General features: G+C 52.4%; 11 protein-coding genes, 1 long non-coding RNA gene, 3 other non-coding genes and 1 pseudogene across 18 annotated transcripts; 9 read left to right on the top strand and 7 right to left on the bottom strand.

Annotated features, from left to right (window-relative positions):
• Positions 1-57,621: 57,621 nt before the first annotated feature.
• Positions 57,622-64,355, bottom strand: HS3ST6 (heparan sulfate-glucosamine 3-sulfotransferase 6). Its single transcript, XM_019713185.3, has 2 exons — positions 63,709-64,355; positions 57,622-58,382 (listed from the first exon to the last, which is right to left on the bottom strand). The coding sequence occupies exons 1-2, from the start codon at positions 64,119-64,121 to the stop codon at positions 57,767-57,769; spliced, it is 1,029 nt and encodes a 342-aa protein (XP_019568744.3). The 5' UTR covers positions 64,122-64,355; the 3' UTR covers positions 57,622-57,766.
• A 4,201-nt stretch (positions 64,356-68,556) lies between these two features.
• Positions 68,557-68,668, top strand: LOC148756856 (U2 spliceosomal RNA; annotated as a pseudogene).
• A 6,282-nt stretch (positions 68,669-74,950) lies between these two features.
• Positions 74,951-79,563, bottom strand: MSRB1 (methionine sulfoxide reductase B1). The gene is made up of 4 exons (XM_019713186.3): positions 79,406-79,563; positions 77,658-77,806; positions 77,221-77,335; positions 74,951-75,852 (listed from the first exon to the last, which is right to left on the bottom strand). The coding sequence occupies exons 1-4, from the start codon at positions 79,458-79,460 to the stop codon at positions 75,821-75,823; spliced, it is 351 nt and encodes a 116-aa protein (XP_019568745.2). The 5' UTR covers positions 79,461-79,563; the 3' UTR covers positions 74,951-75,820.
• Positions 76,170-76,276, top strand: LOC141569523 (U6 spliceosomal RNA). Its single transcript, XR_012493248.2, has one exon. It is a non-coding gene; the product is annotated as a U6 spliceosomal RNA (small nuclear RNA).
• A 335-nt stretch (positions 79,564-79,898) lies between the features above and the next one.
• RPL3L (ribosomal protein L3 like) lies at positions 79,899-89,074 on the bottom strand. The gene is made up of 11 exons (XM_019713114.3): positions 88,828-89,074; positions 86,929-87,128; positions 86,250-86,442; positions 84,916-85,084; positions 83,529-83,664; positions 82,044-82,230; positions 81,560-81,720; positions 81,257-81,358; positions 80,588-80,683; positions 80,332-80,451; positions 79,899-80,040 (listed from the first exon to the last, which is right to left on the bottom strand). The coding sequence occupies exons 1-11, from the start codon at positions 89,072-89,074 to the stop codon at positions 79,984-79,986; spliced, it is 1,668 nt and encodes a 555-aa protein (XP_019568673.2). The 3' UTR covers positions 79,899-79,983.
• Positions 88,958-91,579, top strand: NDUFB10 (NADH:ubiquinone oxidoreductase subunit B10). The gene is made up of 4 exons (XM_019713119.3): positions 88,958-89,220; positions 90,560-90,698; positions 90,930-91,069; positions 91,413-91,579. The coding sequence occupies exons 1-4, from the start codon at positions 89,073-89,075 to the stop codon at positions 91,514-91,516; spliced, it is 531 nt and encodes a 176-aa protein (XP_019568678.3). The 5' UTR covers positions 88,958-89,072; the 3' UTR covers positions 91,517-91,579.
• Positions 91,580-91,675: 96 nt separating this feature from the next.
• Positions 91,676-93,729, bottom strand: RPS2 (ribosomal protein S2). Its single transcript, XM_088801350.1, has 8 exons — positions 93,709-93,729; positions 93,367-93,546; positions 93,191-93,280; positions 92,830-92,937; positions 92,424-92,597; positions 92,173-92,332; positions 91,889-91,980; positions 91,676-91,798 (listed from the first exon to the last, which is right to left on the bottom strand). The coding sequence occupies exons 2-8, from the start codon at positions 93,541-93,543 to the stop codon at positions 91,718-91,720; spliced, it is 882 nt and encodes a 293-aa protein (XP_088657476.1). The 5' UTR covers positions 93,544-93,546; positions 93,709-93,729; the 3' UTR covers positions 91,676-91,717.
• LOC141569528 (small nucleolar RNA SNORA64/SNORA10 family) lies at positions 92,662-92,795 on the bottom strand. Its single transcript, XR_012493253.2, has one exon. It is a non-coding gene; the product is annotated as a small nucleolar RNA SNORA64/SNORA10 family (small nucleolar RNA).
• A 124-nt stretch (positions 93,730-93,853) lies between the features above and the next one.
• On the top strand, positions 93,854-94,335 carry LOC141569505 (uncharacterized). The gene is made up of 2 exons (XR_012493220.2): positions 93,854-93,969; positions 94,235-94,335. It is a non-coding gene; the product is annotated as an uncharacterized LOC141569505 (long non-coding RNA).
• Positions 94,033-94,159, top strand: LOC141569535 (small nucleolar RNA ACA64). The gene has a single exon (XR_012493259.1). It is a non-coding gene; the product is annotated as a small nucleolar RNA ACA64 (small nucleolar RNA).
• Positions 94,336-95,376: 1,041 nt separating the features above from the next.
• Positions 95,377-97,559, top strand: RNF151 (ring finger protein 151). The gene is made up of 3 exons (XM_019713120.3): positions 95,377-95,768; positions 96,236-96,332; positions 96,968-97,559. The coding sequence occupies exons 1-3, from the start codon at positions 95,479-95,481 to the stop codon at positions 97,448-97,450; spliced, it is 870 nt and encodes a 289-aa protein (XP_019568679.3). The 5' UTR covers positions 95,377-95,478; the 3' UTR covers positions 97,451-97,559.
• A 1,051-nt stretch (positions 97,560-98,610) lies between these two features.
• TBL3 (transducin beta like 3) lies at positions 98,611-104,992 on the top strand. The gene is made up of 22 exons (XM_019713111.3): positions 98,611-98,758; positions 100,236-100,287; positions 100,370-100,465; positions 100,553-100,600; positions 100,714-100,855; positions 100,951-101,035; positions 101,127-101,297; positions 101,381-101,456; positions 101,538-101,631; positions 101,718-101,899; positions 101,987-102,128; positions 102,231-102,289; positions 102,375-102,478; positions 103,013-103,160; positions 103,252-103,482; positions 103,556-103,626; positions 103,708-103,864; positions 103,944-104,002; positions 104,244-104,347; positions 104,447-104,518; positions 104,610-104,768; positions 104,853-104,992. The coding sequence occupies exons 1-22, from the start codon at positions 98,718-98,720 to the stop codon at positions 104,960-104,962; spliced, it is 2,403 nt and encodes an 800-aa protein (XP_019568670.3). The 5' UTR covers positions 98,611-98,717; the 3' UTR covers positions 104,963-104,992.
• Positions 104,993-105,307: 315 nt separating this feature from the next.
• NOXO1 (NADPH oxidase organizer 1) lies at positions 105,308-109,896 on the bottom strand. Its single transcript, XM_019713116.3, has 10 exons — positions 109,760-109,896; positions 108,804-108,880; positions 107,359-107,654; positions 107,177-107,257; positions 106,914-106,989; positions 106,639-106,813; positions 106,290-106,471; positions 106,082-106,195; positions 105,666-105,783; positions 105,308-105,575 (listed from the first exon to the last, which is right to left on the bottom strand). Exons 2-10 carry the CDS (start codon positions 108,856-108,858, stop codon positions 105,308-105,310), a joined length of 1,365 nt encoding a protein of 454 aa, XP_019568675.3. The 5' UTR covers positions 108,859-108,880; positions 109,760-109,896.
• Positions 108,145-112,711, top strand: GFER (growth factor, augmenter of liver regeneration). Its single transcript, XM_019713115.3, has 3 exons — positions 108,145-110,477; positions 110,800-110,996; positions 111,881-112,711. The coding sequence occupies exons 1-3, from the start codon at positions 109,686-109,688 to the stop codon at positions 112,041-112,043; spliced, it is 1,152 nt and encodes a 383-aa protein (XP_019568674.1). The 5' UTR covers positions 108,145-109,685; the 3' UTR covers positions 112,044-112,711.
• Positions 112,712-115,747: 3,036 nt separating this feature from the next.
• On the top strand, positions 115,748-120,076 carry SYNGR3 (synaptogyrin 3). The gene is made up of 4 exons (XM_074323172.2): positions 115,748-115,988; positions 117,867-118,104; positions 118,370-118,512; positions 118,594-120,076. Exons 1-4 carry the CDS (start codon positions 115,890-115,892, stop codon positions 118,801-118,803), a joined length of 690 nt encoding a protein of 229 aa, XP_074179273.1. The 5' UTR covers positions 115,748-115,889; the 3' UTR covers positions 118,804-120,076.
• A 1,978-nt stretch (positions 120,077-122,054) lies between these two features.
• Positions 122,055-133,881, bottom strand: ZNF598 (zinc finger protein 598, E3 ubiquitin ligase). 4 transcript variants are annotated; one of them, XM_019713109.3, is made up of 12 exons: positions 133,582-133,881; positions 128,186-128,298; positions 127,390-127,519; positions 126,744-126,955; positions 126,422-126,639; positions 125,788-125,905; positions 125,040-125,230; positions 124,835-124,919; positions 123,953-124,725; positions 123,344-123,494; positions 123,094-123,244; positions 122,055-123,003 (listed from the first exon to the last, which is right to left on the bottom strand). In XM_019713109.3, the coding sequence occupies exons 1-12, from the start codon at positions 133,816-133,818 to the stop codon at positions 122,650-122,652; spliced, it is 2,733 nt and encodes a 910-aa protein (XP_019568668.3). In that variant the 5' UTR covers positions 133,819-133,881; the 3' UTR covers positions 122,055-122,649. The 4 variants fall into 4 exon arrangements, with proteins under 4 accessions (XP_019568668.3, XP_019568669.3, XP_074179271.2 ...); XM_019713110.3 differs by having other exon boundaries at positions 123,953-124,590; XM_074323170.2 differs by having other exon boundaries at positions 125,797-125,905.
• Between the last annotated feature and the right edge of the window lie 1,693 nt (positions 133,882-135,574).

Below are 135,574 nucleotides of genomic sequence, written 5' to 3'. Positions count from 1 at the left end.
CCAGAAATACTGATAGATCAATTAATTACTAGTCTCACTCCCCACTCTGTCTGTTGAAGGACCAGCCAACATTTAAATAGATTGTAGGTATGCTAACATTTACAGATATTTGTGTGAGTTTTGCAAAAGTTTGGAGGAGTAAGGTAACCTGTGAGTGGGGTTGGAAGTACTACCATGTTTCCCTGAAAATAAGACCTAACCGGAAAATAAGCCCTAGTGTGATTTTTCAGGATGACATCCTCTGAATATAGCCCCTAATGCATCTTTTGCAGCAAAAATTAATATAAGACCCAGTCTTATTTTCGGGGAAACATGGTAGATGTGGAGATCAGGTTTAGGGGGTAACCGAAGCAACTTAAGAGCTATTGGAGCAAATGAGACGAAACAGAAGAGACAAAGAGTAAAAAGAACATATGGGCAGAGCTGGATTCAGGAAAGTTGGAAGAAGCATTAGAAAGGAGAGACGTCATGAAAAACAACGCAGTAATAACTCTGGGGTAGCCTGAGGATTGATAGTTCAGGAATGTTCTGGAAAATTCTGGGGGAGAATCCATGCAAACTGCTGAGTCAAGATTCAGAGAGTTGTGGGGAGAACAGATCCCTTCTCAAGTCTGGGTGACCCAAGCAAAAAAGACTTGATTTGTTCCATAAGCAAAGAAACATAAAGGGTGGCATTTGACAGGAAGTAGTAAGAATCAAGGTTGAACTACGATGTGAAACTGATGTACAAGCTGATGGATGATAATAATTTCACATCTGTAGTCAGTGCACGGGAACTGCTGTGTATGGCTGTGTGTCCTTTTTAAGCTCTGCATGCCTGGTGTACACTCGATTGAAGAAAACGTGTTAAAGAAAGGAGAAAGGAGGAGGAGGAGAAGGTCGTGAGTACACAAAGCACAGGCTTTGGTCTTTGGAAGAGAATCTGGCTGCCCCCCAGCCAGCCCCACCAGAAAGGTACTCATGTGACAACATTAGGAAGGGCCCATCTCTTTGGAGGCCCTCCTGGACCAGGTTTAATCACAGTTAACATTAGACATACATAATTTTTTAAACCTTCCTAAATTATTACAACACACATTTTCTAACTGCATTGCAATTTACCATATCACTGACTTCTCAAGTTCCAGCTCCACATTGCCAACCATCTGTGGGCATTTCTACTCACTTGGGGGACCAAGTATATCTAAAACTAAACTCAGGAGCTCAGACCAGGTCAGTTCTCTTCTTTCAGTTCTGACAGAAACATGTACCTGGTAACCCACGCTCAGAGCCCCAAAGGTGGCCTTCAATCCTCTCTTCTGCTCCATTCTTATCTAATCAGGGGTCAGGTTCTATTTTTCTTTGGAATAGCTCTCACACCTGCCTTCGTCTCCCCATTTCTGTTGCTACCACCTTCATTTAGACCCTGGTGGCTGTAGGAGCATGCTGTGGGGACCCTTACCCATCTCTGCTTCAGCCCGTCCTACACCCTCCTGCCGCATTAAGCTTCTCATAGTTTCCATCACAATATTCCCCTGGTCGGGAACCTTCAATACTTTTTCTCATAGGGGCCCAATTGTTTTATGTAAGGGGTCATATATAAAGCGCTTTGTGGGCCATATGGTGTCTGCTGAAATGACTCAAAAACCTTACAGGGCAGAAACTACCCACAGACAATACCTGAACCAATGAGCATCACTGTGTCTCAATAAAACTTTATTTACAAAACAGTCAGTGGGCCAGACTTGGCCTGTGAGCCATAGTTTGTAGACCTCTGGATTAAAGTAACAATTTTTTTTCATTTGGCATTCATCACTTTCTTTGTACTCATTTTAAAACTCCCACCATTTCTCTAAAATATGCCCATTTCCCCAAGACTTTTTTATAGGTAACAAATTTGTGTTTAGAAATTAATTTCCTGCACAAATATATGCATATTTTTAAAGATATGTAACAATGACTGATCCTATGGTAACAATATCTTTATTTCCACTTCCTTCTCCACCTCATTGCTCATCACTTCATTATTACTCCTAGAAAATATTTTTGAGAGCTGCCTTGAAACCTGAAGCCACTGTACCATTTTGAATGATGAATACTACTCAATTTGGTTATCTTAAAAGTCCAAAATCACTCCACGATAAAAACATGGGTGCTTGGGAAAAGCAGAGACTTCCAAGAACAACGTATGTTTTCCCTCCTTCTGGGTCCAAATCCCAGGCTTTGTTCTTTATTAGGTTTATTTACATGTTTAGGAATTAACCCAGTGCACGATAGCTTATCTATATTATTGTCTACATATTTGGGAAATGCTAAAGGAAGCAGGAAACCTCAATTACAAAAGACGTTTTCATTTTTAAAATTATCACTCTGAGAACAGGGCAATACGAGATATGTCTCAATGTGCTTAATATCAGTACACATTAAGCAGAGTTCTCTAATCTTAGCAGTTTTATCGCACAGTTGTCTCAAAAGAGAAAATAAATGGAGTTTAGGAGGAGCTAGCAGGAATCATAGAAACTAAAAGTCAGGCTGTCTGCTCAGCATCTCAGCTTTGCCACTAATTAGCTTTGTCCGTCAAACAAAGCTCTCTGAGCATCATTTTCTATATCTGTCAAATAAAAGGTTTGGACAGATCCAGTGGGACAAAAATGAATACAGAGGTACAAACCCTGTGGGAAAATGCAGTAGATGTATGTGTGTATATGTCGGTCTCTTCTAGACTGAAGCTTTTTGAAAGCTTGTTCATTCACCTCAGAATCCTTCCATTGCTAATATAGTACCTTGCACGTAGGCTGGTGTTTGCTGAGTGAATCACCCAATAATCATGAATATCCACCTCTAATATGTGGCAAAGTTGCAAAAAAGGGGAGAGGGTATTCTATTCACTTAGGGTGCAGAGAGGTTGCTGCGCTCCATGCTGGGGAGGTTAGTAGACTTGTAGTGTAGGATTTCTTTCTGGTTTTAGCCCTTAACTTAATTTGCTAGATGATCTTAGAAGAGTTACTCAACTCCTCTAGATCTTAAAATGACATGTAAAGTGTAAATAAACATGAATGCCCCCTCTTTTTTTTTTTTTTTTTTTTTTTAACTCATAAGGGTCATAGTACAGCCATCCCTAGGAAATAATGGTTGGAAAAATACAGAAGGCCATGTCTCATTGGTAACCATGACTAAAATGAGTTGTATAATGCTGTGACTGTATTCCTGCCTCATGGTGTCTTTGGCTAGGCAGACGATAAAAACAGGTTGAAATGGCTTTACCATTCTTCTTTTTTCAACTCAATTTTCCCTAAGTTAACCAGAGATTCTGTTCCACAAAAGAAGCAGACCATTGTCACAAGTTTTCTGGGAGTGTCCATTTATCCTTCCTCTTTCCTTCTTAGAGCTCAGATGGAAACAGCCACGCAGGGCCCTGCAGTCTCAGTAGTGCTCAATGAGTGTCACCAAGTTCCACACAGAAGACATCCACAGGTCGCTAAAGGGGGAATTCTTTCCCTCATATTGGTTTTCTAACACTTTTCATATCACTTTATTTTTTTTATCTCAATTGATGGTTAAAAGCCAGAGTCCACTGGAAAGTTTTATGTGGCAGTTTGTTTTTCTTCTAAGACTATCGACACGTTGATGAAGAACCTGATGACCCTGATGAGTCAATAGATTAGTAAGGGGTGACAAAGATCCTTTTCATTTATACTCACCCATGTCCAAACTGATGTGAGGTACTACACTGGGTTAAATAGTGCCCCCCCCCAAGTTCATGTCCACCTGGAACCTCAGAATGTGATCTTTTTTGGAAATAGTGTCTTTGCAGATGTAACTAGTTAAGAGGAGGTCACACTGGATTAGGGTGGACCCTAAATCTAATGACTGGTGTCCTTACAAGAAGAGGAGAGGACACACAGAGTCACATAGGGAGGATGCCATGTGACCATGGAACAGAGATTGAAGTGATGCGTTTACAAGCCAAAGAACACCAAGGATTACTGGTAGCCACCAGACGCTAGGAGAGAGGCATGGAAGATTCTCCCTCAGTGCTTCCGGAAGGAACCAATCCTGCCAACACCTGGATTTCAGACTTCTAGCCTCTAAAACTGTTAGAGAATATTTTTCTGTTGTTTGAAGCCACCCACTTTATGGTAATTTGTTATGGCAGCCCTAAGAAATGAATACAGGTGCTTCACAAGTTAATCATAATACACAATAGAATGATTGGGAAAGCAACAAAGGAGCCACCATATACAAACAGCAAAGGGGATCAATGTGTGCAGGCATCCCAGATGAGAAGATCGGGGTCAGGGTGTTTTTTTTGGCAGCTGAATCACAAAGGAAAACACATTGGATTATATAGTTTTGATTCTCCAACAAAGAGAATATACAAATTGATTTAAAGAGACAGACCTATTTATTTTTCCATGGGATAAAAAAGGGAATTTATCACATAATTCCTTGTACAGAGCCATTAAAGAACATGGTAACATCTTCAAGAAAGTTTTACCAAATACTGTTAGACCTCCCCAAAACCTATAGCACATCTAGTCATGAGAAAATCGGAGACAAATCCCAATCGTGGGGCGTTCTACAAGATGCCTAAATAGTCCTCCTCAAAACTGTCAAGATCATCAAAAACAGTCTGAGAGATAGTTACAAGAGAAGCCAAAGGAGATGGACAACTAAATGCAATGGCAGGTCCTGGATGGGATCCTGGGACAGAAAAAGGACATTAAAGGAAAAGTAAGACAATCCGAATAAACTATGCACTTCAGTTAATAATGATTCAATATAGGTTTATTCATTGTAACAAATGTACCATCTAACGTAAGCTAAAAATATTAATAATGGGGGACTGGGTAAGGAGTATAAGGAACTCTCTGAACAACCTTCTCGATTTTTCTGTAAACCTAAATCTATCTACAAAATGAAATCTATTTCTAAAATTCTGTTAAATGTACAATTCTCACATGACCTTTCTGTAAAAGACTGGCAAAGATTCTTATATCCAATGTTTTCACATTTAAAAACCCATCAAAGGAAACATACATCAATAAAAGTGCATAGATTACAAGTGTACAACTCAATACATTTTCACAAAGGGGACGATTCACCACCCAAGAAACAGAAGGTAGTAAGCAGCACCCCAGAACCCCCCTCATATCTCTTCCTCTCCCAATACCCTCCCCACCAGGGCACCACCATCCTGATTTCTAAAGCCATGAATTAGTTGTGCTTAGTTTTGAAATTCATGGAAATGAATCATAGACGATCTCACACTGTATTTTCATAGACACCACTGTTCTCATCTCTACGGCTTTTTATAATTTCTCAAATCTTATAAATTGTGAGAAAATGTATCATTTTTTTACGCTCTACCATGTCAGACATCCTAAGTCAAGTTTCCGAATCCAGTAAAGGCATGAATTGACTGCAGTGTGTTGTAACTAAGCCGACCTCCATCAAGGTTGCCATGTCAATCTCTTCACACTCAGAACTAGTCACTTTAAAAAGGTGGAAGACCAATCATGGAGATCGCCTTGTGTTTGCAAATAATTTTTTCTTACTTTGAGTAGGCTATTAAAATATGAGAGTGTAGAACGTAGTCATTTTTATTACAAATAAAAAATTTACTATAAAGCTACATCCATATGCTAAGTGTTGTAAATACTTTATAGGAATATGCTCCTTAGTAAATGCTTAAAATTCAAGATTGAATGGCTTAAATGAGGTGGGAGGCATAGAAATGCAACTAAGTAGTGAAAGTTCCAACTTGGTACCACAATCAGAGTGAAAACCCTGAACGACTTGAGATTGCCTTTGGAGGGGTTTAAGCTATAGGGCTTGATGGGGGGAAATTGGGCTTTACGAGGTGTTAAAATAAGCATAACCCTAAAATTAGCAATGGGAGTTATGGGAAGGGGTAGGAAGTAAGGTAGGGAATGGAGAAGAAACATTTAGTCAAAAGACAATGGAATAATTCATATTGAAAAGAGAGTTTCAACAGTGAGATGCCACTTCACCCCCACAGGACGGCTATAATTAAAAACAGACAATAATAAGTGTTGGTGGGGATTCAGGGAAATCAGAACCCTCACACACTGCTGGTAGGGATGTAACATGGTGCAGCCGCTGTGAACAGAGTCTGGCTGTTCCTCAAACAGTTAAATATAGTTACTGTATGACCCAGCAACCGCACTCCTAGGTATTTCTCCAAGGGAATTGAAAACATATGTCCACGCAAAAAGTTGTACAGGAATGCTCATAATTCATAATAACCAAAAAGTAGAAGCTACCCAAATGTCCCTAACCTAATGGATGGATATACTTAGAAATAATTAAAGTGGTCTACCCACATAATGGAATATTATTTGGCCATAAAAAAGCTAAATAAAGTACTGAGACATGTTACAGCATGGAGAAACCTTGTGAACATTATGCTAAGTAAAAGGAGCCAGTCACAAAAGGCCACATATTATATGATTGCATTAATATGAAATGACCAGAATAGGCAAATCCCTGGAGACAGAAAGTAGATGAATAGTTGTCTAGACAGAAAGTAGATGAATAGTTGAGGAGTGACTGCTTTATGGGTATGGGGTTTTTTGGGGAGATGATGGTTGCACAATTCTGTGAATATACCAAAAACCATTCAATTGTATACTTTAAGAATTATATCTCATAAAGCTATTATATATTTTTAAATGAGCCTCAACTTTCTTCATCATTCCTGTTGAAACACAGAACTGTGCAACTGTGAACTTCTTGGCACTGAAAAACCTAACACTTCAAGTCTGCAGAGGACTTCCAGAAATTTCTATACCGTCCTAAACGTTCTGGTTTACGGAGGAGGAGGAGAAAAAAGGTGCCCATATATAACACATTTGTAATACGTTTCAATTCAAGTTTTCCCAGCATGAATTCCCTTTGAAAACACACAGCAACCAAAGGCTTCTTTGCCACGTATCACTTAATTCCTACGTAGCTATAATAGGGAGGCAATGAATGACAGATTGCATAAATGGCACAGTTATGTTCCAGCTGGCTGATCTAAAGCAGTCAGCTTATATTTTTTTTAAAGATCCTTGGAATTTACACAACTTTTTATGTTTTGCCCCTATGTTAAATGTTATTTTGATATTTACTTCTTGAGAAGAAATCATCTGTAACATGGCCTCAGTTACTGTTTGGAAGAAAATCTCTAATGTTTTTTCTTCATGTTTTAGTGTTTACATATGCTGACAAAGGCTTCAAAAGGCTAGGTGGTAGAATTCCAGGACCCTTCACTTTTTTTTTCAGTATTCCTACAAATAAAAGTTGGCCATATTTTATTATTTAATGATAGCGTATGATTTTAAACAGTATTTGTATACATTTTTTCCACTCAGCTTTAGACTAGATGGTGGTGGGAAGCCATTCATTCTCACCTTTGGCATTACTGCTAAGAATAAAATAAGTCAATATAGTCACTCTATATCATAAAAATTTTTTCCTCTTGATCAGTCATTTTATGACCCCAAGGTCACAGCTATTGCAAAATTTTATTGTGGCTTGACAAATTCTCCGTGTCAACTCCATATTACAAGATCTTTCATTTCTTCAATTAAACAACTGGAAATGGATACCACCTGTGCTCTCATATTTATTATGTCAATAAAGTCCATTATAATTACGGCATGCTGATGAAAAATGGCATGCCAGGGAACTGACAGACTGTTTTAGGGTCACCATTTCACACAATACCAACTACTGATCAAGTTAGTTCAAAGGCTTTAAGCCAAGGATTAATAGAAAAACAGACTTTGCATGTCATATCTTTCCATTTATATTTTGCCAGCCTCTCAAATAAGCAAGATATATTTATTATATCAGTCTGTTTATATCTGTAAGTGGGAAAACTTGAAGAAAACATTTTGAAAAAATAATGTTCTTTGAACTATAACTAGAGCAAAGATATTACAGTTTACAATTGTGATTCCACAGAGATTCACTTTTAAATAATCATTTTATGATAGGCAATATCGATACAGGGTACATCTTGTATTTCTAAGCTTTAATACAATTTTCATTAACCCATTGGGCAAGACAGTAGTAATATATTATAAGGAGTAAAAACTTAGGAACAAGATAAATTCACATTCTAGCTGTAGGACTCATCTTAGGTCATTAACATCTGAAAATCCTTTGCCTACTTATGTGAATGCTTCCAGGATACTGGTATGAATATATGTTCACCATTGTAGCATTTAAGAAGGAGTTAGCCTATTAAGGTAGAAAAGTTTCCCAACGGGGTCAAGCTCATCTTTGTATCAGTGTTCTTTGTTGTAATTTAAAAATATTAGAGTACAAAACATTGAATTCTATTTAGGATGCTGAAAAAGTTCTGGAAATAAATAATGGTGATGTTTATAAACATTGTGAATGTATTTAATGTCTTTGAAATGTACACTGAAAAATTGTTCAAATGGTAAATTTTATGCTATGTGTATATTCTTTATGTTAGGTATATTTTACCACACACACACAAAAGAGATTGAATCATACCAGACTTATGAATTATACCGACTTGAGATTAAACATTTTAGAGAAGTCAAAATTGTAGTATTTTTTACTTTCCTATTCTCTCAATGATGACAAAATAGTTGTTTAATAAAATTGAGAGAGAATTTTTACGCTTGTTCATTGCATTTATCTTTTATCCAGTGGACCTCTGAGTATAATTCTTAAAGACCTAAAAGTGTACTATTGCTAAACAGATTCTTTGTGACACTGTGACATGGAGGCATGAAGAGGAATTTAGTTAGACTCTTAGCCCAGGCCCTAGGAGAGGGAAAATGAACATGATCATTTCCCCAAATATGATTTGCCGTGTTAAAGCAGCAAAACAAAACATCAACATCCAGAAAACAAAACAAAACACCAAAATCCTGCAAAGATAATAGTCCTGGTAATATTTTCATTATGATACTATTGTGAGGGTTTCCCTGTGTTTGTGAAAATGTTATGAATCAACTAGGGCTTTTGCCATTGCAAGAAAATACAGTTCAACTGGCTTTTAAGAAAAAGATGGTGGTGCTGATGGTGGATTTTACTAACTCCAGTAACTGGAAAGTCTGGGGGTGGCTGAGGCAAAACTCAATCCAGGGGCTCAAGAGGTGTCCTTAAGTCTTAGCTTCTCTGCATCCTATGGAAGCTCTTTTTCCCTGCAGATGAAACAAAAATTCTGGATCTGATTGTCATCAGCTGGAAGGGGGTCACTGCCACCATCCTGAATCAATGCTTATGACCAGGGGATAGAAAGCACTGATTTTCTTGGGCCTATTTCAAATGTCTAACCCTGGAGCTGGGGTGGGGTCATCCCTTCCAAATCCATGAATTCAAAGGCAATTTGGGGGCCTTCTAACAGAAACACCAATAGACACTAAGCGGTCGAAACAACATATGTCCCCTACACTTCACACACAACAGGTTGATCTTAGAAATGGATAAATAGGAGAATGGCTGACCAGGAAGTGGAAAGAACGTGAGCTTCGAAGTCGCCTGTATCGTTTCGGATTAGGTTCAGCTGCAGACAGAACTGGCTACATAATTGTCAGGGCCCAGTTCAAACTGAAAACACAGAGTCCCTTGTTCAAATATTATGAAGAATTTCAAGCTGGTGACAACAGCGAAGTAAAGCAAATGCTGGGTCCTTCTAAGCGGGGAAAGCTGGGCTACCAGTTCACACGCATGAAGTTGATCCTTACTGCAAATAATAGTAAAAAATAATGATAATAATAATAACAATAACAGAGGCTTAAAAAAGATAGAAGTTTGTTTCTTTGTCACATAGAAGTCCAAAGGCAGGCACGCTAGGGCAACTTGGCAAAGCTATTGGGGACCCAGGCTTTTCCCAGCTCATTGCTCTGCCACCCCTTGAATGTGGCCCCATCCTCGTGGGCCTAGCTGTCCTGTGTGTGTTCCAAGTAGCAGGATGGTGGAAGGGAGGAAAGAAGCGTGTACCTCTGTCCTTTGCAGGAGACTCCCTGGAGAACCATCCAATGCTTTGATTTATGTCTCATTACCCAGAGAAGCAGGTGGCAGAGTAACTCGCTAAAACTCAAGCTTCTGTTATCCAAGAAGGAGAGAATGAGATGGACGGGGAAGGATGGTAATCAACCATTTCTGCCGTGCAGATGGCCTGAGTTTCAATCCTTCTTTAATATCACCCAAGTGAGTGATTGGAGGGGCATTATCTAACCTCTCTGAGCTTCAGCTAATCTCTAAAATTAAAATAATATTTTCTCTTACCTCCATCACTCAGCATATGTCCAAGGAACTGGGGAAAGGCCAGGGGGCTAGCGGGCAGGGGGCGAGGGGTTGGGCATGGCATGCTGTTTGGCAGGAAGGCAGGAGCAGCGAAGGGATTTCATCCAAAGAGCTTGAAGTGAGGAGTGACTGATCCACTTTCTATCCTTGATCTGTGATCCCGGCTCCCTACCAGGCTGTGGGCATCCTAAGAACAGGATGGTGTCTTCCACATTTTTATCTTGGTTACATCCAGTGCCTGGCCCAGGACCTGGTACAGAGGCAGTGCCCAGTAAATGTTCTTTTAATATATAAGTAGGTGGATGGGGTTGTTCTGACCAAGATAAAGGGTTAGCACAACAGCGGCTCCCTCAACCCTGGAGGAGCTGGGGAGGCAAAAGGGACAAACTGTGAGCAGCCCTCGGTGGCAGGTGACAAGAGCAGCTCAGTGTGGCTGGGGCGGGGGGGCGGTAAGAACAGTGGACGCTGTGAGTTCTCCTTTGGCGTCTCCCCACTATTGCCTTTGGACAAACTTTGCCTGCCTATTCCCTGCACTTGAGCGGCCCAGACGTCCGGTCCAAGAGGCCTCAGGTAAAATTGGGAGGCACAAAATCCCTGCACTTTTGAGATGCGATGGAGCGGGTGAGCCCAAGTGTCCTGGACAGTGGCTTCCCTGCCCCTCTTCTCAGGCCCCCAGCTGGAGAGGGACAATCTGAGAAGCAGCCCCCTCCTAAGGCTCTTTCTCCCTGGGGGAGTACATGTATGTCCTGTGGTTGCCATAACAAAGCGTCACAAACTGAGTGACTTAACCAACAAAGCTGCATTATCCTGTGATTCTGGAAGCCAGAAATCAAGATCAAGTTGTCAGCAAGGCCATGTTCCCTCTGAGGGCTTCAGGGGAGAGTCCTTGCGCGTCCCGTCCAACTTCTTGTGTTTGCTGGCAATCTTTGGTGTTTTGGGCTTGTCACATGGCCATCTCCTTCCTGTGTCTTCTTTCCCTCTGTGCTGTCTAATTGTGCCCAAAGTTACCTTTATTTTAAGAACACCTGTCATATTGGATTAGGGTCCACCCGAATGACCTCATCCGATATGGGTTAAATCTGCAAAGATCCTATTTCCAAATAAGGCCACATTCTGAGGTGCTGGGGTTGAGAAGGAAGACAGAGCTTTTAGAGACGCAGTTCAACTCATAAGAGAAAGAGATAGTAAAGACCTGACCTGGGGGGTGGTTTAATAGGGTGAAGACTAAGCGTGGTCTTCTCTAGTGACAGGAAATGGCCAGCATAGGCAAATCCGGAGACAGAAATTGGATCAGCGGTTGCCAGAGGCTGGAGGAAACAGGGAGTGGCTGTTAATAAGTACAGGCTTTCTTTTTTACATAATAAAAATGTTCTGGAATTAGATAGTGGTGATGGTTTCACAATTTTGTGAATCTGCTAGGAAGCACTGAGTTGTACATTTTAAAAGGGTGAATTTTATAGTATATGAATTGTATCTCAATAGTAATAATAATTTTTAAAAGATCAAAATCAGGGCCTTTTAACAAATGTTTCAACAGTGAAACTGCAAGCTAAAAACACGGAAAGAAGGGCCGGCCCAGTGGCTCAGGCAGTTAGAGCTCCATGCTCCTAACTCCGAAGGCTGCTGGTTCGATTCCTACATGGGCCGGTGGGCTCTCAACCACAAGGTTGCCAGTTCAATTCGAGTCCCACAAGGGATGGTGGGCTCTGCCCCCTGCAACTAAGATTGAACACGGCACCTTGAGTTGAGCTGCCGCTGAGCTCCCGGATGGCTCAGTTGGTTGGAGCGTGTCCTCTCAACCACAAGGTTGCCAGCTTGACTCCCGACTCCCGCAAGGGATGGTGGGCAGCGCCCCCTGCAACTAGCAATGGCAACTGGACCTGGAGCTGAGCTGTGCCCTCCACAACTAAGACTGAAAGGACAACAACTTGAAGCTGAACGGCACCTTCCACAACTAAAATTGAAAGGACATCAACTTGACTTGGAAAAAAGTCCTGGAAGTACACACTGTTTCCCAATAAAGTCCTGTTCCCCTCCCCCCCCCCAAAAAAAACACGGAAAGGATAATGGAATAGTATTTTCAAATTATTTTAAAAAATAACTTAAAACTTAGAATCTTAGGTCCAGTCAAACTGCTTTCAAATATGAGGGCATGATAAAAATATTCTTTACTTATTTTTATTAAGTTTATTGGGGTGACATTGGTCCATAAAATTACATAGGTTTCAAGTGTACAATTCTATAATATATCATCTATATATTGCACTGTGTGTTCACCACTCAGAGTAAGTTCTCCTTCCATCACCATATATTTGATCCCCTTTACCCTCTTCTACCATGTCCCTCCACACTCTGGTAACCACTAAACTGTTGTCTGTGTCTATGAGTTTTTGTTTGTTTGTCTTGTTTGTTGCTTTCAGTTTTACATGCCACATATGAGTGAAGTCATATGGTTCTTGACTTTTCCTGTCTGACTTGTTTTGTTTAGCATGATAATCTCAAGATCCATCCCAAAGAAACCTGAAAACATTTATCCGTAAATGTATATATACCCCTAAGTTCAGCATTATTTATGATGGCCAAGACATGGCAACATCCAAATTGTCCTTCGATAGATGATTGGGTAAAGAAGATGTGATATATATACACAATGGAATATTACTTGGCCATTAAAAACAAAATTCTTAAGACATACAAGGCCTCAGAAGCTTTGAGACACAAGACTCATGGAAACTTGTGTGGGATGAAGTATTTAAAAAAGAGGGGGCGGAAATAACAGGAGAAGCTGCAAGAGATATATGAGGTAAAGTGCTAAAATTCCTTGAAAAATATTATTGTTGTCTTTAAGAAATCTATTCAGTGAGACAAGATTAAAAGTTACCACCATAATGGGGGGTGGGAGAAGGCCAAGGGATGAGAGCATGCTAAATTCTTATACAATCATGGGGAAAATACAGACATCAATTTTTTAATTAAGAAGGGTTTAAAAGGAAACAGAAAAAGTGGAATAAAATGATAGTAGGAACAGGTCCAAGCATGTCAATAATGATAATTATTGTAAATAGACTAAATTTACCAGTAAAAAAAAAAACAACAAAAAAAAAACACAAAGATTGCCAGATGAAATCTTTTTAAAGTCTGTATAAATGAATGGATAAATATGATCTTTTAGATATTTGCACCTTCTGAAAATATACAATTGTGCAATCCAATTCTCATAGCTCGATTTATTGCGACATAACCCCATCTTAAGTCTAGGAGCATCTGTAGTTTCAACAGAGACCTTATGGCCCACTAAGCCTGAAATATTTACTATCTGGCCTTTCATACAAAATTTTCATTGACCCCCCTCTTCTAGATACTCTCTAGGCATAAAAGGCAATCCTGTGGTGGGGGATTGAGCAAGGTGGCTGGTGTTAGGTGGAAATCTTATGTTTGCAAGACTTAAAAACACTGGTGGGTAAGTAAAAATTAGCCATCAAAAAGTACAACTTGTGGGGGCAGCCAGATGGCTCAGCGGGTTAGAGCATGAGCGCTTAATAACAAGGTTGCCGGTTCAATTCCCATATGGGATGGTGGGCTGCGGCCCCTGCAACTAAGATTGAAAATGGCGACTGGACTTGGAGCTGAGCTGCGCCCTCCACAACTAGATTGAAGGACAACGACTTGATTTGGAGCTGATGGGCCCTGGAGGACACTGTCCCCAATATTCCCCAATAAATAAATAATAGTAATTTTTTTTTTAAGTATAACTTGCCCTATTGGGGAATCTTTTCTTGGGTGCACTTTCATGATTTAATCATAGAACTGAGTGGTTTCTATATAGGAATTGCTTTATGATCAACATAAACGCATCCATTATATAAAATGGGGAATAACTACCGTGTTTCCCCCAAAATAAGACCTAACCGGAAAATAAGCCCTAGCATGATTTCTCAGGAGGACATCCCACGAACATAAGCCCTAATGCGTCTTTTGGAGCAAAACTTAATGTAAGACCCGGTCTTATTTTCGAGGAAACACGGTACATTTGAGGAGATTGGGTGGCAGCCAGTATGTCTTAGAAATACATTGCTAGTTTGTGAGACAGGTTAATATCTGAGAAAGGAATGGATGTAGCTGTTACATTCTGGAGGGCTTGGTTTTCCTCACTCTGTAAATTAAAGCTTTGCAGTACTAGCAAAAGTACAGGTCAGGGAGGCTTAACCTCAAGTTGAAAGGCTCGGCTCTTACTGTGCTGACATTTTGCCAGGGAAAATGTGACTGTGGGCATTTAAGAAGCACCATAAAAGTGCTCTTTAAAAATCTTGAGAGCATTATATCAAAAAAGAAAAACCTATAGTAAAAATGTCAATAAAACAAGAGGAAATTATTCCATATCTAAAGTTAATGACATCTAGATATTTGTGGTGTTTCATTTTACTTGGATGTGTGACCTCAAATGTTCACCATTGGAATAATGGGACCATAAGAGTGTTAAGTAACCCACAAAGAGCAAAGCTTACAAACATGTTTATCATTCCCAGGTTTCTGACTCAGGGCAAAAAGGTCCAGCTTTGGGCCCTTCTCTGGTTTTAATCACCTTTTTGCACTTCTTAAATGTTAGGTGTAACCTGACCCTGGCTTCATTTCTCCCCATACTTTTAGGGCAACACGTATTGTTTCATTAAAAAAACTCAGTTAAACAAGGGCCAGGCTATATACTGGATCTATGATAACACAGCTAGACTGTAATACTTAGGGATTGAGAAACCATCAACTTTTCTCCTTAATCTTTATCCTGATAGTTCTCCTTTTTGACCTACTCTTGTATCTAATTTCTTAGAGCACTCAAAACAGCATATAGGGTATGAGCCCATCTGTATAAAAGGAAGGTATATTCATTATCTCTTGCTATGTAACAAACGACCACAAAACTCAGCAGCTTAAAACAACACCCATTATCATCACAGTTTCTGTGGTCAGGATCCTGGGCACTCCTTTGCTGGGTCCTCTGCTCAGAGTCTGGCACAAGGTAACAATCAGGGTATCATCCAGGGCTGAGGTCACATCTGAAGGATCGACTGGGAAAGAATCCACTTCTAGGCTAACGTGGTTGTTAGCAGAATTCAGTTTCTCGAGGGGACCTCCCAACATGGCAGCTTGCTCCATCGAAGTGTGAAAGTTGAAAAGAAATGGAGTCTGCTAGAAAAACTAATCCAATCATGGAAGCGAGATCCCTCCAACTTTGCTGCATTCTCTTGGGCAGTAGTGAGTCACCCACACTCAAGGGACAGGGATGATACGGGGTGGGAGCACCAGGATTCAAGTGTCCCCAGAAGTCATCTCAGAGGCTGCCCACCATGGAAGGACGTGTGTGTTTATTTGCTTGCTTACTTACATGTAGAAAATTTCTGGTAGAACACAGATTAATTCATTAGAAATTATCAGTCATGATTACTTTTGGAAATAGGACTAGGGGATCGGAGATAGTGGAAAAGGGACTTCACTTTTCACTTTATGTATTTTTAAATTGCTTTAATTTTTTTACTACCAACACTTTAAATTGTGTTTTATTTTTATTTTGAAAAGAACAAAAGGCACTCAAAGCTATTTTTCAATAACTATCATATTTTAAAAAGTAGTCAGGGGGCAGCTGAATGGCTCAGTTGGTTAGAGCACGAGCTCTTAACGACAGGGTTGTCGGTTCAATTCCTGCATGGGACGGTGGGCTGTGCTCCCTGCAACTAGACTGAAGACAATGAGCTGCTGCCAGTGAGCTGCACCCTCCACAACTAGTCTGAAGACAAAAAGCTGCTGCTGAGCTGCCGGAGGGATGGCCGGATAGCTCAGTTGGTTAGAGTGCAAGCTCTTAACAAGGTTGTCAGTTCAATTCCCACATGGGCCAGTGAGTGGCACCCTCCACAACTAGATTGAAGACAATGAGCTGCGGCTGAGCTTCCAGAGGGGCCGCCGGATGGCTCAGTTGGTTCGAGTGCAAGGTCTCAACAACAAGGTTGCTGGTTCAATTCCCGCATGGGATAGTGGGCTGTGCCCTCTGCAACTAAGATTGAAAATAGCGACTGGACTTGGAGCTGAGCTGCGCCCTCCACAACTGGACTGAAGGACAATGACTTGACTTGGAGCTGATGGGCCCTGGAAAAACACACTGTTCCCCAACAAAAAACAAAAATTTAAAAAAAAAGTAGTCTGAACTCAAATAAAAATCAGTGAAGCCAATTCACTTCTGTGCACAAATTAGTAAAAAGTGAAGAAAAGTAAGGAAATATTTTAGCAGTATTTTTATAAAATGATAAAATTGGATTATCGTTCCAAACTACTGAAAATGGGAATCATATCTTACATTACTTCCTTCACAAACATTTAATTACATTCAGTCTTAACAGGGGATCTCAGAGCTGGATCAGAACTAAACTACCTTCTGGAAATTACCTCTGATCCTTGGATTGTTTCTGAATCAATCGCTGCTTTGGCTCCATATGGGGGCTCATTTCAGTGTCCTCTTGCTCCCTAAGTCTTGACCTCTCCCCAGTAGCCATTGCAGCTGCTTAGCATTGCCAGATAAAATACAGGAGACCCAGTAGGGTCCATGTAATATTTGAGACGTGTTTATACTAAAAAATGATTCTTTGTTTATCTGAAATTCAAATTTAACCAGGTACCCTGTAGCTTTATTTGCTAAATGTGGCACCCACCCGCAAAGGTGGCCTGCATACTCGTCCAGATGACTAAGTTAGCACAGTGAGTCTCAAAGGGAAGGTGGTCAATCCTCCCCCCGCCACCCCGCAGGGGGGCATTTGCAATGCCTGAAGATGGTTGTCATAGCTGGGGGTGCGGTTGCTATTGGTACCTATTGGGAAAAGACAGAAATGCTTCAAAATATCCCACAGCACACAAGACGGCCCCCATAATAAATAAAGCATTTGACCTCAAATGTCAAAAGTGCCTAAAACACACAAAATCCTACTTCTCCTACTCATGGGTAGCTTGTGAGGTGTGAAGGATGCTTAGAAAGGTCCTGAAAACAATCAGAGGGGGGTGTCAACAGATTCTCTACACAAGGTAGCTTAGGTCTTTAAACCTAGCCTGGCGCAGCCCTTGAAGCAGCCACACTCTTAAATGTTTACTGCAAGCTCATGCTTGTTTTTCTTCAACTAGTTCACGGAAGGATCTGAGCAAATCTCAGGCAGCTAGGGACCTGGCAGAGAATATTACTTTTTTCTTTTTTTAATTAATAGAGAGATGTTACTAATACCCCTGTCCAGAACATTTTACTGTGGTTAATGTTCCCAGAGAGAATCAATTCAAAATTTGCTGATAATACAAATGGGGGAGAGGGGTGGTTCCTAGTAGCATCTAATAATTCACAAAATAATTTGTTCAAGATTAACACCGTTTTCCTATGAGAGCTCACACTGCTTTCATCCATACTAGGTGCATGGTAGGCAAGAATTTTATTCATTTATTTATTTTGCCTCTTAAAAAAATCTATTTTAATTCTTTAAGACAGTTTACCAAGTAAAACCTTAACCTTAACGGTTGATCAGAATCATATTGCAAGTTACCAAATATAAAGCGTACTTATGCCATGTGCTGTTACAACTGGTGAAATAATATAGACTTGTTTATACTTCAAATGAGAAGAAAACATAAAGTGAAATGAGAAGGCTTGTAATTTAATTTTATTTGATCTGAGTCGTGGCAAGAAAAATAGGAAGCTGTGACGGCGTTAATTATTCTTTCCTTCATCCAATGGCTGCACTTGCTGGGAAGAGAACGCTGACTGAGTAATAATGATGTTTGAAATAGTCAGAATGCAAGGAAACAGATGTTAGGTATACACGGCCATTTTAATCTAAATTCTCATTTTGACACTTTAGTACGTTATTGTTAACATCTCCGCTGACTTTTTGGTTTAGGATTTGTAGGTGAATTATTGAGGTGTTAGAAAGCCTTTTAAAAGCATCCAGTGCATATTTAATAAAAGAAATGACTAATAATTTACTCGTTCAGGACTCTGACAATTGAAGGTCACTTCCCTCCATTTGAACCTCAATGACCTCTCAAACCAAAGTAATTTTTATTTTAAGCATTTGACCTTGATTTTATTTGCATGGGGGACAGGGAACAATAAAAATCTTAAGCCTGCATTGGTCAAGTTTGCATGTAGACTGGTCATCCTGGCTCAGTTGAAGGAGAGAATGGCTGTGTGCCCTTGGGCAAGTTATTTAACCTCTCTGTCTTAGTTTGCTTGACTATTAAAAGGAGACAAAAGTAGAACCTACTTCATAGAGTTCTTATGAAGAGTAAATGATCTGATTCCTAAAAGCATGCTGCCTGATATCTAATAGTAATCAATTCTCATTCGTTGTTGCTAATGGATACTTTTATTATTCTTCAGGCCCAGTGTGTTTTTAACTGTGCCCAGTAATGGTGAGTACTCTACAACCATTCTGTTTTGCATTTTCAGTACAGTATTCAATATATTACCTGAGATAGTCAACACTATAAGGCTTTGTGTTAGATGACCTTGCCCAACTATAGGCTAATGTAAGTGTTCTGAGCATGTTTAAGGTAGTGCAGGCTGAGCTCTGACGGTCGGTCGGTTCAGTGTATTAAATGCGTTTTCAACTTATGATGTTTTCAATGTAGGATGGGTTCATCTGGACCCATCATAAGTCAAGGCGCATCTAGATTGCCAGGATCCCATCGGAGCTGCTGCCCAAGATCAAGGAAAAGGCCCCAGGATCCTGGCACATCCTCTTCAGTGGCCTTCCCCAGAGCTCCTAGCTCCCTGCCATGCCATGTACAGGACTTACTCATTCCTTTTCTGCCCCATTAAACAGTGGCCAAGCTTTATTTGGCCTAGATTATGCCGGCCATTTTTTTTTTTTTTAATTGGGGAAGGTGAACAGGACTTTATTGGGGAACAGTATGTACTTCCAGGACTTTTTTCTAAGTCAAGTTGTTATCCTTTCAATCTTAGTTGTGGAGGGTGCAGCTCAGCTCCAGGTCCAGTTGCCAGTTGCCAGTTGCAGGGGGCGCAGCCCACCATCCCTTGCGGGAGTCGAACTGGCAACCTTGTGGTTGAGAGGACGCGCTCCAACTGAGCCATCCGGGAGCTCAGCCGCAGCTCAGCTCAAGGTGTCGTGTTCAATCTTAGTTGCAGGGGCGGAGCCCACCATTCCTTGCGGGAGTTGAACCGGCAACCTTGTGGTTGAGAGCCAACTGGCCCATGTGGGATCCTAACTGGCAGCCTTTGGAGTTAGAAGCACGGAGCTCCAACCGTCTGAGCCACAGGGCCGGCCCCTATGCTGGCCATTTTTGAGCCGGGCTCTATTGCATTCTTCAAATTTAATTGTTCTAATGACCTTTTCTTAGACATCCAGAACCTTCCAGCATAAATGCATTGTAAGGGAAACACCGAAGTATGATTGTTTCTGGCAATCTCCTGTTTTGTAACAGTGGCATTGGCAGTTACGTTCTTAGCTTTAAAATAAAAAGTGTATTCCCTAGCCAGCACTGAAATCACTGTAGAATGTGTAGATTCTATCTGAGACCGCTTCATTGTGAAAGAATTTCCCTTTATTGTGTCAAAGTCGAAGCATTCTGTGCACACAAATGGATGGGCCAGGCTGCTGCGCCGCAATGAAGAGTGAAGGAGTTATCTGTGGAAATCAGAGCTGCCTGGACAGGTTTCAAATCCTAAATTCCCAAGGGCGATCTATAGGCGTACAAACTAGAGATGCTCGTGTGTAGTGACATATGGTTTGTATACAATTCGCAAGTTGGTCTCAGAGTTTATAGTTTATTATTTTATAATTTTATAAATAGTTTATTATTTCCTTAAACAGTCCAATTTTTCCTCATGTACTCTCTCTCTTTTATGGATCCAACACCCCATCCCCTTTCCAGGTATCTATAGAACAGGTAGAGGTAAACAGACCAGAATGAGAAGAACAGGGGATGGTACTAACTCCAGAAAAAGTCACACACACACACACACTCTGACCCTTGAGTAACTTCCACCATCAGAATGAGTCTAACTTGCTTAGTGATACCTGGGGAACAGGTACCATGGGACATTTTGATGGTCTATCGTTTAAGACTCTATTTTTCTCATAAATGCTGATGTTTGGGAATCTTTTGTACAGTTTAACTTCATCACTAGGAATAACAACATCTGCTGTCGACACGTTTTTCACAACCCTGATTTCCAGGTTTGGGCTAGAAAGAAATTCTGATGAGTTCTGAAATATAAACTCAGCTTCCTGTGACAGGTAGATGGAGCTGAATTCCTGAAGCAAAGCTCAATCCAGCCATCAAGGGCTCTTGTTCCTCCTGACCAGCAGATCCTGGAGTAGAAAGCCATACACCCTTTTGGGGTCCAGGCTGCACAGATGCTCTCGGCTCTCCTGGCTGCCGTGGAAGGCCATAATCTGTGGGATTCCCACCTGTGTCCCTGCATGTGGCAAGAACCTGATGGAGCGTCTGCATTTATTCATGGTCTTGTTGCTAACGCTTTGTGTGTGTGTGTGTGTGTGTGTGTGTGTGTGTGTGTGTGTGTGTGTGTGTGCAGCTCACAGAGGCCCACGCGGGGATCGAACTGGCAACCTTGGTGTTATTAGCACCGCGCTCTAATCAACTGAGCTAACCGGCCACCCCTTGCTGATGTTTTTGAGAAAAATAAGGAATAATTGAGGCTGGGAGTAATTATAAATGAACATTCAAATAACAGAAAATCTTCAGCTGTCTTACTCCATCACTCTTCAAAAGCATTAGTGTCTCCTCCAGATAACAAAGTAATACCAGTGTATCTTGGGAGCATCTAGCTTGTGTCTCTTTTCGAGGCTGTGCATGTACCCACGCCATTTTGAATATTAGACTCTTTTATCAGATTTTAGGATAATCGACCTTCCGCTCCCTCAGACATTGGGTTTCAGAGAAAGGGCTCGTGAAATTCAATGCACTCCATTCTAGTCTAGCAAAACAGCCCATGAGGCAAGTGACTGTGGGAGGGTTTTTTTTTTCTTCTTTCTTTTGTCCTTGTCTTTTAAAAACTTCTTTCGTCGGAGTTTTTCCACTAGTAGGAAAACCGACACCTGTGTGGACAGGTTATCTGCATTCATTCATAAATTCATTCATGTGTCACCTGCCTTTTGGAGCCTTCCCACCGGCACACATCATCCTGATCTTGAGAGACTCTTGATGGGATGGGAGGGGAGGGTCCACCCAGTGGGGGTGGCACACTGAGCTGTATTCCTTATTCCGGGTCAGGAAGCAGCAACAGAGCAAAATGGGGCTTGTTCTGGCTCCATTCCCAATCTGCTGACATTTCTTTTCTCGAATCATCCATTTAAAAAAAAAATCAATCTTCCAAAATTATTCAGCATTCAAATTCCAGACTTACTCTCAGTTGGAATTCACAATGGTAAAAACACTTTTTTCTTCCAGGTATGGACCATCGTTTCTCATTATTCTCAGATCCTGTATTTGCGAATTCACCTACTCGCTAAAAATGTATTTGTATCCCCAAAAGCAATACTTGACACTTTCACGGTCGTTCACAGACATGCGCAAAGCCGTGTAAAGTTTGAGTCTTCCAACCCCAGCCAAGGTTGAACAAAATGACACTCTGCCTTGTTGTTTCAGCTCTCGTACTGTAAATAAGTGGCTTTTTTAGGTCTATTTAGTGCCACCTGTTTTCTCGTTTTTGTGGTTTCGGTTGACGATTTTGCCATTTCAAACGGCACTCACGTGCAGAAGTGCTATCTGGTGTTGCTAAGCACACAAAGGCTGAGACCAGCATCATGGAGAAAATACTCGTGTTATGTAAGCATCACTCGGAGCTGCTGGCCGTGAGTTCAATGCCAATGCAAAATAACATATATTAAATAAAGGGTCTTTAAACAGAAGCACTCATAAAACCAGATTATGTATGCATCAGTTGACAAAATGTTGTGACCAGAGACTGGTAGGTACCTACTCCTGCCCGGGGAATGATAGTTCGGTGTTCACTAATTCAGTGTTCGTGGTAACTTTATAGAACAGAACCACTGCTGAGTAACAAGAGTGGGCTGTACCTTTAACATACCTGGAATGGATAGCTCATCACACTTATCTTGCAGGAAATGAGCACACAGGTCAATATCCGAGCCAGGTATGGAAATAAACAATTCCAAATGATCAATTCAGAATTTTCTTTTTATACCAATTAGCCCAGCTCCTCCCAGTATTTAAACACTCCTGCAATATATATGCTGGAATACAAAGATGAGTAAGACATTGTCCCTATTGGAGGATGAAGCTAAGAAAATCCAGGGTGTCTGCCTCGTCCCTTGAACAATGTGCCATGCGCATGCTCCTTGCTCAGAGGCGATAAAGTAACATTCCTGAGACTTGTACCAAAGACATGAAAATCAGGGAGACAAGATCTGCAGGCACCACCTTGTAGAAAAATTCCTGGTTAGCTAGAATATTCTGTCTTGTTAAATTCCAGTTTTTGTTTCTCACCTTCTGAAGACATGTTTCTCAAATCTTGTTAACATGAGGGTTCTGATTCACGGGCCCCAGCGGGGCTGAGGCCCTGCATTTCTAACCAGCTCCCAGGTGAGGCCAATGCTTACACCAGTAAACTCCCTTTGAACAGAAGCCTGTTTGAACTACATTTTCTCTCACTTTGTACCCAAAAGATCCCAACTGCGACATCCAGGAACACGAGCTTGTTCCTTCCTGCCCTCAGTGCTGTTTCTTGTCCCCTGCTTCCCTCAAGCCCTTCCCGCTGCTTGGAATGCTTGCGGCCTCCTTCTTATTCCTCCTCCAGGAAGCCTTCCTTGCCTGCTTGCTTCCCATCCTCCCAGGACTCTCAGGAGCCGACTTTGAGGAACAGGCCCCAGGCCAGCAGTTCTCAACCTTGGCTGCAAATTGGAATCACCTGGGCGTTCTGAAACCACCTAATGTCCAGGCCACACCCTAAACCAATCAAACCGGAATTTCTATGGTAGGACCCATCACTTATTTCTGAAGAACTAGGTCATAGGTATTATGCTAAGTGAAATAAATCAGACAGAGAAAGACAAATACTACACGATTTCACTTATACGTAGAATCTAAAAAAATAAGAGAACTAGGTCACAGGTATATATTATGTCCAATATTTATAAAATTTTGATAGCATCAGATTGGCCCTCCAAACCTGTTGAAAAAGTTTACTACACCAAAGATTATTCCACCTTAAAAAAAGAATGAAGGGGCCAGCCGGGTGGCTCAGGCAGTTGGAGCTCCGTGCTCTAATGCCGAAGGCTGCCGGTTCGATTCCCACATGGGCCAGTGGGCTCTCAACCACAAGGTTGCCAGTTCAACTCCCCGACTCCCGCAAGGGATGGTGGGCTGCACCCCCTGCAACTAACAATGGCAGTGGACCTGGAGCTGAACTGCGTCCTCCACAACTACGATTGAAAGGACAGCGACTTAACTTGGAAAAAATCCTGCAAGTACACCAATGAAGTCCTGTTCCCCTTCCCCAATAAAATCTTTTAAAAAACAGAAAAAAGAATAAAGCTCTGACACATGCTACCATGTGGATGAACCTTGAAGACTAGTCTTCAAGACTTGGATTTCTGCCATCCTTGAACTCAACACAATGGCCAAAGAAAGACAATAGTCATGGACCAAACCCAAGATACGTAACATATCCCACTGCTGAAGCCAGAGGAGGTAAGAGAATAGTCTCCAGCAGGAAATGGGATACTATGGGGATGCGAGGCGTCAAAGACAGCAAGCATCCATCAGAGTGAGCATCAAGTGTGAGGTGGGCAGCTCACGGTGACTGCATCGCCCCTTCCCAGTTCCAGGACTGGATCCCACACCAGACCACTCAGACCTCTGTTGATTGGACAACCGCCAGGGCAGATGGGAGTCTTGGTCTCTTCCAAGACTATCTCCTCAATATGCTGTGTAAATGCAGAGCTCCAGCTATGAAGGGTCCACAGCAGGTGAAAGTTAAATAATACTAATTGGTCACTGAATAGGCCAACGTTGTTTCAAAATCAGGATGAAATCATTAGCGAAATGAACATGCTTGACTAGAACTTGACTTAGCTAAAGAATCTTTAAAATCTGGCTACAATATCATGGTGGTAGTATGCAAATGTTAATTTGGTACAATCGATGTTTCCTCAATGTCCTACTTCATTTACCTCCTATTCCAATCACCTCAAGAGTAATAAATCATTCTCTTGCTTGTATTTATCAAATCCCACCCTCCAAATCCTTAAGGGACCCAGCAGTTGTGCCCCTCAGTACTGGAGAAAATTTAACACTAGCCTAGAAATAATGTTATTTCCCAAAGGTGCCTTGGATAATTCAGTTAATTTCGCCTAAGAATACCTCTTCTCTTATACACTTATATCCCAGAGGAAATTACCATAAAGGTAACACAAATATATGAGTGCAAAGAGGTCACATGTCCATCTTGTCAGAATGTCAAGCGATAAAAGATGGGGTTATCTTGGATGATATCGGCAAGAGGAAGGATTTGTCATATGATTGGCACTACTTTGGTATTTGATTTACGTATTATATGTATTTTGTCACAATTTTTTTGGAAGGCACATAAGGGGCATACAAAGTTGTCATCAATTATTGACCAATCTTAAGAGACTGGTTGAATTAACTAAGGTTTATCTCCACAATGGAGTCGGCTACAGCTGTGAAGGAGGAGGAGGAGGAGGAGGAGGAGGAGGAGGAAGAGGAAGGGGAAGGGGAAGAAGGAGAAGAAGCAGCTTTCTAGGAACAGATACTATATGAAGTCATTTCCAAGATGTAAGATTAAGTGATAAAAGCAAAGTACGAAAGATAAAGTAGCGTGCTACCATTGCCTAAGGAAAAAGAAGAAAGTGTGTGTGTGTGTGTGTGTGTGTGTGTGTGTGTGTGTGTGTGTGTAAGGGAGCTAATCTTTACAGAGAGACAGACAAAGAGCTAAACCAGACAATAATGACATTGGTTACCTACAAGAGACACAGCGACACAGGGTGAAATATGGGAAGGGGGGATACTCCTCCAAGTATACTTGTTTGTATAGTTTCGAATTTGTGAAGCATCTACATACTCAAAAAATAAAAGCCCATTAACAAGAATGGGAAGATAAAAACCCTAAAACTGAAAAAAAACAAAAACAAACCAAGCCAACTGTAGTGCAAATGGATATCGTTATTCTACTGAAGAGACCAAAGAGAAGTACCCCCCAGGCACTTAGAAATACAGGATTTCACTATGTGCTCTCAGTCTTGGTGGGGATGAAGGGGGAGGTCAGCATAGCAAGGAAAACCACAAGCAAATCTGGAGCTTTTAATTACATTTTTGTTTGTAGCGAAGCACTTCTGAGGCGATTTTAGATCTATTAGAGGATTGAGAAATGAGCAAAGGTATTGATGGTACTGGAGAAAGAAAATACAAGAATGGATTGGAGGACGGGTTGGAAGTGGAGGCATCCGTGTGGCATGTGTGTAAATATAAACAGGTATATGCATAAATATAAGCATGTGTGTGCATATGTGTGAATAGCTGTGTGGGTATGATGTGTGTATATTGGTGTGTGCAGACACATGTATTGAATATCTGACTCCATCTGCTGGAAGAGTCTCAAAACAGAGACACCCCAGAAAAACGACTACAGCCAGCACCCAGATCTTATTCTTTAACACGATTGCTCACTAACAGGAAGCAGGGCTCCTTGGAAAAAATGGAGGATTCCAGGACTGGGACAGGAAAGGCCAAGATGAGCCTGAACTACCTTATTATCCCAGAAAGTAAGGAAGTGTTCAAAATAAAAGGATGGGGCATGTTGAAAGGATCGAGGAGCCAGCTTGATGGGGCTCCCACTGATCACAGCTCGCACAGTTTGAGCACCAAGATAACTAAGAAATTGTAAGGGGCGGCCGGATGGCTCAGTTGGCTAGAGCGCATGCTCTTAACAACAAGGTTGTCGGTTCGATTCCCACATGGGCCAGTGAGCTGCGCCCTCCACAACTAGATTGAAGGACGACGACTTGCCTTGGAGCTGATGGGCCCTGGAAAAAACACACTGTTCCCCAAGAGAATTTTTAAAAAGAAAAGAAATTGCAATGAATTTATTTTTTAAAAATCATGAGTCCACACCACAAATGAATAAGTGGAGGAGAACACAGGGCCCTTGCTTGCAGTAGAACGCCAATTGCCAACTGGTACGTGTGAAGGGATACTGAACTGGAAAACTGCCATTTTGCAATGATGATAGTAAAGATTGATACAGAACATGAATGAATGTCAAACGTAGGGGGCAATTTTCATGTGGAACATGATGTTGGCACGACGTCTTCTCACAGATTGCTTATTGGGTGCAAGGGGAAAATAGTAACTCTACAGTTTCCCTCTCAGATCCCCAGCAAGGGACAGCTGGGACTGTGGCCCAATACACGTGGTCCCCCGCCAAGAACGCAACATCACTTATGTGGAATTCCGACTGTAGATTCCTCGGGAATCTAATCATGAGGAAATATCAGAAACCCCCAAATGAGAAACATTCTATTTATTTTTCAAGGGGGTGAGGCTGGAGTGTATAAAAATGTCAATGTCATTAAAAAAAAAAAGAAAAGCAGAGAAACTGTTCCAGATTAAAGGACATTAAAGAGACACAACAACTAAATGCAATATGAGACCTTGGACTGGAAAAAAAAATGCTAGAAAGAACATGATTGGGTCAAATGACATTCCTAAAATATGTATTGATGCATTTGAAGATAGCACTGATGAACGCATTGAATGTTAACATAAATAATGTCTCAGTATTGTCATGAAATTTGTTTTGACCTCAGGGATTCCCTGAGAGAGAAGTGTTCTCCTTAAATAGGAGTCAGTGTGTCCCAGAATCTGAAAGAGCAGAATAAAGACAAAACTTGAAAAGCAAACTGTATTTGCCTTGGTTTATAATGGTCTGGAAAGAAGCTATGAAACATGATAAAATTTTAGCGAAGTTTGCTCAAACCTGCTGAGCTTCCATCTGAGTTGACTGATTGATGCCTCTTCCTGCAACCTGAAGAATCGTCTTTGCTTTGCCTGGGTCTTGCCGAATCAACGCCTTGCTCTGTGTCAACTTTATTGATTATCTAAGTAGAAAACCAAAACCCAAAGATACTTCGCCCAAAACAGAACTAAAATTCTTTATCATCACATTGCCTTCGATGTTTATTATTAAAATTTTTATTTCCACCTTGATTAAATAGGTAACCAAGGATTAAATAGGTAACCACTCCTGATTCTATCTTAATCAAGTATCCAAATCTCCGCTGACAACTTTCTGATTTTTGCTTTCCCACAACTGGCTTCTAAATGTAGGGACAAAAATAAATAAATAAATAAATAAATAAAATAAATAAATAAATAAATAAATAAATAAATAAATAAAACTCTCAGAATATCTTTTTCATCTAAAACCGTCTTCATGATTTCCCAGTGGGCTCCCTTAAAAGTCACAAAGGTTTGTTCTTTCACCTGATAAAAATAGGTGCTAGAAATAATTAGGTTTGTTTCCTGTGTTGCTAGCGCAAGAGTTGCATGGGAAGAGTCCCCAAATTTCAGGAGACCACAGGCCGCCTAGGTTATTTGTAGAGGAAAAGTTAACATAAGTATTTCAGAAATGGGATGCTATGGGGAAGTCTCCCCCAGATCTTTGTAAATGCCTTTGCTTTCTATAGTTTCTACAAGTTGCTAACATCAGTGAAAATACTGATCAAAACTCGTATGAAATAATTCTGCCATGTTGACTATATTTATCAGCGTCCTGGGTGTACTTTGCCTGTTTGTCAACAGGGAATTGAGTTATCAGTCACAACTTCGGTTACTATTTAGAATGTTTACTTGGTCTCAACCTAACATCTTTCATTTGAATCTAACGTCTTCAAGACCAGAGATTTTCAACGGGAGGTGCAAGTTGGAGCTCCCGTAAAGTTTTATAAGAAAATAGATGTCTCCTCAAACTTACTGAATGTCTCTACTTGATGTTATTGGTTAAAAACATGTCTCAAGATAATGATATGTTTGTTCTATCTTGAGATTTTTTTTCCTCTCTAAAAATTATGTCCATTCACTTTTATAAATTGGATCTAATATTCAGTGACTTCTTTGAAAAGAGACTTAATCATTAGCCTTAGAGACATTTTGTCTAAATTTTTGGGGGGAATGGTTTTATTATCCTGTTTGGCGAGCCCTGGAAACAACCAAATTTCCTTGGCAATTATATTATTCTTATTATGAACTCTCATCAGTCCTTTCAGATTTTAAAATTATCAATAGTAAATTAACCAGAGCCACTAAGTCTCGGTGTCTATAGACAGTTTTTGTTTCATTCTGATGCTTGTGTGGATGCCTTGCTATTAGCTACAGGCCAGAGCTCGTGTCTTCAACAAGCCTCAGCCTCCGGGAAAAGGACAGCAAAGGTTCTTTTAAATTATTGGCATGTCACAGAATAAACGAGAACAGGCTTCTGAGCTGAGACCACTCCATCAGTTTTCAGATGGTGTCAACATTCCAAGTCGGGATTTCCAGAACTCTTTTAGTGGAGAATCAGAAGTCTTCATGCAACCCTCAGTCCAGCGGAACAAGAATTAATCACGTAGGATGAACCGCACTTAGAGGGAAACGTTATTGTAGTTTCCTGTTTGGAACATGGTGGATGTGTATTTTCTGTATATATGAGGAAGCCTTTTCTCTTTGTAAGTGATCTGTAATCCACAGCAATTTGGTAAAACTCTGCTTTTGTAAACTGGAATGAAACATTTTTAAATGATTTTTACCGATCCCCCAGAATTCAGAAAGTCTTATTTTCATGGCAAAATATTTCATTGCACAGGTTCAATGAGAATTTTTCTTATTTTTGGCCAGGATATAATTGATACATTGACTGTACATCCGTGGCTGTGCTGGAGGCTAAGCTCATAGTGGAGATGTTATTCACTGAATCAGGTGGGACCAGCCTCTTTAAGGAAGAAATGTTGGTTTTATTTATAAATCCATGGCCACAAAGCCCTCCCAGGAAAACAGCCCTGGTATCAGGCCTGTAGGGGCATGGAAGGGAACCAAGGAATCTTGGGAAATTTGGGGGACCTAGGGAAGAGAGAAGTTGCCCAAATTTTTAGGTGCTACAGATGAAATCTGGTGAAGAGCATTTCTTGGGCTTAGTTTCCACCCCTCAGGAAATAGAAGCTTTTGAAAGTCCAATCTGAGGTTCCTTATGGAGACTTCCAGCCAAGCAAGTTCAAGGTCTATGTGGTAAATTAATGCTCTGGCCACACCTGTGCAGAAAAACAGGCCAAATCTAATGAAACCAGCCTGGTTTGTGACCAAGAATAGTCTTTCTTTGAGATTATTATAATAGGATCCCAAGGAGAGAGGTAAAAACTGAGAAAGCAGGGGCGACCGGATGGCTCAGTTGGTTAGAGTGTGAGCTCTGAACAACAGGGCTGCCTGTTTGATTCCCACATGGGCCAGTGAGCTGCGCCCTCCACAACTAGAATGAAGGACAACTACTTGGAGCTGATGGGCCCTGGAGAAACACACTGTTACCCAATATTCCCCAATAAAATTAAAAAAAACAAACAAAAAAAAAACTATTGGGCCGGCCCAGTGGCTCAGGTGGTTGGAGCTCCGTGCTCCTAACTCCAAAGGCTGCTGGTTCAATTCCCACATGGGCCAGTGGGCTCTCAACCACAGATTGCCAGTTCAACTCCTCTGAATCCCTCAAGGGATGGTGGACTCCGCCCCCTGCAACTAAGATTGAACACGGCACCTTAAGTTGAGCTGCCTCCCAGATGGCTCAGTTGGTTGGAGCGCGGGCTCTCAAACACAAGGTTGCCAGTTTGATTCCTCGAGTCCCGCAAGGGATGGTGGGCTCCGCCACCTGCAACTAAGATTGAACACAGCACCTTGAGCTGAGCTGCCGCTGAGCTCCCGGATGGCTCAGTTGGTTGGAGCACGTCCTCTCAACCACAAGGTTGCCGGTTCGACTCCCACAGGGGATGGTGGGCTGCACCCCCTGCAACTAGCAATGGCAACTGGACCTGGGCTGAGCTGCGCCCTCCACAACTAAGACTGAAAGGACAACAACTTGAAGCTGAGCTGCACCCTCCACAACTAAAATTGAAAGGACAACAACTTGACTTGGAAAAAAAGTCCTGGAAGTACACATTGTACCCCAATAAAGTCCTGTTCCCCTTCCCCAATAAAATCTTAAAAAAAAAAAAAAAAAAAACTGAGAAAGCAAAATGCACAAGTTACTACAAGTCCTGAGTGAGGCCTTCCAGGGTTAGCTCAGCTTTTCTTTGTTTTTGAGCTATTCTAAAACTGTAAATTGTAGAAATTGATAATAATGCAAATAAGTTATGTCTGATTGGCAACTGATTACTGCCCAGTAGACAGACACGTCTGCATCTATTTGTAAATTCCTGGCAGCATTCATTTGCCCAGGACTTCAGAGATTTGGGTACTTGTGCCAGGAGCCCCTCCCTTTGCAGACAGCCCAGGATGTTGGGGAGTCCTGGAGACACAGGCTGTATGGGTGCCCCTGCCAACAGAACCATCCAGAATTTTCTTCGGTTGCCCAAACACCAACACCTGTGAAGAAGTGCCTTGTTTTCTATGTATCACATAGCCTCACAGAACTAGACCCAAATCCAAAACAATTTCCGATTCACTTTCATTAATCTCACAGAGAAGCAGAGATACGTCTGCCTCATTATGCTACCTGCTACCTCTGTATTTTATTTTCCGAAATGTGTCCATTCTCATCCCTTAATGAGCCCCTAGGTGACAGAGGGCAGGGAATAAACATTACAAAGAACAGGGATTTTCTTATCTCCTATTAATTTGAGAAAAGCCACACAGCCCTTCCAGGACTAGTTAATCACCTCGTATTGCGAGGCCCCTTTGCCAACCAGCAGAAAAGCACAAAAGCCCCGAAGTCCAACATTCTCGTGCCATCTGACTGGTCCAGCATGTCAAATTGTCAAGGGCAGAGACCTTGCAATCTGCCAACCCCTTCGGAAGGTCTTTTCCCTGACCCAGTTGCTCCTGGCGAGCAAGCCAGGCCTTGGGGACACAGAGGGACTCAATCACCAAAGAATTAAAGTACTTTACTTTCAGTGTGACATCTGAGGGGACCCGGCCACACCCCAGTGCTGGGACAGATGGCTGAGCAGGGATTCTGCTCTTGGTCACGAAGTCCCAGAAGGCCCCAGGCGGGCCCAGTGTCATCACAGGGGCCCTTTAAGTGAGAGTCTGGGTCTGAGAAGGAGATGTAACAATGGAAGCAGCTCTCTATACGCATGAACCTGAACTTGGCCCATGAACTCCAGCCAGCACTGTGGCTTGGGGTGGTCCCTGAATGGGACAAACAGGGCTCCAACACTGTTTATAGACTCTGGCTTGGAGCCCACCTGGCCACCCATCTCCCACTCACCCAATTTGTCCCAATGGATCGCAAAGCCCACTCTTCCTTGGGCTCTGCCAGCCCATGGAACAAGGGGACAGCTGCTCCCCTCCCCCACCCCAGCAATGACAACTAATTCAAAACATAGTCCAGCCCCTCACCCGGAATCCCTCTTAAGAGGGTTTGCAATTTGCTCTAATTACAGGCAAGTGCTCATCCCTGAAATAACTGTAAGGCTCTCCTTTGAAGTTTGCAGGGGAGATTCAGCATCCACATGTTCAGCCCATCTTGCCACCGGCAGCTTCCATCCCTGGGGTTTGCCTTTGGGCTGCCCAGGCCATGTAGGTACACCACCCCGCCAGCCCCGCCTAGGACCAGCGCTGAGCCAAAAGCCTAATGACATAGAACACGACTAAGTGACACTGAAACCCTACAGGTAATATCAGGAGCTGAATACATGGGATGTTCTGTTCGAGAGTATTCTGGAGGTTCCAGAGGTCTGCACAGTTTCGGGGCTTGAGCTTGTCTCTGTGCCAAAAGCTCTCCCCGAGCACCTTCCATGATTGAACTCCACAAAAGCTTTACTGAGCACAGACACTGGGTCAGACTCTTCCCTGGGCTCTGGGGACAAAAGATGGACACACCATCCCTGACTTGAATTCACTGCCATGAAGCCTTGTTCTTAGGATTCGAGGGGACAGAACCTGGGCTGCTGGGAGGGAGAGGTTTCAGAAATTTGTCTGGTCCGTGCAGCAGCAGAATAGACCACCTTGGAAAGCTCTGGAGTGAGGGCCCCATGCCTGAAGGCCTTCGCCCACCTGGCCAGGGAAGCAAGAAACACGTTCCTGCCCAGATGGCCAGCAGTTGAGATTGTGGGAGCCTGTTCTTCCGTGGGTGCAAACCAGCCTTCAAACCCATGGGGTCTGTCTCCCCAGCCCCACGGAGCACAGGCAATCACTGAATGCCATCACTTCATCTCCTGGCTCTGCCTTTTGGGTTTTATTTCTTTATACACTTTTCTTTTAAGCCTTACGTTACATAATAAAGAAGAGTCAGAACAAAGCAGATATTAGCAGCAAGAAACACCCTCTTAGTTCTCTGCATACATCACCCAGGTGTATCAAAAAGCAGACACTTGAGAACACACGCGGAAAGGCCCAGAGACTGACATTTTACAACGGTCCCCAAAGGTGTACGAAACAGGAGCTGAGAGGCAAGGCTGCCAAAGGTGATTGGCATCAATCAATGGGAAGCCGTGTTTGTGCCGCGCTATTGATACCTGATGTGTTTGTTGTAATTGGTTTTCCAGCCAGCCTTGCTGCCTTTATTAATTGCACACCTTCCTCCTCTTGACAAAAGTGACATGCTGGTGGCAGTGATGTGAGTTTGATCTAATCCTAAAGTCACATTCGTGACCAGAACCTAAGACGGGAAGAACCCATAGCTCATTTCTTTCACAGGACTATCTGGACAGAGTGGCTTGTGGAAACACTCATAATTGTGTCACCTTGATATGCCCAGTTAGTGACAGTTTTCCTGGGCCCACTAACTCATGATGTTCTTAGAATGACTTTGTCTGCAAATCCTCCACCACTTGAGATTGATTCTGCACAGCAGGGGGAAAAGCTGCTCAGAGAACTTCTGGAATTCAAACCAAATGCTCGATGCACCGATGAATGCTCAAAGCAGTGGACGAAAGTTTAAGGAGAAACAGAATATGTGCATAATACCAAAGTATCGCTCCCCAAAACATGTATTAATTATAAAGGGAAAAATAGTAACTTGAGGTGGCTGACGCCACCTTAACCAGATAATGGAGTTTAATATCATTGGCAGTAAAACATATTGACAGCATGAACCTGTGGCATGAGACAATGAAGGGCGCCTCACCTCTATGGGATCCTTCCCCCAAATCTGTCACCTCAATCTAATCATAAGGAGGCAACAGAAAAACGCACTAGGAGGGGCATTCTACAAAACCCGAGAACACTGTTCTTCAAAAGATTCAAGGTCGGGGGCGGACGGGTGGCTCAGTGGGTTAGAGTGTGAGCTCTGGGCAACAGCGCTGCCAGTTCGATTCCCACATGGGCCAGCGAGCTGCGCCCTCTGCAACTAGAATGAAGTCAAGGAGTTACCGCTCAGCTCCCTAGTGGTCGGATGGCTCAGTTGGAGCGCGTCCTCTCAACCACAAGGTTGCCGGTTCGACTCCCACAAGGGATGGTGGGCTGTGCCCCCTGCAACTAACAACGGTGACTGGACCTGGAGCTGAGCTGCGCCCTCCACAACTAAGACTGAAAGAACAACAACTTGACTTGGAGGAAGCTGATGAGTCCTGGGAAAAACACACTACTGTTCCCCAATTTAAAAAAAAGTCTGGAAATATACACGGTTCCCCAATAAAGTCCTGTTCCCCTTCCCCAATAAAATCTTCCCAAAAAATATAATAAAAGTCATAAAGGAAAAGGAGAGACTGAAAAACTGTCACAGACTGGCGACTAAGGAGACATGACAAGTAAATGCAACCTGGGGTCCTAGGACAGAAAAAGGACGAGAGGAAAAGCTGATGGCATCCAAATGAAGTGTGTAGTTGGTTAACGGTGTGGTGCCAGTGATGATTTATTTGGTTTGGGTCATTGTACTATGGTTATGTAAGATTTGACACTGGGAGGAAGAATCTGGGTGACAGGTTACATGGGAACACTGAACTATCTGTGCAACTCTTTTGTAAATCTAAAATTATTTCCTAGTAAAACGGTTTTCACATGCAAAAAAAAAAAAAAGCTCAGCTCTCCCCCTACCTAAGCTGCCACACTCCAGGGGGGCCACCTCTGGAGAAAGCAGGCTACCCCCAGCTGTCACTCGTCTTCCTGCATTTCATTTTTATAACTGTTAAATCAATAGCTACATCTTCATAGTAAATAATTGTGTCAGTGGTATTTTAATGGCCTCCTGCATTTGAGTTGTCAGGAACATTTTTGTCAGCAGAGCAAAACCATTGATTTTCTGCCCATCCATCCAAGGCACAAATGGATGAGTTGCTTGCAGCCTGGGACCAGAGTTAGAGGGACAAACCCCAGAACGCAGAACTCTCCTCCTGGCGCTGGCACCTACAGCAAGTGGGTAAAATATTTTCTCTGCACTTCAGTTACATTTCACTGCAGGTTAACTTACAGAGGAGAAACGGTTAAGCACTTTCAGTCCTAAGAGGAACTTGGGGAATCCCAGAAGGGTGAGCTTTTTACTGGGTCCTGAGCCCTGAAAACAGGTGAGCATCATCACAGAGAGAACACAGGGTCAGCTAGCAGGTGACCGATTTGCTGGGCAGATGCCTCGTCCATCACAAGCGCTCCGTCCTGATCAGTAGGCGTTGCATCCTGTGTATTTCTCCACAAGCTCTTAGCTGGTAAAGGGAAGCATTCTCATGGCTGACGGTGAATTGTAGCTCCCAATTGTGATACTGCCATGACTGCACAGCAATACTGTTCGTAATCGCTTTTAAAGTAGGACCTGTGTGTGCATGTTGGGTAGGTGAAAATAAATGGTGCGTGTCCCCAGGGAGAGGAAAAGGGTTGAACACGTGTCTGTGAGACATATACTTTCCTCTGAAATGCAGCTCAACACAGCAGCATCTCCAGGCAGCTAGCAGGGAACCAGGCAGCAGGCTGGGCCAACCACAAATATTTGCACAGGTGAATACAATTTAGGAAAGGAAGTTAACTGAAGCATTCCGCAGAGAGGGGAGGAGATAAATAGTCCCACTGAGCTCCACGCACTGGGCATCTGAAGGGAAGCAACCACAGCCCACGGGCATGCATCAATCCAGCGGTGCCACCGGTCCTGCCCCCATAAGCCCTCCTTACCATATGGTGCACAGCTCGGTTGGTCCCTGAGCAGTGGGGTTCAGCTCCCTGCCAGTCCCTGGATTATTCAAACAAGCCCACCACATCCTCCTGTGGGAACCAGGGGGCACCCCATCCTCTTGTTACTACAAAGCCTGTGTCCCACAGCCCCTGCTGTTTCACTCTGTTCTCTAGTACAACCCCTCTGTGGCCCTGCACGACCTGTGGCATCCTCCTTCCTGGCCTGTGAGTATAGGTGACTAATAAACTGCTGTTGATCTCATCTCTCCAGTGTAGGTGTTTTGCCACCCCCATAAGCCTAGGGCAGGCTTCCCTCCCTTACCAATGGGGTGAGTAGGAAGTGATTAAGACAGGCCTTCATGTTCTTAAACCCATCTGACTTTGGGGTTCTCAACTGTAGTGATATGCCCACCCTTCGCTCTCCTCCATCCACGTCATGGGAGGCTTTGCAATGTCTGGAGACATCTTTGGTTATCAGAATTTGGGAATGCTACTGGCATCTAGTGAGTGGAGGCCAGGGATACTGGTCAACATCCTATAATACACAGGACAGCCCCTCACAATGAAGAATTGTCTGGCCCCAACTGTCAGTAGTGCCGAGGTTGAGACAACCTTCATTGACATTCTGTTGCTGGTTGATCAGCAACACTTGAGACAACTGACTGCTCCCAGAAAGACTTTCTTCGCTTGGATTCCAGCACAGCACCCTCCCCAGTTGCCCTGTGTCAGTAGCTTCTGCTTTTCCATCCCATGGCTGGCTCCACCCACATCCCTGACTCTAAATGTTGGGGCCCCAGGACTCAGTCCTCTTCTCTGTCTCCTACGTACCATCTATCACTCCCTGGGTTAGTGAAAATAGCTGAGGGTTTGAACTACCCTCCACACGCTGACCCTCCCAAATTAACATCTCCAGCTGAAAGTCCAACTGGACGCCTCCACTTGGATATCTAAGCAGGATCTCAAACTTAACATATTAAAAACAGAACTGATCCCTTCCCCCACTACACCCTAAATCCGCTCCTTCTAGTCTCTCTACTTCGATCAACAGCAACCCCATCCTTCCACGTGCTCGGGCCAAACCACAGAGTCCTCTCTGATGGCTCTTTGACACCCAAACTGCAGTCTGTTGACCAATCTCATATGTACTACCTTCCCCCACTTTCTCCCCACCTCTGCCACCTCCTTCCCTGCCAGTCTTGTCATGATTATTGTCTCAGCCTCCTGCCTGGTCTCCCTATTCCAGCCTTGCCACCCTCTGGTCTCTTCTTCACACAGGAATCAGGTGCATCAACCCCTCCAGCATCTCCTCATCTCACAAAGGCCTTCACATTTCCCCCTCCCCCACATAAATCCTTCTCCCTCTCTTCATCTCAATGACCTCACCTCCACAGCACGCTTCTCCAACCTTAGGACCTTTTCACTTGATATACTCCCTGTCTAGAATGTTCTTTCCCCAGATACCAGCATGGCTTGATTCCTTCAAGTTTCTGTCTGATGAAACCTTTCCCGACTACTACTTTTAAGAATGTAGCTCTTCCCAACTCATTCCGTAAGGCCAATATTACTCTGATACCCAAACCAGACAAAGAGGTGACGTCATAGGAATGGTGGCAGCGGGGCGCACTTTTTGAGTTCTCCTCCGGATCTTATCACAAATGGGACATCTATAACCCATCAAAGGACTCTGCTCATCACGCAGAACAGCTAAGAAACTCGTGCAAGAATTACTTGAAGGTGGGCAAATTGGGCGAGCAGGGGAAGAGGGAAGGGAGCGGAGTGGAGATGTGGCCCGCATCTGTGGCGGTGGAAACGCAGCCCACACCTTCAGCTGTGGAGACGCAGCCCGCATCTGTGGCTGTGGACACGCCCCCGGCATCCGCAGCTGCAGAGACACAGGGATCCCAGGATGAAACAGAGAACACAAAAGCCAGGAGGTGGGCTCTTTCCCCGCATCCCACAGTTGATCTCTCCCGCCGAGGGGGCAGCATATCCAGCATTTGAGGCAATAACCTCAGTGAGACCTCCAGTTGGGCCCTAGGCCGGACAAAGGACACAAACTCCATACCTGGGCCCCTCTCCCCCCTTCCAATCCTACCCCCGCCCTTCCAGAGACTTAAACTGGCCCCTGAACTGAGGAGTAGTGTCAGATTACAGAGGAGCCTTAGTGCTCAGGTTCTGGGAAGACTGGCGTGCCGATCTGACCCAGGGAAGAGGCTGGGAAGAGTGTGATTTTTGCTGGGCTAGGAGAGAAGAGACTCCTCCACCCCCAGCCACCACCTTTTCTGGCCTGCAGGAAGAGTGTGACACAGCTGGGCTGGGAGAGAGAAGACCCCTCCACCCCAGCCCCCACCTTTTCTGGCCTGCCTAGGGCAGGGCAATTACAACTGCGGAGGCACTCCCACGGATCAGCAGTAAGTGGCAGATGCAGCTCTGGGCTTTCAGCTGCTCAGAAATCTCTTGCCCGCCCCCCCCCCCACACACACACACACACACACGGAAGAAGTGCCCTAAGACTCAGGAGAACTGGACTCAGGGCTGGTGGTGCTACTCTCAGTGCGCATATGTGCAGGCAAGAGCAGAAACTGCACTGACTTTGTAGAAACTACCATCCAGACCCCTCAGCCCCGTGCATCTAAATCTGCAGTGCCAACGTCACTCTGGGCACCACGTGACCGGCTCTACCTGCACAATACACAGAGCACTCTTTGGTACAGCAGAGGACAACTTGGAGATTACTTGGTGGGCTTAAGCCAAGACTGGCGCTGCTTTTGGTTTTGTTTTGTTTAGTTTTGTCTTTTTTGTTTTGTTTTGTTTTTAAGATTGTTTTTTATTGGGGAAGGGGTACAGGACTTTATTGGGGAACAGTGTTTATTTCCAGGACTTTTTTCCAAGTCAAGTTGTTGTCCTTTCAATCTTAGTTGTGGAGGGCGCAGCTCAGCTCCAGGTCCAGTTGCCAGTTGCTAGTTGCAGGGGGCACAGCCCACCATCCTTTGTGGGAGTCGAACCGGCAACTTTGTGGTTGAGAGGATGCGCTCCAACCAACTGAGCCATCCAGGAGCTCAGCGGCAGCTCAGCTCAAGGTGCCGTGTTCAATTTTAGTTGCAGGGGGCCCTGCCCACCATCCCTTGCAGGACTCAAGGAATTGAACTGGCAACGTTGTGGTTGAGAGCCCACTGGCCCATGTGGGAATTGAACTGGCAGCCTTCGGAGTTAGGAGCATGGAGCTCTAACTGCCTGAGCCACCAGGCCGGCCAAGTTCAAGAACAAGGCAAGGTTACCCACTTTCTCCACTTCTATTCAACATAGTGCTGGAAGTTCTAGCCACAGCAATCAGACAAGAAAATGAAATAAAAGGCATCCAAATCAGTAAGGAGGAAGTAAAATTGTCATTATATGCAGATGACATGATACTATATATAGAGAACCCTAAAAACTCCACCAAGAAACTGTTAGAGCTGATAGATGAATTTAGTAAAGTAGCAGGATACAAAATTAATATTCAGAAATCAGTTACATTTGTATATACTAATAATAAAACATCAGAAGGAGAAATTAAAAAACAATCCCATTTACAATTGCTCCAAAGACTATAAAATACCTGGGAATAAATTTAACCAAAGACGTAAAAGATCTGTACTCAGAAAATTATAAGACGCTGAAGAAAGAAATGAAAGAAGATACTAATAGATGGAAACACATGCCATGTTCATGGGTAGGAAGAATTAATATAGTTAAAATGTCCATACTGCCTAAGGCAATATACATATTCAACGCAATTCTTATCAAACTACCAACAACGTTTTTCATAGAAATAGAACATATAATCCTAAAATTTATATGGGACCATAAAAGACCCCAGATAGCCTCAGCAATCTTGAGAAATAAGAACAAAGTAGGAGGTATAACAATACCTGACATCAAATTATACTACAAGGCTACAGTAATCAAAACAGCATGGTACTGGCATAAAAACAGACACATAGATCAATGGAACAGAATAGAGAGACCAGAAATAAATCCATGCCTATATGGCCATTTAATCTACAACAATGGAAGCAAGAATATACGGTGGGCTAAAGACAGTCTTACAGCACCAATAAATGGTGCTGGGAAACTTGAACAGACACATGCAAAAAAATGAAGCTGGACCACCTCCTTACACCATATACAAAAATAAATTCAAAATGGCTTAAAGACTTAAATGTAAGATCTGAAACCATAAAATTCCTAGAAGAAAATATAGGAAGAAACTTCAGCGACATTACCCGGAGTAAGATTTTTACTGATATATCCCCTCACGTGAGGGAAGTAAGATAAAAAATAAGCATATAGGATTACATCAAACTACAAAGTTTTTCACAGCAAAGGAAACCATCAATAAAACAAAAAAGGATCCTACTGAATGGGAAAAGATATTTGCCAATGATATATCTGATAAGGGGTTAATATCATAAATTTATAAAAAAACTCACTCAACTCAACTCCAAAAAAACAAACAACCCAATTAAAAAATCGGCAGAGGACATGAAGAGACATTTTTCTAAAAAGGACATGCAGATGGCAAACAGACATATGAAGAAATGCTCAGCCTCACTAACCATCAGAGAAATGCAAATAAAAACCACAATGAGATACCACCTCACCCCAGTCAAAATGGCTATTGTCAATAAATCAACAAACAACAAGTGCTGGCGCGGATGTGGAGAAAAGGGAACGCTTGTGCACTGTTGGTGGGATTGCAGATTGGTGCAGCCACTATGGAAAACAGTATGGAGGTATCTCAAAAATCTGAAATTGGAACTACCTTATGATCCAGCAATTCCACTGCTAGGTATCTATCCGGAGAAATCCAAAACTCTAATTCAAAAATCTCTGTGCACTCCTATGTTTATTGCAGCACTATACACAGTAGCCAAGACATGGAAACAACCGAAATGCCCATCGGTAGATGACTGGATTAAGAAACTATGGTGCATTTATACAATGGAGTATTACGCAGCCATAAAGAAGAAAGAAATCTTACCATTTGCAACAACATGGATGGACCTAGAGAACATTATGTTAAGTGAAATAAGTCAGACAGAGAAAGACAAATACCATATGATCTCACTTATATGTGGAATCTAAAGAAAAGAATAAGTGAATGAACTAATCAGAAACAGTTTTGGAGACATAGAGGTAAAACTGAGGGTTGCTAGATGGGCAGGGGGGTGGGGATAAGGGGGAAGGTGAGGGGATTAGAAAACAGTCGGTAACCACAAGATGGCCACGGGGTTTTGAAAATTAATTTGGGGAATGTAATCAATAATGTAAAGATTTTGCGGGGTATCTGATGGACACTTGTCCCATTTGGGAGACCACCTCAGGGATGATGTAGATGCTTGATCACTGCACTGTACACCTGAAGCTGAACAATAATGAATGCCAACTATAATCTTGTGTGTGTGTGTGTGTGTGTGTGCGTGTGTGTGTGTGTGTGTGTATACTTACAAGAAGCGGAGTAAAGCATCAGGAATAGAGACAGTGGAAATGTAATGGCTCTGTGAGATATCAGAGGGATAGTGGATGGGGGAGGGGGGTTCACACAGTGTGAGGGATATAAATGACAAACGTCTAAGTATTACTTTGTCTTGTGTACCTGAAACTAACTAAAAAAAAAAAAAAAAAAAAAAAAAAACAGACAAAGCTATCACAAGGAAAGAAAACGACAGTCCAGTATCTCTTATTAATAAACAACAAACGTCCTCAACTCAACTCATTACTAACAAATAGAATTCAGTAATATATAAAAAGGACTATACACCATGACCAAGTGAAATTTACCCCAGGAATGCAAGGCTAGTTTAACATATAAAAATCAATTCATGTAATACATTATCTCAATACAATAAATGGAAAAAAAACATTATCATCTGAATATATACAGAAAAAGCATTTGATAAAATCCAAGAATCCTTTTGATAAAACACTTGTAAACAATAATATAAATGGAGCCATTTTAAAATGTAGCCAAAGCTGCCATGCCAGAAGAACTAACTGCCTTGTATATCTTACCCCTCAAACCTTGAAATGTTAAAAACAGGGTAAAATATCTTTTGGACTGGGCCTAAGCAACCTTGTTTCCCAAAAAAAATTATTTGCAAAGATAACAAGAAAGCAGTCACTATGACTACTGGGCTGAAAATTAAAACATTATTTAGAATTAATATCACTATATATTATCTGCACTAATAGAAATGGCTTCCTTCTATTGATGTAATTGTTCCCCTTCCCTTTCTCATAAATACTTATTGCCTTTGTCTCTTAATCAGAACAATATTTGGGCTTTTGCCTGAATTAATGATTCCCAAATAGCTATTCCTTTTGGTCTCAAATAAATGCTTGTTTGCCTCTCACTTTGAAAGGCCTTTTTATTTTTAGGTTAACACACTCAACAACCAGGAATAAGAGGGAACTTCTTCAACGCAATAAAAAGCGTCTATTAAAAGCCCACAGCCAACATCATGCTCAACGGCGAAAGACCAAGTTCTTTCCCCTAAGATCAGGAGCAAGACGGAGAGATCCAAGATGGTGTAGTAGATAAACACTGTGTCTGCTGCCTTCCATGAATACATTAAAATTATAGAATACAACTAAATTATAGAATAATCAACCTGAAGAACCATCTGAAGTCTGACCGAAAAGAAGTTTTACAACTAAGGATGTAAAGAAGCAATATCGAGACTGGTAGGAAGGACAGAGCCAAGGAACGGAATGGGCTGACCCCAAACCTCCATGTGGCGGCTGAGAATCAGGAGGGATATCTCGGCTGCAGAGTTTTTTCCCAGAGGAGTGAAGGATCCCAACCTCACACGAGGTTCCCCGGCCTGGACTACTGGTGCCAGGAAGAAGAGCCCCCACAACATCTGGCTGTGAAAAACAATGGGGATTCTGACCATCGGATGGGATGGAAGGCTGCAAGAAACCCAGACATCCTCTTAAAGGGCCCATACACACTCACTTGCTCGCAGGCACTCACCTTGGACTCCTGTGGAGGGACGGTGACTTGGGGGGCGTCAGAGGCATACGGAGGGCAGACAGAGGTGTGTGACTGGAAGAAGAGGTCTGGAGTATAGTCGCCATTTTCCTTTTGAGGGGGCCTTCTCCCGTGCAGCCGGCAGGTGGGCTCCATCTTTCCTGTGTTGAGCCCGCCCCCTATGCTTATGGCCAAATCTGAATCTGATTGGTCTGGTGAGCTCCTGCAGCTCTGCCCTGCTGACTCACTGAGACTCAATCCCACTCAACTCTCCCAAGAGACACTTTCTTGGTGAGCCCCCAGCGCCACCGACGTCCCACTCTTTCTTGGAAAACTATGAGTCCGTGGGCCTCATGCTGGCAGCAACTGGCCTGTGGGGACAGAGTCCCAGAAAGCAGTTTCCAGGCTCTTGGCCTCACATGGAAAGGTGCTAGCTTGGGTAGTAGATGGTCATCAGCTGTGATTAGCTGGCCATCAGCTGTTACCAGTAAGCCATTAGAACTGATATAACTGCCATGGCTAAGCTAGCAAGCACGGATTGCAGTTAACAAGTGAGATTGGTTGGCAGAGAAGTGGACAACAGGTTGTGGATCATGTGGCTCCTGCTTCCTGTGTCTCCAACCCAGCTGCCAGAAAGAATATAGTGGTGTGACTCCCCTACCTATGGCTCCGTGGGTGTTCCTTTTTGGCCTCACCACATCCTGCGCTTTTTTTTACGCAGGATGTGTGGGACGCAGGAGCTGAGACCCTGCATGACATGGCCTCAGTGTGCTCTGAGACTTTTGCTGAGTCACTCCAGGCCTAGCACTGGCACCAAACCAGAATTTACATTGACCTAGTGACCACAACTCTTTCCACTCTAGTGACTCCCTGAAACCCTGCCTCACCCAACTTGTGTACAGGTGGCTTTAACAGTGGCTGAAACTTAAAAAAGCCTGCGGGTGGCAAACAGGCCTCAGGGTGTCCTGGCTTTTTGCGGAGCTACCCCAGGCCCAGTACTGGTGGCAGCCATCCTCATTTTGCAGGGTGGCTTCTCCCATGTGCCTTGAAACTTAGCACAGGCAGCAAAAACCCATAGATTTCTTTGTAGCTCCTACCATGTAGTCCCTAGCCAGTCACAGGCAGTGGGTAACCTGGGTCTGCACCGGAACCCCTCCCAAGAGCTGCCAGAACCAATATACTTGGAGATTGTCTTCAGGTCATAGTAGAGCACCAACCAATTAGCCCCACAAGCAGCATACACAAAGGGCAATCTCAACAAGCACCAGAGCCACTCACTGAGGTAAGCCTCCTCACACAGCAGCCCATAAGGTGTGGGTGGGGCCAAACCCCATGGCCCATCAGCCTGAGGGCCAATCCCACCCACTCATGTGCCAATAGTAATCAAGTCTCAACTCTAACAGGAGGGCACACACAACCCACACAAGGGACACTCCTGGAGCACACATAGCAGGTGTCCGTGGAGACTGTGCCACTGGGCCCCACGGGGCACCTACTATATCAGGCCACCCGGCCAAGACTGGGAGACATAGAAGATCTACATAATACATAGAAACAAACATGGAGAGGCAACAAAAATGAGGAAACAAAGAAATACGTCCAAAATGAAAGAACAGGAGAAAATTCCAGAAACAGAAATAAACGAAATGGAGGCAAGCAACCTACCAGAGACAGTTCAAAACAATGGTTATAAGGATGTTCAAGGAACTTAGTAAGAACTTCAACAGAGAGATAGCTTGTATTAAAAAAGTCCATAGAAACCATAAAAAAAAAAATCAGGAGTGAAGAATACAATAACTGAAATGAAGACTGCACTAGAAGGAATCACCAGCAGACTAGATGAAGCAGAGGATCGAATCAGTGATTTGGAAGACCAAGTAGCAGAAAACACCCAATGTTAAGCATAACAACATTCACATCATGGGGGTACCAGAAGGAGAAGCGAGAAAGCATGGAATTGAGAAACTATTTGAAGAAATAATGACTGAAAACATTCCTAATCTGGTAAAGAAAATAGACATACAAGTCCAGGAAACACAGAGCGTCCAAAACAAGATGAACCCAAACTGGCCCACACCAAGACACATTATAATTAAAATGGCAAAGGTTAAAGAAAAAAAGAGAATCCTTAAAGCAGCAAAAGAAAGGCAACTACCATGTTTCCCCAAAAATAAGACCTACCTGGACAATCAGCTCTAATGTGTCTTTTGGAGCAAAAATTAATATAAGATCTAGTCTTATTTTACTATAATATAAGACCCAATCTTTACAATATAATATAATATAATATAATATAATATAATATAATATAATATAATATAATAATATATATTATATACCGGGTCTTATATTTATTTTTGCTCCAAAAGGACGCATTAGATCTGATTATCCAGCTAGGTCTTATTTTCAGGGAAACATGGTAGTAACTTATAAGGGAGCCCCCATAAGATTGTCAGCTGATTTCTCAACAGAAACTTTGCAGTTCAGAAGGGATTGGCACAAAATATTGAACGTGATGAAAAGCAAGGACCTACAACCAAAGGTTCTCTACCCAGCACGGCAATGTAGTCAATAATATGGGGTTTGTGGCTCCTACCTTGCATCACCCAGATCTTCTATCCTCTCGGCTCCTCTGACTCTCACTCATAAGGGCCCTTGTGGTGCCGGCCCGGTGGCTCAGGCGATTGGAGCTCCATGCTCCTAACACTGAAGGCTAATGATTCCATTCCTACGTGGGCCAGTGCCAGATGGCTCAGTTGGTTGGAGCGCAGGCTTTCAACCACAAGGTTGCCTGTTCGACTCCTCGACTCCCACAAGGGATGGTGGGCTCCGCCCCCTGCAACTAAGATTGAACATGAGCACCTTGAGCTGAGCTGCAGCTGAGCTCCCAGATGGCTCAGTTGGTTGGAGTGCATCCTCTCAACCACAAGGTTGCCAGTTCAACTCCCACAAGGGAGGGTGGGCTGTGCCCCCTGCAACTAACAACAGCAACTGGACCTGGAGCTGAACTGCGCTCTCCACAACTAAGATTGAAAGGACAACAACTTGACTTGGAAAAATAAAGTCCTGGAAATACACACTGTTCCCCAATAAAGTCCTGTTCCCCTTCCCCAATAAAATCTTTTTTTAAAAAAAAATAAAAATACAGACCCTTGTGATTACATTGGGCCCATTGAATCCAGGATAATATCATCTCCAGATCTCAATCTTCCCATCTCCTTAACTCACTCCCATCTGCAAAGCCCCTTTTACTCTATAAGGTACATATTCACAGATTCTGGGGATTAGGGCATGATATCTTTGGGGGACATGATTCAGCCGACCATAGTCCCCATCTGAAGTTCTCCCCCTTCCTGACACTTACCAGATTGTGTGTGAATGGGGTGACTATTTGTTTATTGTCTGTCTCCATCCCAGACCCCAAGCTCTACCAAGCAGGGATACTCTGTTCGAAGGCACCTCCAAACCTGTCACAGTGTTGGGTATGTGGTACATGCTGGGGGAATATTTGTGGAATAATTGAAATAAAAATTACCTGTGACAACAGCCAACAAGTCCCCCTCAGTCCAAGTGGTAGATAAAGAACCTTGGGGGAGGGGGGGCAGGGTGGGTTCCAGGGTCACATGTCCTGCCTGATGGGCCAGTGCACCTTCCAGGACAGCCGGCTTCCCTTTGCTTCCCAACGCCAAAATTCCCAGTCCCTGCCCTTCCTCCTCCTTTCACTACAGACAGGATGACAAAGGGAACCTTTGCTGCACAGGAGCCACAGTCCCAGCCCCTTGGGAAACTAAAACCCACTCTGCACAGAGATGCATGAATGCAGTGGCAGTATCAGAGGGAGGGCTGGCCTTGACGCTGGTCTGTCAGTGGGCTTTCTCCAAGAGCTCTCACCTAGCAGGGTTGGAGCAGAAGTCCCACGTCCCAGGAGAAGCTGGCATCCAGAGGCCGTGAGAGCAGAACCGCACCAGACACAAGGCCTCAGCAGCAAGTGCAGCAGACGCAACGTCTCAGCACAGTTTGTGCACAGTGGGGAGACAGTCATGATCCCCCCGCCACCGTGAGCACCCTAACAGTTCAAGAATGTGGTCAACCTGTGCACTCTGCCCTTCCTCCAGGAAAAGGAGGTGACTGGAGAGAGAAAGAACGCTGTGCAGATAGGAAACGGAGTTGATGCAAAGGAGCTTAGCGATGCATCTGAAATGCGTGCACCTACTCCCTCCCTGGCGAGACTTGAGGCTTTTGTGAAACAAGGTTTCCCCTCTTCTCTCTCTCAGAAGTAGGATGAAGCTTTGATTTTTTTTTCCCCCCTTGTCTGGGGGAAGGGGTGCTGGAACCATCACATTCTCCCGGAGTCCCTCGGCTGCAACAGGGGACAGACACACAAATCATCCCAGGATGTGAATGCAGGTGACTTCCAACTGAGGGCCAGTCAGCTGTGCCCAGAGCCACCCTCACCCCCACTGCACACTACCTGTCCTCCCCAGCACTGAAGGACCCTCCCTGGAGACCAAGCACTGCCCCATCTTACTTCCCTAAAAACCTAGCTTCGACCTCCTCCTGGATCCCTTGGTCACTGTGACCCCTGACTTTACCCTCTGCCTCCCCGATCCTGCTGCAATCCCTTGGGCCCCACACACACCATCAGCATCCTGAGAGAGTATGGGTTTGGACTCGGGGGCAGGCAGATATGGGCTGAAGTTCTGGCTGGGGCTTATTCTCAGTGGCATGACCTTTACTGAGTCGCTTGGTCCCTCAGAGCCTCAGTTTTCTCATCTGTAAAATGAGAATATGGTTACACCCACCTCATGAAATCAATTAAGGCTGCAGAGACAATCCATGCATCTGGCAGGAGTGATGGGACGCAGTAAGTATCCAGTAAACCAGCAGCTAGGATCACGCCATCATCGTCAGTACCACGGTGACGTTATCAGACGGTAGACCGTGCAGCTTTCTCCCCTGAGTCCAGGCTGGAAGAAGGCAAGCCAGCCTGGCCCTGGGAGCTAGAGTCAGGCTTTCCCTGGAAGAGAGGGCAAGCAGAGCAAGCTCGGGAAGGTGTGGATGGCGCTAGGCCCATTGCACCAAGACAGAGAGCCAGGCTCCAAACAGCCCCATGGGGGTCTCAGTTTCTTGAGGGACCACTCGCACAGGAGGAAGTCCAGCCCAGGGGAGCTGCTCTGAGGGTCTCTGCCCATGGAGCCCACAGAGAGGGACTACTGACAGCAACTGCATGGCCCACCGGCCTCCATCCCCCAGAGTCTTATTCTACAGGGGATCCCTGCCCATCAGCCTTTTCTTCCTTTTTTACAGGAGAGAAATGCCTTCTGGAGGTCCACTGGGCATCTACTGTGCCAGCAGCTACAGAACCATGTCCAGGGGCCTGGGCCCACATGGAGACAGAATAAGACCCCTGCTCCACCCTCAGGGGCCCGCCTTCCATGGAAACAAGATACACCTATCTCAGGGGCTGCCGGTGAGGGGCTATGAATGAGGAACCGGACCTGGCATTGAGGGAAAGGCCAACCAGGTCCGATTCTCTGTGTCAACGTGTGTGTATGGGGGAGGGCGGGCACGAGGTAGGGGGGTGAGGCAGCAGCCCCCCAGCCCAGCATCAGAACCACCTGATAGCTTTTTAGGCAAATCCTGCCAAATCTCAATGTCTGGAGGGGGCCTGAGATCCCCAGGTGTGTGTGACATGGCCAGACTTGGAGAGATTGGGACACTGCCTGACAGCAGCCGGGGACAAGGCTGCAAATAAAGAAATCCCAGTGGGTAGAGACAGGGCCGGCCAAGGGTAGGGAGGCCACTGCTCCTTCCAGATACTGGCCTGTGACTGCTTATCTCATGCCTTGGAGCCCCCGAGGTCATCCTGGGTCATTGCTTTGGGGTCCATGGTCATCAGAATGATGCCCCCCCCCCAAGGTGTCCACATCCTGATCCCCAGAACCTGTAAATACGCATCTTCTATGGTGAAAGGGGCTCTGCAAATGGGATTAAATTAAGAATCTTGAGGGAAGATTATTCAGGGTTATCTGGGTGGGCCTAATGTCATCACAAGAATCCTTAGAAGCGGAGACCTTTTCCCAGCTTCCGTCAGAGAGAGATGTGACAATACAAGAAAGGCCAGAGAGATCTGAAGCATGAGAAGGACGCTACCTCTGTTTCTGCTTTTGAAGATGGAGGAAGGGGGGCTGCTCGGAATGGCCCTCAGTGGACAGCCATCGGGAAATGGGGACCTCAGTCCAACAACCACGAGGAACTAAATACTGTCAATGGACTGAGCAGGAAACAGCTTCCTCCCTGCATCCTCCAGGAAAACACTGCCCTGCCAGCACCCTGACTTTAGCCTAGTGAGACCCATGCTAGACTTCTGGCCTCCAAAATGGTAAGACAAGGCTGGCTGGTTAGCTCAGTTCGTTAGAGCGTGGTGCTGATAACACCAAGGTTGCCAGTTCGATCCCCGCATGGGCCACTGTGAGCTGCGCCCTCCTTGAAAAAAAAGGAACTGTAAGATAACACATTTGCGTCACTTTAAGACGCTAAGTTTTGGGTGATTTGTTAAGGCAGCAAGAGAAAATGAATGCAAAGCTCCTTCTTGCAACGCCAACAAGCTGCTTCAGGTTGTCAGTGGCCCTTGGATGGAAAACAGTGCCTGTCTCCCACATTCAGGACACTCGTGGTTATTGAGGCCCTGCTGTTCACACACACACACACACACACACAGCCCATGTAGTGTTGACCCTCTTCCAGGAGCCACACAGGAGAGGGCAAGCACCAATCCTTTTTCTTCAACCTTGTGTTAGTTTCCCAGGTGGTTGTAACAAAGGACCACAAACTAAGTGGCTTAAAAAAAAAAAAGGATTTATTCTCTTACAGCTCTGGAGGCCAGAACCGTGAAATCGAGTTGTCGCAGGCTGCGCTCACTCTGGAACCTGTAGCATTTCTTCCTGCCTCTTTCAGCTTCCGGCGTTGCAAGCAATCCTTGGAGTTTCTTTGCATCACTCCAATTGTACCTCTGTCGTCACAGGGCCTCTTCTCTGTGTGTCTCTGTGTCCTCACCTCCTCTTAGAAGAACACTAATCATCGGATTTAGGACCAACCCTGATCCAAGGTGCTCTCATCTCAAAATCCTTAACTATTTGCATCTGCAAAGACCCTGTTTCCAAACAAGGTCACAGTCACAGTTTCTGGGTGCGCATGAATTTGGGGGGACACTATGTAAACCCTTCGAAAGGTAAGCTGCTATGGCCTCACTTATTTGCTGGGGCAGGAGCCTCCTATGGGAGGCCTGAGTTCCAGCCTCAGTTTCCAGCCTTGCTCACAGACAGGGCTGTGGGGAGGTCCCTCATAGAAGGAACGACCTCAGGCCCTGAAGACTGAATTCTGCCTGAATCGTGCCAAGCATGTCACAGGACCAGAAAGTTCCTGGCGACAGCATGTACCTTACACAACCCCTCCTAATTGCTGCCTGGATGAGGACACAGACTGTTCCCGCCACAGTCTGCCAGCTCTGACTTGATGTCGCCGCAAGAAGGAGCCGAGGGCATTGAAATCATGGCATTCCTCCGTTTCTCCACTCTGTCCTGCAGACCAGAGGCTCTGCCGTGTGGCCAGGGGGCTTCTGAAGGACCACGCACATCTCCCCCCTGGCCTGAGAAACTGTCTTAAAGCATTTGTGTTTACAAGGGAACAGGGACTCAACATTTGTTTCTGGCAGGAATTAATTCTGAGCTTATGATACTTAATAAAAACCAGACTGCACCCACGGGGTCTCACCCAGAGTGGCGCCAGCCTTCCCAGTACTTCTGGGGGGGAGGGGTAGGATAGGTAACCTGGGAGAGCTGCCCACCCACATGGGCCCGAGGGTGGAAACCACTGGGATAAACCCAATAACCATCTCGTAACTTCTGGAGTCTTCTCCAAACCTCACAAAAAGGGAGGGCGCCATGAACCTTGTCTCAGCCCTGCTCCTCACTTCCAGAACATTCTTCTTGGCCAGCCCACCCTGTTGTATTCGTTTTCTAGGCTGCATAACAAAAGACCGCCAATATAGCCACTTAAAACAGCACTCATTTATTTCCTCAAAGCTTCTGTGAGTCAGAAGTTGGGCAAAGCTTAGCTCAGGACCTCACATCATCTGAAGTCCAGGGACCCCTCCCAAACTCACGTGCTTGTTGGCAGAATTCATTTCCTTGCATTTGTAGGACTGAAGTCCCTGTTTTCTTGCTAGATGTTGGTCAAGAGCTCTCAGCTCTCTCTGGTTCCTTTGCGTGGGCCCCCATAGGCCATTCACAGAACGCTCTTTGCTTTCTTCCAGGCCAGCAAGGGAGTGTCTGACTTCTTCTGTCTCTGCATTCCAGACCTCCTGTTAACGATTGAAGGGATTGAATGTTTGTGTCCCCTACAAATCCGTATGTTGAAATCCTCCTCTCCCAGGTGATGGTATTAGGAGGCAGGGCCTTTGGAAGGTGACTAGGTCATGAGGGTGGAACCTCTTGAATGGGATCAGCGCCCCTATAAGAAGAGACAGAGAGCTTGCTTCCTGTCTCTGCTCTCCACCCATGTGAGAACACGAGAGAACAACCATCTGCAAGCCAGGAAGCGGGCCCTGCCAGACACCAGATCTGTCACCACCTTGATCTTGAACTTCCAGCCTCCGGAACTGTGAGAAATAAATTTTGCTGTTTAAGTCACCCAGTCTATATTTGTCATAGCAGCCCATGCTAAGACACTCTCTTTTTATCTTTTTTAATTGAGGTGAAATTCACATACCATAAAATTAACCATTTTAAGGTAAACAATTCCGTCAATTGTGATTGAAAAAAACGTTGTTTACATACAGTGAACAATTCAGTGGCATTTAGTACATTTATAATATTGTGCTACCACCACCTCTATCTAGTTCCACAATATGACAGCACCCTGTACCCATTAAACTAGACCCCCTTTTAAGAGCCCACCTGGTCAGGTCACGCATACCCAGGGTGCTCTCTGTTACAAACTGACAGCCAACTGATTAGCAACTGAATCACAACAGTGACATCCATCAAATTCAGACTCAGAGGAGGGCATTTTACAGGACATACACACTGAAGACTGGAAATCTTGGGGGCCATCTCAGAATTCTGCCTACCCAATGACCAGCCCTGAGGGATGGCTTCCTCCCTCTGCTCTAAGCTGGGGTCCACTTGAACAATCTCATACGGCAATATGAGAGTTGAGGGTCTGAGCCGTAGGCAGAAGAACCTGGATGTATGTGCTCTGCCAGCTCGTGGTAACACAGGGCCCTTCTCAACCTCAGTTTACTCATCTGTGAAATGGGGATACTAAGCATAGCTACATACCTGATAGATAAAATAACATTGATTGATCCTTTGCCCGAGGCTAGCTCCATGCTAAGTACTTTAAATACATCCTTCTGCGGCCAGGAAATGCTAGCTTATATTATCATTGGCATCTGCCTCCTTCCTTTTGTTCCCATTCATTCTAACTCCCCAGACTTTTGGGCTCTTTCTGGGCGAACCATGAGACAATGAAATTCCTACCGAAAAAGAAATCATGGGTTTGTTTCTTCTCGCTAGTCTGGGCCTTGCCTGACATTCTGTGCCCCCAGCAATGCTCTTCCTAGCTTGTTTGCATCTCCCCACTTTGCACGTGACAAGACCAACAATTGATGGAAGCACCCCTGCAAATGAGGGGCTCTCCACAATCCCCAACAGTCCAGACAGTGAGACCAGGGATCAGGCAGTTTCTGGATGCTTCTCCCAAAAAAATTGGTACGGTTGGCAGAGAAATTCTCCCATAGTACAGCCCCTCAATCTTCCAACCTCTCCTTTGAGAGACAGGCTTTCCCTGCGGCAGTCAAAGCGTTTGTCTCTGGATTGGCTTTCCATCAGATATCCTGTCCTCTCTTGTGGAAGAGGGAGTGATAAGATCTGACCCGTGGGCGGCTGTCAGGCCAGGCCAGCTCTTCCCACAGCGCTGGAGGCCGCCAGGGAGGGCTGGGATCAGAGAGACAGAGAGAACAAGATCCCTGATAGTTCTCTACTGCCCAATGCAGATCTCGTTTTCCCCTTAATCAGAATCCTCGTATATGAAATCCTCCTGGCAACAGTTTTGCATTAACTGTCTTGGTTGACTGACTTTTCATACGGCTCTTCCAGGGAAAAGTGCACGCAATGTGGCTCAGATTAAGCAGTATGAAAGGAATTCCTTGGCCTCAAAGCCAGGGACTTGGCTGTGAGCAGCAGAAAGGTCCCTGGCATCTTGTTTGATGTCCCTGCAGCGTGGGCAGTGCCCATGTTGGGGGTCACATTGGAGGAGTCTCATCATTTCTGAAAGGTAGGGCTAACCGTCCCAGGGCAGCAGGGCTTAGGGGCAGGGACACGGCCCAAAGCTGCAATGCATGCTCACCTGGAGGGTCTCCTTGGCTTTGATGGCCTGCTGTCCATTGGGTCACTCTGGTGGCCACCATAGACAGACCCCAGCCAACCAGGCCTTCAGGATGTTCCCAGCCAGGCTCTGCCAGCAGCCTGTCTGGAGATACGGCCCTGGAAGCCTTGTCCAGAGGGTGGGCCCTGCCTCTGGAGCCTAACACATTGGCCAGCTTCCAAGTGCCATCGTGAGTCTCCCCATGCCCACCCTCTACCCTACCTGGGGTTTGAGCAAATCTTTTCTTCTCAGGCCGCCTTGCCTAGCATAGACTGCGCCCCCAGCTTGTTCCATACACCCCCAGCCTCACCACCCTTGCCCTGGGAGCAGGCCATAGAGACTCTGAGGGGTGCAGGGTGGGGTAGGGTGGGGCGGGGCAAGTCCCTGTCAGCCAGTCTCCCCAAGCCCATGGTCCACGAAGGAGCTGCTGCACTCCAGTGGGCCCTGTGCCATGGTCACATGCCCAGCCCAAGGCCCCAGCAACCTGGAACCCAGAATGTCCCCAAGCATAATTCGTGTCTGAGACCAGTCCCCAGGGTGGGGACTGTGTTCCACCGCTTGGCAAGGGACCGGGACTCCAAAGGGAACAGCTCCTGCCACCGAAGGATCTGAGGCTGGTGTTCTAACTGTTTTGTTAGATTCTATATTTGTCTACTTGGCCTCCATTAATCACAGGGCCAAACTACCAGCCACAGGTGTTTACATCTTCCAGAGCCCATCCTGCAAACCCTTTACCTAACCCTCACACACTACACACACTACACCAATACTGACTGCCCTGCCCTAAATCACCCAGGGCCAGCTACCAGGTGACTAGGAACAACTCCTGCACCCCAAGCTCACTGGAATGATTCAAACCAGCCAATCCTGCTACGCTGCCCTGCTCTGACGTTCCTTCCAAAACCCAAAGGAAGGCTTGCTGTCCAGAGATGGCTTCTAGGTGCAGGCAGGGGAAATGAGGCTGACACCCATAATGACGAGCCAGAACATTCAGGGGACCCAGGTGGCTAGCATCTGTTGGTCTGAGTCCTGTAGAACTGAGCCATCTATAGACTGAGCCCAGAGATCTGCTGAGGGTCCCCCTAGAATCTTCACCTGGACTGAGGAGTGCAGGTGAGGGAGGAAACTGAGGCTCCAGCAGGATGCCCCCCACCCACCCCCAAAAGGAGCAGAAGGACCAACCTCAGGTGTCACCTGGGGCTGCAAACAGTGCAGCTCTCAGCAGGGGAGCTGACGCCATGTAGTTTCCCTTCACCCCCTCACTGCTATGCCCCGGAACCACGCCGCCTGTAATCTCATCCCGTTACATCTGTGGTCTATACCTCTCTTAATGAATCTCCCTCATAAACATCTCCCAGAACCTTTTCCCTATACTGCTAAGTTTTCAGTTCATTTGAAGGCTGGCTCTCCCTCCACAGGTCACTCAAGCCCCTCTTATCCGTGGCCTGGCCTCCTCCAGGAACAGGACCATCTAATGCTTGGCAGCACCTCTGGATCTGGCTGGGGTCCCACAAGGGATCGTGGGGAGGCTGGACCAGCCCTGGGCAGACGGGCTACCTCGGATGAGGACAGGATGCAATGAGCACACGACGGTAAGGAGGAGGGCGGGCAAGGCATTGGCACTTTCTGGGTCTCCTCTCCTCATCTAGAAGGAAGATTCATACAAGGAAAGTACTTTGTGGGCACTGGGGCAGGGGGGATGGATCCAGGTCCCGATATCTCCCAGCTGGTTAAATGGGCTACAAGGTCAGGGTCTGCTGGTGTTTCTGCAGGCGGGGTACACAGCCCACAGCAGAGAACGCTGTGCTCACCTGTCCCAGTGGTCAGGCAGGAAGGGCCCCACGGACCCTAGCCCATACCAACCATGGCCAAAAGGTCTGGGGCCAGATAAGGACCCCCACGCTAGAGGCATTGTTGTGCGGGGCGGCCTGCGGGGTCTCTGCTCCCGCTCCCCACATAAGAATGCAGGACATGGCTAGCCCAAAAAGGAACACCCACGGAGCCATAGATAGGGGAGTCATACCACTGTAGTCTCGCTGGCGGCTGGGTTGGAGACACAGGAAGCAGGAGCCACACTATCCGCAACCTGCCGTCCACTTCTCTCTGCCAACCAACTTCACTTGCTAACTGCAATCTGCCTCTCTGCAATCTGCAATCCACACTCTGCCACTTGCTAGCTCAGCCACCATCTTCTTGCTAGCCCCCCATTATCTGCTAGCTTAGCCATGGCAGTTATATTAGTGCCCAATGGCTCACTGGTTACAGCTGACGGCCAACTAGCCACACTGATGGCCATCCAATCAGGCAGCCACTTCTCAGGCTTCTCCAGGCCCCTTCCTGGACTCTCACGGCTATGAGGACCCCTCACCCCCACCCACCCCATCCCAGTCTGGCTGGGGTAAGAGGGTAAAAGTGGTCCCTGGCCCCTTCTCCTCCACTGGGAGGAACAGGAAGAGAGTAATTGAATCAGCACTTCTCACCCCTTCTGGAACATTCCAACATGGAAAACCCACTGAGCAGCTGGGGAAGCAATTTAGTGACTTTAATTAAAGGCTGATGACTCTCCCACAGAGCCCCACCCCCACACACAGCTGGGAGGACCCACCACATCTGCCCTCAGTGTGTTCTGAGGCCCAGTTGGGCACCTGGCACTGGCGTTGGCGGTTAGGCCCGGTTTCCACTGGGAGGAGGGTGAGTAGAATAAACTAGTTCTCTCTTTCTCCCGCAGCTTCCAAAGTCTGCCTTCTGAGCTGGGCCTGGGCCCAGAGCCAGACTAACTAGTGGCCCCCACAGCTCTGTACCCAAGAAGCTTCAGGAAGGGGAAAATGGGTCACGTTGGCAGTCTTGGGAAAGGGACTCTAAGTAGAGGGAGGAAACGAGCCCAGAGAGCACAGCTGCCCTGTTCTAAGGCTGGTTCCATCTCAGTGTGCACCTTCTGTGGGGAAAGGTATGTAGGCAGAGGGAACAGCATGTGCAAAGGCTATGAGGTTGGAAAGATTACAGTAGATAGAAGCTGACAGGAGCCAGAGCTTAGGGGTGAGAGAAGCACACAGGCGGGGAAGGGGGCACACCTCAGAGGGCTTAACAGCTGCCATCAGGCATCTAGTCTTCATTCTCGAAGCAATGGGGTAGGGGAGAAGGTTGGAGTGTTTTAAAATAATGCGGTCTAGTTTACTCTGAAGACACCTCTCTGGCTGCCATGCATGTGGACTGCTCATTGCAGGAGAATAAAAACGTTGCCAGGGCAACAGTGAGGGATCCCTGAAGCCATCCAGGCATGAAATGGCAGAAGTTTGGATGAGGGTGTGTCCAAGGAGAAGAAGAAACGTGCAGGGATCAGGCTGAGAGCTAGGCCAGGGGCTGTCTTGCCTTCCCCCCTGCCCTTGCCACCAGGCGGGGTGGCATGCTGTCCCTGAGTGGGGCCCCTGCACAAGGAATGGGGACAGAGCTGCCAGGCCCCGTGCTCGCCACCCAGCAGGGATTCCAAAATGAAGAGTGCTCCTTCTTCACCGTCATTATTGTATATTGGGGCAACACTGCCGTCCCCCACATCAGAGGTCCGCGTTATGGAGGAGGCTATGGGTACATCTCACCCACATCTGCCACCAGCTTCACCAAAGTGGCTTGGGAACAGGCCCCAGCCCTGCCCCAGATGTGGACCTAGAGAGAGTGCTGGCCCCTCAGGGCAGCTCCAGATGGGAATGTCCTCTGGGCCCAGAACCAGGAGGGAAAGGGACAGGTCTCCTGGAGACAGACACCCCCATCTCCCTCCCCACCTGCTGCTGAGCCTCTTCTCACATACCATCAGCTGACCCCATGTCCACACCACCAGTGGGTCGTGTGACAAAGAGCGTGGCCATGGACACTGGTGGGGCCACTGGCTCACCGTCGTCCAGAAAGGAGGATGGTGACTGACAAGCTCCTGCTCCCCTGAAAATCCTCCCTCATTCTGACCCTGGGGCCCTGGACAGGGAGTGGCTCCAAGCAGCCCAGGGGTGGAAAGGCCACATCAGGGCCAGAGCAGAGGCCACTGCCGGGTCCTACGAGAGCTCAGGGCAGTAAGGGAATGCCAGGTCTGGGCTGTAGGGGTTCTGGAAGTCATTGTCAGAGCAACTGGTGGTCACCTGGCAGACAGCACTATGGCCAGGAGCAAGAAAATCATTAGTGAGGAGCCTCACATTCCTGGGGGAAGAGGGGTGGACAGCGCATCCCAGCCTGCCTCACTCTGGCCTGACTAGGTTAGGAGCTGAGCAGACAGCTGGGCTGCAGATGGGCCTCCATTCCTGCCCATCCTCCCTGCACCTGCAAGAGGGGTAAATGCAGAACTGGGGCATCTATGGCCTGGGGCAGGGGGTAGGCCCACTGAGTGGGGGCACCCTGCAGTGGGGGCGGGATCTCATGGGTGGGGCCTGTGGTGTGGGTGTTACCTGTAGGCACAGGCTGTGGTAGGCAGTGCTGGGCTGCGTGGGGAGCTGCTAGGAGGCTGTGAGAAGTACCATCGCCTGCACACAGGAGTCAGCTCACACTCACTGTCCAGCAATCCCACCAGGCTTCCAGGAGGAAGCCCTCCAACCTTAAGGTCATGTGAAAGAACACAGAGCCAAACTTTATTTCTTAAATAGTTCTCTCTACCCAGAATGTGCACACAGCCTGCTCTGGCAAGGTGGCAGGCATAAATTAAGGTTACTGAGTGTCCCCATGCAGAGCATAGGCTGGCCTGGCCTCTCAGTCCCAGCCGAAGTCCTGGCCGGTCATCTGGTAGAACTTGCGGTTGAAGGGCCTGTAGAAGTCCCGCAGACGCTGGACCACGGCCTCGGGCACCCGGGGATGGGGCCGACCTTTGGACTTGCCCAGGCAGCGGGGGTGGCCGCTCCCCTGGGCCTTCTTGAGGCAAGGGAAACCCTTGGTGGCATTGAAATAGAAGTGCTTGTCTGTGACGACCCGTTTGAGGCCCAGAAAGTCCTGTACACGGCCAACTTCTCCAGCTGGGTCACTGACCAGGCGTTCACCACTGACAAACAGGAAGTGGGACAGGGGAAAGTAGCGCAGCCAGTTGTCCAGGTGCTGGGCATACAGGCCGATGCGCACGGCACTCCAGGCTGTGTCCACTGGGCCCAGGCCGTGGCGGAAGGCCAGGGCACGGAAGCTGGGCAGGCCCGGGGTCTTGGAGAGCGTCTGGGCATAGTCGGAGATGGCCCGAGTGACAGGATTCCGCACCACTACGATCAGCTTCGTGTCCGGGGACATGCCATGGATGCGGGAAGGGGCCTCACGAGTCACAAAGTAGCTGGGGGTCTTCTCCATGGTGATCTGTCCATCCAGAGTTCGTGGCATCAGGCTCCTGTGGGATGGACAGGTGGGCTTGAGGAGAGGTGGGCATGAGTGGGTGCCGGTTCCCCTTAAGCCCTCCCATTATACACCAGCCCCAGGCACCTGAGACTCACATCTCCTCCCCCCAAGGAAGCCCCAAACCTCCAAGGTAGGTGAGCGCACCCCCCCATACCCACGCACCGAAAGTGCTAAGGTAGAAAGCCCCGGATGTGGGCTGTGAGAGCACCCAGCCCCAGCACAGGCCGGCGGTGGGGGCCCATCCCACCAGGCTGCCCACTCTAGCTAGCCTGCACCCCAGCCCCGACACTGCTGTGCCTCTCACCCCAGACCAAGCACCCAAGAGGCCAGCGGCGTGGACTTGCCACACACAGGGCTCTGCCCACCCTCCCCACCCTGAAGGCCCCTGCACTGTAATTACCCCAGGTCACACTTTCATTAACTGGCTGATGGTGTCCCTAAATTAGGCCATTAATGATGGACAAGTGTGTCAACAAAGGGCACCATGCTTCCACTCCCTCCCTCCCCTCACCCTTTGATTACAGCCCTGCTAATTCTCACTGACCTGGGCCTCATCCAAACGCAGAAGCACAGCCCAGCACATTGGAGAACCGTGAGTGAGGTGGCCTGAGGACCCATCCCAAGACCGTAGTCACTAGGGCCTCCCAGACCTGGCTCAGGTCCCAGGATGCAAGGCTGTGACTGCAGTGTTTCTAATCATTCCTCTCATTCTGATGGGGTGGGTGTGGGGGGGCACTAACCCTATCCCAAGGTCCTGGGAGAGTCAGCTGATGACAGCCCCAACTGCCCCAAACTTGGGGAAGCCCCTCCTGAGCACACAAATGGGTCATGCCGGGCACCCTGAGCAGTGTCCCAAGACCAAGCCTCCCCTGCCAGCCAGCCAGGTAGTGCAGGGTGAGGCTGGGTGGGGCGCTACAGGGCCAGCTGAACAAACAGCTCCAAGGGAGGGCTGGAAGGAGGGCTGGGAACTAGGTCAATGGAGGCAGAGGCGGTGGGGCCTGTGCTAGGATGGGGCAGTCTGCCCCTGAGGCCCTTTCCTGCCTTCTGTCCTCTGAGGGTACTGCCCCCATCCCCACTGGCAGCCTCCAGGTCTGGCCCCAGCCAGGAGAGTGATACACAAGGCAAGTTCAAGTTTCATACAGCCCAAGGGATGCCCAGACTCTAGCCCCTGGGAGGCAAGGCCCCAATCTCCTCCTCCTGCTCAGTTCACCCCACACTGAAATTCAAGCCTAGGGCACACACAGGTGCCCAGACCCACACACTGGGGTGCTTGGCTTGGAGGGTGCTGCGGGTGTGAGTCTCTGGCGTGCCAGTGGCTCCCCTGACACCACCCCATGGACTCAGGGGAGATGAGGGAGCTGCATAGTCTTCTGGCTTCTGGTAGCTTCCCCCACTCCTCGAAACAAGGCCCTGGGCAGAGCTGGTCCTCAGATGTCACAGGAGACAATCCTGTTTTCCCATCATGTTGACAGAGCAAGCTGGAACTTCCCTCCACTCTACTTACCGCCCCATTGGATAGACTGGCACACTGAGAGAGGAAGCGGGAAGTTGCGGGTGTCAACACTGATCCCCAGTCCTCCCACCCCTGTACTGTAGCCGCTGGAAGGGGGGTGTCAGCATGGCTTCTGCTCCCAGAGTCCCTGCACCCATGCCCTGTCTCATGCCCTGGGGCTCCAAGTGAGAACGTACCCAGCCCTCCTGGGGTAAGTTCGGTGAGACTGGGGGGTGGAGGGTGATGCCAAGGGCTGAGGCCAGAGCTGTAGCCTGGAGTGGCAAGCTCAGGGGACCCCTGCTTTCCACAAGACAGAGTCAGAAGAAGGGGAGTCGCACCCACTGAACCTCGCTGCTGAGACGTGTGAAGGGAAGCCTGTGCCAGGACAGACTGACAGGTGGATCAGAAATCACTGTCCCTCTGTTCATGGCCTTCCTCAAGAGAGGAACAAGCCCAGATTACTCCCGGGCCCTCCTCTCCCACCTTTGACACCCTTTCCCATCTCTTTCTTTCCCTAGGCACCAAGTGACCCTGGGAACCCACCCTCTTTCCCCTCCCAGACTGGGCACTTTGGGTTCTGAACATTCCCCCCCACCACCACTGCTCTTGCCTGAGGGGAGGGGGCAGCAAGGAAGGATGCCAGGGAAGTCAGTGGGGCAGAGGTGGGAGGTGCCTCCAGGACACCCCCACCATGGAAGGAGGATGGGAATGGGGAGGGGATGCTGACTTTCCAGGCCCATTCTTGCAACAAACCAGCTTTGAGATCTGAGGTCTTTGGGATCAATTACTTATCCTCCCCCACCCTCAGAAGCCTGTCCTGGCCAAGGCACAGAGGAGGGTGGGTATGGGGGTTTTGGGGGGGGGGTGGTGGGAGAAACTGGGGAAGGAATGAGAGGAACAGGACTCTGACCTCCACACGGCAAACATCTGACAAGTTGTTCCATGGGCCCTCCCTCCCTGCTCATCTGGTCTGCATTTCCCTGCGGCTTCCATCCAGGCCCTGGCCACTCTCCCTCCTCAGTCTCATTCCCCCTCATGTACCACACCTTGCCTGGGCCCCTCCAGACCTGCCTGGGATCCAGCAGAAACCAGTTAGGGTTCCTGTGTGGAACCATAGGGTGCTCGGGGTGAGGTCTTGGTCCAAGGGGCCTCTTCCTGGGATAACACAGGGAGAAAAGCCCCACAGAAGCCGGGGTCCCTCTCCCCACACACTCAGACCCCCACTCCCTGTGTCAGCCCTGCGAGCCAATGGGGTTTCTCCACCTGCACCCTTCTGTCTCCTCTCGCTTTTTCCAAATACTATGATCAAAGTACAGCCCCACCTGCCCCCAGGTGGGGCACTCCTCCTGATGCGATCTTGGAGTGTTTGCCTAGGGCACCCCAGCACCTGCTAAACAGAAGGTGCTCCGTGAGTGAGTGCAGAGATGAGGAAACGCTGACTGAGTTTGGAGGTACCTGGGGGTCACGGTCCCCAAGATGGAGGACCCTAAAGAGTCTGAGAGATGGGCTGAGACCCAGGGAGGGGGAAAGGTTTGGCCAAGACCAACTTTGGGCAGCCCCAGGATCCACCCGCTGAGGCCACCAGAAGGGCCAGGGTCCTTGCCTGGAATGAGCCTGCTCCGCCTCTCCTCACCGCCCAAGCCCCCACCCATAACAGGGCTCTGCACTGGCTGGAGGCTCCGCCCAAGGTTCTGAGAGCAGACAATGCTGCCAGACTGTGCCCAGGAGCTGGGCACCCTCTTTGCAGGCTGGGGATACAAGCCGGAGTGGGCATTTTCAGAGGCTCATTACACACTCAGAACAGGTTGAAGGACAGGCAGGTGCAGGGGCAAAGGATACCTGTGAGCACACCAAGTCCACACATGGCCATAGTCCTTTTGACGGCACTGGGTCACACACACTCCAGAAGCTCAGCCAGCCTGGCTCTCACTTGCTCTGCACCAGTCAATAAGGGGTCGGGGCTAGCCAGCCCCAGGGACACCTCCGGGTGAATGGGACGGGGCTGCCAGGACCTGACACCCACCCCTCCCCCACTGGAGGCGGCTCTCAACATGAGGAAGGAGAAAGTCTCTTCTCTACCAGAGTTAAACACACTCTTAAATCCCCTGGCTTCCATCTTGAGCACCCCAGTGTCCCAAGAACCCCTCCTCAGAGCTGAGGATTTGACCCCCAGTCTGGGTCTGACACCTGCTACCTCTCAGGCTCTTTGTCCTCCCTGTCCTGTCCCTCAGAGCTGGAGCATGCGCCCTGCGCAGCCTGGACGGGGCCTCAGGACTCCCGGGTCTCTGAAAACACTTTTAGGGTGAAATCGGTTCGAGCCTCCCCTCCAGCCCCTCATGAACCCAGCTCAGCATCCCCCCCAGCTTTTTGTAGTCAAAGCTCTTGGGTCAGTGGGGGCTCGTAAGTTTGCACTACAGTTAAAAGCGTGTCCTCTACCGTTCTGCCCCCCCCCGCCCCCCCTCTCCTGGCGTCTCCCTCCTCCTCCCCGCTTCCCTCCCGCCTCCCGCCTGTCGTCTCTACAGCAATGAGGGATTAGAGATGCATCGGGAGGCCAGCGGCATAGTCAGAGTGGGGAGCGGTCTCTCTGAGCTCTGAGGGTGCCGGCATTCAGCCAGTTGGGTCCAAGGATAGACTCACCTCCCCCAGCCCCACCCGGCATCACCACCTGACTTCCCTTGGAACCCCCGACAGCAGCAACCCTTCAGAGCTCAGGAGCCAGGACCCCTGTTCTCAATGGGGCACCTCCAAACCCATGAGTGGTTTTAATGCAAAAGTCAAAAATAGTAAATGGGGGTAGGGGTGAGGAATCTGGGAACAGAGAAACTGGTGCGCCTGAAGGTCAAGAGTCTGGGTCCTGTCACCCTCCACTCCCCACTAATTCACCAGGTGACCTTGGGCAGGGTCTTCTCTGCCTCATAGGGGCTGCCCGGTCCCAAGCTTGGGGATAAGCTGAAAGCAGTGGGAAGTGGGGTGACTCACTCTCCATCTGTAAGCCCTCATTTCCCGCCACCCCCCCAGGAAGGGACAGGGCACATGGCAGGCTTGTGTGTAACTGATGGAGGCAGCGGGCAGGGCCTCACACTCAAGGCTTCAGTGCCAACCTCAACAGGGAGCAGCTGGCCTTCCACCAGCCCTCAAGGCAGGCTGCATCAGCTGGGGCTGGGTGCTCCCCCACATTCCACACCACACCCCAAGTCCATCCCACGTGGGAGGCAGGGCAGCTACAGAAACCCATGACAGGAAGCTGGGGACCTAATTCCCACCTCTGGGCACTGACTTAAAGGCATATCCCTTCCTCCTAAAGCCAGACTTTCTCCAGACCCTTAGGACCGCGGAGGATTCCTCTTCCCAGGATCCGGAGTCTTGGGGGTAGACACTTTCTAGGAGACTGCAAGGATCCTGAGGGCCTCTTCCTAGGGTAACTGGCCAGCAGGGGAGGGCGACTGAACCAGACTCATTTCTAACGCTCCTCAAACCCCACTGGGATCGCAAACCACACCTCTCGCTGGGATCGCACCCCCTCGCCTCCAATCTTGCTGAGACCGCCTCAGCAGCCCCGCACCAGAGCTTTTCCTGGAGTTTTCAAAGTTTCTGGGATCCCCCGGCCAGTGACCGCTCCTCCTTTCCGTAAAACCCGTTGCAGGAGGGCCGCGTCCTCAGGGTCAAGCCTCGGGCACCCCACCCAGGCTGGTCTCAGCCCGCAATACCCCAGACCCCTCCCCGCCGCGTCCTGGGGGAGACCCCAGGGGCGCACCACGCTGTTTCCCCGAAGGCACCCTCAGCGCGCGCACAGAAGCCGATAGAGCGGAAGGGCACGGGGGCTCACCTGTACCAGGAGAGGCCGCGCTCGTACCACCTGTCGAAGAAGTGGGGCTCAGAGCCGAGGGCGCGGACGTCAGGGTGCAGGCGCAGGAACTCCAGCAGGGCGCGCGTGCCGCCCTTCTTCACTCCCACGATGAGCGCCTGCGGGAAGCGCCGGCGGCCCGAGCCGCTGGCCACCGGCAAGACCGGAGCCTCCAGGTTGCGGGCGGCACGGGACGGCTCAGCGGGCGCGGGAGCCGGCGCGGGGACGCGGGCAGCCGGCGGGCAGCGGCCCGGGAGGGCGCAGAGGCAGTAGGCGCCCAGAACCAGAGCGGCGAGCAGCAGAGGCGCACGAGGAGCCCGTAGTGTGGCCCCCGGCCCTGCCCCAGCGCCCTGGCCGCCCCCGGCCCCGCCGCCCTGGCCGCCGCTACCTGCCATCAAGCCGCACCGCGCCCAGGCCCGGAAGCGGGTGCTGCAAGAGGGCGCGCATACCGGTCCGCGCTGCGCTCGGGCCGCTAACGCCCGGCTTCTGCTCTGAGTCCAGCCGCCCTGCCGCCCAGGAGCGGGCGCGGGGCGGGGCCGGGGGCGTGAGCGGGATGCCCCGCCCACACCAGAAGCCCCGCCCACGGTCGCCACGGCGCGACTCGGAGCCTCAGAGAGTACCTGGACGCGCTCTCTGGGGACCCTGGGCTCCAGCCCTCTCGACTCCAGATCTTCACCCTTCCACTCCGGGATGGGGCGGTGGCGGATCAGGACACAGAGCAGTGACCCGGCTGCGCGCGGGCTCCAGCACCAGCTCTTCGAAGGTCGATCCCGCCCCTCGCGGATCAGGGAGGCACGACTGGTGCGCCAGCTGAGCAAGTGAGCTAAGCAGGCGCGTGGACCCGGGCCCTAGTGCGTAGAGGGGTCCCTGGGAAGTCTGCAGCGGGAATGGGGCGCGCCTCGCTGACAGTCGGCTTGCCATTCATAAGGGTCACAGCCCTGGTGTCTGGAGCGGGATTACCATTTTAGAGTTGGGGAGACAGGCCCAGGGAGGACAGGCGTCTTGCCCAAGGGCCCAGTGGAATTCCGACTTAAGTCTTCTGCCCCTTCTAGTGTCACCATCTCTCTGCACAGCCTGTCCACCTGGTGTTCCCCTGGGCTGTCAGTGACCCATCTCTGACACTGGCAAAGTGGCTCCTGTTGGAGATGTGAAAGACTCAGGAGACCTCTGCTGGGGGAACTAGACGGAGGAGCCCAGATACTGGCCTAGGTGCTCCCTCTGAGGGGCAGTGAGATTCAGGGGCCAATCACCGCTTTGGTACCCGCTGGGCACTGGACGCTCTACAGGAGCTTTACGTAGCCCTAAGTTCACTGAACTTCCAGCACAGCACAGAGAAAGACGGCAAAGAGCGCCGGGCTCTGAGAAACTGAGCAACAATCCCAGGTGCAAATGGACTGGGACCCATGTCCTCTCTCTGCCTCTGCCTCAGCCTTCCTGGCAACATGGTTTGTGCCAGGTGTGCATGGGTCCCCCAAAGAGGCCAGGCTCTCTCCAGTCAATACCCAGAGGCCTCTGCTCTGGATTCTGTTCATTAATGAGCCAGTCCTGGGCCTAATGGCATCTAGGCAAGTCCCAGCAGCCTGAGGCACCTCTGAGGAGAAGGCAGCCTCCGTGTCCCACACACATTTCCAGAGCTCCCACGCAGAGGCAGCCCTGGCCAGAGGGATCTATGCAGAGCCAATGGGTAAAGACCACTGACCGGGGTCCCAGCCCAGGTCCCAGACACCAGGCCTGCACCTGCTTGTCAGGGCAAGACTCAGCCAGGAGCCCTGTAGGCGGGTTGTTGGCAAAGCAGTGTCTGGGGTACAAGCTGGCACACGCAGGGTCACAGGAAGTTGTGCTTCTGGTCTAGCAGCGCCCCCCCCTCCCCCCACATACACAGTCCCAGCAGCCACCACTCAGGGCTCTAAGTTGCAGCATTAAACCCTGGTGGCCCGTCCATCTCCCTGCCCCAACACAGGCATAGTCATTTCTACCTCCTAGCCTTTGCACATGCTGTTCCCCCTGCTGAGAATGTCTTTTCCTTAGGCCCCGCAACCTGCTGGAGGACATTCCAGGAGGAATTTACCGAGAACAATAGGACACCCAATGCATTAGAGGCAAGGGAGTGCTGTCCAGAGACAAGGCGTCTTGGCTCAGAGTTTGACAGCGGATACCCTATCTCCACCCACCATCTGGCTACAAATCTAGTGACACCAGGATGACAGCCTTGGGACATTTGTTCACCAGTGTCACCCTGGCACCTAACAAAGCCTGGCACCCAATAGTCATTCAATAATGGCCACTGGTGGAAGAATGTGAATTGAGGGGAAAGTCAAGGTTGCCTTTCTAGAGTGATGGTCGGGCCAGACGCAGGAGGACAGCATCCCATTGTCAGCATCCCACTGTCATGGGCAAAGGCTCAGCGTCAGAGAGCACAGTGGGGCCAGGGGGTACAGAGCCAGGGCAGGGTCTGAGGCCTCTCCCCAGTGTGAGAGGAAGTGACTCTCAGCGTCTGGCCTGAGGCTGGTCCCAGCGCCACCTTCCTCTAGCACATGGCCTCAGGCTGCTACCACCCCAAGCCTCCAGTTCCTTTGTAAGATGGAGACCTCAGTCCTGACTCTGAAGTAACAGCTTCACTGAAACATAATTCCCACACCATGCGCTTCAGCCCCTGAACAAGTAGAATTCAGAGGTTTTTGGTATATTCACGATGCTGTGCAATCATCACCACAATCAATTTTAAAACATATTCATCACCCTAGAAAGAAATTTCATACCCATTAGCCATCTCTCCCCATTCTCCCTTCCCCCAGGAACCACTCATCTATTTTATGTCTCTGTGGATTTGCCTGTTCTCCACATTTAATATCTATGGAATCACACAATATGTGGCCTTTTGTGTCTGGCTTCTTTCACTTAGCGTGGTGTTTCTGAGGTTCGTCCACGTTGTAACATGTGTCAGAGCTGCATTCCTTTTGATGACTGAGTAACAGTCCACTATATGGATAGACCACATTCTGTTTACATAGTCATCAGTGGATGGACACGGGTTGTTTCCACCTTTCGATTATTTTGAATACTGCTGCTGTGAACATTCATTTACAAGTCCTGTCTGGACATGTTTCATTCCTCTTAGGTATGTACCTAGCAGTGGAATTGCCGGGTCAGACAGTAACTCTGTTTAGCCTTCTCTGAGGAGTCTTTTGAAGATGAAAATTTGGGAATTTCAGAATCTGCCTTCCCTTTCCCCAGGATGTCTGAATGGCTCTACTCTGCCTCTGTCCTGCCTTGCCATCAGGGTCCAGCCCCAGCTCCCCACTGACTCCCTCCTGGGTGACCTAGGAACAGTGGATTCCCCTCTCTGAGCCACACAGTGAAAAGGCATTTGGGGGCCCCAAAAGAGATCAAGCCACGGGGGCACAAGATGGGTGGCTATCCTTGCATCCTGAGAGGGTCGCCTACCTCCTGCCCTGGACAGGGCAGGAAACCAGTCAGCAAGTCCCTCCTGCCCAACTGGATCTCCCCGGATGCCCTTGGCTTTGAGGGTCCAGCATGGTCCAAGTGCAATTGCCTTCTCACCTCATGTGGACTCCCTCCCCATGCAGGATGGTCAGGGAGAGGTCTTTCTGCCCATCCCCCTTAGTCCAGCTATCAGATATGCAGATAGGTCTGATATGGTGGCCGGGAGTAAGGGGAATTTGGAAGAGGGGGGTGTGCTGAGCTGCTCAGACCACTGAACCAAGTAAACACCATCCCTGGGGGAGGCGACAAGGAGGGCCAGAGCAGAAGGGGACAGAGATGACAATTCTAGGGAGGGAATCCTGGGGAGCAAGGTCACTGTTGGAGGAAGACCCAGCCTAGCTTCCCAAATGCATGACCCAGCTGCCAAGCTACGTCTGTGTCCCTTTCACAAACAGTAATTATTTCTTTACGGGTGACTTGGATCCCCATATGTCTCCTCCACCTACCCATGAGCTCTGCAGGGGCAGAAATGGGTCAGTGTAGATCACTTCTCCACACCTAATCACGGTGTTTGCTGAGTGATTGAATCTGTGTGTGTGTGTGTGTGTGTGTGTGTGTGTGTGTGTGACTGAGAGAGTCTATGTGTGGGCTCCTCTCCTATGCCCCTCTCCACCTCTTTCCCAGCCTGTCCCTTCCCCAAGATGGGTACCCCCAGCATGGGGACCCACAGGCAATAAGCAGCTGCCCCACTCAGGAAAGTGATTAATAACCCCCTCCATGGGGCACAGCTGGGGGAGATTTCACCCTTGTGGAGCTTCCCGGAATTCCCTCCCATAAAACCACACCCTCACCCCCCAGACCCACTCCCACAGCCTGCTGGGATTCCAAGGGGAAAGGGCTGCAGCCGAGGGCAGGCCCAGCTGTCCTTGATTTATGTGGGGTTTTCCTACTTCAGATGCCGGATTTGCCTGAGCAATAAAGGATGTGGTTTCCTCCTGAGGAGGGGCCTCTGCCGGAGCCCACTGTTCCCAGTTGCCCTTGGTGGGGAACTGGGCGGAGGTGGCAGCATAGCACAGTGCTGACAGCAAGGACTTTGGAGGCCCAGCTCTGCCCCCCATGGCCCAAGCAGGTGACCTTGGCAGGTATCCAGTCTCTGAACCTCACTTTCCTATTTTATAAAATAAAAGTAATACTGGCCCCCATCTCTTGGGTGCCCAGCTTCTAAGCTCTTCATGAGAAGGAGGCAGTGAACGTGTGACAGTAACCCCGGCACAAGAAGCAGTGCCTGAAGCTGTTTCCACCCTAGGAGACCTGGGACTTTTAATTCATCCTCCTTTGGCACAAGGCTGGAAAGGAAAGCCTTCCCTGGTCTTAAAGAGGCCAACCATCACTTCTTGGCCTTTTGGCTAAGATCAACTGTAATAGCTGATCTTATCCATTTAAAGTGGCCAGCCAGCCTGGCTTGCTAGAACCCGGCTCTTATTCCTGAGGACCAGCTAGACCTAGGGACACCGTGGCCCAGAAGGGTTTGCCAGGGAAGACAAGATTCCCAGTGTCAGGAGAGACACATGAAAAGGTTCCTTTGCCCAGGGGTAGGGAGAAGAGAGGCCTTCTCCAGCTCAGTCGCTACCGGAAGCAGCCACACACCTGTAGGGAGCCTGCCTGGAGCTGCAGGGTTTGCCAGAAGGAGCCAGACCCCTCCCTGTGCAGGGATGGGCCCCAACTTGCTTCCAACCACCCTCACTCCTTTCCCTTGAGTCTTCCTGGTGGGATCAGCCCAAACGGAGCGCCGTTTGTCACTGGCCCCTGCTTCTCCAGGAGAGGTCAGGGATCCAGGTTCCCAGAATGCATAACTGGACTCTGCAAAATTGCTTCTCACCAACCAACCTGGCCCAGCTCAATTTATAACAATGTAGCAGTCCTTCTAGGTTGGCAGTCCCAGCTCTGCAAGAGGGGAGGGCTGGTTAGAGCCTTTATCCCCAAGGTAAGTCTAAAGGAGCAAGAGAAGAGGGTCCCACAGAAAAGGACTCTCTCTGACCCTACCCCATCCCCACTTCACCCACCTTCACAGTCTCAAGCCAGGCCTCTGAGAATGGAAGCCCCCCAGCATCATGGAGAAGGCAGGTGTCATGCAAGGTGTTATGCGGGGTCTCAGCTCTCGCTCCCCACATAAGAACGCAGGACATGGTGAGGCCAAAAAGGAACACCAACAGAGCCATAGATAGGGGAGTCGTACCACTGTATTCTCTCTGGTGGCTGGGTTAGAGACATAGGAAGCAGGAGCCCCGTGATCCGCAAACTGCTGTCCGCTTTTCTGCCAACTAACCAACCCCACTTGCTAGCTGCAATCCGCCGTGCTAGCTCAGCCACCATCTGCTGCTAGCCCCCATTTGCTGCTTGTGTAACCACGGCAGTTATATTAGTGGCGAATGGCTCACTGGTTACAGATGATGGCCAACTAGCCACAGCTGATGGCCATCTGATCACAGTTGATGGCCATTTAGTACCTGAGTGAGCACCTTTCCACGTGAGGGCGAGAGGCTGGAAACTGCACTCCTGTCTCTGTCCCCACAGCTGGGTATCATCCTAGTGGCCCCATATCGGGCCACTGGGGCTCTGTGGCCAGGTCTGTCTGTCTGTGCCCTGGTGAGGGTCCCCATACACTGGAAGGTGACTGTCAGCATGTTTCATCATGAGCAAGGGGCCTGATGCAGGCCCAGAAACCCCCTGCTCCAAAGAGGGCACAGGACCACGTGTATATGTCGTGTGTGTGTGTGTGTGTGTGTGTGTGTGTGTGTGTGGTTCAGAGGCCTGCTGCCAGGTCCCAACCACCATCCCCCCAGTGTGGAAAGCCCTAAGTTTGAATTTCCATACACCAGTGACCTCCTTCCAGGAGCAAGTCCAGGCTGGCCAGCAGACAAGACCCCCAGGGAGGGCCGCACTCCTTCCCCCCTCACTTCCAGGGGAAGCATCCCACCCCCACAGTTGGCCAGACAGACATATAGACAGGCACGGGGCCAATCTTGTTTGGCTCAGCACTCAAGAAAACCTGCAAGGGAAGAGCAGGAACCCCGGGGGCACAGCATCTCGGCAAGTGCCTCAAACTCCTCGCCCCTCCCCAGCAGAACCCTCCCTAAACTACAAGTTTCCTGCTCTGACTACAGGATCTTCAAAACTGACCCCCACTCCCTCCTCAGAGAACAATGACTCCATCCATGTCCCCTGTACAAGTCACTGCTGTCCTCCCTCTCACTCTAGTTTCCCTGCCCTCCCCCCACATCCAGACACACACCAGGGGCTCGAGATAGGGGTCCAGCAAAGAACCACATTCCCAACACTAAGGGAGCAGAAAGCCACTGGAGTCGGAGGTGGAAGGGGGAGCCTAGGACAACAGGCAGCCTGCACCATGGGAGTGCAGGACCCTAGCTCCTCTGTGTGCTGTCTCTTCTCTCTGGCAATGCTGCAGCCAAGCCCTTTGAAGCCAAGAGTAGCTTGTAAACGTCCTGGTTGGAGATGAAACATGATAAGACATGAAGCCAGGGGCTGAACCGTGGATAATCTCTGGGGTTTTACAAGGAACAAATCACGCCTGGAGACAGGCACAGAGCATGGCGGGGGTGGGGGGGCAGTGGGTGAGGGTGAGGGGTTGGGGTGAAGGGAGCTTGTGTGCAGGTAACCCTCACCCCCTCTCCAGCAGCCCCCCTTCTGCCTGCCAGGGAGGCTCACCAACTGTTTTCCCTGTACATCTTGCCCCTAAGCTCCATTGAGCAGAACCCTAGCACCCAGGGCCAGGGTAGGGTGACAGGTGGTCCTGGGGTTCCTGCATCCCCCAGACCAGATACACTCATGCTGATGGGGTGCAGAGGGAGTGGGCAGAAGGCAGTGCAATTTGACATACCTACATTCATCTGATGCTACTGTGTGCAGCCTCCACCGGCTCTGCGTCTGGGGAAGTAAGTGAACGCGATGAATGCGCCGTGGTCACTGGCGTGGAGAAGCTGTTGTTGACCTGGGGTTGGGTGCAATCTGCAAGGGGATAGCAGGAACCCAGTCTATGCACCCATATCGGAGACACACCCAGGGCCCCTACAGTGTGGGGGAAGCAGACAGCCACTGGGACGGAGCCACCAGGCATGGCTTCTAGAAGGATTCTGGAACGTAGGGAGGGGATGAGAAAAAAGAAACAGCAACTCTAGGCGGCAGGAACACAGGGGCATGTTTCTAGAATGGAGTCTGACTGGTCTAGAGGCCCAGCTGTAAGGGTTTGGGTGCAGAGAGTGTGGATAATAAAAAGAGCGTCGTCATGTTAAATAACTCTGATGTCATTCATGGAGTGGGAAGTCAAGCCAGAGAAGTGGGGTCTGTGGGGGCCTAGCAAGCAAAGCCTGTGGGAACCACTGAGGGAAGTTTCCTGGTCTGATGACTATTTTGCAATGGTCACGCTGGTTGGGGGCGGCTAGCTAGGAGCTGTCCCTATTGTGTGGGAGACAAGTGGGCAGGTGGAACCCCAGAACCTGGTACCTTCGGGTGGGCCAGGGTGGTAGCAGGTGCAAATCTAGGGAATGGAAGGGCCTCAGGGAGAGGAGGCCAGCGCATCAGTGCAAGGGGGTCCCAACCAGGTGTCCCGGAGAAGGGGCTGGGGTGGGACCTGGAGCGTCCTGCCTGCACCCACGTTCCCACCTCCTGTTCCCCGGTTCTCTGTCCCTCTCAGGATGACTCAGAAAGGGCCACCCCGGCCAGCGACTGCTCTCCCTGGACCCGACACTTTCATGAAGCCCACCAAATGGCGCCCTGCTACGACTGGCCCCCGCATCCTAGGACGCCAGGTGGTCTCGGCCTGTGTCCCAAGCACTGGTACGTTGAGCGGGCGCGGCCGAGGGAAGCGCGGGTCCTAGGGGCGGGATAGTGCACTAGGATCCAACCGTGTCGTCGGAGCTGTCGCCGCTGCGCCCCCGGAGGCTCCTCGGGGAACTGAAACAGCGCTCGAAGCTGCCCGGGCTCACGGGCGGCGCGGAGCGAGCGCGCCCCCTGCCGGTAGGTCCTGCTCACAGTTCCTGCGCCCACTCTTCGAGGAGACCTTGAGAACCCGAGGACCTGGAAGGGAGTCATCGCGCTGGGCCCCTACCAGGACCTCGTATGGGGTAGGGGCACTGTGACCCTCGTCTGGCTTGGCAGTGACCTTCGCTGACTCCCTCAGGCGCACCCTCCCACTTGCCTGCCCTGCCCTCAGGCATAGTCAGGGGCTTCCCAAGTCCTACCCAACACCAGACTTGCCCTGGGCCACCCCCCACCAGAATCTCGGCTCGCCCTGGCACTTGTCACTCAGAAGAAAAGAAAGCTGTGGGTGAGCAACAAAAGTCCCATGCATTATCAATTCACTCATCCATTCTACAAGCGTTTATTGAGCGCCCCTCTGAGTTGATGGACCGCGTCCACACAAATTTATTTTCTCCCACGTGTTCTTTGCCCAGAGTGCACTGGCCTGCCGTGCCCCAGCCTGCCCGCTGCTGTTGACCAATATTGGTATAGAATACCAGGAGCCGTCTTCCCCTGAACGCAGCCCTTGGCTCGCAAGGCTGTGACTGGAGGCCACCTGGCAAGGAGGGGGCGTTGGAGGAGGGGCTGGGCTCTCAAAGAATCTTTTGTTTCTCAAAGAGGAACTGGAGCTGCAGGCCAGAGGTTATGGTGTAATCCACAGGAGGAGGGGGTGGGGGGGTAATTTATGATTCCACATGAAAGACCCACCCTCTGCCCCGGGCACACAGACCCAGCCCGTGGCCCTCCATCTCCCGGCTCCACATGTGAGGGGATCTCAGAATCACTGCATCTATGTCACCTGCCTGCCATGGCTCTCCTGTGCCCTCATCCAACAAGGAGACAGGCTAGGTTACGCAGACAGAGGAAGGGTAAGTGTTCCACCCAAGGTTGCAGTGAGCTGAGGCTGCGGAGGCAGGCAAGTGAGCCAGCAGTAACCCCCCGCCCCCTACACACACACACAGGCCAGTGACCCCCACCTGCCTGTGGCTGGGGATCAAGGAAGGGGCAGAGTCCCATCACTGAGGAATGACAGGCTGAACAGGCCAGGGACACTGGAGCCCCACTGTCCTCCTCCCTCCCCAGCCACTCCAGCCTTATCGGAACACCTTTGCCCTCACACATATGGGGCCTGCTCCTCTCTCCTCCCCACGTAAGGGCACTCCCAGCTGCGGAGTGTGTCTATTCCAGTTATGCATTCAGAACTGGGGAAATAACTACAGGATGGGTTTCGAGACCCATTGGGCCCACTGTGAGATGGACCTGAGCTAACCCTCCATTGATCACCTGACCTCCACAAGCCCCTACTCTGACACAGTGACATTTGTGTCTCCTGGATGTTTAGAGCCAGTGTCCAGAAGTCCCTGAAATGTCTGATTATTTCCTTTTCCCCAATACGGGCCCCTTTAACAAAGGCTGGGAGAAAGATTAATGGTATACATTTTGGCAGTGTACCGAGGTTCTTCCTTAAGGGGTTCCGGTCTCCCCTTCATTCATGGAGTTCTGGGTCTATAGACTGGTTCAAGTCTGGGAATTGATTGAGGGGTCATGACTGCTTTTATGATTCAAGTTAGATTTGTGTTTACTTGACCTAGAATTCTGCTTATCCAGATCAAGTAAGAATTCAGTGGGCTTTCCATCTATTTCACTTGTAGTCAACTTCTAGTTGACTACTTCTAGTTTCAACTTCTAGTCATGATCCAGTCAACGCCATAGGTCAGCAAGAGTCAGACTCTCCTGATTGCTGCTTTGATTCTGCTGTTACTATGGTAACCACACCCACCTTGAATTTGGTGATCCAATGACCCCCATTGTATTTAGGCTTCCCAGGTCCGTGGTAGCAGTTCTCATGTAAGTTCTGGCCTACACAGAAGAGTGATCCCAGAGTTCTTCTAGGATGCTGGGGCTCCCCTCACAAATTTATTCCAAACAATGGTGGTGAAAGGGGTGTCCTCCGGACCCTCCCAGGATGGATGAGCAAGTCTTAAATGACAAATCCACTCTAACATTCTAATCTCCCAAAGCCTTTAGATCCCTTTCTCTACTAAGCCAAGGCAGGTCTGGCATTTCAACTCTATTTAGTGTGGGCCACCTTTTGGTCTGCGTGTCAACCAGCTAAACAAACTGTTAGAACCTTTTCTAAGCCCATGAGCTTCAACATGGAATCCAGAATCTCTGCTTAGTGAGCCCCTATCAATAAATTCAGTCTGATCCAACTTTATGTTCTTTCCACCATTATCCCACCCCTTAACACTCATTCCCACACATGTTCCCCGGATTTCTGTCAATCGAAATTGCAAAAATCATGTAGTTCTTTTGGACGATAGCATACCTCCTCGTACAGGGCCTGGGACATGCCAAGTTTGCTGCTGTCTCAGGGCCTTTGCACGGGCTGTGCCTCTGCCTGGGAAGCTTTCTTCTTGCTTCTCTCACCCATCACTGATGAGTTGGGATGGAGGCAAAGCACCACCCCCAATCACCCCTACCACACATCCTAGCATCGTTACTCTGCTGTAATTGCTCACAGCCCTTATCATCTGACATAAATTTATTGTCTCAACTATGCTATAACACCTTGAGGGCAGGCCCCCTGTCTATCCTTTTCATGGCGGCTACCCCAGCACCGAAGCTGGAACTTGGCATGAAGTAGATGCTCAGTAAATATTTGCAGAACAAATGGAACAGTTGTATAAAGCCTGACCCTTATATTCTGGCATTTCTGGTGTTGATAATAAACAAAACAGCCTTATGTTTTGCTGGTTTCTTTATCTCATTCTGATGACTCTGGACAGGATTCAAGATGGAAGGGAAGGGTTTCAACATCACCCACCCTCCTGGATGGCAAGAATTTCAGCACACATGTGATAAGGCGTAATCACTGTGCCCTGGGAAGATGTGAACTGCAGGCTGTGAGCTCCAGGGCCCCCCACTTTGTGCAGTCAAGGTAATGGAGCAATAACTGCTTTCCTACGCCCGCAAGAGGCAAGCAGCAGCTGCACAGATTGTGAAATGGGGGTCAGGATGTGTTTCGTAACTGAGAGACCAGAGATCAGCGCGCTCCCCCTTGGGTCACGGAACATCAGCACTCTGGCTGCCTGGAAGGGTTTAACCAGAGTGAATCATGTAGTGACTGAGGTTAGAGCAGCCAGCTGGGGCCACCTCAGTTTGCATTCTGTTTCCTAGCACAGCGTGAGGGAGACAGGCACCAGCTTTGGCGAGAGCCAGAACCCATCTCAGAATTAGAATCCAAAAGGATAAGTCCAGACAGGCAGGGAGGGGGCAGTGGGCTGAGGTGAAGTGAAGGTGGGGGTGTACTGCAATTCACAGATGGGCCAAGCCTAGGGCCCACCTCAATGAGGCTCCTGTGAGCCAGAGGCCAAGATGAGCCAACAGCTGGGTCATCCAGGCCTGTCCTGGTAGCGGGATATGGCCCATAGGCGGCAAACCAGTGCTTTTCCCAAGAAGAATCTATGCAGAGCCAAGGTCCTGGGAGCCTTCCTGATTTTTCAGCCACCTCTCTTCCCTGTCTGGATATCTGGGGTTCCAATTCCAAGGTGGGATGGCCGGACTGTGGCCACCACGCAGTGCCCATCTGGGGTGGGTGAGGACTGCCCACCTACTTCCTCTGGGAGGCAGAAGTTTCTTTGTCTGAAAGAAAAGAAGGAGGGGAGATAAAAGCCAATCCCTGCCTAACTATGCTTCAGACAGCACTCCCTGGGCTCCGTCCTCCACTCCAGCCTGCAGGCCAGGGGAGCTGGGAGGACCCAGACAACCAATGTGAGGGAGTCTGTGTGCCCCATCTCAAGATCTGAGGAGAACCCACAGCCTCTTCTTCCTCCACAGAGGACAAATAACTACTAAAGGACAAAAGCATCATTGGACATCCTCGTTGAATCCCACAGAGACAGCAGCAAGCAACTGCTGTCAGGAGCTCCATTTTACAGAGGACAAAACTTGAGACTAGGGTGCTTGCTTCAACAGCACTTACACTAAAATTAGAACGATACAGAGAAGATTAGCATCGCCTCTGCACAAGGATGACATGCAAATTTGTGGAGCGTGCCATATTTTTTATGGAGAATATACTCAATCATGTAAAAACTATGTATGGTGTCAGATGGGTACTAGACTTGTCCAGAGGATCATTTCATAGATTACATAAAAGCCTAACCACTATGCTGTAACCCTGAAACTAACATAAAATAATATTGAAGGTCAACAGTAATTAAAAAAAAAAATATATATATATATATATATATATATATAAATATACACAGTGTAGGGAATACAGTTCAATGATATTATAATAGCTATGTACAGTGTCACGTGGGTAGTAGATTTGTTGGAATTATCACTTTGTGAGGGGTGTAAATGTCTAATCATTACGTTATTTTGTACACCTGAAACTGATTAAAAAAAACAAAACTGAGATTAGGGACTGGCCACAGTGATGCAAGCAGCAAGTAAGGGCTGGGATTTGAGTTACAAAACTTGGGGAGCAGTCCCAAGGGCGGCTGGGTGTGCAAACAGACGTGCAATGATTTGTAAGCATTTGTGTGAGCAGGCGAGCAAAGGCCAGAGAGGAGGCTAAACTCAAATAAAATGCACAAAAATAAAATACAGCTCCCCAAAACAAACTACCAATACTAAGAATACTGCCAACAGGAGCGCATATTTGAGCTGTTACTACGTGCCAGGTCCAGATGCACAGCCCCGCCCTCAGCCTCCACCTGGCCCTACCTTCCACTTCATTCACAGGAAAGAGCCAGGCCTCTGGAGAAAATCTTTTGACACATCTATCCTCAGCTGTCCCTTTTAGGGACACAGGTGATGAACTGGGCACAGGAGGCAGGGCATCTGCCCCCTCATCCCTATCCTGCAGCTGCCTTTGGGGACAGCGTGCTTTAATGCAATCCATGCTTTGTCACTGTCAGTGGATGAAAACAGTGTCCCCCATGCCCAGAGCCTCTAAAGCATACGACAGGCCTGTGCCCAGCTATCTGATGGCAAGCTCACCTTTAGGGATGAACTTCAGTGAGCTGCTGAATATTCAGAAGCGGGACTGCCCCTTCTTGGGGCCATCATTCCGGAACTCATGGCCCAACCCATTGCCACACCTGCCACAGGAGACCTGGGAAGACCACAAAACAGCAATGTGAGTTTCTAGCCACAAAACAGCCACAACAGACAGTGTCCTCTCCATGCCCATTTCCCAAGGTTAACTGCTGGCAGGAGAGGTTGACCTCCATCCTGGAGCTTGCACAGGAAAGTCGTCCTGTTTCCCTCTTCCCACCAGATCTCCAGCTCTCCCAATAGTTTGGGATGCCAGCTTCCCTGGCTGAGGCCAGAGGCCAGGGATAGACAGATGCTAAGCCCCTAGAGCTTCAGTGGGAGCAGAAAGAAGGAAGGGGTGGCCCACACCCCCCTCGCTTCCCCCTGCTGCTACCACCTACCTTTAAGGCTTCAGGCTGATTGTGCTCTGGACGCTTGGCCACACTGTCAGCATGGATGGTCTCAGTGAAGGCTGGCCATGGGGACGAGTGTGCATACTTCGAGACACTGGAGAAGAGCTCGTAGCCACACTTGGCGCACACGTAGATGCCTAGAGGTGGAAGGAGAGGCGGAAGCAAAGATGTTGCCTCTAGCCTCTGTGAAATCCTCAGATCCAGGAGAACATAGCACTGTCCCCATTTTCAGGGGAGGCTGCACACCCTCCCCATGCGCCCACCCTCCACCCACAGGCCTGGGTATTGGCTCTGTGGGGGAGACACACCACTGAGTTCACATTTAGTGGTTCTTAGCATGCGCCAGAGACCGGAAGGGCCAATTTTCACACTTATCTCATTGACTCCTCTCAACAGCCCTGTTGCACAGATGAGAAAGCTGAGGCTCGGTGATGCAAAACACTCAGCAGCCAGGAAAGAACCCAGGGCATCTGATGAGGACACAGCATTCCCACCCCTTGCAGGACCCACACAGTGGGGGACCCACCCTTCCCAAGTGGCTGCCCTGCTACCAAGCGAAGACTTAAGCTGGATGCCTAGCCACTGGCCTCCTCTCCATGCAGGAAGAGAACGGTCCCAGCAAAAAAGCCTCCAGGCCAGAAAGGGGGCCCAGGAAGAGAGGGGGACAGGGAGAACAGGTTTTAACCTATCCTCAAAAGATCACTTGGGGGGGGGGGGGAATGTTGTGAAATGGACTTGCCAAACAGGAAGCAGGTACCCCTCACCCACTGCCCAGCCTGAGTGAACTATTCAGCCTTTACCAGTAACTGGAGGATGAAGCAAAGAGAAACCAGCAGAGGCTGTGGGAGTGAAGTTTCCAGCTTGGCAGAGCAGCCTGAGGGTCCCACAGCCACAGGATTTCGGGAGGGCTTCGCCCAGAAGGTCCTATGTCACAGCTGACATCCATAGATGCCAGGTGACATCCATCGATGCCTCTACCCTCCTAGAGGGCTGACACCCAACAGATCCCACCCCAAGTCTGTCGCTGCCCCAGTCTTGCCTGTGGCATGTTTTTACCAAATTAGTCCATTACCAGGCAACACAGCCCAGAAGGAGACTCACCAGGACTTCTCAGAGGCTGGGGTCAAGGGCTGGCTGGCCATGGCCCAAACAACCCCCACCCACCCAGGCTGTCTGGTCAGATTTCATACACTAGCCATTGGTGGCCTGGCGGCTCTTCTCGTTACCCAACCCCAGGGCCCTGGGCAGCTGGGGGAGGCATGCAGGCCAGCACATCCTATGCTCGTTGGCTTACCCCGCAATAGGCAAGGGGAAAGGGCAGGGAGAGAGAGCAGCCTCCAGGAGGGGCAGCCTTGTCACAGGAACTGCCCCTGGACTAGACCTTCTTTCACAGCACCCCTCTGAAGTTCAGATCCTGACCCGGATGCCCCCACCAGCGCACCACCCCCGTGTACCCTAACCCCACAGATTCCCCCCCAAAACGGCCACGCTCACACTCAAGGTGTTTCCCCCTCGAGGACAGTGAACCCCTCTCTCTAACGTCCCCCTCTCCTCAGGTACCCCTACTCTCCGAGGCCCCCAGACTCCTCCCTCCTCCGTGATCCCCTTTACCTTTACCTATATGCGCTCCTCCCTGCGCGGTCATACTCGCCCCCCATTTCCACAGCTAGGGCAGCGATGCCCCCTCCAATGTGCGCCCCCGCCCCGCTCCCCTCCTAGGAAGTCACAGGTTATACCCGGCTCAAAGTGGTTCTGGAAAACCTCGCCTCCGAAGAAGCTGCAGAACGACATGGCGCCGACAGGACAGCAGCGCGCTCCGTGCCTGGGACAGATCTGAGGCCAACTCCCCTACCACTTCGGCCCTGAGCCTGCCCCAGCACCCTGAGGCTCCGCCCCCTCTAGGAAACCAATCACGTTCAGGAGCGCCGGGACATACCCGCCCTCCTGCGGACCAATCGGGACGAGGGTTTCGGCTTCCGCCTCCAGGAGGCCCCGCCCCCTCCCGAGGACCTGCCCTCTCCGGTCTTCCCAGCAGTCCCCGCCCATCGACTACTACTGGGTGGCGTCACCGAAGCCCAGCGCCAAGAGACGCCGCTGTTCTGCGCTGGGTTTGGGGTGATAGCCACGCCTCACCCTCGGAACCGGTTGTGCTCTCCCTACCCCGGCGCTAAGGCCCCGGCCACCGGTCGTCGAGCGGCTTTTCTATGCCCTCAACTCAGACACCGTGGGAAGAGTTGCTTTCTGCTTTTATTAGACAAGGAGGACAAGCGTGGGTCGCATGTGCTTCTTTTAGGCAAACTCCATCCCAAGCCGCCTACAAGTCTCCCGAGGTCTCCGGCTTTTCCTTCTCAAGATGCTTCTTCTGGGGACCCTGTGGAGGTGGGGGCCGCAGGAGCGTTACTCACAGGGGTCTGGCTCAGAACACTGCCCCTGGCCAGCCGCCTAAGTCACCTAGAACCGGCCCTGCCGCCCCCTCCCACCACCAGTCCCTCCTCTACCGTCTTTTCCAGCAAGTATCAGTGCCCAGGGCTGGACTCCAAAAAACCCCATCCTGTGGATGCATGTAGGGGGCGTCCCGCCACCCCCATCTGCTACAGCTTCCCCACTCTGGGGGCAGGTGGGATGTGAGGTCAGAGCCCCAGAGAACGAGGGGTGGGCTCACCATGAAGGCCCTCTTCTCTTGGGCTGTCTGGAAGCGGCCATGTCCGAACTTGGAGGTGGTGTCGATGAACTTGAGTTCAATATTCTCCAGGAGCCGGCGGCTGTGGTGCACCAGGAGAGACTGGGGAATCCATGGACAGGAGAGCCTCAAGACCGAGGTCTCAACCCACCCCCTCCAGGCACCTCCAGTCCACCCACCCCTCCCACAAGCCATGGGGCTCCCGCTCCCCAGCTCCCAGCCCACTGCTGGTGTTGACCTTTCTCAGTGTGATGACTCTCTTTTTGGTTCCTGCGATGCAACCCTTCAACATGATGAAGTCATTCTTGACTTCCCCGTAGTGGGGGAAGCCGCCCTGCAAAGAGGTGGGTCACGGTCCAGAGGAGGAAAGGGGCTGCCAAGGTAGGGGGCAAGTCAGGGGGCAAGGGGCAGCTGGGAACCCAGGGAAAACTCCCATACTCGGCTGTGATTGGAAAGAGCGATCAGGGGGTCACCTGGCCAAGGGGTGACTCCGTCAATCGCTTATCTGACCAGCATCTGAGCCACACCCTAAGTCCTCTTGTGCATTATCTCGTTTAACAATCTGCATTTTACAGAGGGGGAAACTGAGGCTCAAAGGGGTGGAGTCACCTACTTCAGCAAAATAAGATTTAGCCAGACGATCAGCTCTAATGCGTCTTTTAGAACAAAAATTAATATAAGACTGTAACTGGAGTTCAAGCCCAAACGGTCTGACTTTGAGGCCACAGTCAAAGCCAGTGACAGCAGGTGGAGTGTAAGCTGTCGGCAGAGAAGGCTCAGAAGATGCAGGAAGACAGGGGTTTGTTCTACCAGGCAGCTGTTCACTGGGCACTGAACTCTTCGGGCATAGCAGTGCCCCACACATGCACACCAGGCCCCCTCAGCCAAATTGGCTTCCCACCCTCACCAGTGGTGTGATGGACTTGTCAGTCATGTCATAGCTGGTGGATGCATTATTCTTAACCACTTTCCCGTCCTCCATGTGCAGCCCCTGTCCAATGCGATAGATCTGCCAGGAGAACAGGGCACATTGAGGGCAGCCAGTCTCTGGGACCAGCATTATATCCACACCCATCAGCACGTGGGCCTAGACTCAGGCTCTGGTGGGGACAATTCAGAGCCTTTGGGGAGCCAGGCAGTGTCTGGGTCATGCACCCCCTGACGAGCCTGGTCATGGTGTCCTCCCCCCTCACCAGGACTGCAGACACACCTTCTTGTTGAGTTCTGTGCGGTGGTGGTAGCCCTTTTGCCCAGCCCGGGCGATGGAGCAGCCCACGCGGGCAGGGTGCCAGGCGCCAATGCAGGCCACCTTTCGTAGCCCCTTGTGGGTCTTCCGGGGCAGCTTCTTGGTGTGCCAGCGGCTCGTGACCCCTGCATGTGGGAGGGGCTGGTGGCTGAGAGGCTAGTCTGGCCCCCATCCCCTCCAGGCAGCCTTCTACCTTGTTTCCCCAAAAATAAGACTTAGCCAGACGATCGGCTCTAATGCGTCTTTTAGAGCAAAAGTTAATATAAGACCCGGTCTTATTTTACTATAAGACCAGATCTTTAATATAATATAATTATAATATAAAATAAAACATAATACCAGGTCTTATATTAATTTTTGCTCCAAAAGATGCATTAGAGCTGATTGTCCGGCTAGTTCTTATTTTTGGGGAAACAGGGTAGGAGCTGCCAACCCCACCTGGCCTTACCTTTGACGCCCCGGCCCTTGGTGACAGCGATGACATCAATGACCTCACTCTGACTGAACACACTATGCACCGGCACCTGCTTCTCCAGCCGGGCCTGGGCCCAGGCCACCTTCTCAGCCACGGTGCCGCCATTCAGCTGGATCTCCATGATGTGGGCCTTCTTCTGCCGGAAGGGGAGCAGCTTCATCTGCAGGACACAGCATGGCCAGTCGGTTCCCAGAGGGACCCACCCCCATGTGCACACATGGTGTCACCAGCTAGTGACCCCTGGCAGGCTTGCATGCCTGCATTCATTCAGCAGGTGTTCCCGTGCTTGGTCTGGCTATGTGCTGTGTCCTGTGCTAGGCACAGGGGTAGAGCATGGAATGACGCAGACAGGGACCCTCGTGAAGCCATCATCTAGTTGGGGGACAGAAGCCAAGTAAACTCTTGGAGGGCTGTGTTCTGATGTAATACGGAGGGTGGAGGGGACAGTTATTGCACCTAGGGTGGTCAGGGAGGGCTTCTCCGAGGAGGTGACACCAGTAACAAGATAGAGCCACTAGGTGAAGATCTGAGAGTTTTGGGGGCAGAGGGAACCGCATGTACAATGGCCCTGAGACAGGGAAGATCCTGGGTAATTGTGGGGACAGAAAGGAGACCGGTGTGTCTGGACCGTGAGGAGCAAGAAGGAAGGCGTGCAAGATGGAGTCAGAGGTGAGCAGGGACCTGGCTGGCAAATCTTACAGGGAAGACTCAGGCTTTATTCCAAGTGTGGGGTCTGACACGACTTGATTCGTATTTTTAAACATCTCTGGCTACTGCTGTGTGAGGCACAGGCTGTGGGGACACACAAGTGGAAGCAGGGACACTGTTAGATCACAGCATAGTGCTCAGCAATGAGTACTTAGGGAGCACCTACTGCATACAAGGCTCTTGGTGGGTTCTGGGGACACAGCTGTGGCCCCTGCCATCATGCAGCTCAAGGGAGATGCACATTAACCAAGGACACAGGTAACCAGGAACTGCAAGTGTGAGAGGAAGTGGGGTGGGGAGGGAGACATCCCTGCTCAGGGCCTACAAAAGGCTTCCCTGAGGACAAGACGCCAGGGAATGTGCGAGGATAAGCCAGAGAGTGTTGGTAACCTGTCAGCCCACATCAAGACAGACCGCAGATACGAATGTGGAGTCACACACACACTCTTGTGCCAGAATCCACAGGGAGGTAGCCAGCCCTCTACACCGGACATTTGGCAGGAGAGCTAGGCCCTCTGGGGTATTTCAGGGCCTTGGTTGACCCCTGGACGTGGCCAATGCCCCAGGGCCCTGAGTGCACTGATGCCCACCAGGGCTTCGGCCGCCAACCCTTTGGGCCTGTGCCTGCTGCTCGTGGTATTTTTAGGCTGACATTTGCCAGGGCTCCTGGAGGCTGGGGTGGGGGAGGGTGCCCAGGGGGTGAACTGGCTGACCGGGTGTGCATGAGGAGGTAGTGGGTAGGGGGCTGACCTGGGTGTGGACGATGACCCGAATGACCTTGCAGTACTTCTTCATGGCAGCAAAGTCTTTCTGGAGCTGCTTTTTGCCATCGGCATCACGCCACCTCTTGCAGGCCTTGGTGAAGGCTTTCTTCTTGCTCTTGTGCCTGAGCCACACACACAGGGTGCTCAGAGGGGCCAGCCAGGGCAGCTCCCCGGGCCTGTCCTGCCCCTACCTGCCCACCACCTACCAGGCATGGGTCTTAGAATAGTAAATGTCCCCTTCCTTGCTCCTTTCCTTCCAGGGGAGGTCACTGCCAGGCCCTCCCTGGAGTCCCTAGGCTGGCTGCAGTCACCATTTTTAAGCAGAGATTGCCCCTCCCTCTCTGGGCCTGTTTCCGCCTCTGTAAACTGGGCACCCTCCCTGCTTCCCCGGGGCCTGAGGGCCAGCAGCAAATGTGCAGGAACTTGGGGAAGGGATGTCCCGGCCACCAGCCCATACTGTTACACGCTAACCCACTTCTACAGCGAACAGACCGTACTGGCCAGGAGCCATGCACGTCATTCCTAACCCTCCCTGGAACTCTGGGTGGTGGACACCATTAGCCCCATTTTACAGATGAAAAAGCCATGGTTCACAAAGGTCAAAGCCAGCGGATAAGGGGCAAGTTGATAACCATAAAAACAGGGAAAACAAGGCCAGCTGGCATTTGCCGAGCACTTCCTCTGTGCTGAGCCCTTGACCCACTTTTGCTGATCTAATCCTTACAGCAGCCCCAAGATGCAGAAACCACTCCCATCTCCATTTGATGGTGTCTGTGGCATGCCTGATCCTGGGGAGAGGAAGAGGTGATACAAGGCTCTAAGAAATCGGCCAGCTTCCCCTTGGTCACACAGCCCATTCTGACTCTAGGGCCCAAGCTCTTCACCTCCCATAGAGGGCCAGGGCTGGGCTGTGCCTCTGCCTCTGTAAGGAGGGGGATGTCTGAGGTTCCTCAGGCAAGGGCCTTCCCTTTCAGGACCTGGGCCAGAGAAGATTTGAAGCCTGAGAATGCCTTTCTTTCTGATGAGAGTAGCTTGTCAGTTGGCTCTTTCCCTTTTCACCCTGGCTGCTAGGAAGCTCAGAGCCAACTCTGATATTTCATTAAATTAGTTCCTTAATTAACACTGAGGATTAGAATATTTGCTTCCTCTTTTTCCTCTATCCCAATTTTCTCACCAGCCTGCCAGTCATCTTTTACTGAATTGAAGGCATCCCTACACACACACACACACACACACACAATTTCCTGCCTTCCACACACTGTTGACACTTTTCCTGCCCACCCCATCATTCCAGCACAGGGCTGGGGAGTAAAGGGCCCATCCATCCCCAGTGGTCCCCGCAGCCCACACATGGTCCACCCCAGAGCCCTCACCAGTCCTTGTAGAAGCGCCGGCGGCATTCATCGCTGAGGTGCTCTGCAAAGATGGTCTTGAAGCTCCGCAGGCCTCGAGGGGTGGCCACATAGCCCACGACGCCCACCACCACCAGAGGTGGTGTCTCCACAATCGTCACAGCCTCCACTTCCTCCCGCTTAGAAATTTCTGGATGAGACCCAGAGATGGGCATGGAGGGGAGCCTCCAGGGCCCATGGGTACATACGACCCTTACGCATGGAAGAGGCACCACAGGCCCTCATGACCAGGGGCCCCGCTGACCTCCAGCCCTCAGCGTGCCTGCTCCCTGCCCCTTCTCTCCCTGCTCTTCCCTGGGTGTGGAGCAGCTGCTGATCGGGGCCCCATGGATGGTCCATGGTAGCTCTCACTCTGAGATCTCAGGCAAGGCCTGACCTGTTCCCTGCCTCAGTTTCCCCACTAGGCCATCCGGGAAGGGGCTAGGAGAGCAACAACCAGGGCAGCATCCCCCAAAGGGTGGGGCTGGACCTCCTTTAGTGGGGCACAAACAATCATTTTTTATTTTAGTAGTTATGAATGTAAGTTGAAGAGTTCTAGGAAAAAAACCTATTAATATAACGTGTCCAAAACCCATGATTTTATAGATGTTATGACTGAGGCTGATACAAAGTAAAAGAAGTGTATGTCTTAAAAAATATCTTAGGAGAGGGGAAGAGCAGGTGAGTGGTTGCCAGAAGGTTGGAGAAGTGGCTGTAGCTATAAAAGGCCGCCAGGGGAACCCATGTGGGGATGGAATGTTCCGAGGTGGTGGGTACACCCATGTACAGGGACAGAGCTATATAGAACTAAATACATACATGTGTGCACGCACACACAACTGGGGAAACATGAGTCAATATCCAGTTGTGATATGTAGCTTTTCAAGAGGTTGCCATTGGGGGAAACTAGGTGAAGGGTACATGGGATCTCTCTGTATTGTTTCTTACAACCACAAATACATCTACAATGATCTCAAAACAAACAGTATATCAGGTGCCTGCCTTTTAATCCTAGCTCCTCCACCTACTAACTGGGGCACTGGCAATTTTCATAACTGCTCCATTTCCTCATCTGTAAACTGGGGGCAATGACAGAACCCACCTCGAGGGGTGGCTAGCGGTCAGCGCTTAATGACAGTCAGTATCCTGACTGAGATTCCAGTGGGCAGGGCCTTGCCCTTTCTGGGGCCATGTCCCCTCTCGGAGTCCAATTGTGGCTCCTAGCATCTGGAAGTTTCTCCAGATCTTCTGGTCGTCAGGGATGCTCTGTCCAAACCCCCCACCCCCACCCCGTGTGTTCTTCTCTGGACACTCACTGAGTCCTGGCCGGTGCACCTCTCGCAAAGTGTGTGTCATGCCGGCCTTATAGCCCAGGAAAGCCGTGAGGTGTACAGGCCGGCTAGGGTCGTCCCGAGGCCACGTCTTCACCTTGCCCCGGTGCCGGCGGCTCCTTTTGTGGGGCAGGAAACCCAAGTGTCCATGCCGAGGGGCAGAGAACTTCCGGTGGGACTGGGGTCAGGGCAAGAGGGAGGTCAGAGCTGGGTGGCCCTGGTCGGGGTGACTGGATGAGCCCAGAGCCCAGACCCCAAGAAGTAAGCTAGAGACCCCAGGGTGAGGCCCAATGGTCTTCAGTGCCTCCATCTTTCTACAAGAAAGGAGGGGAAGATTCACCCAGGGGCAGTGTCTTGGGGATGGAGCCAGCACCAAGCCCTCCTCACCCACAGGCTTCCTGCCTCAGTGGGCTCAACTTGGCTAGGCCCAGGAGGGACAGGCCCACACTGTGGCCAGGAATACAGGGGCGGGGCCGCTGTCATCCGTCCATCTCCTTGCCTGCTCTAGGTCTGGCAGCCCAAGCTCTGGCTCCTGCTGTCCCCTCCAACCCCCTAGTCCCTCACAGGCCCAAGGACCATCCCTGCTGGGGACAACTCCAGAAGCCCACCTGCCCCTCCCCAGGAAACCAGCTTGCTCCAGCTCCAGCCCCCCAGAACCACTGACCATGGCGGCTGGTCCCTGCAGATCAGGAAAGAAAGAGGCCTCCCCACCAGGCGCCAGAGGTCGAGTGAGAGGGCCAGGGACACACAGCAGCCAGATCCCAGATTTAGCCCCTGGCAGAGGAGCCTGGTCATCTCCCGTGGTGTGCCAGAAGCAAGCCTGGCCCGGGGTGAGGCAGTGGGGGGAGGCATCAAATGGGCAACCTGGGGTGAAGACACCAGGATCTAGGGCTGGCACTCCTTTTCTCAAGGGCCCTGGGGTGCGGTCACACCCACTTTGTTTTCTGTCTCTTGAGAAACCCCCCAGGACAGGAACAACTTGGCCTGGTGGACAGCGAGAAACCCCAGCTGGGGCCTTCTGTCAGGCAGCTGCCTGCAAGGAGAGTCTGAGGCCAGTTTGCTGGCATTGAGGCAGCGGGAATTTGTGTCCTGAGTGCTGTGAGCCTGAGCTGCACAAAGGGAAGGGGGGGGGAGTATTGACTCTGTGTCTGGAGGATCACCAGGGCCCTGATTCTGTGCAAGGATCCCTAGACTCTAATCGCTGTGATCCAAGAACATTTAGACACTTTTATGAACTTAAGATTTGAATGAAAAGGGGATTGAAATCTCTTATTTTTTGATTCAAAGATTCTATGGTTTTAAAGTTCTGTAGCTGCAGAACCAGAGTTGTATAGGCCTAAGAAGTCTCTAAGGGTCTATGGATTTTGCATGACTCGATGCTAAGATTCTGTGGTACTAAAACGTCACAATTCTTTGTTTTTGTTGTTGTTGTTGAATTACAAAGCTACTTTTAATACCTTAGGCTGAGCCCCATGGGAATGAAATCACTAGGAAGGGGTAACCCCTTCCACCCCCGGAGTGCCCTGGGGAGAGAGGCTACCTGAGGGAAGGAAGCACAGAAGGGAGAGCGGCAGTCCCAGGGCAGAGGGAATGCCATCTGTGCCGGGACCCATGAGTGCTGCACGACACTTGGGTGTGGTGGGACCGGCTCCAGGCACACAGGTCAAGGACCAGAGGGTTGGACACGCATCCATAAAGCTACTACTTGGTTGGGTTCCTCCCTCTCACTTGCCTTTTTCTGCCTCTGCTGCATGATGTCCGAGTCCCTCTGCTCCCAGGCAGCAGCAGGAAGCCATCATCTCGGAGCTATCAGGGCATCGGGGCGATGGCAGCGGCTCTGCTCTGCCTCCGTTGGGTCCAACACTGGACTTCCTGTTCAGTCCAATGTTATGATTCTTTGGGTCTGACAGTATCTGTTTAAGAGTTCATCATTCGAAGATTTGACGTTTCTGTGATTCCAGATTCTACGCGTCCATAGAGTTGATGGCTCTGTGTCCCTAGTCCCAGCCTCTGGGCAGGAAGTGACCAACACCCTCCTTGGTGCCAGCCAGGGGCTATGCCAGGTATGGAGATCACAGAGGGCCGCCAGCAGGACCCTGGTCCGTGGAGCTGCCACGGAGGCACAACAATGCTGAGGGCCAGGATGGAACCATTGGAACCAGCCCAGAGCACTCTGTGCCCAGGGTAGAAGCCACCTCTCCCTACAGGTGGGGACTCTGAGGGGGCAACCTGCTTCCTGCTCTGCCCCAGGCAGGCCCCCAAAACATACTGGCATCAGTTAGTCTATAAGGGGCCCTGGCAGACACAGTGGAATCCAGAGAGAGCACTAGGGAATGGGCAATCCAAGAAGGCATCCTGGAAGAGTAGTAGGTGTTACTTGTTGACTGTGGTGTTATTTGTTTGCTCCCCCGGCCTGAGTTCTCCGGAAGAGCCCAGCTGTGTTCAACGTGCTCCCTGCTGCACTTGGCACGTGCCTGTACGCCGTTGGAACTAAATGAATAGTTAACTTATGCTTGTGTCAGTCTCCTTTTAGAATGCAAGCAGGGGCGCTTCATAGACAGACCGAGGGAGGCCGCATGTGCGATGGCACTGTGGTCCCACGCGGGGGCGCCCGCGCTGCGAGGCGTTGCGAGAGGCCACACGTAGGCGTGTCGGGGAAACAAGTTCCATGGTGCTTCGCGAGCGCCGGGTGCCCTGCGCAGGCGCGGCCGCCCTCGGGCGTCCTCTACGGCGGGCGACCTAGGCCACCGGACGGAGTTGGAGGCAGGGACAGCTCGTCCGAGAGGGAGGCCACCGTGCATTGCCACCATGCCGGACAGTTGGGACAAGGACGTGTACCCCGAGCCCACGCGTCGTACGCCGGCGCCCTCGCCGCAGACCTCGCTGCCCAACCCCATCACTTACTTTACGAAGGCCTTCGACTTCCTCGTGGACCGGCCCGTGACCCTCGTGAGAGGTACGGGCCCCACCCGGTCCTCGCCGCTCCGTGGGGCCCCCTACGCTCCTCGGAGTTCCCGGCCCCGTGGCCCATCCTGGACACCCGGCCGCACCTCAGGCTTCGCCCCCGTGACTACCCCCGCTGCAACCTGGGGCCCTCACCCGGAGACCTGCGGGCCCCTTCGCCTTTTTGGAGCTCCCACTGCACCCCAGAGCTCGCCTCCCGGGACGCCCACCTCCTACACCAGGTCCCCTCAGTGCTTTCCGCCCCCCGCCGCTTGGGAGGACCCTCCGTGCACCCCTGGTCGCCCACCTCACCCAAATATTAGGGGTTATTTACGGATCGCAATTATCTGTGCCCTGGGGCTTGTTAGACCCGTCTCCCCGCAGGCTTTGCTTCCTGCGTTGTGCACAGTAGGCGATCAGCAAACGGGTATTGAAATTGAAGGGGTTTTCGCTAACCCTCTGCACGCCTGCAAAATGACAGGAGTGGTCAGGTGATGGCTGAGGTCCCCTCAACCTAGACGTGCTGTGACTTGTCCTCCGTATGTGTCCACGCTTCAAAGCTGCCCAAACGCCCCCATCTTTGGTCCATTCCAGAGGAATGTTTTAAAACAGTTGTTTCCCAGTTCGCGGTTCAGCCAACCCACTGAGGCAGCAGCGAGAGCAGGCGTTAATCTCAGTCATTAGTGCCAGGTGATTCATCCATGCCTTTGATTAATCCATTCATTCAACAGCAAAACATTTGGGGTGCATAGTGTGCTCCAGTGGCCCTTGTTAGGGAGGATAGCAAACCAGACCCCAACGTCTGGAAAAGGCACTACAGTGGACCCGCTCCCTTTTTTGTTGCAATTTCTTAGAAAGTGGTTTATACATCTAGATGTTTGAGATCTTACTAGGTCCAATTTGTTAATTTACAGTGAAGTTGAGGCCATGTCAGCGGTGGCAGAACCGCGACTAGAATCCCTCCTGGTGGGTCCCTATGGAGCCATTGTCTACACAGTGGAGTCCCTGTGCTGGAGGGGAGAAGGGGGCGGTCACTGGCAAGCAGGGCCTGCAGCAGGGTGAGCTAGCAGAACCTGGATTCTGAATCCTGCCTTTCCTCTGGGCCTGTAAATAAGAGCCTCGCTGGCAGGAAGCTCTCCATAAGCCTAGACGTCACAATTTGTACAGCCCAGTCCTTCCTGGGACGGTTTATGTGCTAGCCCACGCTTGCTTCGGAGTCCAGCTGTCAGTCTTTGTAAAAAACTGGAAACGTTTGGGAAATCTACCCCTCCCAGTTTAGGGAAATAAAGCTGAGAGAACTGTGGCCTGTCCAAACCAATGGGGCCATTGATTCTGGGGTTTTCTCTTTGCAGAGTTTATAGAGCAGCAGCATGCGAAGAACAGGTACTACTACTACCACCGGCAGTTCCGCCGCGTGCCGGACATCACCGAATGCCAGGAAAAGGACGTGTTGTGCATGTTTGAAGCAGAAATGCAGTGGAGAAGAGACTAGTATGTCCCGTCCTTGGCCGAGGAACAGAGGCCCGCAGAGCTGGCATATCCTGCAGGGCCGTCATTTCCTGGGGCTGCCATGGGATGGTTGTCAGCAAGCATGCTTCCTGGGGCTGGCCCAGGTCTTGGGGGTACAGGGGCCAGACCACAGGGCTCCAAGGCCCTGTTTTTGTTCTCTCCCTGGCTACAGGGCCAGGATTCCTTGTACACCATCTTCCTTTTTTCTTTCAGCAAAGTTGATCAAGAAATCGTCAACATTATCCAGGAAAGACTTAAGGCCTGTCAGCAGAGGGAAGGTGAAAGCCACAGGCAGAACTGTGCCAAGGAGCTGGAGCAGTTTGCCCAGGTGGCCAAGGCCTACCAGGACCGCTGTGAGTGAGCCCCACCCGAGCCTGTCCCCTGCGTCCCCGCTTGTTACCCAACTCAACTCCATTAAGTCTCCACTTGGCTATGGGCTGAAAGCTTTGCTAACACTAATTCTCAAATCGAAGAACCTGTGATGGTTTCTACAAACATCACTGCCCAAAACCCAATATAAGGTTAGCTTTATGGGGTGTAATTAACAAATCATTACTGTGCCCTGGGTCCCTTTTCTGCTCAATACCGCTCTCCACAGCCTGACTTTCCCCTCTGCCATGGAGTCGAGACCCCTGCCCTGTTCCCATCATGGAGAAAGTGGCCCATGACTCTCCCCTCCTCCCATCTCTTTCCCAGATCACGACCTGGGGGCCCATTATTCTGCCAGGAAGTGCCTGGCAAAACAGAAGCAAAGGATGCTGGCAGAGAGAAAAGCTGCTAAAGAGGCCGCTGCTGCCTGAGGCACCTCCTTGAGCCCCCTTCACATGACTGTCACTTACTAAAATAAAGAGTATTAAAACGTGTTTCTGGTGTCGCCTTGTTTCTTCATCTGATTGGCCCCATCTAACTTCCAGTTTTAGCCACCACTAGACTTGTGAGAGAAATAAACAGAAGCTGACTTTTAACAAGCTTGACTTTCACTTTATTTTTCTTGTATAAAATTATGTGGTGGCCACAGCTGGAGCCTGGGTTCTCTGCACAGAAACTCTGGTATGGGTCTTTACGAGATGGTCGGTGAATTCCTACAAAGAGAAATAAGGCTTTAGTTATAACCAGACACACCACCACCCTCTGTACTTATCTAGGCTCACAAGGTAGCAGACAGGCAGTACCTGATAGGGAGACTTGGTGAATACAGTCTCTTTCCAGAGATCAGGGGTAAGATAGCTGTAGGTCTTAGAGATGGCATCAAAGGTGGCCTTGGCTAGAAAAGGGAAAACATTAGGAGGGGGTTGATGGATTCATCTGAAACAAGACTCCAGATGCACAGAAGCTTTGTCTCCACTTTGGCCCAGTTTGCTGTGTTTATAAGAGGACTTCACTCTGAAAACACGTCAACCCCATTTTTTGACTAAGCAAAGCTCAGAGGCCACAGCCTGTCTTGTAGGCTACCTACCAAAGTTGCCCAGGGTGGCAGTGCAGCCCCTGGCAGAGGTGTAGCAGTCATCAATACCAGCCATCATCAGCAGCTTCTTGGGCACAGGAGCTGAGACAATACCAGTGCCCCTGGGGGCGGGGATGAGGCGCACCAGCACAGAGCCACAGCGGCCAGTCACCTGGAAGGGTCGAAGGGTCGAGGAATCAAGAGACCAGAGCTGGACCCAGGCTGGTACCGCAGACCCCATCAGTTACCACTGCCCAGCCTACCTTGCAAGGGACAGTGTGGGGCTTGCCGATCTTGTTCCCCCAGTAGCCTCGCCGCACGGGGACGATGGAGAGCTTGGCCAGGATGATGGCCCCACGGATGGCAGTGGCTACCTCCTTGGAGCACTTAACACCCAAACCCACATGTCCATTGTAGTCCCCAATGGCGACAAATGCCTGTGAAGAGACTGAAGTGACTGGTGGTCCCTGGCCAGCACAGCATCAGTGACCACCCGCCAGGGCCTGTAGCACCCCTCAAGGAAAGAGTGGCCACCGTGAGGCCAACCTGAGGTCCTGAGGAGATCCTTTCTCTCTCTCCCCATTACGAAAGTCACACATATAAAAACAAGTGTAACTATGCAGAGCTGGGAGAATCTCATAAAGCCCCATGGCAAGATGGCTGGGATACCTTAAACCGGGTCCTCTGGCCAGCGCGGGTCTGCTTTTGTACCGGCATTATCTTCAAAACCTCATCTTTGAGGGACGCCCCCAAGAAAAAATCAATGATCTCAGATTCCTGCAAGAAACGATATTTGTGACAAAAATGTTTAAACCGGACACCATCTATGAACACCCGTCACTGGGAGCCTTGACCTGGCTCCCTACTAGAAACTGGTATTCCAGCCTTCTTTCCAGGCCGATTACCCAACATCAGAGATGAGACAACTATGCACTCGCACCTCTCAAGCGTGGGCGATCGCAGACCATTGAGACTCCCTCAGGCTGCACCTGCCCAGAGCCCCAACAGGGAAAAGGGGCCCCCGCGTTACCTTGATGGGCAGCGAGAAGAGATAGATCTCCTCCAGGGACTTGATCTTCATGTCCTTGACCAGTCGGCCCAGCTTGGTGACGGGGATCCACTGGAACGGAGACAATACGCAGATGACGAGGGCTGACTGCCCGATGGCGCCCACGGGCCCTTCTTGCGCGCATGGCCCGGACCTACCTCTTTGTCCTCGGCCTTGCCTCCGCGAGCTCCGCGGCCTCGACCCCGGCCGCGACCCCGACCACGACCTCGGCCCCGGACGCCGCTGCCGAATCCTCCACGGAAGCCACCGCGGCCTCCCAATCCGGGGCCCCCAGGGGCTCCGGCCCCTCCCGCAGCACCGGCGTCATCCGCCATTTGCTGAAGAGAACGACAAAAACCAGCCAGTCAATGAGGTCCTAGCATCCGCAGCCACCTAGACTGGGGCTCCCCACCGAGACTGGGAGCACGCCAGCCCAGGTGCAGCCCGATGTACGCGGATTCTCAGGACCGCGCGCTACATAAACAAGCAGGCACACTCACGTGTTATATCCGAGAAGGACAAAGATGTCCAGGAAGGAGCTTTTATACCGCGCCAAGTCCCGCGATATCTAGATTGCCCCACCCCGACTGCGAATGCGCCAAGGGCCTATAAAGTAGTCCGTGATTGGCTTCGTAAGGCCCCGCCCCCACCGAGCTCTGCGTGAGCTTGCGCGTCTGAGAGCCTGCGGCCCAGGAATCTGCGTGACGGTGGAGGTACTATAAATGCGGGTCCCTCCACCTCTGGCTTCTCTCCAGCTGCAGGTAGGTTCGTCGGTACTGTGATGGCTGCTCTGTGCGTCGCTGGGTTGTGGTTGTGAGATCGGCGTTAGTTGAAAATCACTTGCGGCTTTGGCTGTAGCCGTGGGTGAGATTCGGCGCCCAGAGCCTCCAGGGGCCTCAGCTCACCGCCCACCCTTCCGTGTGGGGAGGTGAAACCCAGGCCCCAACACGCGCCGCCGCTCCGGGCCCCTGGTGCTGCCGCTCGCGCGCTCTGGCCTCTGATTCTTGACTTGTTTTCTGCCCGCAGGACGCCCAGATGCCCCAAGCTTGAGGCCGACACCTCCTGCACCGTAGAGGTAGGGGGGTTTGGCTCTCCTCATCTTTCAATAAAACTGTTGGTCTGACTCATCTGCGTGTGGGTTTCTTGGTCACCTTCCCGTCAGCCTGGAAAACGCATCTGTTGATGCTGGGACTAATGTGTGCTGTGGAGGGGATGGGACAACTCTTCCTGCCGGCCAGCCCAACTCTGCTGTGGGTAGATACCATAACGGTAGAACTTGGCGTCTTGAAAGTCGGCGGCGGGTGGCTCCTAAGGTCCCACATCCCCGTACTTTTCCACATAAGCAGATAAAGTACCTTGAGTTGGGCCTGCAAGCCACTAGCAAGAACGAGAATGTAAAATTCACAGTTCCGAGGCCTGCATGGCTCCCTACTGCTCTCAGGACAGGGTTAAGGTCTTCAGGATTTCGTGAGCTAACGTGTGTTCAGTGCCTCACATGTGGGAACATACTGGTTTCTCAGGTTGGAATTGATTAATCCATGCTTTTTTTCTCACAGACCAGTCTAGATGGTCAGAGCCTACCTACTCTGGGAGGTTTTCCCACAGGGTTACCACATACGCGCGTGCACACGTGCGCACACACACACTTGCTGTAGTACTGCAGGTTGCCTGGGAATCTGGTCTTCATTTCTCAGGTCTGTACCCTGAAGCTACTACCATGGGTCTTAGATCCTAAAGCCCCTGAGCTAGCGACCTTGGCAGCACAATTTGAGGACGGAGATAGGAACGATTCCTGCTGAAGCTTCAGCTTTGGGGAAACTGCCCCCAGAATAGTGCTGCTTGGGGATCAGCCGCACCGAAGGCAGGGGCTCCAGGGACCTATCCCAGGTCTGGGCTACCCTGCTCCCCATCTGACCCTTTAGAGAGGAATGAGGGCCAGGGCTGTGATTGGCCTGAGCTGGACAATGCCACTATGATGTCGGCCCACTCCTGCTGTGAAATGGAGGCTCCTCAGCCCCAAGGGTCAGTGGAGCTGCCGTCCAGACACAGGTCATGGTGAGTCAGAGACCCTCTGGCCCTTAGATTTGTGCCTACCTCCAGAGACCTGCTCAGAGCTGGACCCCAAGTAACACAGAAAAGGGTAGACACTAGGTTACAAGCTTGCAAACGAGACAAGGAAACCTTTCAGAGAGCTCCAGCCAAGTGTAACTCCAGGCTGAGGCCAGCTTCTCCAGTTGGGGGTCTTGACCCTGACAGTTGCCCCCCTCGAAATGGGTGCTGACCCAACCCTCCACTTGAGGCTCTCAGGTGGCCCACTTCCTCACCCAAAGATTCCTGGGGTCTCACTCAGCATGTGGAATGGGGGACCAGATCCTGGTCCCAGCCAGGCCCTCATGTTGGCCTGGCCTTTGCAGAGTGGCGGGTATGATCTCAACCTCTTCGCCAGCCCTCCGGACAGCAACTTCCTGTGCTCTGTCTGCCATGGGGTTCTCAAGAGGCCAGTGAGGTTGCCATGCAGCCACATATTCTGCAAGAACTGTATTCTGCAGTGGCTAGCCAGGTGCTACTGGGTACCCAAGCGGCTGGGAGGGCAGCAGTGGGCAAGAGGGCCATTCCTGTGGCCCAAAACTGGGAGGAAAATCTGCAAAGCCTTGAGTCTTAAGATTCAGTTGCTGGGGGCAGCCAGTTAGCTCAGTTGGTTAGAGTGCGGTGCTTAGAACATCAAGGTTGCTGGTTCAATCCCTGCATGGGCCGCTGTGAGCTGCGCCCCCCACAACTAGATTGAAACAACTACTTGACTTGGAGCTGACATGTCCTGCAAAAACACAAAATTAAAAAAAAAAATTCCTGAAACTGAAATATGCCCCCCCACCCCCACCCTGTGGTATCTGTACCCCCGGCTCCAGCCTCAGAGCTGAGAGCTCCCTATAAAGACCTCTCATGCCTGGTAGAGAGCAGTGACTACCAGTGAGGTATGTTACCGCCACTTTCTACCTTCCCAATCACAACACTTGTGCCTCCTCCTAGACAAATGACCTGTCCGTGCTGCAGGAAAGAGGTGAAACAGAGAAAGATGGTCCATGTGAATAAACTCCGGAAGACCATTGGCCGCCTGGAAGTCAAGGTAGCTCAAAGCATCCACTGCCACCACCCTCCTTGCCCCTTTTAGGAATGGGGCAGAGCCAGGAGAGAGGGGACAAGGAGAATCATATCCTCAGAACCAAGTGTTTCTGCTCCAGCAACACAGACTGTAGCCTTAGGGTCATCAGACCTGGCTGAGATGTCTCATCTCTACTGCTTACTTGCTGTGTGACTTTGGGCAAGTTACCTAACCTCTCTGAACCCCATGGGGCCTCAAATGTAAAATGGGGATTAGAGAAAATTTTTAGATGATGAAGTGTGTGCTGTGCTGGCTATTACTCTCCAGCCCCGTGATTTTACAGTTGGGAAAACTGAGGTCCAAAAAAAGTCTGGCATACATACAACCCGCTACACCAGCCCAGCCATGTACCTCCCTGTTATCTAAGCCTCAGGCCCTGATCCCTCCTCTCAGAGATTAGAGTCTTCCCACCTCCAAGCATTTGCCCAAATGGTCCCCTCTCTCTACTGTGTCATCGGTGCCATAAGAGCTTGGGAGGCTCCCAGTTAGTTCACTGGTTCCTGGTCAGTGGGATAGGGGATACTCTGGGGGATGGGCAGCTCATGGGCTGGCAATGCCCGACCTGGTTTGGCTCACACAGTCCTCTCCCCCACCTCCAGTGCAAGAACGCTGAAGCTGGCTGTTTGGTGACGTGCCCCCTGGCCCATCGCAAGGGGCACCAGGACTCATGCCCTTTCGAGCTGACGGCCTGCCCCAATGATGGCTGCACGGTGCGGGTGCTGCGTGGGGTCCTGGCCGAGCACCGGCAGCACTGCCCGCACGGTACCCGGCAGCACTGCCCCCTCGGCTGCGGGCCCACCCTGGGCCCGGCCGAGCGTGTACGCCACAACTGCTACCACCAGCTGCGTGAGGCGTGGGGTCAGCGCCAGGAGCGTAGCCGGACCCTGGTGCTGTGCCTGCTACGGCGCATGCGCAAGGTACACCGCGCCACCAACCTCATCCGCCAGCAGTTGGCCCAGCTAGGAGACTTCCTGGAGGACGACGCCCTGTTTCTGGGTGCTGGGCAAGAGGAGACTGAGGCCAACCCAAGAGGCAGTGGTCGGGCTGAGGTGTGGGGGATCCAGGGCCAAAATATCTTGTAAATATAGGGGTAAATAAACGCGAGCCCTGGCCTGGCCCGCCCCACCATCTGTGTGCTTACTGGCCTCACACTCTTAATCACAATTGCCGCCCCCCATTTCTCCAGGCATTACTACGTACCTTCACCCTGCAGGGTCACTTTGGCCTTTCTCCCTGTACCTCTCCAAGTTCTTTTCCATCACTGGTTTTCTCACTGGCTGTCCCCCCTGCCCAAAGGCTCTTCCCCTCACTCTTGTTTGCCTGGCTTCCTTCCACTCAAATGAATGTCTCCTCGCAGAGGTTTTCCCAGTCTCCTTCCCAGTTACTTTCTACCAAAATGCTTTCCAGCTTCATAGCCAGTAGCATAAACGTCTCAAAACCCTGAACACAGAGTAAAAGCCAACTCCTTACAGAGACTCACGAGGAACCCCCACTCTCTCTGATCTCCTACCCTTATATTCTTCTCCCAACTAATTCCCTGCAGCCACATGGGGTTCTGTTGCTCCTCCTAACGCCATACCTCTGCACTGGCTGTTCCTTAGCCTGAAGCACTGTTCCCCTAGATAACCACATGGCTCCTTGCTTCAGGGTTTTGCTTAGGTGTCATGAAGCAAAAACCACCCATTTAAAATTGCACCCCCTGAACTCCGCTCCATTCCTCGGTGATTCTTTCCACAGTACTAATCATTTAACTATCATTATTCCTTGCCCTTCTGCACAGCCCTCACCCCCCCCAACACGTGACCTACTCAAAAGCAGAGGTTCCCCCCGCCCGTCTCCCAAGTGCATAGAACAGTGCTTTGCACATAGAGTGTGCTCAAATATTTAAACGACTCTGAGTTACTCGATTTATTCAATTACCTGCGTTATTTCTCATACCAGACAGTGAGCCCCGATGCAGGGCCTGGTTCAAGGCTCTATCTACTCACGGATCGCACCCAGCCACGCTTGCCCCCAAACCCCAGAATGCCAAGGGGACAAGACCCGCAACATTTCCTACGAATGCCTTTTAAAACTTCCGTTAAGAGGCGGTACAGTTAGCGACCCAGCCCCTTATCAGTCTACCTGCCCCAGCCGCTCTAAACCCCGCCCCCCATCTCCAGACCGGAAATGCCTCTTCTAGATTTCGCTTCCTGGCGCAGCAGCCACTGCCCACAGCAAAGATGGCGCCGAGCGCGCAGTGTTAATGACGTCACATTAATAGCCGGCTGTGACTCCACCCAAGCGCGCCGGCAGCGCGGAGTGGCGTGCGTGTGTCCCTCACGCGGAGGCTGCGGCGGCCGCGGAGACATGGAGGAAGCCGCGGCCGGAGTGGGCCGCTTCAAGGCTAAGTGAGCCCGGGCGCCGGGGCTGCGGGCGCAGCCGGGGGAGGGTACCGGGTTCGCAGCGGAGTAGCGAAGGCGTCCCCCGTAGACCGGGTGCCCATTCGGACCTGGGGAGTCGGTGAGGGGTGTATACAGACTGGCCCGCGGGGTCGTGGCGTGGCGGCTGCGGTTTTATAAGATGAAGGACCCGGCACCGACTGCTCTCGGGGAGAGCGGGCTCCAATGCCGGGCGCAGTCAGTGTCGGTTACTTAAACTAGGAGCTGGTTTGGGGGTTGGGGACAAGAAATCCCAGAGAAGGAAGGGGAGGACTGAGCACAAATGGAGGCTGGTCCTGGACAGAAGCGGGCCCTTCCTCCCTCAAGTAGCGGGAGAAGAACCACTTTTGGGTCAGACGGCCTGGGAGCTTCACCTGCTGTCCTTCTCCAGGGAAGCAGGAAGAGCGGTCGGGAGATGGGCGGGTCAGCAGTGGCCCAGAAAGCCAGGAATCCTGTGCTATTCAATCCCCAGCCTCTGCTAAATGTCTAAGTGCTTAGTGTCCACGATAGGACAGGTTCAGCTTCGCGTGTGGAGCGCATTCTGATGGGATAAGCGTATTGAGCAAATCCTTTCCATCAGTGGCTGTGATAAGTATTAGCAAAAGGAAACCCTGGTACTGACAGCACCTCTGTTGGATGGGCGACTGGCTTCACGGGCTTGGAAACTTTGTTTCATCTTGGCAGTAAGGCTTCCTCCAGTGGAGTTAGCCAGGTGCCATTGAAAGCTGGGAAGAGAGGTCCAGGCCACATACAGGGAACAGCCTGTGTGAAACAGGAAAGGTCAGCAGTGGCCCCTTTGGACAGGATCTTGGAAACATGTAAGGAGAGGGGAGGGTTTTAAGGCAGGATGGTAATGCAAACTGAGTTATGTTCTAAAATATCTTTTTGGCATCGGGGTTTGAGGCAGGGGGTAGGGAGGGACCTGGTCTTGAAGAGGCTGGAACAGCTGTCCAAAGGGGAGAGGGCAGTGGCCTGGACCATCGTGGGAGCAGCGGAGGAGGGTAAAGGGCTGCTTGGGGACTGGGATGCAGGCCAGGCTGAGGACGGAGGAAGGAGTCAGGGTTGGGGAAGGGGCAGGCTGGATGTTGCTATGAGCTGGTACCCACTCCAGACCTCCCATGGCCAGCAGGGGGCGCCCAAGGCCTGGCCTGCTGGGCACTGGGGAATCTGGGAAGACTGGACTGTTGGACTGCCTGTCCTGTCTGTCGTGGGACCCAGTGTGGATCACCAACCAGCTCTGGGTCTCGATTCTTCTGTAACATGGGGATACCAACACCCACTTCCCAGTGCTGCTGAGGCGTTAAAGAAGATAACAGTGAGAAGAACTCAGGGACTCTACAATCACAGGGGCCTATTGGGTTGACTCCTGGGAGAGCATCCAGCACAGGGCTGGGCACTGGGGACCAAGGGGTGGGTAATTCACTCTCTCCCTCTGTCCTTCCTCCAGCTATGCTGTCGAACGCAAGATTGAGCCTTTCTACAAGGGCGGGAAGGTGCAGGTACCAGCCCAGGGAGGGGCAGAGTGGTGGGGCAGGCAGGGGCTGCAGAGTGTTACTTTGGCTGAGATCCCTCTGTCCCTAGCTGGACCAGACTGGGCAGCACCTCTTCTGCGTCTGTGGTACCAGAGTCAACATCCTGGATGTGGCCTCGGGGGCTGTGCTGCGGAGCCTGGAGCAGGTGAGGGCGGGGAGAGCCAGGGTGAGGGGCTAGTGTAGAAGGTAGCCTATTCTCATGGTGTTCTGTGTGCCCACTCTTGCCCCCTAGGAGGACCAGGAGGACATCACTGCCTTTGACCTCAGCCCCGATGATGAGGTATGTGGGGCAGGAACAGGAGATGGGCTCCAGTACCTCCCAACCAACCTTTGGATCTATGAGGATGGGTGGCCACGCCTCTCCCCCCCCCAGCTGAACTGCGTCCTCCCCAGGTGCTGGTGACAGCCAGCCGGGCACTGCTGCTGGCTCAGTGGGCCTGGCGAGAGGGTAGCGTCACCCGCCTGTGGAAAGCCATACACACAGCCCCTGTGGCCACCATGGCTTTCGACCCCACCTCCACGCTGCTTGCCACAGGTAGGCCCCCAGCTGAGGGGGTGGGCCAGCTGGAGGGCACATGGGCAGAGGGCTTTGGGTATACCTGTCCCTTTACCTCAAACACATTCCCATAGGCGGCTGTGATGGGGCTGTGCGTGTCTGGGACGTCCTGCGGCATTATGGGACGCACCACTTTCGGGGCTCGCCCGGTGTCGTGCAGTGAGTAGGAGGAGCAGAGGCTGGGTGGGCGGGGCATCACGCTGGGGTACCCCACCCACCCAGCTCACCCACCCCGCCCATCCACCTGCAGTTTGGTGGCCTTCCACCCGGACCCCGCGCGCCTGCTGCTCTTCTCCTCAGCCATAGATGCCACCATCCGCATGTGGTCGCTGCAGGACCGATCATGCCTGGCCGTACTGACTGCCCACTACAGTGCTGTCACCTCACTGACCTTTAGTGCCGATGGCCACACCATGCTCAGGTCAGTGGCTGGCCACCTAGGCCTTAGCAGGAAGGGGAGGGCCAAGGCTGAGAGCCGGGAACTGAGGTAACTGTTTCCCCCAGCTCGGGCCGGGACAAGATCTGCATTGTCTGGGACCTGCGGAGCCACCAGGCCCTGAGGACCATCCCAGTGTTTGAGGTGGGGACACTAGAGGATCTGGGCTAGTGACTGGGGCAGGGCTGGGGGTGGGGCTGCTCCCTCTGACCTGCTCCTTCTCAGAGTGTGGAGGCCGCAGTACTATTGCCAGAAGAGCCAGCCCCCAAGCTGGGTGTGAAGTCATCAGGCCTGCACTTCCTGACAGCTGGCAGCCAAGGTGTGTGGGGCCAGGCCAGGGTGGGCCGCAGGGACTGGAGGTAGCCTATGGACCTGTACGTCCCAGCAGCCCCTGTCCCTGCACAGGCATGCTGCGCGTGTGGGAGGCAGCGTCTGGGCAGTGTGTATACACACAGCAGCAGCTGTCAGGCCCTGGGCAGGAGCTGACCCACTGTACCCTGGTCCGAGCCGCTGGCCTCCTCCTCAGTGTCACTGCTGACCACAACCTGCTGCTCTACGAGGCACATTCCCTGCAGCTGCAGAAACAGGTAAGCGCTGTCACTGCTCCGCCTGTGGCCTAGGAGCACCAGCCCTCCATTCACGCCTATCCTGGCTTGTGTCCCTCCGCCCCCCAGTTTGCCGGCTACAGCGAGGAGGTGTTGGACGTCCGGTTCCTTGGACCGGAGGACTCCCACATTGTTGTGGCCTCCAACAGCCCCTACCTGAAAGTCTTTGAGCTGCAGACATCAGCCTGCCAGATTCTCCACGGCCACACAGGTGAGGGTGCCAGGTTGAGGCCCCCTGGGAACCCCATCCTGGACTGGATTGTCCCCCTTCCCTGAGCTGATCTCCGACCATTCTCCCTCCTCTTCCTCCCAGACATTGTCTTGGCCCTCGATGTGTTCCGGAAGGGGTGGCTCTTTGCCAGCTGCGCCAAGGTGAGGTACCCCAAGAGGTGTGGAGGAATGAGTCCCAGGTGGGGATGCCCAGCCCAGCCTCTGTCCTCACCCCTTTCATCCCCAGGACCAGAGCATCCGCGTCTGGAGGATGAACAAGGCTGGCAAGGTGACCTGTGTAGCTCAGGGCTCTGGGCACACACACAGCGTGGGCACCATCTGCTGCTCTAGGTAGTTGGTCGGGGCTGGGGTTCCAGGGGTGTCGCTCACGGAGGCCCAGGCCCCGCTAATGGAGTTCCAGTTCACGGAGATGGGGGAGAGGAGGAGGTGCTTTGGCCTTGCTCTTTGAAGTGCCAGCCCAGGGGTGTGGAACAAAGAACGGGCCAGAGGTACCCCCAGGCTCCATTGGGGGTGTTTCCTGGAAGTGGCCTTGGGGCTGCCGGATGGATAAAAAGGGTGGGGATTGAGGCAGAGAGAATGACCCTGAACAAGGTCTAGGTGGAGTAGGCGGTCCCTGCATTTAGGACTGGGAGTCCCATTTTGGGGACAAAGTCACCTGGTGTGGCAGCACCAAGGGTGGGCAGTGCAGTCTTAAGTGGGGTCAAACGGTTCCGGAGATGTGTTTGGATGACTTAGGCCGTCTGCATTCTGGGATGGGCCATCTGGTCTGGGCTATGGTCCTGCAGTCCGGAGTTGTGGTGTGTTGGCAGACAGGCCTGGTGGGGGGATCAACAGGTGTCTCCCCCTCTCCCCAATTGGGCTCAGGCTGAAGGAGACCTTCCTGGTGACGGGTAGCCAGGACTGCACCGTGAAGCTGTGGCCCCTCCCCGAAGCCCAGCTATCCAAGAGCACAGCCCCAGACAGTGGCCCTGCCCTCCTACAGGCCCAGGCCACACAGCGCTGCCACGATAAGGTGACCACATATGGCACACTGGGTTGGGAGTGTGGTAGGGCCCTCACTGGTACAGGGGGTCTGAGCTCTTGTCACCTGCTCTTGTCACCAGGACATCAACAGTGTGGCCATTGCCCCCAATGACAAGCTGCTGGCCACAGGCTCACAAGACCGCACAGCCAAGCTCTGGGCCCTGCCACAGTGCCAGCTGCTGGGCATCTTCTCAGGCCACCGGCGTGGCCTCTGGTGTGTCCAGTTCTCACCCATGGACCAGGTGCTGGCCACAGCCTCAGCCGATGGCACCATCAAGCTCTGGGCACTACAGGACTTCAGCTGCCTCAAGGTAAGCTGCCCCCACCCCCAGGCCTGGCCCCCACCTGATGCCATTTCACACCCTTCCCATTCCAACCCCGCAGACGTTTGAAGGACACGATGCTTCTGTGCTGAAGGTGGCCTTTGTGAGCCGTGGCACACAGCTGCTGTCCAGGTGAGGGGGCTGGAGACAGGGCAAGGGTTGGGGGGAGCTGAGACAGGCCCAGTGCTAAGTCCCCTTCCAACCCCAAACCAGTGGCTCCGATGGGCTCGTGAAGCTCTGGACCATCAAAAACAATGAGTGTGTGAGGACGCTGGATGCCCACGACGACAAGGTCTGGGGGCTGCACTGCAGCCGGCTGGACGACCGCGCCCTCACTGGCGCCAGTGACTCCTGTGTCATCCTCTGGAAGGTGTGTGGGCTTGGCTAGGGTGGGCACAGAGTGGGCAGGGTAGCCTGGGGATGCCAGTCTGACGCCAGTCTGACCCCAGGATGTAACTGAAGCAGAGCAAGCAGAGGAACAGGCCAAGCGAGAGGAACAGGTGGTCAGGTAAGTCTGGGGGTCCCACCTAGCCTCCCCGGGAGTGCCACCCACATGTCTGGCACATCCTGTGCGTCAGCCTCACCCCCACCCCTCAGGGTAGGGTCTATTGGCATGACCCGGTTTATGGCATGGGAAACAGGCTCGGAGCGGTGCCACAGCTCCCCACCAGGGGGTGCTCAGGCCCAGGCTGCTGACTCCTGAGCCAGCCCCAGCCCGTTGGCCCTGCCCTCCCTCCTTCCCCTGCCAGGCAGCAAGAACTGGACAACCTGCTCCAGGAGAAGCGGTACCTGCGGGCACTGGGCCTGGCCATCTCCCTGGACCGGCCCCACACTGTACTGACTGTTATCCAGGGTCAGTGCTGCCTCAGGGGCCTGACAGGTGGCAGTGGGGGGTGTTCCTCTGGGGTCCATCATGCCCTTTCCCTGGGGCTTATCTTTCCTCCTCCCACAGCCATTCGTAGGGACCCTGAAGCCTGTGAGAAGCTGGAAGCCACAGTGCTCCGACTGCGGCAAGACCAGAAAGGTCCGCGGTGGGTGGGTGGAGGCTGGACAGTGGCTACTATGGGTGGGATGGCCCATGGGCAGATCTGACCGACCATCCCTGTCATCCACAGAGGCCTTGCTGCGTTTCTGTGTCACATGGAACACCAACTCGCGGCATTGCCATGAAGCCCAGGCTGTGCTGGGTGTGCTCCTGCGGCACGAGGCCCCTGAAGAGCTGCTGGCCTACGAGGGTATTCGGGCCTCCCTGGAGGCCCTGCTGCCCTACACAGGTACGTGGGCACAGCCCCAGGTTGGGGGTAGGGAATAGCTCAGCACACGCTGTGGATCCCATGACAATCTCTGTCATTCCCCAGAGCGCCACTTTCAGCGGCTCAGCCGGACACTGCAGGCAGCCACCTTCCTGGACTTCCTGTGGCACAACATGAAGCTGCCCACCCTCCCTGCCGCCCCCTCAGCCCTCTGAAACACGCAGAAGGTGTACTCTTCTATCCCACCTCCGTGTCTGTCTGGACGTTGTCTCATCAAGATCACAACTTCGGCCAACCCCCCTCCCTGTGCCCTGGCCTGGCCATGATGCGGCAGGCCCTGCCCCTGAGCACAGACACTGGGTGTGGGTCAATCAGAAGAGCTTTTTACTCAGAGGAAATGGGAGAGTGTAGCCTTCTGGCCCCGCCAGCCAGGGAGTCCCACCCTCAAAGGCACCTCTCTCTGCCCTGGGAGTGGTGTGGCTCCCTGGGGTCTGGAGTCTCTGGCCTGCTGCTCCAGCTGTGAGGCACTTGGTGCAGCCTTCGTGTGATTCCACACACCCTCAGGGGGGTCCCTGACCCCTTGGGGCCCGCCGCAGTGCTCTGCGGGTGATAGTACAGCAGCGACTCTGAATGACACTCAGTGGGGGGCGGGCAGGCACAGTAGGGGGAAGGGTTGTGGCCTGGGAGGGCTCAGGGGAGCTCTGGGCCTTGCCCGGCCTGTTCTCTCCATCGTCTGCCCCACAGTGGAGCCCTGGTCCGCTCAGGAGCATGCCCAGCCCATCGGGCTGCAGCAGCACAGAGGGGAGAAGACCTGTGCGGCCACCGAACCTGAGAAGAGAGCAGGGTTTGGTTAGCAGTGGCCCTGCCCCCAACTAGACCCCCACCCCCACTGCCCACAAAGCCCCCACACCTGCATACCTGCACAGCCACCAGCCGCGATCGGACATTTCCAGGACGTGCACATGCGCTCCAGCAGGCACTGACAGCTCGTCAGCCCGGCTGCCCTCATAGGCGCGGGAAGCACAGAACTGGAACCCTGGAGTGGGGTGCTTGAGGGTCACCCAGAGGGCTCCCACTTCTTGGTCCCCTTATCTCCCACTGAATTGCCACCTCCAGGCTCCCTCTCTGCATCTCTGCTGACCCCAGGACAACTCTAAAACCCCACTGTGGCTCCCTCCCACTATGGGGACCTAGCACGTGCTAAGGGGGCCACTGCCACCACCTAGTCACTCCATGGGGTCCCTCCCCTGGGCCAGGTGCTTGTGGCCCAGCTTTGCTGCACGCTGCCCAGAGGTGTTAGTGGTTGTAGGCATGGGAAGGAGGGCTAGTCTCACCACTACTCCCTAGGGGCCGGCACCCCTCTCCTCCCTGGCCTGGGGCTACCTCCCCTAGGTAGGGGGCAGGAAACCATGCCGTCTGCTGGTCTTCGTTCTGCACCAGCCACCAGCCTGTGGGTAAGAGGTGGGCAGGGGTTCAGAACCCCAGGCCCACTGGGATCCTGGAGGCAGAAGGTTGAGTCCCCAGACTTCCACCCAGCCCCACCTGAGGGGTGTCGCAGCAGCACATTCAGGGCCTCCTGGGCCCGTGCGTGGAAGGGCCGGCCCTGTGTGTCCTGGGTGCTGAAGGGCTGTAGGCATTGCAGGCTCAGAGCCTCCAGGCTGTGGATGGAAAGGCTGCGCGCAGGGCTGGCTAGGGGCTCTTCTGGGACAGGCAAGATAACAAGGCTGGGAAGGCGGTGGGTGCAGGGAAGAGAGGTGAGTGTGTGGGGATTGGCCAGCCAATCCTTGCAAGTCCACTTAGCCGGCTTGCCTTCACACCTCCAAGGCCCCTTCACCACGCCACCCCCACCCTCCAAGTGCTTCCTGTAGGGAGTTGGGGGCTGGTCAGTTACCTGCCAGGTGGCAGCCTGGGCTCTAGGTCCCGGGTTTGCGGCGCAAAGAAGCTAGTGAGAGCCGGACCACAGGGCATGCGCTCATTCGCCAGCAGCGTCTGCAAATAGGCTTCCAGCAGCTGCAGGCGCACCAGGCCACGACCCGTGCGCCCCCCGCGCACCAGCAGCGATGCGTCTGTAGGCAGGACAGGGATGGGCCATATAACCCCATCCCCAGGGCTTCCCCACCAGGCCGCTGCCGCCCCAACCCCTTCCGGGATCTCTGCCAGCCTGACCCTGAAGCTTGGGAAGAACGCGGTCAGATCTCCGTAGTAGGCCCGACTCTACCGGGAAGGTCTCCTTGAGGTTCTTCTAAGGGCGAGAACCAGGGTATTGGTGTCCGAAAGCCCACCAGGTACCCTTGGAAAGGGCAGGGGTCACTTGCTGGGATTGTAAGGACTGGAAGCCTACGTGGGGTGGGCGTGAGGGCAAGCACCCCAGCTGGGGTCATTAGTGTGTCATGCAGTTGGGGGAAATCAGATAACCCAGGCTCACTCACATGGAGCCTCCTGAACTCATCCCAGCTCCTGCGCAGGAAGGTGTTGCTGTCGTCCGACCAGCGCACAGAGAAGGCGAATGTCTGTTGGAGAAAATGCTGGGGGCACCTGGGGAGGGCTAGCCCATGAACTCCCTCCCTCCCGCCTTCCTCCTTAAGGTTGGCAGGCACCTGTAGGGTCATACCTGGAACTTCTCTGTCTCCACCAGAGCCGCTGCACGTACTGACACTGGGTGCCGAGGGCCTGCCATAGCTGTGGCTTTGGTCTCAGTCCTGGGCTTCTGGAGCTGGCGGGATGTGATGGAGGGTTCTGCTGCCTCCCTGCCCACACTGGGAGGATAGGCACTCCTGGGCACCGGAAGAGCGGTTGGAATTCCCCTATGACTCCTCAGACCTGCCAGGTCCTTGCAGCGATGCCCTACTCCTGTGCCCCTTCGCAGCTTCCTCACCGCACTGCAAAGTGAAGATCTGGGTGGAGGAGCTGAAGCACAGGGCTTGAGGGTGGGAGGGGGAGAAGAGGCGGTGGAGATGCTAGGACTGCTGCCTGAGGCCCTCCTGCCCAAGTCCGGCCGTGGGAGGAGCACAAGGAAGAGCCATCAAAGGGCCGTCAGGCCTGGCGCATCTCCCGGCTCTCCCCACCCTGGTAATGCTGGGAATCGTGAGAGCCTTCGGCCGGGGTGTGGCCCACCGCTTTGTCTTCGAACTCACCTGGAGAGGTCACCCATTTATCAGGAACTGCTTAACCCTCACCTTGAAGGGAAAATCCCTTAATAACCCCACAGTCACACAGTAGGAAATGAAATGGATCATTAACGTCAGTATTTCTGTATGTGTTGGGGAGGGGCCGACCCCAGAGGTTCTCCTGTGGTGGGTAGACTTGGGGCAGGAAGAAGACGGTCCATCTCTATAGCCACAGACACTTGGGGTGGGGGAGGTGGTGACTAAGGCTCTTTTGAGAGCCGACTCGGAATTCATGATTTATTACAAGTTACTGCAAACACAACTTCTGGGATCAGGAGTGACTATTCCCCAACTGACTGGGGAATCCCAGAGAGCATGCCCAACTGCCCCATGTTACTGGGCCGCTTCCTTATAGGGGAGATTTCTGGGGCCCCATCTAATCTTGGTGCAGTGGTTCTTCCTGTTGTTGGAGCCACCAGCTCTGACTTATGCCCCCCCCCCCCCAAGGGCTGGCTAAACCTTACCCCCAACCTGAAGCCTTCCAGGAAGAGTTCATCTTCTAGGGCATCCTTCCAGGAACCGACCATGGCCTAGACAAAAGGCTTTTGTGTGTCTGACCAGCGGCTCTGTCTGAAGCCCTCAAACCTACCCTGGTCTTGGTCCAGACAGTGAACACCTGCTGACAGGCCTTATCTGCAGCGCGCCTTCAGCCCAGCTGCCACACTCCCCCTAACCTCAGTGGGGGCCTGGCAGGGTCTAGGGTGGGACAGACCTTGCTCCCCTGGAAGACAGAGAAGCTGGGGAAGGGACAATTTACTCACAGCCAGGGACCTAGAAGGATACTGAGGCCCCCTCCATGCCCCAACTGACAGCCCCTTCTTCACACCCCCAGCAACCCTGAGTCCTTTCCACTTTTTACCTCTCCATAGCCCCTCCCCTCCTCTCTCACCTGGGCAACAACCCCCCCTAGCCATCCAATGCCGGTGTCCCTCACTTGCTGCCATGAAATGGACTCTCCAGAGAAACCTGCAAAACAGGATTGGGATCAGGCAGAGGTAGCCCTGCTCAAAACTGTCCAGGACTTTCCCATTGTCCTTAAATTCCCAATTCCCGTGATAGCCAACCAAGTCTTTGGTGGGCCCCTGCCCCCCTCTGGATATCTCCTCCACAAGTCCTATCCCACTGGCCTTACTGCCCACGCGAGACCAAGACCCTCCCACCTCCAGCCTTGGCCTTCACTGCCCTCCACAGCTGATTCCTCATCCTTCGGGCTTCTGCCTAAAGGTCACCTAAAGGAGGCCACCTGATTTACCGCATCCTGTTAGGGCCCCCACCACAGTTTGTAAATGAACATTTATTAATGTGACTTGTTTTTGTTTTTGTTGTTTCCGTCTTGACCATATCGGACTATGAGCTGAGATCAGGGTCAGATCTTGCTCTCCGCCCTGCCCAGCGCCTGGAACAGTGCTCGGAACACATTAGGCACTATACAAATATTTGCGGAGTAAATGAGTGTACTAAGCACGCAGCGGTATCCTGCGTGCCGTTAACCCTTTCATGCAGGCCACAGGATCCGGGGCCGTTCTGTGCGCACAGGAGTCCAGAGACACGTGCAGCTTCCTTTGCAGGCACGGCCCAACCCAGCCTTGCCAGGCGCCCGTTGCCGTGGCACCGGCCATGGAGGCTAATCCCGGGACCGGCCCTAGAGCGCGCGGGTCTTCTGTGCGCTCACGGCCCCGCCTCGCGTTGCCAGAGCGCCGCGCAGCCGGCCCTTGGGCGAGCCGCGGCTGAAGGCACAGATTCTGGCCGCGGGCACAGTCGGAGCGGAGCGATGGGGGCGTCAAGGGCCGCAACACGGACTTCGCCTAAACCACAGCCCGAGTCCACGGCTCGGCCGCGGCGCACCTTCCACAACACGTTCCTGTTCTACTGGAGAAAGGGGGAGCGCCGCCATGGACAACTCAAGCCTGGCTCGGACCGCGGAACTAGCCCCAGGGGTGTCTCGAGGACGCGGGCCTCCGGCCCCACCCGGGCCTCCGGCGCATCTTTGAACCCGACGCAGTCTTCCCGCTCGGCCTCCTCCCGGGTGCGGGTCGCACATCCCAGCCCTGCCTCTATGACGGACACCGCCTCCACGGCGGACCCCGCCCCGGCCCCGGGCTCCGCCCCCGATCCCGCCCTCAGTCCCAACTCAGGCCCCGCCTCCACGCCCGAACCCGCGGCGCGCGCGCCCGGCTCCTGTGGCCGCGCCCTGGCGGCGGCGCGCGCGCTGGCCTGGAGGCCGACTTGGAGGCCGACTTGGAGGCCGAGCTGGAGGCCGAGCTGGAGGCCTATCTGGCCCGGCAGACATTGCGCGGGCAATATGGCGGCGCCCAGCGACCGGGGGCGCTTCGGCGGCGGGAACCTCTTTTCCTTCCTGCCAGGCGGCGCGCGCTCCGAGGCGATGGAGGACCTGGTGACGGACGCGCGCGGCAGGGGGGCAGGGCGGAGAGATGCCGCCGCCTCGGCCCCGACGCTAACCCAGGCACCGACCCCCGACTCTGAGGTCGTCGATGACACCTCCCGGAGGCGGCCCTGCCGGGCTTGCGTGGACTTCAAGACGTGGATGCGGACGCAGCAGAAGGTGCAGATGTCGGGAGGCGCCACTTCCCCACAGAGGCCTGCGAGCCCTGCCTACCCCTAACCCTGGCCCGCGTACACCCCACCCCAACCTCGGGTTCCACATCTTGTTCTCAGGCACCCTGGGCAGATCTCCCAATGCGAAGGCCGAGCGGCCACAGGTCCTATGCCTGACAGACTTATGCCCCACAGGGTTGGCCTGTAGACCTTCAGCCACAAGTGGGCCGGATCCGCTGCAGGATCCGGCTGGGGAGGGCAAAGGGGGAGCTTTGTAGGCTTCTGGTCAGGGAAGACCGAACTGACCCTTGATCGGCCTCCTTCTGCAGCGGGACAGCAAGTTTAGGGAAGATTGTCCTCAGGATCGCGAGGAACTGGGCCGCCACAGCTGGTCTGTCCTTCATACCCTGGCTGCCTACTACCCTGACCTGCCCACCGCAGAACAGCAGCAAGACATGGCCCAGTTCATACATTTATTTTCCAAGTTTTACCCCTGTGAGGAGTGTGCAGAAGACATAAGGAAAAGGTAAGTTGTGTCTGCACCATCTGCAGGCAGCAGAGCATCCCACCTGGAGCCTGGGTCTGGGGTCCCTGACTGATGTCCTAAAGGGGAGCCTAGAGAAATAGGTGCAGAGGTGGCAGAGGGTTGCCACGAGCAGGGACCACCAACGGAATGGGGATTGGGTCATCTGAACCATCTTTCTCAAAGGCCAAACACCCTGGGGCTGCTTCTGGACACTGCTGCTTTCTGCAGCCACAGGTCTGCAGGACTTCTCTCACAAGGTCCCTGCTTAGCACTGATGGAAACCTGCAGGTTAAGGAGGACTCCACCTTGCCTGACTTCTGGAGCAGCACTGCTGGTTTCAAGACCTTGAGAACCCACTTTTTCTATTGTTTGGCATCCATAGGCATTTCTGGGCTGGACGTGGAGGGGCAGGAAAGCCCTTGCTGTTTGAAGCCTGAGCAGTTAGAACCAGGTCTCTTGCTGAGGTGGGGCACCAGGGCCCCAGTTGCTAGGAAACAGGTCTGGTTTTCAGTTATGCCTTTGTGCGCGCCCCACCCCTTCCACACTGCCGGGGGCCAGGGAAGCTGGGGTGAGGCTTCCTGATTGTTAAGAGGTTGTAAAGTTGCCTGGTCTGTGACTTAATTTCTTGCCCTGGGCTCTTGTCAGTGTTTGCCAAGCTCCCTAAGTGGCATTTTGAGCAGGCTTAGGAGTCCACCCCGTCTGGATGCTGCAGGGTCAGCCCTGTTTTGGGACTTACTGTCTTCTCAGAGCATGAGGGCACTCCTGGGTGTAGCTCACAGCAGTGTCCCATCTCTCCTCCCTGGATTGAGCAGGCAAGGAGCTGGTGGGGCAGGGGCAGTGGAACCACTGCCTGCCCCCCATCCTCCATGTGCTCCCCCATGCAGGATATGCAGGAACGAGCCAGACACGAGCACGCGGGCATGTTTAACCCAGTGGCTATGCCGTCTGCACAACGAAGTGAACCGCAAGCTTGGCAAGCCGGACTTCGACTGCTCCAAAGTGGATGAGCGCTGGCGTGACGGCTGGAAGGACGGGTCCTGCGACTAGAGGGCGGCCAGCCGGAGCCCATGGGGCAGCCACCCGGGGCCTATGGATGACCTGGCTACAGAGGGGCAGGGGACTCATTAAAGTGCGTTGGAGCACTCTTTAAAAGTGTGGCAGAGCCAGGCGTTGTGTCTCAGTTGGGTGACCCCCAGACGTTGCCCATGGGGCCCTTTCCTTCTCAGGTTTGGAATTGGAGATGTCAGCTATAGGCACCCCAATGGCTTCCTCTTCTGCTAAGGATCTGTGGGGCTACAGGTGAAGGACTGTCCCTTTTCATTCAGGATATGGCCTTCTGCCCACCCCACACCCTGGTGCCCACTTTCCCACACATGAAGGTGTCAGGCTTGGCTGGGGTCCCCACACCTCTAAAGTGGACCATTATCTCCCTACTGTGTAGCTAGGAACAGCCGCAGTGACTGGAGCTCCAGAGGATGTGTGTGCTGTTTGCACTTTAGGAAAGAGGCCTGGGGGCTAAACTTTCCACCCTGCTCCATCCTTGCAGGGACTGAGGGAAAGTGCAGGCATGGTTCTCTGCGCGTCCAACAACCCTGCTGCCCATTTCCTGTCTAGCACGTGGCCTTCCATAACTGTAACAATTTCACCCCCAATAAAACTTCCTGGGGCCAGCTTCCTCGGAGCTTGAGATCAAAATAAAATGCCGGAGAAGCTGAGGACCTGGCTTCGGTGTGATTTGTGCTGGAACTTGCAGAGATGCACAGGGTCTGCCCTTGCCACTCTGTGTTCAGCTGCTTCCTCCTGTCCAGGTTCTGGCTCCTTGGGAGGAAGGAGAGGTCCCTGGGCAAGAGTGGGCCAGGATATTCTAGGAACAGCAAGGAAGCAGAGTTACTGGAGCTGAGGGAGGGTCAGAAAGGTGAGGGAGTGTCATATGGCATGAGGTCATCAAAGCCCCAGCAAGGATGGTTAAAACCACCCAGCTCCTGTGACAGGAAGGTCTTGAAGGATTTGGAGCTGAGGAATGGCGAGATGTGACTTTTGAAAGTTTCCTTGGGCAGGCCCGGTGGCTCAGGCAGTTGGAGCTCTGTGCTCCTAATGCCGAAGGCTGCCAGTTCGATTCCCACATGGGCCAGTGGGCTCTCAACCACAAGGTTGACGGCTTGATTCTCACAAGGGATGGTGGGCGCCGCCTCCTGCAACTAAGATTGAACACGGCACCTTGAGCTGAGCTGCCTCCCGGATGGCTCAGGTGGTTGGAGCATGTCCTCTCAACCACAAGGTTGCCGGTTCGACTCCCGCAAGGGATGGTGGGCTGTGCCCCCTGCAACTAACAACGGCAACTGGACCTGGAGCTGAGCTGTGCCTTCCATAACTAAGATTGAAAGGACAACAACTTGACTTGGAAAAAAGAAGTCCTGGAAGTACACACTGTTCCCCAATAAAGCCCTGTTCCCCTTCCCCAATTAAAAAAAAAATTTTTTTTTAAGTGCTTTGGCTACTGAGCTGCGATGAGGCAGGCATGGGTGGGACTGGGGAGAGCAGGCACCCACGTGGCAGCTGAGGGGGAAGCTCACCCCAGGGTGGGTGGGAGAGGACATCAGATATACCCTGAAGGTGGAGCCAAGAGAAAGCCAAAGGTGACTGGGATTCCGGCCCAAGCAGCTGGAAGCATGGAGTTACTCTGTATCAGTAAGATGGAGAAGGCTGTGAGTGAAGCAGGTTTGGGGTGACCTGGACCCAGCTTTTGAGCCTCCCTGATTCACTCAGCCACATCTGCTCCCAGACCTTAGCTTTCAGCTGGAATGGCCCAGGTCTAGTCATAAAGCTCCAGTCACCTCTCTCCCCATGGAGTGTCAGCCTCTACCTAGGCATAGGGCCAACCTGTATCATGGCCTCCTCAGTACCTTCACCTGACTGTTCCCATGGGGGAGCTGGCTTCCGAAGCCGCCGCCCAGAGGGACCAGGTGACACAAAGAAATAGGCGGGGAGCAGCCAGCGGAGAAATTGCTCTCCCTCCCCAAGATGGACTGTTCCCAGCACAGAGATTCTCTCTGGCCTTTCCCTAGTCACCTGCACGCCACTGTGTTCAGCTCAGGAATCACTGTATTTGCTCTTTCCTTCCCTGCTTCACTTCCCGGTTTCCTTAACTCTAGCGTCTCTGAAGTTTCAGCCCCCTATAAAACTCAACTTTGCTGTAGACTGTTTTCCAGGGCAACCAGGCTAAGACAAGTGGGACGCTAGTTCAAGGGAAGGTTCTGGCTGGAGCTGTCAGCACATAGACCAAAGGAGAGAACACAGAGGGAGAAGAGCCATGAGCATGCTCTGGGTCCCCTAAGCCTTGAAGGTCACAGGTGAGACAAGAGGATTGAACCTAAAAGGGTTGACAAGAAAGGCCCTGTGAAGTATGAGGAACAGGAGAGGATGACAGCTAGAGGCCTTTCCAGCAGGGTGGGAACAGCAGTGTCTGAATTGCCCCTGGGACTAAAGGGAGCAGTGACGGGACAGCTGGATAGGAAGTGGGGTCAAGATGGAGGTGTTTGTTTTTAAGATAGAAGAAAGTGTAACATGTTTGGGTGCTGATGCAAATGGTCAAGTAAAAAGGGGAAATGGATGATGCAAGAGACTGAGACAGGGAACAGCCGCTGACAGGTGAGGTGGTGGGATTGGATACACAGTATAATGGACTTGATAGAGACTGGTGGGTAGCACCACCTCTGGCCACACCTGCCCTGGGATGGGGTTTCCAAGGGCCTGGGCCAGGCACCACCCTCCATTCATACAGATGACAAGGCAGGAACCTGGATTTGAATCCCAGCTCTTCACTTTCTGTGATCCAAGATGTCAGCTGGCCTACTATTTACCATCTAAGAAATGGGGATGATAACAGTCCCTACCCATAAAGTCATTGTGAAGCATTTGGCACTGTAAATGCTAAAAAAAAAATGCAGACTTGTCTTATCAATGCCCTAGACAGAAACATAGGAGTTATCTGGACCCTTGCCAGGCTGACCTGGAAGGAACCTGAAGGAAGGGAAACCAATTGGGGGCCAGGGGATCTGTAGAAGAGACCCGGCAGTCACATGGGGCTGCTAGCCCCCAGCTCCGCCAAACTCTCATCACTGAGGCTTCTCCCCACCCCTTGACCCCAAACTAAATATGTCAGCCCCAAATCAGTTGGGGAGACCCAGGAATATGGAGGACTCAGAGATGCCCCAACTCCCACCTCTGCTGGCCTGGACAAGTATCCCTGAGGGCAGAGGCTATTCTCCCTCCTTATCAGGGAGACTTCTCCCTCTGAAGGAAAAGATAGGATGTGGGGGTATGGGGGGAAAGACGCCAGTGACCTATTTCTGGTCTACAGAGCCAGGGAACTGAATTCCCGTTTCCTGAGGACTTGGGGAAGACGCTGGAGCTCCCAGGCCTCAGTTACCCCCACACACGCACTCATAAAAGGGCCCTGCACAAAGGAGCTGGGTCAGGTCCTACTGTCCACCAGCCTTGCAACAGCGAAAGCAGCCCAGTGTCCGCCTGCCCAGCTGACTCCTGATACCCTGTGAGTGGGCACCCAGCTCGTCGGCTCTGACTCATTTGTGATCTGGCGGGTGGTCTCCATCTCTGACCCTGGCCAAGCAGGTGAGGATGGGGGGGTGGAAGGTGGGCGGGACGGAGGGAGGGGAGGGCTCCAGTCTCGCGCGTGGACCATTCCGGGGCGGGAAGGGGGGGACGCGAGCTCGGCCCCGCCCCGCGCGCCCCCGCCGCGCGTTCTCTGTAAGCGGCAGAGGCAGCGGCAGCACCATCAGCATCGGCAGCTGCCCCGGGCTGCCTCGGGCGGGGCCCGCCAGACTGATAGACGGACAGAGGGCTCCGGGGGCGCGTGGCCCGCCCGGGCCGGCCATGGAGGGAGCCTCGTTCGGCGCGGGCCGCGCGGGGGCTGCCCTGGACCCCGTGAGCTTCGCGCTGCGGCCCCAGACCCTGCTGCGGGTTGTGTCCTGGGTGAGTGCCCCCCACCTCCCGGTACCCGGTCTCTCGCGCCTCACATCCCTCGTCCTCCTCCCCTGCCCCTCGCCCCCATCCTCATCCTCGCCGGCCCCTCCCCCGCGGGCCGCAGGTTGGGATGACGTCACCCGGCTGGGCGCGCCCACCTGCGGGCGGGGGAGGGGCCGGCGGTGACAGCCTGGGACCTTGAGAGGTCACTGCCCGTCGTCCCCCATCCCCAATTCCTCCTTAGGTCTAACAGTCCTCTTCCTCAGCCCTCGCTCCGTTTTTCCTGTCCTCACGACCTGGAAGCAGGCACAGGGGTGGGGACGGGACTCGGAGGGGCTTGGGTACTCAGCCTCAGCCCGAGGAGGGGGCTACGGGAGCCGAGAGGATAAGGCAGAGCCTCTTCCTGCTTCTCCCGCACACATCCTACAGGCTCCTTGGAAGGGAGCTGACCCTTCACAGGCCCCCCCAGTTGCAACTGTGAGTTGGGGGCGGGGGTTCTCTGGGAACCTGGGTGGGGCAGCCAGAAGGGGCTCTGCTCTGGAAGGGCTTCCTGGAGGTGGTGTGGGAGGGCGAATTTTGGGGCAGCCTAACCTACTGGACCAACCCTAGGCCCAGTGGCCTGCTCCTCATTTCCACCCCTGCAGGCAGGAGAGATGGGGAGGTGGGGTGCCAAGTTCTGGGTTTTGTCCAGGGGTAGAGGCTAGTGGCAGCCGCACCTATTCCCTGGTCTTCGAGTAGGGCGGTGCCCAGGGTGGGCCAGTGGGCTTCCGCCTTCGGTGTGGATTGCCTTTGGCCAGACCAGGATGTAGGAACCCTAATTCTGGTGACTTGTGGAACACTCTGGTGGGACGAGTCCATACCCTGTGCCTCAGTTTCCCTCTTGACTAAGTCTCCAGGAGCTGGGGAGGGGGGAAAGGGGAGAAATGAACTTGAAACCAGAGGTCTTTTTTTTAGAAACATAGGGCTGCCTGGAGCTAAAAGAGCACCATCTGTTTTAAAATAATGGTGGTCCACCTCCTACCTGCCTTCCAGCCCTGGTGGGGACAGGGTGCTGAGGTTTGACTGAACCTCAGAGGTCAGTCCTGTCCCCTTTTGAGCCCAAACACTATGGGTGGTATTAATAATTAATCAGTCACGTGGGGTCATCATCCCTTGAGTGCCCACCAAATGTAGGATGCTGGGTGGGCATTATTTCTCTGTCCCCAACACCTCCTGAGCTGTGCCTGTTACTGTATTTGACATGCTAGGAAACAGGGCCGCACAGCTCCCAAATGCTGAGGGAGGGTCCACAGCTCTGTGCAGCTGTTCCCCCCCCCCCCCCCCCCCGGGCACCCCCTACTCTGAAGCCTGTCTCTCCCCGCCTACCTCTCCCAGCTGGTTCCACACCTACCTCCCCCAGCCACACAGGCTCAAGCCTGGAATCACCAGGCCAGTTGAAGGCTATTCTCACACTTTGGAGTCTGAGACACCACAGGCCCCACGTGGTGCTTAGGACCCAGCTTGAATTTCAGCCCTGGCTCTTATCAGCAATGCGACCTCGGACAAATCACTTCACCTGTTGAGCCCTATCTATAAATGGGATAAGAACACTGGCACGCACCTACATGGTTTTTTGGGACGATTCCATGAGCGAACCCATGTAAAGCACGGTGACTGGGCATGGCAGGTGCTCACTAATGATACATGTTATCCATAATTACTAAATACCTGAGGGAGGTATTTAGGGAGGGGTGCCCAAAGACCCTCACCCAGAGACGGGCCGTGTGCTGCAAGGGAACGCAGCAACAGGGCCACCAGCGCGGCCGCTCGCGGTGGGCCACGGTCACTTAGGCCCTCCGCTGGGAGGGTCACCACCGCCAGTGCCTGAGCGCCAACCGCCACCCGCAGGTGTTCTCCATCGCCGTTTTCGGGCCCATAGTCAACGAGGGCTACGTGAACAACGACAGCGGCCCGGAGCTGCGCTGCGTCTTCAACGGGAACGCGGGTGCCTGTCGCTTTGGCGTCGCGCTCGGCCTCGGGGCCTTCCTCGCCTGCGCCGCCTTCCTGCTGCTGGACTTGCGCTTCCAGCAGATTAGCAGCGTCCGCGACCGCCGCCGCGCGGTTCTGCTTGACCTGGGTTTCTCAGGTGGGCGTGGCTGGGCCGAGATTGGCAGGTCTCGGGAGGGAAACGCTCGGGACTTCTCTGGAGGGCGTGGCTGGGGCCCAGAAGGGCGGGCCGGGGCGGGGCCAGAGGGAGGGGGTCCCGACTCTGAGGGGAGTGGAGCCGGAAAAGGTCAGCGCTTTGTCCGGCGGTGGGCGGGGCCTGCCTGCGTCCAAATTCCCGTCCCCAGCGTGGTTGGGCCGAGTTCTCTGGTGGAGCGCCTTTGACCCTCTCGCCTGTCCACCCGTAGGGCTCTGGTCGTTCTTGTGGTTCGTGGGCTTCTGCTTCCTCACCAACCAGTGGCAGCGTACGGCGCCCGGACCAGGCACCACGCAGGCCGGAGATGCGGCGCGGGCCGCCATCGCCTTCAGCTTCTTCTCCATCCTCAGCTGGGTGAGTGCAGCGTTCGGGCGGTGAGGGCCAGGCTGGGGCCAGGGCGAGGTCGGCCCTGGATGACTCCGGGCTCCCCCTCAGGTGGCGCTCACCGTGAAGGCCGTGCAGCGGTTCCGCCTGGGCACCGACATGTCGCTCTTTGCCACGGAACAGCTGGGCACTGGGGCGGGCCAGGCCTACCCCGGCTACCCTGTGGGCAGCGGTGTGGAGGGCACCGAGACCTACCAGAGCCCGCCCTTCACCGAGACCCTGGATACCAGCCCAAAAGGGTACCAGGTGCCTGCCTACTAGTGGCCAGTAGGCCCAGACCAGGCTGGAAGGTTGCCCCACCAATGTAGGGCCCAAAGGCCTCCTGGGACCTCCCTCAGGTCCTCCTGGCCCAGTGAGGGGAATGGAGGGGTGGCCACTGTGGGCCATCCGGGGCCAAGAGAGGGTAGCCCCCAGGGTGCCTGGGCTGTATCCCCCAAATTACCCCTGTACCTTTAGTACCCAGCCCCAGGTCTGAGGTCTTGAGGAGGGGACAACACAGCCCTGGACTAGTGTCCTCCAGCCTCTAGTGGACCAGCCTGGGCAGGGGGCCAGTCCCCTCATGAAGCAGCCATCTCCAGGCTCACCTGTCCCCTCTGGGGTTAGATCCAGCTGCCCTCCATAGCCTGGTGCAGAGGCTGTCCCAGAATGGGGGCAGATATACTGCCCCAACCCCCATGCCATGGTCCAGGGAACATGGCCACTGTTCCCTATCCCGTGTCCCCATGGGTTGTGACAGTCCTGGATCCTGTCATGGTGGGTCACCCTGTAGGGCCGTGTGCTGTGTCTGGAGCCTCCTTCCATTTCCTCTCACCTACTTGCTAGAGTAGCCTGGCCCTGTCAATGTTGTGATTGTGGTCAAGTCTCAACTTTCATCTGGTAGTCCCCTACAAGCAGCCCCTCTGTCTGTGGCCCCTGCTCCAGCCCCTCCATGCCTTGGCCCAGGCCCCTGACCAGGTGTGGGCGGTTCTGGTTAGGAAGGCACCACACAGCTATAGTCCTGGGCACCAGTCCTCTCCCAGCCCTTCAGTCAGACCTTGCCCCATGGAAGCTCGGGACACCCGTGTGGCTGGCAAGATAAGCCCCTCATGAGGAGAGAGGCTCCATCTGCCCACAGTGCCCCGGAGACAGCCATTCCATGCAAACCCCTGAACCTTGGCTTCCTGAACCAGTCCCTTAACTCCCCACCTGCACTCTGTTTTAAGGCCCAGTCTGAGGTTGGAGTCCCTCTGCATAGCTGACTACTCATGCGTTGCTCCAAGCTGGCTTTTCACATTATGTCAATACCAAATGCGGTTGCCACATTTCATTCTTATGAACAGATGCCTCCCTCTGGAGTTGCAGTTGAGTGACAACCCTGTACATTGTAGCATAGATCAATTACGTGTGGATATTTAAGTGAACATGTTTACAATTTTTGTATATATGGATCTCTCCCTCCCTCCTCTGAAAGAACAATCCGTGATTGTGTAATTTCAGTGTCCCATGTTCCAACTGCAACTTCTTTATAATAAAGACTGTAAATGAGTTTACTGTGGGCCAGACACTCTGGGACTCATTTTTACCCCTGCCCCTCCCGGTGCCAGAGGTTGTGATCTGATAGGCACCATGGCCCAGAATTCAGGGACAGTGAGGTGGAGGCCAGGCTGACACCCCACATTCTGGGGCACCAGGTTCACACGCCCCTCACCACACATCACGCTGGTCTAGAACTGGGTTGCTCAGAGCAGGATCTCTGAAATGCTGGAGAGCTCCCCATCTCTTTTATCCCTTTTATAATAGCAGGAGTACTAAATATTTCTTTATTAGTATATCTTTAGTACTTTTGTCAGTCAATGGAGGTAAAACCTTGAGTCTCTATATTACTCCTACATTCTTGAAGGATAGTTTTACTGGGTATATAAATGTTGTCATTTTCCTTAGAAATTTAAAGGTATTTTTCTATTATCTTTTAGCATCCTGTACTGCCATTGAGCAGTGATAACAGTATGATTTGCATTCCTTTGTAGGTTACCTTTTCTTTTTGGTAATAACTTTTAGAATTTCTAAGTTGTTTATCTAGATGTGGCTTTTTAAAAAATTATCCTGCTTAGTGTTTTTTGTTTTTTGTTTTTTTTAATCTTTGTTCAGTGCCTGGGAAAAGCAGTCATGATTTCTCCAATGTCCCCTTCTCACCACCTTCTGCTCCTGGGACCCCCATCAGATGAACCATATGGCTTCCAGAGCTGCTTTCTATGACCAACTCCCCTTTAGAGATTTTCCCAACTTGGTCTTGTTTACTTTTGAACCCAACTATTGGGAGTTTTGTCTCAGTTTTTCATGTCTAAGATTTCTAATTAGTAACTTCCTGGTTGAGTGAAGCTGTTACGAACCATCTCTGGAGCTGGAATGCTGGCTTTGCCATGTTCAAGCTTGGTCATCTGCAGGTTCCCCTTCTATAAAAGAGTAATAGTTCCTATCACATCAGGTGGCATGATAACACGTGTAAACACATTACCACGTGTAAAGAGCTCAAGGCAGTGTTTGTCACACGGCGAGAACTACTTAAGCGTGGCCTAGTATTGCGGGTTTTGCTTCTTAAGAATAGGTATTTTCAATATTGTTAACAAGCTGTCCCAGTTTCTAGATTATTCTTTTATGAGGTTGTTGTGCTCAGATCTGCCGAGAGCACCAGCGATGATACCCTTTCCCACTTGTGTGTGGTGAGTAATGCAGGTGGCCTCTCTTCAGCCTGGCAGCCCGATGGAGGGTGAAGAGGGTGGAGGCTCCTGTCTTGGGGGACCCTGAACATGGCCATCACCCAGGGACCTCACTCCAGTCCCAGCCACGGGTGGGCAAGCAGCACTGTCCAGGACCTCAGCTTTAAGCGGGTAGTGGCAGTGCAGCCACATGGCTCTCCCCTTGCCGCTCTGCAGGCCACTGACTTTGGTCCCTTCATCACCATGGGTACCCCCTTCTGCTTTTAGAAAGATTCCTTCTCATCTGAGGACATTTCCTTTGCTTTATTTGGATATGGCTATGTTTCAAACTTTTTTCTATTTATATGTGTTGGGGGCAGAAAGGGGAGATTTCAGTGTGTGTCTGATTCCTTTCCAAAATATTAGATCTGAATAATTAAGCACAAGTTATTTTCTGATAATATTTCAGGTGTGCTCCCAGTTTCTAAATTGTTCTTGTTGAAGTTCATCTTTAGTAGCTCTTTCACCCATCTATGGATGTAAACCTTGCATCTGTATGCCTCCCACCTGCTGGATAGTTTTACTGGGTATAAAGTGTGGGTCGAGCATGGCTGTGTCCATTCCTGGAAGACTTGGGCAGTGCCAGTACTCCCGGAGCAGGGCCCCAGGTTGGCTGGGGTTTCCTGTGAGCAAAGCCCAGCTGCCCAGCTTTCCCCATGGGCCTTCTTCCACCCCGGTGCTCACTGGCTGACCACTTGAGCTGTAGCGTCTGAAGACTCAGTTTCCCTTGCTGCTGGGCGACCTCATGAGGCAGACAAGTTCAGAACACCAGCTATGTGCATTATTGCAAAATAAATTTATTTGAAGATAAACTTTTATAAAAGGTCAGAGGCAATTTGAGATTCCAGATTCAGCTTGTCTCGTAGAAAGATTTAACTTCAAGTAGCACAATTTTGTCTGCTTTTAATCCTGAACATTCGTGAATCACAAAACAGCCAACTGTTGACACAACACACTCAACACCTGACTCCAGCACCAGTGGACCACAGCGTCAGGCTTGGGGGCCCTGGTGCTGCAGCCTCAGGCTCAGGAGGTCCTGGATCTGGCCACTGGCTGACAGCACAGACAGGTCCCGGCATCCCTGCCTTTCACTACCCTGGCACCTTCCAAAAGCATGAGACACAAACCAAGACGGGCCCACCACTGAAGCAGGGGGCTCTGCTCAGTTCCCAGGAGGGAGCCAGATGGACACCTGCTTGACAGTGTGCTGACACAGCGGGGTGGGCTGTCGTTGTGACCCCTGGCCGGCCAGCCAACCGAGGGGCCTGAGCAGGTGGCCTCACCAGGGCCTTACCGGGCTGCCTGGCAGCCCAGGAGGACGAGGGAGGAAGGAGGCTCGTGGGTGTGGCCACTCCTGCTCACTTGGCGGGAGCTACGTGAGGGTCCTGGCAACGGCCTGCAGGGAGGGGAAGTCATCGTCCCCGGCAGCGTGCAGAGCCTGGTGGCTGCTGACGTCACCATGTGCAAGCACCTGCTGGCAGGTGGGGCACACGCAGCAATCCAGGCCCGCCTGCCGGGTGCTGGCCTGCCACGCGCTCTTCTTGTTCTTCTTTGCCTTGGTGCCAGGAGGCCTCTCTCGGCCTCGGAAGTCCCTGTGCGCGGACAGCAGCTCCTGCTGCTTGGCCGTGTCGGGCAGGAGCACCAGCAGCTCGTTGAAGATCTTCTGGAAGTTCTCCCCGAGCAGGTCCCGGCAGCTCTTGTAATACTGGGCTGCGGAGATCACGCCCTGCCATCCAGAGCCAGACCCGGTCACGCCTGGCCCAGGCCTGGGCCCCAGGTGGCAGGCTGCCATCCCCCTTCACCCCGCCAGCCTGACCTGTCTGAACTCCCCCGAGTGGTTCTTGAACTCGCTGAAGCGAGCCTCATCGCTCTGCAGGAAGTCCTTGATGGACTGGATGAGCTGCAGGTTCCTCTCCCGGAAATTCTCGGGGACCAGGTAGGCCTGTGGCGCTGGTGTCAGCCTGGGTCTGGGGGTCAGGAGAGGGAGGAGACTTCAGTCTCTGGGGTGGCCCAAGCGGAGGGCACTCTCCCCTGGGGCATGAGGCCAGGCAGCCCGCCACACTTACGCTTTCGTGGTAGTGCTAGTGCTGGAGACGCAGGCCGAGTGGGAGCTAGGCAGCAGGCCGGAGAAGCCAGGGGGTGGCTTGCTGACAGGAGGTACCAGGCCCGGCGGTGGGGGGGGTGCAGTGCCCTTCAGGAGCACCACAGTGCTGAAGCCTGCAGGGGTGGCACAGCACGAGCCAGAACGTGACCCTCCACGCCCTCATTCCCTGCTTCCCACAGGCCACCCAGCCAGTTGGGCTTCCATCCACAGACCACACCTCCCCTGAAGAGCAGGCCCAGGCGCTGACACTGCCCAGAGCCAGCACACTCCTCATGCTCATCCTGGCCCCCATCATAAGGAGATGCCAGGATTGCCCCGTTTTACAAAAAGGAAGAGACACAGGGAGGTTAAGTGGTGGGCGGAGGTCACAGACGCTGGCGCCTGCCTCCAGACATCTGCTGGGCTTCCAAGGCAGCTGGAAACCACAGCACACAGGCTCCTCTCTCCGCACCCGCAGTCCTGTAGCTGCCTATACCACACAACCTCAGGCCCGGGGGGTGCTGCAGCCTGGCTATACCACCCCACCCCCTTCCCAGACACCCAGAAGCAGGCCTGAGCCAGGTGCACCTACCTGGGGGAGGGGGCATCCTGGGTGGGCAGGGGCCGCTGAGTGCTGGGAAGTCTTCCTGGGGTGTGGGACAAGGGAGGGGCCCCAGGGGCCTCGGGAGCCCAGGGGGTTCCTTGGGGACGCTCCGAACTGAGGCCAACCCCTCAGTATGTCCATTGACGATGACAGCGACGGGCCCCTCAGCTCTGGCCATGGGGGCCTGCTCAGCCCCAGGGGGGCCATTTTTGTCAGGGGGCAGTGGTGGGGGTGATGCGGCACCTAGCTTCTCGGAGCCCATCTTCTTCTTCTTGCCGACTTTGGTGAAGTTCTGGCCGGAGGCCAACGCCAGCAGGGAGGAGACAGCGACCGTGGTGGGCCCGCTCCGCAGCTCCTGGGCGGTGAGGCCGGTGCGGCTGTCCTCCTCTTCTTCGTCCTCTGCTGGGGGCAACCCACCCTTCTTGCTGCCCTTGCCCCCCTTCCCAGCCTTCCTGGGGGGCTGGCTGCCCCTACCAGCAGCCTGGGCCCCTGGGGTGGGCTGTGCCACCTTCTTGCTGCTGCTGCTGCTGTTCCAAGCAGAGATGAGGCTGGTGGGGGCAGTGCTGGGCTTGGAGATGGAGGACACCAGGGCAGGGAAGTCATCCTCCTGGAAGGTGCTCCTGCCCCTGGGGGGAACAGGGTACGCCAGTGGCAGCCCCACAGGGCCTAGGGCTGCTGCCGCAGAGCAGGACGAGGAAGCAGAGGTGCAGAGACTGGGGAAATCTTCATCCTTCAGCTTCGAGGTGGGGGGCGGGAGGGTGCTGAGCCCAGGGAGAGGAGAGGGTCAGTGGCCCGCCAGGCCCTGGACTGCCCCGTACCCACTCTCCATAGGAGCTCTGCATCCTCGCCCCAGTTCATGTCCCCATTTACCTCTGCAGTGTGGCCGCTGCGGCAGGGCTGGTGGCTGGGAAGGCCTCTTGACTTACAGGACCATTTGCTGAGGCTTCCTTGGGGCCTACAAGACACCAAAGGACCCTACATCAGGGCCGACCAAAGCGCCCTCCAGGGTGACCAAGGAACCTCCCAGGTGTTCCCCAGGCCTAGACAGAGCTGCCTGCAGGCAGGGCCAGCTCACCTGGGCCTTCACCCTGAGTCCGGAGAGGGCGCCGGAGGCCCCGGGGTTCCTCGGGCCCCCGCACCCCTGCCTCCTCCTTCTTGAGTCTGCTGCCCTCCTCCCGGTCCTCGTTCCTGTGCGTCTCCTGCTGCTGCTGCTGCGCAGCCACTGAGGCTCGGATGGCAGCTGCCACTTCTCGGTCCTCTTCTTCCCTAGAATGGGGAGGTCTTCAGGCTGGGGAAGCCCAGGACAACAGCAGTGCGCAGGCGCAGGCGAGGGGCTGGGGAGGGGCCTTATCCCTGGGAAGCCAGGCCTGAGGCCACCTCGGAGGGTGCTGGTCCCTCCCTGGCCAGGAGAGGGCACTACGGGGCAGAGGAGTCCTCCTGCCAGCCTCAGGGTATGGCTGCGGAGCACCTGGGCCCAGTGCTCTGGGGCCGCATCTGGCATCGGCATCAGGGGGCAGCCTCCGGCCTGAGCATGTGCCTGCCACGCTGGTGCTTCATAGCACAACTGCAGTGACCCTCCAAGTGATGCAGACCCCCTACCCACCCCCACCTGCAATCCTGGTGTGTCTGGCTGAAACTGGAGGAAAGAGGACACGTCTGCTCCCTGAAGACACTGAGCAGACCCGCTGCCATGCCCAGGACACTGGACGCCAGCAGGGCAGAGCTCCCTGATCCCCATGCCTGTTCCCAGCTCAGCTTTGGACCGTTGCCACCGCTTCAGGGGTGGCGCTAGGACAGTGTCGGCGGCGTGCAAATCCTCCCACCTCTTGTACCTCCAGCTTCCACGGCGGCTCTGCTGGGCTCCGCGGCCACCGGCCCGGCCTGCGCGGCCCTGGCGGTTGTACCTGTCCACCTCCTCGTAATCCTCGCCGCCGATGAGCCCTGTGGCCGGCACACAGCCTGTCACGGGCCTGGGCCAGACTGAAGCCGGCTCTGGCTTGGACAGAGCACGGGCTTCCCCGCCCACCATGGGAGCCGGGGGGAACGGTTTCAGACACCTTGAGGGGTCCACACCAGCCCCAGGTCTCTATGGTCTGGGCAGCAGGTCAGAGCAAGAAGTGGGCTTGGAGAGAGGCCTGGGTCTGCTGGCTGCAGAGCCTGAGGTCGGGACCCACACAGCAGGCACTCAATAATCCTCTGACCTGGGGAGAGCCCCAGGGACCCCAGAACAGCAGACCCGAGACGCTGTGGAAACCAGCCAGGGGGAAGAGCTCCCTGCTGTCAGCGCGCGCAGGAGACACAGGATTGACAGGTGTGTCCCTTGTCTTCGCTGACACATCAGGTCGGATCAGGTTCTGGGTCTGAGGCCTCTAGAGCAGGGCGATGTGAGCCCTGCCTCGGGGGCGCCAGGCTGGAGCCCTTGGGAGCCCCGCTTGGCAGAGGGGAGGCCCTGCTCACCTTCGTTCCGGCGCGAATGCCGTGGCGCGTAGCTGAACTGCAGGTCGATCTGGCGGTTCTGGCGGGCCTCGGCCCGGCTCCGGCTATGGCAAGCCGTCTTGTGGGCCTTGAGGTCAATCTCGGTGCGGAAGGCATGGGTGAACTGCTCGGTGCTGCAGCGGCCCTCCTCACACAGGAAGTGCTTCTCCCGGAAGTGCTCGCGAAGATATGCATAGTCACTGGCAAGGTGTCACAAGAGCCCTGTCAGCCCTCCTCTGCAGCCAGTGCCCCTGCCCAGCCGCTCCGGGTGTCCTGGGGCCGCCCCGTGCTGCCCCGCACCCACCTGTAGTAGTCCTGGGCTCCGTCCGAATCACAAAAGTGGCAGAAGTAGTGGTCTCGACGCAGGTGCTTGAGCAGCTCGTCATTGTCCAGGTAGCGCTCATCGCAGAACTTGCACAGCGGATGCCCGCGGTGCGAGGTGTCATCGGGGTCCCCCTGCATGCGGTGCCGTGCCAGGTCTTTGCGCGAGTACCACTTGCGCTCGTGTGTGAAGATCTGCAGGGAACAGGGACGGGGGGCTCGGTATAGGGTTTAACCTCCCAGGCCTCCCCCCTCTTCCTATGGCACAACAACCGGAGGGACCCTGATGGCACCAGCTCAGTCCTAGAGCCCCCAGATACCAGGAGCCTGGCAGGCCCATGTAGTCATTGGGAGCCCCTCCCTGCCTGGACTGTGTGCAGCCTGATTGCCACCCCCCCACCCCCAGGGTTCTGTGAGGCAAGAGAGCTGGGGGGGTGCTGGGGGGCTGCAAAGGTCCTGCCTGTCCAGGGTGAGAGGCAGCCACCAGCCTCTCACAGCTGTTTGGCTGAGCCCCAGCCCCCACCACCAGCACCATCCCCTCTCTAGGGCCTGGCCACCATCTACCTCTGCCCAGGGCTCTCCCTGGGTCCCTGGGAGCCCCAGGCTGCTGCTGTGGGGTGGGAGCGCACCTTGAGGTGTTTCAGGCATAGCTTGCAGCAAAAAAGCTCATGCTGTTTCCGCATGTGCTGCTCCAGGTCCCCGAAGAGGCCAAAGGGCGGCAGTTCTGGGCACCTCGGGCACTCGTGTTGCAGCAACTGTCTGGGAGACACCAAGAGCCACCCGTCCCCTTGGGCACTCAGCGTTGCCACCTGGAGTGGGCATTGGCCTGGCCCCTCACTCCACACCCCCAGAGACATCCTGGGAGCAGGAGCCAGGGCAGGCATTCCCACCCATGCCCGCCATAGCTCTGGCCTCTGAGTCAGACGGTGCTGGGCTCGGGGTCAGGAGCTGCACCCCACCAGGGCCCAAATCAAACGAGGCCACAGGACGGGGCTGGGTGCACAATCTAGGAGACTGACCCCTGCGTCAGGTGGACATTATGACGAGCCCACACAGGGACCCCCTTCACCTGGAAAACGTGGACCATCCTCACAATAACTGTACCCCTTCATGGGTTTTCCCGCCATGGGCCAAGAGCAGGATTTGCAGGAGCTCACGTGCACTCAGAGGGCCCCAGAAAGCAGGCACTGTGTGCTGTGCCAGGAGCGCTTTCCCTGAGTCACCCCCGGCCACCACCTCAGAAGGGGTGCTGGGAGCATCCCCAGTCACCAGCCGCCTGGCCCTGATGTCTGTGCCACACCAAGTGCCCCCACCTTCCTGAGGGTTGCGAGGAGCACAGGACGTAATGGGGATGTGCCCATCCCGGCCACAGAGCGCCCCCCAGAGGCAGACCCTCGGAGCCCGGGCTGAGGACTCCTCGCTCACCTATACAAGGCGAACACTTTCCCATCAGCAAAGTAGATGTCGTACTTCTTCTCATGCTGCAGCTGGTGGAGGGGGATTGTGGCGAAGGCAGGAAGCTTCTTCCCAAAGACCACCTGGAACCAAAAGCGAGAAGGCATGATGAGCAGGGCAGATGCCCACTGGAGGACAATGTCAGGCTGAGTAGAAAGGGAGGCACTCAGGGTCCCTCCTGGGAGGCCAGAGGCAGGCCCCAGCACCCTCTGCCACCCTGGGCCAGCCCACCAACTTGTGTGGGGTTGCGGGGACAGAGATGCAATGCCCAACCTCGCCACCAGAGGGCGGCTGGCTCCCCACTTAGTCGCTGCCAAACATGCACCTCCTAGACAGAGGGTGCCCCAGGGGCAGCGACACCCAGAGGCAGTGACAGGGACCAAACATCCGGGCAAACCACAACTGGGTTGAACACAGGACAGTTTTCATGGGGAGAAACAGAGTCCAAGAAGCAGCTAAGGAAATAACCAATGCTGCCCGGCCAGGACACATCAGGTGACTTCGTCAGGGCCTGGCCACCCTGCATCCACCCATCATGTTCCCATGATGCCACAGGAGAGGGGCTCCTCCACGGGACTCAGTCACAGCACCCGCTGATCTTGGCCAGCTTCCTGCCTGTTTACTGGGCTATCTGGAGGCGCCAAAGGGATGAGCTGGACAGGGCTGGACGTGGAAACCTCCACAGCCCAGCAAGCAGCTCCACTGCTCTTGGGTGACACTTGCTGGGACTTGGCGCTTCCAGACCGTCCTAGTGCCCAGGCCCCCCCTCTGAATCAACAAGGGCACCTTCGTCCTCCAGCCCCGTTTCTTTGGCCCCCACTTCCCTTGCTTGGATCAAGGCCACACCGGCCCGTCTCCCCTCCATGCCCCTTCCTGCTCCACCACTGTTCCCCAAGTCTGGAGCTGACTGCTTGCCTCAGCTGAGTCCTCACCAGCACACCCAGGGTGCGGGGGGAAGCTTCACTTTGGGAAAAGTCATGCCAAGGTCATCCCTGTTATGTTTAGGCTCAGCCAGGGAGGATGTCTGGGACCTGAATGGCCATGAACTAGGGAAAACAAGGGGCTGTCTGGGGTGAGCTTATGGTCATTGTCCCCTCACTGCAGCGAGCTTAGTTAACACGTTGCGTACGGATCACGAGAATCTTCACGAGGGGTTTAATCCCCGCCGTACGCAACGTGTTAAAACAGCGAGCGTAGTTAAAACTGGTTCTTTGGGGGAGGAGCCAAGGAGCTCAACCTCTACTTTCTTTTTTTTTTTTTTTTAATAAATTCAGGGTTTTTTTAAATTTTATTGGGGAATATTGGGGAACAGTGTGTTTCTCCAGGGCCCATCAGCTCCAAGTCATTGTCCTTCAATCTAGTTGTGGAGGGCGTAGCTCACTGGCCCATGTGGGAATTGAACTGACAACCCTGTTCAGAGCTCGTGCTCTAACCAACTGAGCCATCCGGCCACCCCAACCTCTACTTTTGAGGACGCGCTGGGGGTGGGGGCAGGCTGACACTGTCCCCCACTCCACCCCCACAGGAGCCCAAGGGAGGTGTCATGATCCAGCCACACCCATTCTTGGGGGCGGGGGATGAGCAGGGCCCCAACAGGCCTTTCTTCCCCTTGTCCTCATGTCTGGCCAGGCAAGGGCTCTGCCCCCTGCCACAAGCTGAACTTAGATGGGCGTCTCATTCCAGCTGTGCTCCCATGTCTTCAGGGGGGAGTTGTGGCTCTGTCACCAAAGGGTCACCCTCCACACCCCTCCCCAGTGTATTCTCAGGCCTGGGCCTCGAGCTGACCTCTTCTCAAAGAATCTGCCTTCCTAGGGCAAGCTCACACCCAGTCCTGTCTTACGACCCTTCCCAAGGGGGCCTTTCTAGCCCAGACCCTCCTGCGTCCTGCCCAGGGACAGGCGCCCACAGGCACAGGGCAGCGAGCCAGGCAGGATGCTGCTGGAGGAGTTACCCGCCAGACGTGGTGCCCTAGCTGGGCTGAGGCAACACAGGCAGCAGATTTTGGAGCCCCGGCGTCTGCCTGCAAGGTGGCCAGGCAAGCAGCCTGCCAGGGAATACCCGAGGCTGCCAAGAAGCATCCAAGCCCAACAGACTCAGCAGAGGAACGACTTTCTTCCGCAGAGGAAACCCGTGGTGCCGGGACGCCCTGTCAGGATGCCTCCCTGCTCCAGCGCCCTCCTTTCAGGGGTCAGCTCCGACCCACTGTGGGCGGTGTCTCCTTGAGCTGTGGGTGCCCTTGCTGTGGACAGAGTTGGGGTACAGGTCTCAAGACCAAGCTCCAGGCTGCTCGGGTGGCCACTTGTCCCTCCGGAGCAGCCTGGTGGGGCAGTCGTGAACCGGGCCAGAAGAGAGACACCAGAACCACAGGAAGAGGCTTGGGAAAGAAAAGTGACCGTGGGCTTTTTTGAGAATGAGGGCGAGCAGGCTTGGAGCCGGGGGCGTAGAGTGGGGAAATGCTAACTGCCCGTCCCAGACAGGAAGTGAGACAGGTAGTGGGCTGCCCCAGGCCTGCAGCAGAGGCCAGGCCCAGAAATGCGCAGACAAGGGGATGGCAGTGCAGTCTGGTGGGCTCGTGTCTCTGCCCCCAGCGGAGGGTGAGGCAAGTGGTGAGACTGACAAGGACAAGGACGAGGGCATAGTGGCCCAGCCAGGGACGGGCAGAAACCCACCAGGGATCCAACCAGTGTGGCCAGAGACCCATCCACCCTGCTGATCACCTGATGGGAGGGAGTCGTGGGTCCGAGGACAGAGGCCAGGCCAGACCTGGACACTTGGAGACAGGCCACCCTGAGCAGCCCCGGGGTAGGCCAGGCAGTGAATGACCAAGGGGAAAAGCGCACCCCTCGGTGGGCCCAAGATGGCCAGGCCAGTCCCTGAGGGGAGACAAGGGGAGATGGGGGTGAGAGAACCTCCCTTGGAGCACTCTACAGGGATGGTTGTGGGGTTCAGGCTGGGGCCTTGCTGCTCCCCACTCCCGGTATGCAGTGGGCACTCACTACGGGTGAGTGGACGAGAAGACAGGCGATTCCAGCAGTGACTAGCAAGAGCGAACCAGATAGTGAGGGGTGGGCAGTGAGGATGGCCCTGCGGCAGGGGAGGAAATAGAGGGTGGGTCTCTGGAGATCGTCCCACCCAGAGAGTACAGGCACCCAGTGAGCCGAGAGGTCCAGGACCAGGATGGTGGGCAAGAGGCACTGACAACAGAGAAGCATGACCTGACTCGGCAGGACTCGCCTCCTGACCTGCCTTCAGCCTCCTCTCCCACACGTCCTGCCTGTAAAATGGGGGGTAGGACTACACTAGGTGGCCTGCAGGGCCCCCTCCTAACTCAGACACATCCCACTTTGTACAGCAGCCTCCTCAGATCCTTCACCATGGCTGGGGATCAGGGCAGGGTGGAAAGCAAGATGAAAACGGTCTTCCAGGAGCAAGTGGCCTGCGGGAAAGAGGCGACCAGGGAAGGGATGGGAACCGAACCTGCATGTGCTGGGACTTGGCCTCCACCCTGAGCCCTGCCAGCAATCTCGATTGATCTGGCTCCTCATCTGCCCAGCAGCGCATGGGCTGGCACAGGGAGGCGCTCGGTCAAGGGGCAGAAATCAACCAGCAAATGGAACTGGCCTGTTCCATACAGCATCTTGGCACCCTTTCCTCCCAGCTTGTTTTCAAAGACTGAGTCCCATAGGGACGGCAGAGCAGAGACACGTTCAGGGCCTGAGGATTTGGTGGGGTTCAGTATGGGACACAGGAACTCAGAAGACAGTGTAGGACTCAAAAAGGGAACAGGAAGGCCTAGGATGGAGCTACACGTTCAAGAATGGGAGGGAAGCAGGATGAATAGAGGGGAAGATCGTTTCCTCAGACTTCCTAGGACAATTTCTTGCTGCCCAGCAACTTGGGGCAGGCCCAAGAGGCAGGCCAAGCTCAGCCAGGGGCATCTGATGACAAACCACACCCAGCTGGAGCCTGCTGACAGGTCACGTCAACAATCTTTGCCACAGAGCACTTGGAGGGCAGAGGACGCACAAGCAGTAAAAGAGGCCAGATGCTGGCTCTAGTAGCCACACATAGGTGTCTGCTCACTTGTGAGTGAGACCCGCAGTATCCTGGAAGCTACAGGTGTGCTGGGAAACCTGGCCATTCACAAGTTACGTCATGCTACGCAAGACTGACTGGCAAGGCAGGCTCTGGCAAAGCTGGGAGGTGCCCTCTGAGTAAACCGTAGGCCCAAGGTTTCTCCAACTGTTCCCGCACCCCAGGTCTCTTCTGGGTCCGCGTACATCTGTCAACTCCATTACAGACTGACGGCATCCCCAAATGTCTTTTTCCGATATGGCACAAAGTAGGTGCCCAGAGAGTGCTATGGGATTTCAGCATCCACTTGGCTCCTTTAACATACTTTAAAAAGAAGAAAGAAACCTATTCCTTAAATATGCCATATCTGCATCACTTCTAGGAAGGAGAAAGTCGGATTCCCTGGCAGATGTCACCAGTCCAAGCCTTCCATGAACAAACCAGGGAATTTCACAACGCTGGAAGCAAACAGATCTCAAAGCACAGCAAACCAAGGGAGCTCCAGCTAGGTGCTCGCAGCCAGCAGCTGGCATTGCAGGGAACGTGGGGAAAAGCTCCCTGGTGCCCTCTGATCCCTCCAGGGCTTCCATGTCTGGACAGTCAGGAACTCCCCCCCCTTCGCTCGGGAGCTGAGCTCCCCAGTCGGAACCGTCAAGGACTTCATGACACTTATATCGCCACCCATCAAACACCCTGAGGAGGTCCCAATAGTTCTGCCTTTTCCTCTGGTGGGCAGGTCTGAGTGAGACTGCCACTCAACAGATGAAAAACGCCAGCCTTAGTAACCCAGGGGGGCCCACGAACACAGCTGCGTTGGAATCACCCCGTTTGACCCTCTGCTTCCAAAACAGCCCTTTGAGGTGCCCACTTGCCCTGTCTCCTCCACCAGAATGGAGACCCCTGAGGATAATAAACTCCCGAAGACTAGCAAGTCGAGGAGTTCTTGCTCTGATCATGTCCATTCCTGGCCAGGCAGGGATTCAAGGGGCACAGGAGGAAAGTCCCGAGGCTCTGTCCCCACAGGGATCGCTCCCTCTGGCACCCAGCTCAGCCACCTCCTGCCTCCCGGCCCCAGACGCCCCACAGTAGGCCTCACGGTCGGGACCCCGCCCCGAGTGGCCCGCCAGGCCTTTCTTACGGAAGCCGGCACCGCCAGGCCCGCAGCCGGACATCAGGAAGGTAAAGTCCCCTTCCGGCCTCCGGGTGCCCCGCCGCTCAGGGCCGCCGGGTCCGGCTGCGCCCCGGAGCCCGTCCCGGCGCTCCTAACACGCGACCCAGCCGGCGCGACGCACCTGGCGCAGCTCCTCCCGGCACACGGCGCAGTATCGCTGTTCGCACAGCACTCGCATCTTGGTGGAGCAGCGGTAGCACACCGGGTGGTCGCAGCGGCCGAGCGCCGTGGCCTCCAGGTCACCACAGCACAGCACGCAGCTCCCGCCGCCCCGCTCGGGCGCCGCCGCGGCCGCCGCCTCCAGGACAGCGCGCCGACTATCGGCGCCCGCCGCCGCCGCCGCCGCCGCCGCCGCCATGGTCCGGGCTCCGGCCCCCTCCTGGCCGGCGCGGCACGGCCTGGCTCCCGGCGGTCCCGCCCCTTCCGGGTTACGTCACTGCCCCGCCCAGCAACGGACCCGCCCACGGAAGGCGCCGGCGGGACATCGGGCGCTCTAGCCTCAGCGGACATCGCCAAGGTCTCGGGCTCCTCTCTCCCCCCGGCCTTCGTCATGGGCCGCCCTCACCTCCTGGGGCTCCATCTACTAGGGTTATCAATGTCAAAGTATGTGTCGGCGACCTCAACCGAGACAGGAATCGGGAGGGCCTGTAGGAGGCGCTCTCACACTTTGTGTCAGTCCGGAAGTCCTACCGGAAGAACTCTAGCGTTAAAACAGAACTCTATGGTGGTGTCAGCCCCGCCCCTTAACTGCCTGTGCTCCTCTATAAAAATTCTTCCTTCAGCTTTGTCCTGGCGGAACTTGCACGTGGATCACCGTGTCTGCAGGCTATTGGGTTGCAATCCTCTCCCCACATCACCAGTAAATACTTTTTAGTAACGAAATGCCTAGTCGACTTTTGTTTATGGACAAAATTTGGGGTCGTTCAGAATCCAGAGAAGAAACCCCGGTAGCTCCGGGCTTGGGGGGCGGCAAACAGGTGCTGGCGCCCAAGAAGCTATTTTGAGCTCACTCTCTTCTCCCCAATTCAGGAGCTGGAAAGGGTAAGTCTCCTCTTGGAACTGAGCTTCCCCTTCTTGTTCTGAAGCTCTCCAGGCTTTATTCAGGAACTGTTTGGAGTTTCGTTAAAACACGATGTTTGTGAGCTAATTGGGCACTCTGACCAGACTCCCTAGGCGGCTTCTTGGGGCTGCAGTAGTTTTTGGACTGCATAGAAGCTGTGCCTCTGCCTTTAGCTTGGCTCTTCTAGAACAGACTGTCTTCACTACAGAACTGACTTTTAACGTGCAGGTTGCTCGAGCTGTTTTAGACTGTTTGGGGCCCTTGCTATAGCGAAAAGCCTCTGAAACTGTGATCTCAGTTACCTAAGTATTTTCAGAACGTCCCTCCTAAAATAAAGGCAGTCCTGCCGAAATTATGTTTAAATGTCGCAGTCACTCGTCATGTGCATATTAAATGGACTTACCTACCCAAAAGTAATTGGGAATACCAATGACCATTATGGGGGAACCTTTGGGATTCCCAAACGTACTTTTCTTAAAACCGAATTGGAAAAAACCCAAAAAAACCGAATTGGACTATCCTAGTGCTAAAATTGGGAAAGATGGAGGGAATGCCTATGTAGAGTGGTATAGCAAGAATCTGAAGTTGCCTCATTGCACAATAAAGTTTTAGAACAAGCTAGTGAACTTTTAAAGAGAAAGGTGGCTTCAAGAGGCTCGTTTTCCTCTCCTCCAGCATGGTCTAGCCCTTTCCCCTCAACTCCTTTGTCCCAGGCTCCAGCTCCACCCTGCCCCTCCCAGCTCTCCTTTGCCTCCAGCTCTTCCCCTAATCTTCCTTTGATGCTATCTGCCTTCCGCCACCAGCTTTCCTGCCAGCAGCTCCACCTCTGACGTCTTCTCTGAATTTAAAGTTCAACCTTCTGAGAATCCTAACAAACCTCAAGCTTCATATGTTCCCTAGACTAAAGCTGAATTACGAGCCATAGTTAGAGAATTTCCTCAGATAACTGAGGAGCGTCAAAAATTTGCTGAAGAGTTTAACATAGTTATGCAAACCTACCAGCTTGGCTAGTCGGTGAAGACCAGGCTTGACATTGGTTGAGACTGGCTGGATG

This window comes from Rhinolophus sinicus, chromosome 10 (genome assembly GCF_057876585.1).
Source record: "Rhinolophus sinicus isolate RSI-liver-muscle chromosome 10, RSI-T2T, whole genome shotgun sequence".
In the NCBI taxonomy this organism is placed as follows: Eukaryota; Metazoa; Chordata; class Mammalia; order Chiroptera; family Rhinolophidae; genus Rhinolophus; species Rhinolophus sinicus.
The sequence above is the reverse complement of the archived record's forward strand: the minus strand, read 5'-3'. Positions and strand labels throughout refer to the sequence as shown.

Excerpts from the sequence above, each read along its gene's own strand:
- HS3ST6 (XM_019713185.3), bottom strand. The coding sequence starts at position 64,121 with ATGGCAGGTAGCGGCGGCCAGGGCGGCGGGGCCGGGGGCGGCCAGGGC. Across the intron at positions 58,383-63,708 it reads CGCGGCCTCTCCTGGTACAG|GAGCCTGATGCCACGAACTC; the intron begins GTGAGCCCCCGT and ends TCCATCCCACAG.
- NDUFB10 (XM_019713119.3), top strand. The coding sequence starts at position 89,073 with ATGCCGGACAGTTGGGACAAGGACGTGTACCCCGAGCCCACGCGTCGT. Across the intron at positions 90,699-90,929 it reads ATGCAGTGGAGAAGAGACTA|CAAAGTTGATCAAGAAATCG; the intron begins GTATGTCCCGTC and ends TTTTTCTTTCAG. Across the intron at positions 91,070-91,412 it reads CAAGGCCTACCAGGACCGCT|ATCACGACCTGGGGGCCCAT; the intron begins GTGAGTGAGCCC and ends TCTCTTTCCCAG.
- RPL3L (XM_019713114.3), bottom strand. The coding sequence starts at position 89,074 with ATGGTGGCAATGCACGGTGGCCTCCCTCTCGGACGAGCTGTCCCTGCC. Across the intron at positions 81,721-82,043 it reads CAAGGGCCGGGGCGTCAAAG|GGGTCACGAGCCGCTGGCAC; the intron begins GTAAGGCCAGGT and ends TCCCACATGCAG. Across the intron at positions 80,684-81,256 it reads ACAAGTCCATCACACCACTG|GGCGGCTTCCCCCACTACGG; the intron begins GTGAGGGTGGGA and ends ACCTCTTTGCAG.
- RPS2 (XM_088801350.1), bottom strand. The coding sequence starts at position 93,543 with ATGGCGGATGACGCCGGTGCTGCGGGAGGGGCCGGAGCCCCTGGGGGC. Across the intron at positions 93,281-93,366 it reads GCAAGGCCGAGGACAAAGAG|TGGATCCCCGTCACCAAGCT; the intron begins GTAGGTCCGGGC and ends TCTCCGTTCCAG. Across the intron at positions 92,938-93,190 it reads TCTTCTCGCTGCCCATCAAG|GAATCTGAGATCATTGATTT; the intron begins GTAACGCGGGGG and ends CGTTTCTTGCAG.
- RNF151 (XM_019713120.3), top strand. The coding sequence starts at position 95,479 with ATGGGTGCTGACCCAACCCTCCACTTGAGGCTCTCAGGTGGCCCACTT. Across the intron at positions 95,769-96,235 it reads ATTCTGCAGTGGCTAGCCAG|ACAAATGACCTGTCCGTGCT; the intron begins GTGCTACTGGGT and ends GCCTCCTCCTAG. Across the intron at positions 96,333-96,967 it reads TTGGCCGCCTGGAAGTCAAG|TGCAAGAACGCTGAAGCTGG; the intron begins GTAGCTCAAAGC and ends CCCCACCTCCAG.
- TBL3 (XM_019713111.3), top strand. The coding sequence starts at position 98,718 with ATGGAGGAAGCCGCGGCCGGAGTGGGCCGCTTCAAGGCTAA. Across the intron at positions 100,601-100,713 it reads ACCTCAGCCCCGATGATGAG|GTGCTGGTGACAGCCAGCCG; the intron begins GTATGTGGGGCA and ends CGTCCTCCCCAG. Across the intron at positions 103,865-103,943 it reads CCTGTGTCATCCTCTGGAAG|GATGTAACTGAAGCAGAGCA; the intron begins GTGTGTGGGCTT and ends GTCTGACCCCAG.
- NOXO1 (XM_019713116.3), bottom strand. The coding sequence starts at position 108,858 with ATGGCAGCAAGTGAGGGACACCGGCATTGGATGGCTAGGGGGGGTTGT. Across the intron at positions 107,258-107,358 it reads TGGAGACAGAGAAGTTCCAG|ACATTCGCCTTCTCTGTGCG; the intron begins GTATGACCCTAC and ends TTTCTCCAACAG. Across the intron at positions 105,784-106,081 it reads CCGGCCCCTAGGGAGTAGTG|GGTTCCAGTTCTGTGCTTCC; the intron begins GTGAGACTAGCC and ends ACCCCACTCCAG.
- GFER (XM_019713115.3), top strand. The coding sequence starts at position 109,686 with ATGGGGGCGTCAAGGGCCGCAACACGGACTTCGCCTAAACCACAGCCC. Across the intron at positions 110,478-110,799 it reads GGATGCGGACGCAGCAGAAG|CGGGACAGCAAGTTTAGGGA; the intron begins GTGCAGATGTCG and ends CTCCTTCTGCAG. Across the intron at positions 110,997-111,880 it reads GCAGAAGACATAAGGAAAAG|GATATGCAGGAACGAGCCAG; the intron begins GTAAGTTGTGTC and ends TCCCCCATGCAG.
- SYNGR3 (XM_074323172.2), top strand. The coding sequence starts at position 115,890 with ATGGAGGGAGCCTCGTTCGGCGCGGGCCGCGCGGGGGCTGCCCTGGAC. Across the intron at positions 115,989-117,866 it reads TGCTGCGGGTTGTGTCCTGG|GTGTTCTCCATCGCCGTTTT; the intron begins GTGAGTGCCCCC and ends CGCCACCCGCAG. Across the intron at positions 118,513-118,593 it reads TCTTCTCCATCCTCAGCTGG|GTGGCGCTCACCGTGAAGGC; the intron begins GTGAGTGCAGCG and ends GCTCCCCCTCAG.
- ZNF598 (XM_019713109.3), bottom strand. The coding sequence starts at position 133,818 with ATGGCGGCGGCGGCGGCGGCGGCGGCGGCGGGCGCCGATAGTCGGCGC. Across the intron at positions 127,520-128,185 it reads AAAGTGTTCGCCTTGTATAG|ACAGTTGCTGCAACACGAGT; the intron begins GTGAGCGAGGAG and ends GGTGTCTCCCAG. Across the intron at positions 126,956-127,389 it reads TATGCCTGAAACACCTCAAG|ATCTTCACACACGAGCGCAA; the intron begins GTGCGCTCCCAC and ends TGTTCCCTGCAG.